The following is a 144179-nucleotide window of genomic DNA, read 5'->3' on the forward strand; positions in this document are numbered from 1 at the left end:
ATTGATGGACCATGAGTGTTGTGTGCGTGAGTGTTGGACCGTGAGCGCTGGACCGTGAATGTTGTGTCTGTGAGTGATGTGTCCGTGATTGATGGACCGTGAGTATTGGACCGTGAGTGATGGACTGTGAGTGATGTTTCTGTGAGTGATGTGTCTGTGATTGATGGACCGTGAGTGTTGGACCGTGAGTGATGGACCGTGAGTGTTGTGTCCGTGAGTGATGGACCGTGAGTGATGGAACGTGAGTGTTGGACTGTGAGTTTTGGACCGTGAGTGATGGACCGTGAGTGTTGTGTCTGTGAGTGATGGACCGTGAGTGATGGACCGTGAATGGTGGACCGTGAGTGTTGTGTCCGTGAGTGATGGACTGTGAGTGATGGACCGTGAGTGATGGTCTGTGAGTGATGGACCGTGAGTGATGGACCGTGAGTGTTGGATCTTGAGTGTTGGACCATGAGTGATGGACCGTGAGTGATGGACCGTGAGTGATGGACCGTGAGTGATGGACTGTGAGTGATGGTCCGTGTGTGTTGGACCGTGAGTGATGGACCATGAGTGATGGACTGTGAGTGATGGACCATGAGTGTTGGACTGTGAGTGATGGGCTGTGAGTGATGGACCGTGAGTGTTGGACCGTGAGTGATGGACTGTGAGTGATGGACCGTGAGTGATGGACTGTGAGTGATGGACCGTGAGTGTTGGACCGTGAGTGATGTGTCCGTGAGTGATGTGTCCGTGAGCGATGTGTTCATGAGTGATGGACCGTGTGCAGTTATTATATTACTGGCCGATCTGCGTCTTTAATAAATAAAACTGTCAAAGTCTGACCAGTGGCCCTTGCTGTAAAGTGTATGTGTGAGAACAGTTGTGATTCCACTGACAGTTGAATCGGTGGTCAAAGTGCACTATGATGTCCCCCTCCCCTACCCTCCCCACGAAGAATGGGCCATGTTGATGAGGTACAGTCGAATTGGCAGCGCCAGTCAAACTATCACAGACCAAACAAGAAAGGAGTGGAGAAATACGGAGGGTTGGAAAAATAAATGATTTCCCCAAAATTCTCTCAAAGCATTGGAGCACACAACTCATAATTTGCAGTAAAACAGGCGGGAGCAGCTTGTCAGCACTCATGTACAGAAAAGGCAGCAGGATAAGGTTGTTCAGCAGTCCCTTGGGAACCTTCAAGGCTCTCAATCAACATCACAAAACACAAGAGATAGAGACCAGCAAAGCCGTTCCTTGCTTAAAATAAGCCAAGATAAAAGCATACAGTTGGCTTGAGGCTAATGACAGCATCCTGTCGAGTAAGAGGGGCACCCCTTAAGGAAACAGCAGATCTCCCTTCTAGAGATTGCACATGCTGAGAAAACAGCTGAGGCTTGTGCTTGTTATTGTAAGACTATTTACATGACATAAATATGTCAATTATAAAGCATGTTTTTTTAAAATCTGCTGCCATGTTATTTTGTTTTACTGAATTTGAGGCTTTATTTTCATTATTAGAGTAATGCACTTTCACTTATTAGGAACTCTAATCATAAACACATTCCTTTGTGTGTCTCTGCTGTAGATGAATTACAACTGAGTCTTGTATAAACTTGCATGACTTTAGTGATTCTTGTAGTGCGCCAACATTCGTCAACTGTATGGCCTTTACATTTCTTATTTTAAGTGTGTACTGGCAATAAATTCATAAATCTGTTGAATAACATAGGAGCTGTCTGACACTTCAAGTCTTGTTGAAGATCTGACTAAATCCAATTAAAAAATTCAGAAATTCAGATTTTAGGCACCACAGCTCCAATGCAAGAGTGTATACCTCCAGCAAACCTTAACTCACCATCTTCCCCACAGTGGAGTTTAGTACTTACTAATCCAGTTACTGTTGAAAGCCATTTATTCAAAAGTTCTTTTTTGGATGAGACATTAAACCGAGGCCTTGTCTGCCCTCTCAGGTGGATGTAAAAGATCCTATGGCAGGAAAGTTCTTCCAAGTGTCCTGACCAACATTTATCCCTCAACCAACATCACTAAAAAACAGGTTATCTGGTCATTATCACATTGCTGTTTGTGGGATTTTGCCATGTGCAAATTGTTTGCTGCATTTCCTACATTACAACAGTTGACTACACTTTAAAGATAAAGAACTTTAATTGTAAAGTGCTTTGGGACGTTCTGAGGTTGTGAAGGATGCTATAGAAATCCAAGTTCTTTCTTTATCATCGTGACATACTTACCAGGGTGCTAAAAAAAATTCTGCTCCTTGCCTCATCGCTCCCTACCCCCAAGAATTGATCATAATTCTGAAACGCATAACCAGACCAAATGTTGAGGAATTTCAGAAGATGTCCTTGATGTTGAAGGGATCAGGTTCAGTCATATTCTGACCCACTCATGCAGGCTAAGCATGCTGACGGCCTGATTTGGCCTTTCAACCAACGTTGGGAGAGACACCTAAAACCTAAAAGTTAATGCAATGATTAGGGAGAAAAATCACCTCACTGCCAAGATGAAGGAAATCCCAATAGATTGGAAATAGAAAGAGAGACTTGCATTTGTACAGCACCTTTCATGACCTCAGGACTTCCCAAAGCCAATGAAATATTTTTGAAGTATAGGCGCTGTTGTAGAAGTAGTGATACAGGTTAATAAAGCCATAAAAGTACAAACCAAGTACTGGGATTCATTTTCTACAGGGATACACTTGAAAATGGGCATGTAATTGGCAAATGAACTTCAATATTGATACATATTGATCGGAAGAATAAGGAGGCCACATTCTCCTTGGAAAATAAGTGACTAAATGAGATGAGATATCTGGGGGTACAGATGCACAAATCACTAACAGTAGCGATGCAAGTTAATAAGGTCATAAAACAGCAAACAAAGACCTGGGGTTCATTTCTAGAGGGATTGAACTGAAAAGCAGAGAAGTTATGTTAAACTTGCATAGAACCTTTTTTAGACCACAGTAGGAGTTCTGGTCTTCATATTATAAAAAGGATATATTGGCACTGAAGAAGGTGCAAAAAAGATTTGCTACAATGATACCAGAACTGAGAGGGTATACCTATCAGGAAAGATTGAACATGCTGGGGCTCTTTTCTGTTGAAAAGAGAAGATTGTGTGGTGATCTGATAGAGATAGACGCAGAGAAAATGTTTCCACTTGTGGGCAAGACCAGAACTAGGGGCCATAAATATAAGATGGCCACGAATAAATCCAACAGGGAATTCAGGAGCAACTTCTTTACCCAGAGAGTGGTTAGAATGTAGAACTCACTACCACAAGGAGTAGTTTAGGCAAATAGCATAGATGCACTTAAGGTGAAGATAGATAATCACGTGAGGGAGAAAGGAATAGAAGGATATGTTAATGGGATGAGATGAAGTAGGGTGGGAGAAGGCTCGTGTGAAGCCAGGCATGGACCTGTTGAGCTGAATGGCCTGTTTCTGTGATGTAAATACTTTCTAATACTTTCTAATAACTTTGTAATGTAGGAAACATGGCAGCTAGTTTATGCATAGCATTGACCCACAAACAGTAATGTGATAATGACCAGATAATTTGTCTTAGTGATGTTGGTTGAGAGATATATATTGGTCAGTACACTGGGGAGAACTCCCCTGCTTCTTCATGGGATCTTAAATTCCACTAAGAAGGCAGACAAGGCCTCGGTTTAACGTCTCATCTGAATGACAGCAGCTCCAACAGTACAGCACTCCCTCAGTACTGCACTAGAGTGGTCTGCCTTAATTAAGTGCTCAAGTCTCTGGAGTGGGACTTGAACCAAAATCCTCTAACGCAGAGGTGAGAGTGCTACCCACTGAGTCATGGTAAATGGGGACTTGATTAGCTTTGACAGGGGAGGGCAACACCGCATATGTTTACGTATGAATCTGTACTTCAGTATTTGTTATTTCCACAACCCAAAAACCTTAATATAAAGGATTGTATTCTGGAACGTGGAATGGCAACTGTTTGAGACACCAATGTAGATTTAAGCCTGAATAGCTGTTAGACAACGCATCATCCAGTGTTCACAGACCAGGAAAGTCCATACTTTGTGCTGGGTTAGCTGATTTCAGCCAAACTGGAGCACTGCAATTTAACTCAGCACCCTTGGAATATGAAAGGGAAATCCTATTTTTACTGATTTCTGTCCAGTCACCCAGCTGGAAACAACTTGGGTGAGGACAGGAATGGACTAGCCTATAATGCTCTCATGGCCAAATAGTGCCCTTGGAAGAGGAAGGGTATACCCAGTCACCACTGATCTCTGTCCAGTAACCCTGTTAGAAACAGCTGGTGAGGCTAGCCATAGTCAAATAGCCTACCAGCACTCCATGAACAATGGGCACTTTGGAGAAGTGCCATCAAGGACAGTTATCCAACAGGAGTTGGTGGCATCAGGAAATCAAGGGAGAAACCTTGGAAAAAAATTCATCCCATCCATGTCTATTTGAAGCAAACTTTATTGTAATATAATTGTGACCACACAATCTGTTCACTACTTTTTCAAATTCAAATCAGTTGATTCATAAACAGCAAGGACTTAGCATGGTCAGAATTTTTCAGCAAGAATTTCTTGCATGTAAGCATTAAGGGTCGAAGTTCGGTACCGTCATTTTTGAGGTATGTCACCGCATGAGAGAAATTTTTAACGCCTCACTTCAGGCGTGATGCTCAAACTCAAAATTCAGTATTGAAACCTAAAGAATTGACAGCAGCGTAAACTCATGGTGTTGTGCACTTACCTGGATGCGCTATGTTGCGGTAAGTGGGCGTTAAGCGTGGGCTCAACATCTGGAACTTAGGCATCATTTGGAGCGGTGCCAGAGACATTGTGGCGCCACCTGGATTGAATTGAGGTATTAATTGGGCGCCGCAATGCCTCGTGGGTATATTCACTCCCTGCGCACTCACTCAGACGGTGTGCTTGGCAGACCTTGCAGCAGAAGCTCGTCAGTGTGCCCATCGGTTCTCGAACGCCACCATGGATCCACTCCTTGATGCCCTGGAGAGACATCGGCAGGTGCTGGGGACAGAGGCTGGGAGGAGGCCCCAACCCCAAACATACCGAAGGCTATGGAGGGAAATAGCAGAGCGAGTGTCTGCGAGTGACACGGTGCCAAGGACAGCTGTGTAATGCCGAAAAAAAGGGGAACGGCCTGATGGGGATAGTGAGGGTGAGTATCTTTAATTTCAAACTTCAACATGCTATGCTCTGACCTCAATGTGCACTCTCTGCTCAATGTAGTGTTTCCGAATCCATGCTCTAAGTGGGTGAGGCCATAGTCAAGGTTCCCATTTGCAGCCTCACTCACTGCAAGGGCCTGCATGCGCTGGTAACTTTGCTACTCGGTTCTGCAGACCCACCCCTCATGTTGTTGACTGCTCAGTCTTCATATGTGTTTCGAAGACGGTAGCTTCCCTGTTACTGTTAGGTCCTGGCCCCCTAATTCAAGCATTGCCACAGCAAGTTCACACAGTGAATGGTAGTTACATCGAGCTATGAAGTCTGTCACAGAGTAAAATGTAGCAACATATGTAAGGCACTTGGGCCACACTGATAGAAGGCCTCTAACTCCGACTTTCTCTTTAATGTTACAGTTGAAGCTCACACACAACCGACAGGAACAAATGCAGACCCCAAGTGCTCAGTCATTGGAGGAATGGATAGCTGCCCTGATGGGCATCCAAGTTGATGCAATGGCGGTGGGTACGTCTGACTTCCCCTCGGGACAATGATGGTATGTTGAAGTCCTTTGCAGCGACCTGCAGGACACTTGGCCTCACACCATCAACGTGCAGCTATTTCCATGAGACTGATATTCACGAATGCCTTTCCCGCTCCTGGTACCCTCCTCTGCAGGTAACCCATGTTTTGTGTTTGTTATTTCAGATGAGCAGCCACGGGGGCCTTCTCGGTTGCTTTCCACGGGTGTAGATGGTGGTGATGACCAAGAAGATGAGGAGGAACAGGACGACAGCACCTTCGACCTCACGCAAAGGAGGCTGCGCCATCTGAGAGGAGAGCCAGCTGCGCTACTGACCAAGGGGTGGTAGGGGAGGTGGTGGTGGTTGATGCTCCAAAACCCATTGGCCTCCAGCAATGCCACGGGGGAGGGTAAGCCCGGGGGCCAGGTCCCCGGAGGGTGAGTGTGCGCCTGAGTGATGCACAGCAGCACTCTGATGATGAGCCCGACCTAGAGGTTGTCGCAAAACAATCTCTGTAGTTGCACAGCGATCTGCTGGGTGCAATAGCAAGGGTGCCCCAGAGTCTTGATGCACTAGCTGTGAGGATGGAGGAGTCTGCCTCAACTGTTGCTCTCAGCAGTCCACTGAGCCCACCCTTGGTAGATACCAATGAATGCTTGATGCAAACAGTGACGATGGGGTCCCAGACATGGTGGTACGTTGCAGTGGCCATTGAGCACCAGGCTGATGCCATTGTAGGCCTCCATACTCAAATGTCATCAGTGCATGGTGTCCTGAGCCAGCTCTCTGGTGTACTGCAATCGCAGGCAGTCTTGATGCAGAGGCAAATAGATTCAATGGGTGCAATGACTGCTGCCATCCGGTCTGGGGCCCCATTAGTTGAATGGGGTCATAACCTTGCCGCCCATGCTGAGGTTATGCAGTCCACAGCTGGCTTTTCCAAGGCCCGAGCTGGTCAGGAACATTCTGCTAGACCATCATGTGTGGCTGCGGATCCAAGTCAGCAAACAACTACCAGCCTTGCTGAAGGCCCTGAGATCCTATTGAGGGGGAGCAGTAGGCATGGGAGGGGGAAGAAGGGAAAGGGTGGTAAAGCCCTCTTTAAGACAAAGTAAAGACCTGTGGGAAGGTGACTACATATGCTGCTCTTGTGAAGATATGGGACTAGACTTTGCACTTTTGTGCAGATCGCCCAAAAATGGGTGTTATTTCCAGCGTTGGCGGTAAATATGGGTTTTGAGAATGCCAGATTATCGCCCATTTTCAAAACCCCAACTTTCCATTTTATAAAATGGGCGTTACCGCGAGTGATCTGAAATGGGTGTTAGCGTTAACACATGGTCGTTTCCGGTGTTTCAGGAGGTCAGGGGTCATCATTACATGCGCAGAAAAGGGGAGAGAGAGAGAGAGAGAGAGAGAGGCAGCAGAGAGGAACTGAAAGCATGTGTGGGTGTGGTGTGTACTTGTTTGGCTGGTTTGGGAGGTAGGAGGTAGATTTTCTAGTAGCAAAAAGAATTCAGAGCACAAATAATGTTCCCACCGAGTTTTTTGTGGACATTTTTTTTTTACAATGGAAGGGATGGAGGAGGCGACACAGCACGCTGTGGAGACTGATGCTGGCGAAAGCAATGACGTGAAAGAGGAACAATTGGGAGGACGAAAAAGAGCGAGGAGATTCTCGGATGAGGAAAATGCCTCCCTCCTGCAGGAGGTCAAGTCACACTGGGGTCAATGGTCAATTGACCCAGGGTGAGCGTGGGAAACCCACCCCAAAGATCTACTGGAGGATATGGGCCGACATAGCTGAGATGGTCTCGTCGACGACCAACGAGGTGCGTGAGGGCAACCAGTGCTGCAAGCACTGGAACGACCTTGTCGGATCCGCCAAAGTAAGTATTACATTTATTTACATGTACTTATATATTTATATAATTTGAATTATAAGTGTAATGAGTGATGAAAATCAGATGTGATGTCTTACACTTATACAGGGAATGTTTTACTCAAAGCCTGCATTCACGGTGTACGTCTTTCGGTAAAGAATGATCATTTTCATAATAATCATGTTGTATCAGTCTCTGTGACAGTACCGAGCAATGAACTGATGCCATGTCGTGCTGGTGTTACCTGTTACAGAAGAAGCTTTTGAGGAATAGGGCCAAGCAGAGGCGAACGGGTGGCGGGCCACCAGTCATCTGCGACCTCACCAACATTGAGGAATGGGTGCTGGCACTAGTGGGGACCCCCAGTCGGCCATGCAAGCAGCTGCAGAACCTGAAGTGATGCCACGTGAGTAAAGTATACACCATTGCGTGATGTAAAGTCACTCGATGCCACACCCACTCATATCCGACCAATAATATATAATAGATGAATGATAAAAGTGTTCTCTAAATAATGATGGCCTCATGAGAATCATTGCAATGCAGAATTTGGTGATGGTCATGAAATGTGATGTCTGTGATGATTTTGATCGCGGTGGTGCTTTTGTTGTGCATATACTGTGTGTAGCGCTGGAATCACCTTGTGACCCTAGCACCCCCTTCTCCTCTAATAACCTCATTTATGTTTTGCAGCTCAGCCAGCATCGCGGCCCCATGCAAGACCACCGAGCCCAGAAGGTGGGGGCGTGGGCTGTACTCGCCGGACAATCCTCCATCTGGTGCTGAGGAGCCCGATTCTCGCTCGTGGATCTACTGGGTCCCTTCTCCACGGATGACAGTGCCGACTTTGAGGAACTTGCATCGCCAAGCTCCATAATGCAGTCCACACCAAAGACATCTAGTGCTCCTGCGGCCATTCCTACCTCCACCGTGGAGGTACCGGGCCTAAGCACCTCGCCACAGGGCACCTGAGGTGTCTCCAGGACAGCGCCGACCACGCAGAGGTTGGTTCGACGCGGCAGGTCTGCTCCATGAGCAGCAGATCTGAGCGAGGACATGGTAGACTTGTCCAGGAGGAGTGTTGACATACGTCAGCAGACCTTACAAACAATGGGAGGCATATCCCAACAGCTGGCCAGCATGTCCGCCACCATGACGGAGTATGTGCCACGGATGACGGAGGCCCTGGAGGTGATAGCCAGAATCACTGGTGGCAGAGGCCTCCCAGTGGTCCCGGAGCGTGGCACTGCACCCTAATGTGCCGCACCCACATTGCCAATGACACATGAGGGCCAGGAGGAAGATCTTACTTCTAGCTCAGAGCACGTTCCCACCTCGGGACCGTCCTCTCCCATATCCGTCCAACCATCAGTTCTGCCGTCATCGCGCCCCCGCAATGAAGCAGCGCCGCAGGAGTTCCTCGGCCGGGCAGCTTGGAGTTAGGAGGGGAAGGGGAAGGGGTAGAGGTGGGGAGGAGAAGCCTGGGGGGAGGAAAGTGAGGTGCATGGCCGCAGGTGTTGTCTTGGTCATATTTTTATGTTGTTGCCATTTTGTTGGGAGGTTTGGGGGAAGGGGAGGAAGGGGCTACCTTGTTATTTTGCATTTGCATTCTGTGTTATTGGAAATGTTGAACATTTGATTGATCTAAATGTTATAAATTTGTTGGGGGTTGTGGGGGGCGGGGGTGGGGTAGGGTGTTTTTTACAGTTATAATTATGATTTCATACAAATGCTCTCATTAAATATTTTTTATTTAACATAACTTTGTTGCTCATTGTCTCAGCTGCACCGTTACACACTGGTGATTCCTTAACATAAAAGGGTATAATTAAACTTAACTTGAATCAACTTAAACTTTAACTGTCACCAAGGTGATGCACACCATGGATGTATGAGCAGCAGACACAGCAGCATTGCAGCTTTGTAAATACCACCAACGTTATTTCAAGCAAAGCGCTCATTTATTAGCTGCTGATGTAAGAGTCTTGCAGCTATGTAGCCACCATGGGCCCTTTTCTGCAGTCTAGAGGAGGGAAGGGTCATGGTTTCATCATCAGCCTGATTGTCTGGCCCGAGGTCAGTGTCCACCTCCTCGTCCTCCTCTTCCTCTCTCTCCTGAGGTGGATCATCAGTCTCTTTTGGCAATTCTTGTCCCCGCCTGATAGCCAGGTTGTGTAACATGGAGCACACCACCACGAATTGAGCTACCTGCTCAGGGTGGCATTGGAGCTCGCCTCCTGAGTGGTCCAGGCATCTAAAGCGCTGCTTAAGCACTCCAATGGTTTTCTCAACAATATTGCGAGTAGCTCTGTGGCTCTCATTGTATCGCTTCTCGGCTTCTGTCTAGGTGTTACAGGAGGCGGGTCATCAGCCAGGTGGTGAGGCCATATCCTTTGTCATCAAGCATCCAGCGTTGACCTTGTGGCTGATTGGTAAACATATCAGATACAGCGCTGTCATGCAGGATGTGAGCATCATTGATGCTGCCCGGAAATTTTGCATTTATTGCCACAATAATTTGCTGGTGGTCAACGAGTTGCACATTCAGGGAGTGGAATACCTTTCAGTTCCAAAAAACCTCTGCATCCTGGAAAGGTGCCCGCAATGCGAAGTGCGTACAGTCTATTGCTCCCTGCACCTTGGGGAAGTTAGCAATTCAGTAGAATCCTAAAGCCCTCTCAGTCTGAACTTCCCTGGTCATAGGGAAGCTGATAAAGTCCATCCTGCGTGCGTAAAGGGCTTCAATGACCCGTCGAATGCAGCAATGTGTGGCATGCTGAGACATAGCGCAAATGTTGCCAGCTGAGGCCTGAAAGGAACCCGATGCGTAGAAGGAAAGTGTCGCAGTGACCTTGACCTCGACTGACAGTGCGGTATTGGTGGTGCTGGCAGGCTTCACATCTGCTCTGATGAGCTAGCATATCTCACTGATAACCTCTTTGTGGAAGCGCAGTCTCTTAAGACATGTGTTATCGTACAAGTTGAGGCAAGACCTCTTCTCCATGTAAGTGCGTGGGGTGTAAGGTCTCGTCCTCCTCAGCAGTCTGGCACATCTTAGATTGGGCTCATAATGCTGTTGAATATACCTTCTGCCATCTCTAGTCTACAGCATGTGCGCAGTCATCAAGGCAGGCTGAGAAATGACAAGCCCCATGACAATAACTATCAGTATTATACCTATTGTTTACAAACAATACATTTTCCCACTAAGACACCTAAACTAAATTCCTATCATCCGCAGATGTTTGTTCAGATGTTCAAATCACCTTAAAAAAAACTCCACAGTACATCAAAACTCCCCAGAAGTTGAAGCAGCCTTTTAAATGAAGTGACCTGCAATTTACAAAATGGCGTCCATACCGCTGTGATTAGTTCAGGTGAGGGCAACTTTGTCACAGCGGTTTTTTCGGCGAAAAATATTTTTGCCGATAGGTGTGCAAGGTGCCAAAAATAACGCTCGACGATATTTTGGGTGTTTGTTTCGGCAATTCTGATCTTTACTGCAAAAAAAAGTGGGCGGGTGGTATTATTTCTCGGCGGTAATTACACGGCGAAAGTAACGCTCGGTGATATTTTGGACGTTAGTTTCACCCATTCTGATCTTTATGCCCCCAAAAAAGTGGGCGGGCAGTATTATTATTTCTCGACGTTAAGTACATGCCGAAAATAATGCTGGGCGATAAGTGAGTGATAAGTGGGCGTTATTTTCCATTTTGTGCCTAAGTGGGCGATATCTGAGCGTTGTACTTCATCTCAGCATTAAAATGGACGTTAAGTAGGCGGTATCGAAGCAAAAAAAGTAGAAAGTCTAGCCCATAAGCTTTTAAAACTAGTTGCACTTGTATGACGCACCAAATACTTGCTTAATAGTCACCAGAGATGGCTAGCTTGTTGCAATGTGAACTCATGTTATTTGTTGCACTTGGATGAATGATGCAGCAATTGTTTGGTACTCGCCAGAGATGGCTACCTTCTTACAAAATGAACTGATGTCAATAAGTGCATTTGTCTGAGAATGTTTGAAGGGGTTTTGTGGGTATGTTGATGTGTTGGGCATGAAGTTGCTGTGCTTGTTTTCAGCACACATGATTTATGTTTGCAATAAACCAAGTTTTGATTGTTCACATGATTATGCTATGATTATTAAACACGGAGGGCTGCAGGGTGTGTAGCGATGTGTTGAGTTGATGCACACGTGTATAGGCTGGCTGTTATGTATTTAACCCCTTGTAACCTGTATGACACCTGAACACCAGAGGGCCCACCTGTTGGAGTCCCACGGGATCCCAGCATCCCTTGGGAGCACGGTATATAAGCAGGTCACCCACGAGGAGTCTTATTAAAGGAGCTCATTGTACACAGTACTCAGTTTCATCCTTTATTATGAGTGTACCAATTGGCGACGAGGTAGCGAACAACCGCGCGAAAATGCAAAGAACAGTCAGCATCCTGGAGAAGTTCTCAGAAGGGGACGATTGGGAGGCCTTCGTGGAGAGACTCGGCCAATACTTTGTGGCCAACGAGCTGGAAGGGGACGAGAATGCTACCAAATGAAGGGCGATCCTCCTTACTGTCTGTGGGGCAACAACCTATGGCCTCATGAAGAATCTCCTGGCCCCGGCAAAACTAAGAGAGAAATCCTACGAAGAATTGTGAACGCTGGTCCGGGAGCACCGAAATCTTAAGGAAAGCGTTTTGATGGCGAGATATCGGTTCTGCATGTGTCAACGATCAGAGGGCCAGGAAGTGGCGAGCTATGTTGTTGAATTAAGGCGCCTCACAGGACATTGTGAGTTCGAGGGATTCCTAGAACAAATGCTCAGAACTTTTTTGTACTGGGCATCGGACATGAGACAATCCTTCGCAAACTGTTGACTGTAGAAACTCCGAATCTAAGTAAAGCCATAACGATAGCCCAGGCATTTATGTCCACCAGCGACAACACCAAGCAGATTTCACAGAGCAAAGAAGTTTCGGCCAGTACTGTGCATAAAGTAATGTCGGTTTCAAGCAGAAATGTACATGGCAGAACGTACACGCCGGCTGCTGCTGCACGACTTCAGATGACCCAGAGTCCGTCATCAATCATTAATGCAAGACAGTTAACACCTTGTTGGCGTTGTGGAGGTGACCATCGGCCCCATCAATGCCGCTTTAAGCACTATGCGTGCAACAGTTGCAGAACAATGGGACACCTCCAGCGAATGTGCAGGCGAGCTGCAAACCACCACATTGCAGATGAAGATCAATCCACTGTGGATCAGGCTGAATTGGAGACTCATACCGAGGAGGCAGAAGTGTACGGGGTACACACATTCACTACGAAATGCCCACCAATAATGTTGAAAGTTGAACTGAATGGTATTCCAGTATCTATGGAACTGGACACGGGGGCAATTCAGTCCATAATAGACCTTTGACAGGCTGTGGGGCAAAAAGACACACAGGCCCAAGCTCAGCCTCATTCACACCAAACTAAGGACTTGCACCAAGGAACTAATCTCAGTAATTGGCAGTGCAGAAGTCAAAGTCTCCTATGACGGAGCAGTACATGAACTCCCGCTGTGGATTGTGCCAGGGAATGGCCACACGCTGTTTGGCAGAAGCTGGCTGGGAAAAATCCGCTGGAACTAGGACGACATCCGAGCGCTTTTGTCTGTTGACAATGCCTCATATGCCCAGGTTCTGAGCAAGTTCCCATCGTTGTTCAAGCCAGGCATTGGAAGCTTCTCAGGGGCGAAAGTGCTGATCCATTTGGTTCCCGGTATGCGACCCATCCACCACAAGGCTATGGTGGTAACTTACATGATGCATGAAAAATTGGAACTTGAGCTGGACAGGCTGCAGCGAGAAGGCATCATCGCGCCGGTGAAATTCAACAACTGGGCTAGTCCAATTGTCCCGGTACTTAAAGAGGATGGCACCGTCAGAATTTGTGGGGACTATAAAGTAACGATTAACCGTTTTTCGCTGCAGGACCAGTATCCGCTACCCAAGGCAGACGATTAATTTGTGACCCGGGCTGGAGGGAAGACATTCACCAAGCTGGACCTGACCTCGGCCTACATGACGCAGGAGCTGGAAGAGTCTTCAAAAGGCCTCACTTGCATCAACATGCACAAAGGTCTGTTCATCTATAACCGTGCTCGTTCGGGATTCGGTTGGCCGTGGCTATCTTCCAGCGGAACATGGAGAGCCTGCTAAAGTCGGGTCCTTGCACCTTGGTTTTCCAGGACGACATACTGGTTACAGGTTGGGACACCACTGAGCACTTGAAGAATCAGAAGAAGTTCTTAGTTGGTTGGATCATGTGGGGCTCAGGTTGAAATGCTCAAAGTGTGTTTTCCTAGCACAGGAGGTCGAGTTCTTGGAAAGAAGAATCACAGCAGACGGCATCAGACCCATCGACATCAAGAATGTGCCGAGACCACAGAATGTGACGGAGCTGCGTCGTTTCTGGGACTCCTTAACTATTAATACCAATGCCTCTGCCCGCATCCAAAGATGGGCGCTCACGCTGTTGGCATACAACTATGTAATCCGCCACAGACTGGTCACAGAGAACTGCGCAGATGCTCTCAGTTGGCTGCCATTGCCCACCACCGGGGTGAAAATGGCACAGTCAGCGGACTTGCTCATGGTCATGGAGGCATTTGAGAATGAGAAGTCCCCCGTTACGGCCTGCCAGATCAGGATCTGGACCAGCCAGGATCCTTTACTGTCCCTGGTAAAAAAACTGTGTCCTCCATGGGAGCTGGTCCGGTGTCCCAGCGGAGATACAGGAGGCGATTAAGCCGTTCCACAGACGCAGCGACGAGTTGTCCCTGCAGGCAGAATGTCTATTGTGGGGTAATCATGTGGTCTTGCCCAAGAAAGGCAGAGACAGATTCATATGTGAACTGCACAGCACCCATCCAGGTATTATAATGATGAAAGCCCTAGCCAGATCCCATGTGTGGTGGCCTGGCATCAACTCAGATTTAGAGTCATGCGTGCGACAGTGCAACACTTGCTCTCAGCTGAGCAATGCACCCAGAGAGGCACCGCTGAGTTTGTGGTCGTGGCCCTCCAAACCGTGGTCAAAGATCCACATGGACTATGCGGTCCCATTTCGAGGCAAAATGGTTTTGGTTGTCATGGACACTTACTCAAAATGGATTGAATGTGCAATAATATCTGTAAGCACGCCTACGGCCACTATTGAAATCCTATGAGCCATGTTTGCCACGCACGGCCTGCCTGATGTCCTAGTCAGCGACGCTGGGCCGTGCTTCACCAGTGCTGAATTCAAGGAATTCATGATCCGCAACGGGATCAAACATGTCACATCTGTCCCATTCAAGCCTGCATCCAACGGCCAGGCAGAACGGGCAGTTCAGACCATCAAGCAAAGCTTGAAACGAGTGTCGGAAGTCTACCTGCAGACCCGACTATCCCAAGTGCTGCTCAGCTACCGCACCAGACCCCACTCGCTCACCGGGGTTTCCCCGGCCGAGCTACTCATGAAAAGGGCATTAAAAACATGGCTCTCTCTTGTCCACCCTGATCTCCATGATCACGTGGAGGGCAAGCGATATCAACAAAGTGTGTACCATGATTACGCAAATTTGTTACGCGATATTGAGAGAAATGATCCTGTATTTGTGCTCAATTATGGACATGGTCCCAAATGGCTCGCTGGCACGGTCACAGCCAAAGAGGGGAGTAGGGTGTTTCAGGTCAAATTGGCCAATGGACAAACATACAGAAAACATTTGGACTAAATCAAATTGCGGTTCGCCAACAGCTACGAAGAAAACACCACCAACTTTGACCCTCCAACACACACACAAGTGGCAACTGACATCATGGTTGACCACGAAGCCGAACTCATCATCCCCAGCAGCCCAACAAGGCCGGCTGCCCAATAGCCCAGTGAACACTGACCAGCCCACCTACACCAGCATTTGTACCGAGACAAGGGAGTGAAAAACCCCAGATCGTCTCACCTTGTAAATAAGTGTACTGTTGACTTCACAGGGGAGTGATGTTATGTAAGTAACCCTTTGTAACCTGCATGACACCTGACCACCAGAGGGCCCACCTGTTGGAGTCCCAAAGGATCCCAGCATCGCTTGGGAGCACGGTATATAAGCAGGCCACCCACGAGGTACCTGCACTCTGGAGTCTTATTAAAGGAGCTAAGGTCACACTTGCTCATTGTACACAGTACTCAGTTTCATCCTTTATTATGAGTGTACCACTGGTCATTCGGCACGTCAAGACTCATTCATTGGAATTGATGAGTGATGAGTCTCTGATGAGCAACCCTTCCAACCGCAGCAGTGTCAGGCTGCCTCCTACTTCGGTGCGGCTCCTCATCTTCCTCCTCATCGTCGTCCTCCTCCTGAGGTGGATCATCCATCGCTGGTTGTAATGGCTGGCCCCTCATAAGGGTCAGGTTGTGCGGCATGCAACAGACAATGGTGATCATGAAGACTTTATCAAGTGAGTGCTGCAATGCCCCTCCAGAACGTTGGTCCCTTAGAAGATGAAAAGGGGGATTTAATAATGGGAAATGTGGAAATGGCTGAGACCTTAAACAATTATTTTGCTTCCGTCTTCACAGTGGAAGACACAAAAACCATGCTAAAAATTGCTGGTCATAGGAATGTGGGAAGGGAGGACCTTGAGATGATCACTATCACTAGGGAGGTAGTGCTGGACAGACTAATGGGACTGAAGGTAGACAAGTCCCCTGGTCCTGATGAAATGCATCCCAGGGTATTAAAAGAGATGGCGGAAGTTATAGCAGATGCATTCGTTATAATCTACCAAAATTCTCTGGACTCTGGGGAGGTACCAGCGGATTGAAGAGCAGCTAATGTAACGCCTCTGTTTAAAAAAGGGGGCAGGCAAAAGGCAGGTAACTATAGGCCGGTTAGTTTAACATCTGTAGTGGGGAAAATGCTTGAAACTATCATTAAGGAAGAAATAGCGGGACATCTAGATAGGAATAGTGCAATCAAGCAGACGCAGCATGGATTCATGAAAGGGAAATCATGTTTAACTAACTTATTGGAATTCTTTGAGGATATAACGAGCATGGTGGATAGAGGTGTACCGATGGATGTGGTGTATTTAGATTTCCAAAAGGCATTCGATAAAGTGCCACACAAAAGGTTACTGCAGAAGATAAAGGTATGCGGAGTCAGAGTAAATGTATTAGCATGGATAGAGAATTGGCTGGCGAGCAGAAAGCAGAGAGTCGAGATAAATGGGTCCTTTTCCGGTTGGAAATCAGTGGTTAGTGGTGTGCCACAGGGATCAGTGCTGGGACCACAACTGTTTACAATATACATATATGACCTAGAGGAGGGGACAGAGTGTAGTGCAACAAAATTTGCAGATGACACTAAGATTAGTGGGAAAGCGGGTTGTGTAGAGGACTCAGAGAGGCTGCAAGGAGATTTGGATAGGTTAAGCGAATGGGCTAAGGTTTGGCAGATGGAATACAATGTCGGAAAATGTGAGGTCATCCACCTTGGGAAAAAAAACAGTAAAAGGGAATATTATTTGAATGGGGAGAAATTACAACATGCTGTGGTGCAGAGGGACCTGGGGGTCCTTGTGCATGAAACTCTTTTGGAGTTTACCTGAAAAAACATAAACATTAAACCGTGCTACTCGCCCTGGATGACACACCAGACATTTACAAGGCCCTTTTTTTTCTTTTTTGTGGTTTATTTTTGTGTTTTTCTTTTTTTTTTGTTTTTTTTTTGGGCACTAAAATCAAATTTTTTCCTCCAGTGCCCCCTATAAAAGGAGAGGGGGACACTAAAAGCACCGGCAATTAAAACAAATTAAACTTTAAAACAAAAAATCAAATTAAAATTTGGTTGCCGGGCGTGACGATGTACTCCAGTCCCTCCGGTGCCCACCTCTCGCGGAAGGCCGTGAGCGTACCGGTGGACACCGCGTGCTCCATCTCCAAGGACACCCTGGCGCGGATGTACACGCGGAAGAGAGGCAGGCAGTCAGGTTGAACGACCCCCTCGACCGCCCGCTGCCTGGACCGGCTGATGGCACCCTTGGCCGTGCCCAGGAGCAGTCCTACGAGGAGGCCCTCGGACCTACCCGCTCCCCTCCGCACAGGGTGCCCAAAGATCAGGAGAGTGGGACTGAAGTGCAGCCAGAATTTCAGGAGCAGCCCCTTTAAATAATAAAACAGGGACTGCAACCTCGTGCATTCCATAAAAACATGGAACACGGACTCTTCCAGACCGCTGAAATTGCAGGCGGCCTGGGAGTCCGTGAACCGGCTTAAAAATTTGTTGCACGGCACTGCTCCGTGCACCACCCTCCAGGCCAAGTCCCCGATGAATAATGGGAGGACTCCCGCATAGAGTGCCCTCCATCGGGGACCCCCGCCTCCTCCGGACGGCAAGATGGTACGCCATGGCATGTCCGGACGGCCGGCGAGGATGGCAAAGTTGAGAGTGTGCAGGAGCAGCCCGTACAGGAAACCCCTCCGCGCGGAACTGAAAGGCACGGAGGGGATTTCCTCGAGGCGGCTCAAGTTGTGAGGCGCCGGCTCCCGAGGGAGGTTCCGGGGTTTGGCGCCGATGAGGAATTCCGTCCGGACGGGGGTCAGTTCGGACGGGATCTCCCCACGTGCTTGAGCCTCCTCAATGCACCTAACAGAGTCAGGGCCCAAAGCTGATTTTAGCGACTCGATGGCTTCGGCCGCGCGGCAGATGTTGGCTGAATTTAGGCGCCGCGCCAGCATGCCTGGCGCCATCCAGCCCGCTCCTCCGCCATCGAGCAGGTCCCTGACCCTGGTCACCTCACCAGCCACAGCCCTCTCTTCCGACCGCCACATAAAACCTCGGTCGTGGAGGTACGGATTCCCGAGCAGCGGCTCCTGCAGGACAGCCGCCACTCCAGCCGGCGGAGAGCTGCGCTTGGTGGAGACTTTGTTCCAGACCCTGATGAGTTCCTTGTAAAAGACAGGCAGCTCCTGGAGGGCGGTCCTGACACTCCCCAAGTTCACAAACAGGAGCTGCGTGTCACAATTGAGGTCACGCTGCTGGCGGAAGAAATACGTCGCCAGAGCACACCAACTAGGAGGGGGCTCGACGTAAAGGTATCTCTGCAGGGTCTGAAGACGGAAAGTCGCGAGCTGGGCACTGACGCACACCAACGACTGACCGCCTTCCTCAAGCGGGAGACTCAAGACCGCGGCAGAGACCCAGTGCTTCCTGTTGTTCCAGAAGAAGTCCACCAGCTTCTTCTGTATCTTGGCGACAAACGCAGGGGGAGGGGTCAAAGTGACCAGCCGGTACCACAACATTGCGGCCACCAGCTGGTTAATGACTAGCGCTCGACCCCTGTAGGACAGCACTCGGAGCAGTCCTGTCCAGCGCCCTAGGCGAGCGGCGACCTTGGCCTCCAGCTCCTGCCAGTTCGCCGGCCAGGCTTCCTCGTCGGGGCTAAGGTCAACTCCAAGATAGAGGAGATGGGTCGTGCTCCAGGCAAAAGGCCTGAGCTCCTCCGGCAGGGAGTCCACCCGCCACTGACCCACCAGGAGTCCGGAACATTTTTCCCAGTTGATCCTGGCGGAGGATGCGGCCGAGTAAATCTCCTGGAACTCACGCATCCTCCGCAGGTCAGCGGGATCCTCTACCGCGAGGAGCACATCATCGGCGTAAGCCGAGAGGACGACCTCCACACCCGGCCCTTGCAGAGCCAGTCCCGTCAACCTCGTCCGCAGGAGGCGCAGGAAAGGCTCCACGCAGATGGCATATAACTGGCCGGACATGGGGCATCCCTGGCGCACCCCTCTCCTAAAGAGAAGGGGCGCCGTCAAGGACCCATTAACCTTAATCAGACACTCCGCGGCGGCGTACAAAAGTTGGATCCGGGCGATGAAATGCGTCCCGAACCCGAAAGCGCACAGAGTTCCGAGCAGATAATCGTGATCCACCCTGTCGAACGCCTTCTCTTGGTCAAGAGATAGGAAGACGACCGACAGACCAGCCTCCTGGGAATGATGGATGAGGTCCCGGACCAGATGGATGTTATCGTGGATTGTCCGGCCCGGGACCGTGTAGGACTGGTCGGGGTGGATCATGTGGTCCAGCATGGTGCCAAGGCGAGCAGACATCGCCCTGGCGAAGATTTTGTAGTCCGTGCTGAGGAGGGAGACCGGGCGCCAGTTCTTAACGAGGCGGAGATCGCCCTTCTTAGGCAGCAGGACGATGACTGCCCTGCGCCAAGAGAGGGGCATCTCCCCGGTCGCCAGACTTTCCCCCAGGACCCACGCGTAATCGCTCCCCAGGACGTCCCAGAACGCCCTGTGGAACTCCACGGTCAGCCCGTCCAGCCACGGGGATTTTCCCCTCGAGAGCCGGTTGAGGGCACCGGTCAGCTCCGCCAGACTTAACGGAGCTTCCAAATTTTCACCGCCCTCCGGGCTGACTTTCGGCAGGTCCTCCCACAAAACTCTACGCGCTTCCTCGCTGGACGGATCCGGAGAGAACAGAGCCCCGTAATATTCACGGGCCCTGTTGTTGACGCCCTCCGGATCCGAGACGAGAGAGCCATCGTCGGCCAGCAGCGTCAAGAGCTGCTTACGGACACTCTGTCTTTTTTCCAGCGAGTAGAAGAAGGGGGAGCCGCGGTCCAGATCCCGCAGGAACCGGATCCGCAACCTCACGAACGCGCCTCGGGACCCGACGAGCTGCAGGTCCTTCAGCGCGGCCTTCTTAGCTTCGTACACTGTCCGCAGGGCCGGGTCCTCGACGACTTGACCGAGACGGGATTCCAGGTCGAGCACCTCTTGGTCGACCCCCTCGCGTACTCTTGACAGAAGACGCGGACGTGAGCCTTGCCCACGTCCCACCATAGCCTCAAGGAGGGGAAGCCCCCCTGCTTCCTTCTCCAGTTGGACCAGAATCGACGGAACGAGTCCTGGAACCGCACGTCCTCCAGCAGCCGGTTGTTAAAATGCCAGTACGCGGACCCCGTACTCGCGCGGAGCGAAGCGAGCTCCGCCCACACCAGGTGGTGGTCCGAACACGGCACAGGCCGCATGGAGGCCGCCGGGACGCAGGAAACGTACGCCTGAGACACGTAAAGGCGCTCGACTCTGGACCATCCTACTCCAGGCATCACCCAAGTAAAGGCGCTGGAGTCGGGGTGGAGATTTCGCCAGACGTCCGCCAAGTCGAAGGACCCGACCACGTCCCTCAACTTCTCCATCGCCGTCATGCTCTGCGGGGCACCGGAGCGGTCCCTCGCCTCGAGGGTGCAGTTAAAATCCCCCCCGAGGACAATGCAGTCGCCGACGTCGACGGAGCCAAAAAGAGCGGACACTTCTTCGAAGAAGCGCGCTTGCTGCGGGCCGGGCTGAGGGGCGTACACATTCACTAGATGGAGCGGCACATCCCCCAGGTGAACCATTACGTGCAGCAAGTGGCCTGGCATGGGCTCCTCGACCCCCAAGATCTCCGGCTGAAAATGCGGGCCCAGCAAGATGGCCACCCCACTAGAAGTGGCGGTGAGGTGGCTCATGTGGACCTCTCCTTGCCATTCCAGGAGCCACGTGGCTTCGTCTCCTGGAATGGTGTGGGTTTCTTGCAGGAAGCACACCGCATATTTCCCCTCCCGCAGGAGCGAAAAATTGTTAAATCTACGGCGTGCCCCTCTGCCGCCGTTGATGTTGAGGCTGGCTATGGTTATCTTCATGGCAAAAGCATAGTGCAACCTCTACCTTAACCTATTGCGGGGGAGGTGCGGAGTCTTTTGTTGACCTCCACTCCTTCAGCAGCCCAGCGAGGAACTTTTTGAGCCGGCGCAGCTCAAGGCCTTGCGCCCTTGATAAGGGCCCGCCCGCGGCCATGTTTTTAGCGGCGACGCGGACGGAAGCGATGAGCAGCCCCGGCTCGGACCATCTTTCCCAGGCTAGATGGGCTCAGTTGCGGCGACCCTGGCTCTCGACCAAAAAGTCCCGGAGATCCTCTACGGGAATGAGGGGGGACTCAGCGGCGGGCACGAGGAGATCCACCGCCTCACTGGCGATGGACTCGAGATCTTCACCCACGTCCTCCACCGAGTCTCCGTCCTCCTCCGGGAGGTCACCGCTAGCAGCCGGCCCGTCGACCGCACGAGGTACGGCAAACGGCCCGGCCGCTCCATCCGGCCCTGGCTCTGCCCCGATCCCACCCCCAGGATCGTCGGCAGAGGAGTCCCCACTGGGCTCTTTTAAAATTGGTGCTGGGTCGGGAAGCGACAGCGGAAGGGGTTCATCCTCCGCCCCAGGAACCGGGGAACAAGGAGAGACCCGACCATAGAAAATCCCCAGGCCCTCCAAGCGCTCCAGCTCCAAAGTAGGGGGCGAGGGTGGGTGTTCCTCCCCCTCCCCGCCGCCACCCCCCGGCCCAGCGTGTACAGATTCATTAAAAGTGTTAATACTTTGTATTTCTGCCGAGTCGAGCAAAGTTGAGGGGAAGTTGGATTGGCTGGGCGGGCTCAGGTTCGGCCTTTTCGGCCCCGCCCGCCTCAGTCCCTGGGACGCTCGACCCGGCGGCTACGCGTTCTTCCGCTGGCCCCACGCCCCCCACGACAGGCAGATATTTCACGCCATCCCCGGGAGGCAGCGGCTGGGCAGCCTCGACTGCCTCACCCTCCCCGGGGACAGATTCCTCGTGCCTACGGCGCAGTTTGGGGGCGCCGGTGGGGGACGCGGGACACGCGGCGGGCACCGACTCCTCCGCGGAGGGATGTTGTTCCCCCCCTGCCTCATTGGAGCGGCGCCTCCTTTTTTTCCTGGGGGGGCACGGAGACAGGGAGACACCCGTGTCTGCCAAGGCCTCCCGTTCCACTCCCCCCTTTTTCTTATCTTGCCCACGCCCGAACCCCTCTGCGGTATTGGTCAAGGGCTCGGGCACGGGCTCAGGGCACCCCGCGCTCGCCGGTGACGGGGTTGGGCCGAGCGCGGTGAACAGCTTGTCTGGCGCACTAAGGGGACCCGCCTCTAGGTGTTTCGTCTTCTTCTGCGCCTTCTTTCCGGCCGGACGCTCTCCCTCCCCCCCGCCGGAGGCCGTGAAAACAAAGGCCCCCGACGATGCCCGCGCACCCACAGCTCCCGGCACGCGGACGCTACTAGGGGGAGGGGTGGCGGCGGCGCCAGCCTTGTCCGCCCTCGGTGGTTTGGCGGCTTTGGAGGTGGGGCAGTTCTTGCGAATGTGCCCCACCTCCCTGCAGGCATGGCACCGCACGCCGTCCGACGTCCAAAGGAAGCGGTAGGCAGTCCCCTCGTGCACCACATTAAAATTGCCCTCTGTCGTCTCTTCCCGCGCCAGCCGGACAAAGAGCTGGCAGCGGAAGGAGAACACATGGCGCAGGCTGTTCTCCCTGAGGCCAAGCGGTATGGGGTTGATCCCCGACCTTACCTCCCCCAGTTGGTGTTGGTGAGGGAGGAGGAGCTCAGCGGGAACAAAGGGCAGGACGTTTGATAGAATGACCCTCTGCGCGGTGGACTCGAGAGGGTCCACCGGCAGGAACGTCCCGCCCACCGTGAGCCCCTTTTCAATGGCCAGGGACACCGCCCGCTCCGACCCCAGGAAGAACACGGCCTTCCCAGACATCTTGGAGGCTGCGACAATGGCCGAGGGGCCGACTACCCCAGCCATCGCCCGCACGCACTCCTCAATGCTCATTGTGGGGTGAGTGTAGCTCTTGACCCCGTGTTTCGTAGTTATAAGTTTGAATGGTGGCAGGGCAGCAGGTGGCGCAGGAGGTGCCGTGGATGTGGATGCCGCCTGTGCATAAGTCCTAGCTGGCCCTGCCACCGGCGTAGATGGGGTCGCCATCACGGGGTCCCTTTAAGGGCGACACCCACCCCAAAGTCACAGGCCTTAATGGTCTTTAAATGGCCTCGTTTAATAGACTGAGCAGAGGAGCTCTTAACGAGGCACACCTCTCTCCTAGTTGACAATTGGGGAGGGGCCTTGCTCCCTCTGCTCAGTTGTCTTAATTGTTTTATATTTTTCCAATCAATTTGGGAGGAAAAGGGCTCTCAGAGAGAGAGGGGAGAGACAGAGAGTAACAGAGAAAGAGAGAGGGGGGTGGGAAGGGGGGAAACTGCGAGGGCAGGTCTCCCCTCGCAGCTGTGGGTGGGTGCAATCCCCAGATGGCAAACAAAAAAAAACAAAAGAAAGTCTTTGGGGTGGTCTTCGGGTGAGGGGAGAAGATGTCTTCACCTGGTGCAGCTGGAGCCACACAGGCACACACTCCCAACGATGTTTAATTAGGGTGGATTAATTGTTTCTTCAGCCTGGTAGCTCCAGCTATCCCAGGCTAGGCAATGGGGGAGGGGTGCTTCAAAGGTGTGTGGGGCCTAGTTGTAAGCAAGGCCCCCACACACACTTCCACACACACACACCCCCCGCGATGTTCCGGCCCCCGACTGGTCTTCTTTCCTCCCCCCACCGATACAGCAAAGTCTTTTAGGGACTGCACCAATACACCCACCTGTAGAATGGTAGAGTCTCCCTCCTTCCACACTGGATGTTGTTGTTGGTCTTTCCCCCTCTCTCTAACTCTTTGTAGAAATGGTGAAGTTGTTCAAGTTTTCTGCTTTTTCCTCCTCTCCCTCTGGGTGAAAGTTGGTGGTGAAGCCCCTTCCTTCCTTCCTTCTCTTCCTGGGCTGATTCACAGGCCCAGCCAGGAGCAAAAGCTGCAGCTCCTTCTCTCACTGCTCACAGCTCCAACTGTTTAGGCCACGCCTCCACTGCTCCACAATTGGCCCAGGTGCAGCAGGTAATCAGGAAGGCGAATGGAATGTTGGCCTTCATTGCGAAAGGGATGGAGTACAAAAGCAGGGAGGTCTTGCTGCAACTGTATAAGGTATTGGTAAGGCCGCACCTGGAGTACTGCGTGCAGTTTTGGTCACCTTACTTAAGGAAGGATATACTAGCTTTGGAAGGGGTACAGAGACGATTCACTAGGCTGATTCCAGAAATGAGGGGGTTACCTTATGATGATAGATTGAGTAGACTCGGTCTTTACTCCTTGGAGTTCAGAAGGATGAGGGGTGATCTTAGAGAAACATTTAAAATCATGAAAGGGATAGACAAGATAGAGGCAGAGAGGTTGTTTCCATTGGTGGGGGAGACTAGAACTAGGGGGCACAGCCTCAAAATACAGAGGAGCCAATTTAAAACCGAGTTGAGAAAGAATTTCTTCTCCCAGAGGGTTGTGAATCTGTGGAATTCTCTGCCCAAGGAAGCAGTTGAGGCTAGCTCATTGAATGTTTTCAAGTCAAAGATAGATAGATTTTTAAGCAATAAGGGAATTAAGGGTTACGGGGAGAGGGCGGGTAAGTGGAGCTGAGTCCACGACCAGATCAGCCGTGATCTTATTGAATGGCGGAGCAGGCTCGAGGGGCTAGATGGCCTACTCCTGTTCCTAATTCTTATGTTCTTATGTTAACAGTCAAGGCAACGGAAATGCTGCTTCAGAACCCTGATAGTGTGCTCGATACTGGCCCGGGTTGTGGTATGGCTGGTGTTGTAGCACTGCTCGGTAGGGGTTATGGAATTGCAGAGGGGTGTCATCAGTCAGGGGGCCACACCATATCCTTTGTCACCTAAGAGCCAACCACGGCCTTCATGCAATGGCTTGAAGAGTCGTGGCACAGTGCTCTCCCGCAGGATGAAGGCATCATGGCAGCTGCCAGGATATCGGGTATTGAACATAAGAACATAAGAATTAGGAATAGGAGTAGGCCATCTAGGCCCTCGAGCATGCTCTGCCATTCAATATGATCATGGCTGATCTGGTCGTGGACTCAGCTGCACTTACCCGCCCTCTCCCCGTAACCCTTAATTCCCTTATTGGTTAAAAATCTATCTATCTTTGACTTGAAAACATTCAATGAGCCAGCCTCAACTGCTTCCTTGGGCAGAGAATTCCACAGATTCACAACCGTCTGGGAGAATAAATTCTTTCTCAACTCGGTTTTAAATTGGCTCCTCCGTATTTTGAGGCTGTGCCCCCTAGTTCTAGACTCCCCTACCAGTGGAAACAACCTCTCTGCCTCTATCTTGTCTATTCCTTTCATGATTTTAAATGTTTCTAGAAGATCACCCCTCATCCTTCTGAACTCCAAGGAGTAAAGACCCAGTCTACTCAATCTATGATCATAAGGTAACCCCCTCATTTCTGGAATCAGCCTAGTGAATCGTCTCTGTACCCCTTCCAAAGCTAGTATATCCTTCCTTAAATAAGGTGACCAAAATTGCACGCAGTACTCCAGGTGCGGCCTTACCAATACCTTATACAGTTGCAGCAAGTTCTCCCTGCTTTTGTACTCCATCCCTCTCGCAATGAAGGCCAACATTCCATTCGCCTTCCTGATTACCTGCTGCACCTGCAAACTAACCTTTTGGGATTCATGCACAAGGACCCCCAGGTCCCTCTGCACCTCAGCATGTTGTAATTTCTCCCCATTTAAATAATATTCTCTTTTACTGTTTTTTTCCCAAGGTGGATGACCTCACACTTTCCGACATTGTATTCCATCTGCCAAACCTTAGCCCATTCGCTTAACCTATCCAAATCTCCTTGCAGCCTCTCTGAGTCCTCTACACAACCCGCTTTCCCACTAATCTTAGTGTCATCTGCAAATTTTGTTGCACTACACTCTGTCCCCTCTTCCAGGTCATCTATGTATATTATAAACAGTTGTGGTCCCAGCACTGATCCCTGTGGCACACCACTAACCACTGATTTCCAACCGGAAAAGGACCCATTTTCCCGACTCTGCTTTCTGTTCGCCAGCCAATTCTCTATCGATGCTAATACATTTCCTCTGACTCCGCGTACCTTTATCTTCTGCAGTAACCTTTTGTGTGGCACCTTATCGAATGCCTTTTGGAAATCTAAATACACCACATCCATCAGTACACCTCTATCCACCATGCTCGTTATATCTTCAAAGAATTCCAGTAAGTTAGTTAAACATGATTTCCCTTTCATGAATCCATGCTGCATCTGCTTGATTGCACTATTCCTATCTAGATGTCCCGCTATTTCTTCCTTAATGATAGTTTCAAGCATTTTCCCCACTACAGATGTTAAACTAACCGGCCTATAGTTACCTGCCTTTTGCCTGCCCCCTTTTTTAAACAGAGGCGTTACATTTGCTGCTTTCCAATCCGCTGGTACCTCCCCAGAGTCCAGAGAATTTTGGTAGATTATAACGAATGCATCTGCTATAACTTCTGCCATCTCTTTTAATACCCTGGGATGCATTTCATCAGGACCAGGGGACTTGTCTACCTTCAGTCCCATTGTCCAGCACTACCTCCCTAGTGATAGTGATTGTCTCAAGGTCCTCCCTTCCCACATTCCTGTGGCCTGCAAATTTTGGCATTGTTTTTGTGTCTTCCACTGTGAAGACGGAAGCAAAATAATTGTTTAAGGTCTCAGCCATGTCCACATTTCCCATTGTTAAATCCCCCTTTTCATCTTCTAAGGGACCAACATTTACTTTAGTCACTCTTTTCCGTTTTATATATCTGTAAAAGCTTTTACTATCTGTTTTTATGTTTTGCGCAAGTTTACCTTCTTAATCCATCTTCCCTTTCTTTATTGCTTTTTTAGTCATTCTTTGCTGTTGCTTAAAATTTTCCCAATCCTCTAGTTTCCCATTAACCTTGGCCACCTTATACGCATAGGTTTTTGATTTGATACTTTCCTTTATTTCCTTGGTTATCCACGGCTGGTTATCCCTTCTCTTGCCGCCATTCTTTTTCACTGGAATATATTTTTGTTGCACACTATGAAAGAGCTCCTTAAAAATCCTCCACTGTTCCTCAATTGTGCCACTGGTTAGTCCTTGTTTCCAGTCTACTTTAGCCAATTCTGCCCTCATCCCACTGTAGTCCCCTTTGTTTAAGCATAGTACGCTCGTTTCTGACACAACTTCCTCATCCTCAATCTGTATTACAAATTCAACCATATTGTGATCACTCATTCCAAGAGGATCTTTTACTAGGAGATCGCTTATTATTCCTGTCTCATTACACAGGACCAAATCTAAGATGGCTTGCTCCCTTGTAGGTTCTGTTACATACTGTTCTAAGAAACAATCCCGTATGCATTCTATGAATTCCTCCTCCAGGCTACCCCGTGCAATTTGATTTGACCAATCGATATGTAGGTTAAAATCCCCCATGACTACTGCCGTTCCTTTTTCACATGCCTCCATTATTTCCTTGATTATTGCCCGCCACACCGTGAAGTTATTATTGGGGGCCTATAAACTATGCCGACCAGTGACTTTTTTCCCTTACTATCTCTAATCTCCACCCACAAGGATTCAACATTTTGTTCATTGGAGCCAATATCATCCCTCACAACTGCCCTGATATCATCTTTTATTAACAGAGCTACCACACCTCCTTTCCCTCTTTCCTATCTTTCTGAATCATCAGATACCCCTGTATGTTTAATTCCTTACTTGGCCACCTTGCAACCATGTTTCTGTAATGGCCACCAAATCATACCCATTTGTAATGATTTGTGCCGTCAACTCATTTACTTTATTTCGAATGCTGCGTGCATTTAGGTAGAGTGTTTTCATCCTAGTTTTTAAACCATGATTTTTAGTTTTGACCCCTCCTGCAGCCCTTTTATATTCAGTGGCCCTTTTTGTTTCTTGCCTTTGGTTTCTCTGCCCTCCACTTTTACTCATCTCTTTTCTGTCTTTTGTTTTTGTCTCCTTTTTGTTTCCCTCTGTCTCCCTGTATTGGTTCCCATCCCCCTGCCATATTAGTTTAACTCCTCCCCAACAGCACTAGCAAACACTCCCCCAGGACATTGGTTCTGGTCCTGCCCAAGTGCAGACCGTCCGGTTTGTACTGGTCCCACCTCCCCCAGAACCTGTTCCAATGCCCCACGAATTTGAATCCCTCCCTGTTGCACCACTGCTCAAGCCACGTATTCATCTGTGCTATCCTGTGATTCCTACTCTGACTAGCATGTGGTACTGGTAGCAATCCCGAGATTACTACTTTTGAGGTCCTACTTTTTAATTTAGCTCCTAGCTCCTTAAATTCGTCTCGTAGGACCTCATCTCTTTTTTTACCTATGTCGTTGGTACCAATGTGCACTATGACAACTGGCTGTTCTCCCTCCCTTTTTAGAATGTCCTGCACTCGCTCGGAGACATTCTTGACCCTTGCACCAGGGAGGCAACATACCATCCTGGAGTCTCGGTTGCGGCCGCAGAAATGCCTATCTATTCCCCTTATGATTGAATCCCCTATCACTATCGCTCTCCCACTCTTTTTAATGCCCTCCTGTACAACAGAGCCAGCCACGGTGCCATGAACTTGGCTGCTGTTGCTCTCCCCTGATGAGTTATCTCCCTCAACAGCACTCAAAGCAGTGTATCTGTTTTGCAGGGGGATGACCAGATAGGACCCCTGCACTACCTTCTTTGTACTATTCTTCCTGCTGGTCTTCCATTCCCTAGCTGGCTGTGGATCCTTCTCATGCGGTAAGACCAACTCACTACACGTGCCACTTATGTCATTCTCAGCATCGTGGATGCTCCAGAGTGAATCCATCCTCAGCTCCAATTCCGCAACACGGTCCATCAGGAGCTGGAGGCGGATACACTTCTCACACACGTAGTCGTCAGGGACACCGGAAGTGTCCCTGAGTTCCCACATGGTACAGGAGGAGCATAACACGTGACTGAGCTCTCCTGCCATGCCTTAACCCTTAGATACCCTTAAATTGGTAACAACAATGTTACAGTTTACTTACTGATATAAAAAAGAAAAAGAAAAGCTACTCACCAATCACCAGCCAATCACTTACCCCATTGGCTGTGACGTCACCTTTTGATTCCTTTCTACTTCTTTTTTGCCTTCTCTCCCTTGAAAGCGAGGATCATCTGCCGTGATCGCAGACCAGCTGTACTTGAGGGAGTGGAATCCCTTGCGATTCTGAAAGTTCTCTCGATTGTGGGGCGGGGCCCTCAATGCCACATGTGTACAATCAATGGCTCCTTGAACCCTGGTGAAGCCCGCTATCCTGACAAAGCCACGGGTGTGCTCATCCTGGTCTTCCCTTGATATGCTGAACTTGATGTCGTCCATTCATTTGTCATAGAGAGCGTCAATGCAGCAATGTACTGCAAACTGTGCGATGTTGTATATATCGCCTACAGGCGACTGGAAGGTGCCGGTAGCACAGAAGTTGAGAGCTGCTGTCACTTTCACTGCCACTGACAGTGAGGTCCTAGTGCCAATGTCAGTTGCCAGGTATATCTGCAGAAGGTTGCAAAGGTCCGTGACCACCTCCTTGCGGAACCTCAGCCTTCTTAAGCACTGCTCCTCGGACATCTCAAGATAAGTGTGATGCGGGCGGTAAACCCTGCGTGTGTGCGGCCTCCTGCCCCACCATCTGAGGCCTCTCCTCTGGGGAGGATCCACATTTGCCCGAAGCTGTCTCTACATCCGGCACCTTTCAAGTTGGTGCCACAGGACGACGTGGTGTGACATCACTGCCCCAATCACTTGGCACAGGTCACAGCAAAATGGAGATTTCAAATTTATCTGATATGGAAGCCAATGTGTCCCAAATATTAGGAGTCAATCTGATGAGTCAACTATAGTACGACACCAAGACCCTGCTGTCTGTGCGAGCATCAAACATAACACTGACCCAGACCTCTCAGCCCCGGCTGCAACGCTGTTTAAATAATGCCCCGGATTAGTTTCTCCACCTTGTGCAGTCCAATTTTTTCAGGCGGCATGGACGCCAGCCGTTAAATGAGGCGGCGAAAGTGAATGTGGCAAGAAGGGTGCCAAGGAGGCATTGCACGCATACTGATGTCATGATTTCCATGACGTTAGCCAGACGTTTTAATGCCCTTAAAAGATGACCACTGTATTTCATGTCAGGCGTGAACAGCACCGAGCACCACTCCCAACCGCCTAACTCCCAGTTAACACCTAACACCAGCGTTATCAGCAGGAGTTAGCAACCGAATTTCGACCCCTAAATTCTCAAGGAAACCAATGCTTCAGCAGATATTTTTTGCCGTTTTCCTTGTCCCGTTCTCTCCTGAAGGCATTAGCTTGTACTGGAGTCCAGTGGCATGGGCGCTGGGCATCCTCCTGTACCACACCCCATTGGCCATTCTTGACTCAAACCTCATCTGATATCCACACATGCAGCTTTGAAATCCTGGCTCTGAGAAGTCGTAGCACTCTTGCCTTGTGGTAGAGCAAAATCTAAGAGACATCTTTGGGTTGTGGAAACAGGTCCTTTTTATACGAGACAAAGGATCTATGATTATATCCTAGGGTGCCTTGCCGATGAAGATTGGAACTAAGTCACATCTCTGTGGCAGGCTCTGTAATCGGACACCTCACCCAGGTGGGACTACAGCACTAAAGGGCACCGTTGAAGGTTACCCACCCAGGCGGTTTCAGTAATGGGTAGGGAGGACTGACTTATCTTTGAAGGCTAGGATTCTTCCCCTTCACCTCTAGCTAACACCGTAACCCAAAATCCTAATACAAGGATGCTCAATTAGTTTGACAAGAGGTCTGCTTGTGAAGAATGTTAGTAAGCCTGGATCCCCTATTCAAGTATTTAACCTCATGCTCTACATTATTTATCCTTGACTGTTGCACTTGGACAGACACAATGGGACCACAATTATATGTGTGAACTTTCATTGTCCCATGATAAAACTACCAGCCAACAAACACATAACTGATTACAGCCACTCAATACAATCCACGCAGAGCTGCTCTCCAGTCATCTTGGGTAATCCTTGCCACTGGACCAAGACCTAGTTCTGTCAAGTTTGTGTAGTGGCTGGGGTGCAATGGCCACCACACTTTAAAAAAATCCACACACAGGCGTCTTCCACCTTTGAGGATGTAGTTCGGGTCCTTCATTCGAAACACTTGTGAACTCATCCATTTTTGGCATGGAAGCACGTCATCCTCGTTTTGAGGGACCGTCTATAATGACAATCCACGTTCATAATAAGTTTCTAGCAACTTATTTGTGGGAGGACAGTTTTAAAAGTACTGTAGTCTTAAGGCAAGTTGCAAAATTGGTGATTTATGGGCTACCACTATACTGAATTGTTGTTAAAAACCCAACAGGTTTACATATATTGTTCAGAAAAGGGAAGCTACTACCTTCTACCCTATAACCAACTCTAACTCCATAATATGTGGTTTATTCTTCATGGCATCTGAAGCCACTCAGTTGTAAAACAACTGTTATGAAAAAAGAAAAGAAAGATTTGCATTTCTATAATGCCTTCCATGACCTCAGGATGCTCCAAAGTGCTTTACAGCTAATGAAGTACTTTGGAATTGTAGTCACTGTTATAATATTGGAAACAGAATAATAAAGGAAGTATGAAATCAGGACAAGACTCAAACAATGCTAGCACAGTTGATCCTGAAAAGTCCTCCTTACTAAGGTCTAGAGGCTAGACTTTTCACTTCACATCGCTGGGCTAGTGCCTATATATTACCCAAAAAGGGCTGATATCGCCCAAAGATGGAAAGTTGGACACATTGCCGAGCTTATCATTGAGTTGATTGCCCAGCCCAACTTTCGGCACATCGCCGGGCTGATCGTTCGCCGAGAACATTGCTGGCGAATAGTTGCTATTGCTTGACCTTCCTCACAGACCTCGGCACTACGAACGCTATTTTGAATGTCGGAGGAAGAGAGGAGTCCTCTTAAACAGGAGCTTAGATAGTTTGTGAATTATTTAAGGACCTTTTAAAGATAGATCCACTCACAATTAGATGTTTTATTATATGTATATAAATAAGTGACATTTCATACTTACTTGGTCTGGCCTGGACATTGTTTAACAACAGTTGCACTAATGTTCTATTTTAACTTATGTTATTAGAAAACAATGCACAACAATTATAAAGTGAAATAAAATGGTTTTAATAAAATGACAACTTTTGAACGTTATTTTTCAATTACAAAAACAAAAACACCCTCCCAGCTCCCCACCCACCACACCAACCGCCCCACCCACCCCACCCACACCCCAACAGTGAAACAACAACACCAACAATAAATGTGAACAATAGGAACAATATTAAAAAGAGCGCACCCCCCTCCCTACCTGCAGCCAAGTTTCCCTCCAGATCCTGGACCCTCCGCGTTGTTACCTCACCCACCCACTTTGCTCCCCGAGTATTGCTGCGAAGCCGGCGTGCAGTGGGCGATGGCAAGACTTCCTGCCGTGGTGGGGGGCATGCTGGGACGATAGCCTGTTGGGGGGCTGTTGGAGGGGAAGACAAAAGAGGGGGATCGCCTTCCGAGTCAGGAGGTGGTACATCCCCCTGACCTGGCTGTGTGCCGGTGCTTGGGGTCATGGGAGCTCGGGGTGCAGCGCCGTGTACCGCCAAGAACGCATGCCGCATGGCATGGGAGGAGGCGACGATTTCACGCAACTCCAGGATCATCTGCTGCGTCGCCTCCACTTGGCGAGCAGACACCCGGGAGAATTCCTGCGTGAACCCCACAAACACCTGGAGCTGCTCACGATTGATCGCGACAGACTCCTCGCATAGTCATGCCAGCCTCTCCACACGGTCGTCCAGGGTAGGCCTTTGCTCAAGCCGCTGACCCGGCCTCCGTGGGGTCTGCGACGGCACCAATGTGCGCCTTGTCGTCGCCAACTGCATACCACTTGGTGCCGGTACCTCCTCAGTTGGGATCCCCACTGGGGCCGCAGGTTCCCCAGACAGACGGATACAAGGGGCATCCTCCTCTGTCTCCAGGTATTCCCCCTCCTCCTCGGGCTCGGTGGTCTCCTCTTCTTCACCACCCGTGGTGAATGACACATGCAGTGGGTCAGGTCCACGTGAGCATTTGTCCTCCCATTGCGCCTCTGGAGCTGGTAAAGCTGCAAAACACAATTGAGATTATTAGAGCAGAAAGCATTGCTGCGCTGTGCTGGCATACGCAGGAGGAGCAGCACTCATCCTATAAATGTGACCGAGAAATGTTACATATTAATGCATCATATGGTGGTATCTATGTACATCTATGTGGAATTCACTGCACCAGAGAGCTGTAGAGGCTGGATCAGTTGCAGATAGACCGAATGATAAGGGAGCGAGGGTTTATGGAGTGTGGACAGAGAGGGGAACAGATGGCTAGATGGCCTGCTCTTATGTTCTTATGTTCTTATGTTGTCAACCTGAACGTGGCAGAGAGTCGCACAGAGGCTGCATGCATAACATGACATCATTCGTCTGTGATATGATAATGAAATGATGTCACATAGCTTTTACACTGCTTGCACATTACTCACGTGGCACATGGGAGGGTCCGGCAACACCACGGGTGGTGACCGCTCAACTGTGGGCCCCCACTAGTGCTGCAGCACATTCCTTCAGGTCGCTCAGTGGCTGTTTTACAGCAGGGCCTTCCCCGGAGTACCTCTGCTGTGCCCGATTATTAGATATCTTCCTCTGTAAACGTGAATAGAGCATGGAATAAGCTACTTGATTAGGTTATGTCATTTATACACAACAGTTTCAAACATTATATGCTAATAGGGATTGTGTCCACAATTGATGCACGGTTATAACAAAGATCGGTGTGTTTAGAGACTACTGCTTGCCACATACATCTCTCTCGAATACAATCTACATTGAAGTCGGCAATGACAGTATCCAATGTCCAAAAATGTCCCATGCCAGAAAGTGAGCAAAGGTAGCTCTCCCCCAGTCCATGCTGGGTCCCTGTGAAAGTGACAGCAGCCAGAGAGACTTAAAATGGGCACAGATTCATGGCCCTATGCAGTTCTTAGCGGGGATGATATATGTTATCTAAATTAGAAAAACAAGTTTACATTCAATCCAGGTGAATTACCATAATAATGATTATTATACTTAGAATGTGCATCATTAAAATATAAAGTTGTACTTACTCTTGCTGAAGCAACGAGGCTGTTCCAGCATTTGCAGCACTGGTCGGAGCCCCTTGGCTCGTGGGACACAGATGAGACGACATTGGCTATCTCGCCCCATAATCTGTGGTACACCCATGGTGCTGGTTTCACACCACACTCCCCCCCCCCGGTCAATTGGGCCCACCGGGAGTGCACCTCCGCCACGAGGGCCTCATTGGCCTCCTCGGAGAAGGATTTGGCCCTCTTCCTTCCCCTCTCCACATCTCTCCCACTTTTATTGCAGTCAGACATATTTCTCTGTCTTTCTTTTCTCTCACCTCTCTGTCTCTGCTTTCCTCCTCTCTCTCTATCTCTCTCTCCTCTCGATCTCTCTCCCCCTGACCTCTCAAAACGCGGGAAAACATGGCCACCCAAAAAAAAATTCACACATGCGCAGAAGGCTGTTGCTAGAGAAACTTTTGCCTTCACCATCGTTGAGCTATTACTGGGCAATGTCACATCGCTGGGCTCTCGCTTCACCCACTTCACATCGCTGTGCTATCGCCGAGTCGAAAGAGTCGATCCAAAAAATGGCCAATGGCCCAGCAATTATGAAGGCTGGAACATCGCCCATTTTTTGGGCCCTAGTGAACAAAGTGGAAAGTCTAGCCCGAGGTGTTGGCCTTGGCTCAGTTGGTAGCTCACTTGCCTCTGAGTTAGGAGGTTGTGGATTGAAGTCCCACTCCAGAGACTTAAGCACAAAATCTAGGCCGACACTCCAGTGCAATACTGAGGGATTGCTGCATTGTCGGAGGTGCTGTCTTTCAGATGAGATGTTAAACTGAGGCTCTGTCTGCTCTCTCAGGTGGACATAAAACAGCCCACAGTACTATTTGAAGAAGAGTATGGGAGTTCTCCCAGTGTCCTGGCCAAAATGTATCCATCAACCAACACCTAAAAAATGATCTTGTCATTTATTTCAATGCTATTTGTGGGAAATTGTTGTGTGTAAAATGGCTGCCGTATTTTCTAAAGTTACAACAGTGACTACACTTTAAGAACAATTCACTGTCTGTAAAGTGCATTGGGACGTCCTGAGATCATGAAAAACGCTATTTTTGGTGATCAAGTTGGGAGAGTTATCCCACAGACAATTCAAGCTTGACATAGTTGTCCTCAAAACCATTTTAAGGATGAGCATTACCAGGATCGTGAAAATCCTGAGAAAAAAGTTGCAATTTTAGTTGGTTAATTGCAACCTGTGCCTAATTCTGTTGACTTAGTCAAGTGGGTTGTGTCATCTATAGAAAGGGAATTTATACTCATTATTGGTCAAACAGAAACTCGACCTGAACTTTTGGTTTGGAAACTAATAGGCAAAGCTCTAGGGTTTCTGTGTGTCAAACATCTGATTGGTGATAAAAAGGCTTTCATTAAAAAAACATTTTTCATGAGTTGTCTCTTGAATGACTTGGGCTACTAGATATTGATCAGAAGCTTTATTTTCCCCCTCAGTAGCCCAGGGGCATTGTCGTGTGCTACTGCCACCATGAATGAGATCAGCTAATTTAGAAAAGAGTGGGAATTGAATTAACAAGTGATATTGAGCACAGAATCTAAAGACAAGAATTGAGAAAGCTTTGAATGTACTGGAAAGGATTATTGTCTCATTTAGATCAAAGCCAACTTGACATGCCATTGCAAATATTCAGAATGAGGTTTCAAGAGCTGTTCCTCTATTTGAATTGGCAGTACTGTAATGTAGAAACTGATGAACCAAAATGCACATTAGAAAGTGGAAGGTTACATAGAAACATAGAAACATAGAAAATAGGTGCAGAAGTGGGCCATTTGGCACTTCAAGCCTGCACTGCCATTCAATAAGATCTTGCTGATCATTCACCTCAGTACCCCTTTCCTGCTTTCTCTCCATACCCCTTGATCTCCCTAGCCATAAGGGCCATATCTAACTCCCTCTTGAATATATCCAATGAACTGGCATCAACAACTCTCTGGGGAAGGGAATTCCACAGGTTAGCAACTCTCTGAAGAAATTTCTCCTCATCTCAGTCCTAAATGGCCCACCCCTTATCCTAAGACTATATCCCCTGGTTCTGGACTTCCCCAACATCGGGAATATTCTTCCCACCTCTAACCTGTCCAGTCCCGTCAAAATCTTATACGTTTCTATGAGATCCCCTCTCATCCTTCTAAACTCCAGTGAATAAAGGCCCAGTTGATCCAGTCTCTCCTCATATGTCAGTCCAGCCATCCCTGGAATCAGTCTGGTGAACCTTCGCTGCACTCCCTCAATAGCAAGAACGTCCTTCCTCAGATTAGGAGACCAAAACTGAACACAATATTCCAGGTGAGGCCTCACCAAGGCTCTGTACAACTGCAGTAAGACCTCCCTGCTCCTATACTCAAATCCCCTAGCTATGAAGGCCAACATACCATTTGCCTTCTTCACCGCCTGCTAAACCTGCATACCAACTTTCAATGACTGATGAACCATGACACCCAGGTCTCATTGCACCTCCCTCTTGAATATAATGTGGATAAATGTGAGGTTATCCACTTTGGTGGTAAAAACAGAGAGACAGACTATTATCTGAATGGTGACAGATTAGGAAAAGGGAAGGTGCAACGAGACCTGGGTGTCATGGTACATCAGTCATTGAAGGTTGGCATGCAGGTACAGCAGGCGGTTAAGAAAGCAAATGGCATGTTGGCCTTCATAGCGAGGGGATTTGAATACAGGGGCAGGGAGGTGTTGCTACAGTTGTACAGGGCCTTGGTGAGGCCACACCTGGAGTATTGTGTACAGTTTTGGTCTCCTAACTTGAGGAAGGACATTCTTGCTATTGAGGGAGTGCAGCGAAGGTTCACCAGACTGATTCCCGGGATGGCGGGACTGACCTATCAAGAAAGATTGGATCAATTGGGCTTGTATTCACTGGAGTTCAGAAGAATGAGAGGGGACCTCATAGAAACGTTTAAAATTCTGACGGGTTTAGACAGGTTAGATGCAGAAAGAATGTTCCCAATGTTGGGGAAGTCCAGAACCAGGGGTCACAGTCTGAGGATAAGGGGTAAGCCATTTAGGACCGAGATGAGGAGAAACTTCTTCACCCAGAGAGTGGTGAACCTGTGGAATTCTCTACCACAGAAAGTAGTTGAGGCCAATTCACTAAATATATTCAAAAGGGAGTTAGATGAAGTCCTTACTACTCGGGGGATCAAGGGTTATGGCGAGAAAGCAGGAAGGGGGTACTGAAGTTTCATGTTCAGCCATGAACTCATTGAATGGCGGTGCAGGCTAGAAGGGCTGAATGGCCTGCTCCTGCACCTATTTTCTATGTTTCTATGTTTCTATGTTTCCCTTTTTCCTAATCTGCCGCCATTCAGATAATATTCTGCCTTTGTGTTTTTACCCCCAAAATGGATAACCTCACATTTATCCACATTATACTGCATCTGCCATGCATTTGCCCACTCACCTAACCGGTCCAAGTCACCCTGCAGCATCTTAGAATCCTCCTCACAGCTCACACTGCCACCCAGTTTAGTATAATTTGCAAACTTTGAGATATTACATGCAATTCCTTGATCTAAATCGTTAATGTACATTGTAAAGAGCTGGGGTCCCAGCACTGAGCCCTGTGGCATTCCACTAGTCACTGCCTGCCATTCTGAAAAGGACCCATTTATCCTGACTCTCTGCTTCCTGTCTGCCAACCACTTCTCTATCTATGTCAGTACATTACCCCCAATACCATGTGCCTTGATTTTGCACACCAAATCTCTTGTGTGGGGCCTTGTCAAAAGCCTTTTGAAAGTCCAAATACACCGCATCCACTGGTTCTCCATTGTCCACTTTGCTAGTTACATCCTCAAAAAATTCCAAAAGATTCGTCAAGCATGATTTCCCTTTCATAAATCCATGCTGACCTGGACCGATCCTGTCACTGCTTTCCAAATGTGCTGCTATTTCATCCTTAATAATTGATTCCAACATTTTCCCCACTACCGATGTCAGGCTAACCGGTCTATACTTACCCGTTTTCTCTCTCCCTCCTTTTTTGAAAAGTGGTGTTACATTAGCTACTCTCCAGTCCATAGGAACTGATCGAGAGTCGATAGACTGTTGGAAAATGATCACCAAAGCATCCACTATTTCCATGGCCACTTCCTTAAGTACTCTGGCATGCAGACTATCAGGCCCCGGGGATTTATCGGCCTTCAATCCCATCAATTTCCCGAACACAATTTCCTGCCTAATAAGGATATCCTTCAGTTCCTCCTTCTCACTAGACCCACTATCCCCTAGTACATTCGGAAGGTTATTTGTGTCTTCCTTCGTGAAGACAGAACTGAAATATTTGTTCAATTGGTCTGCCATTTCTTTGTTCCCCATTATAAATTCACCTGAATCCGATTGCAAGGGACCTACATTTGTCTTCTATAAATATGTGAAGAGAAAAAGATTAGTGAAGATTTTGCAATCAGTTTTTATGTTCCCTACAAGCTTCCTCTCGTACGCTATTTCCATAAGAACATAAGAATTAGGAACAGGAGTAGGCCATCTAGCCCCTCGAGCCTACTCCGCCACTCAACAAGATCATGGCAGATCTGGCCGTGGACTCAGCTCCACTTACCCGCCCGCATCCCATAACCCTTAATTCCCTTATTGGTTAAAAATCTATCTATCTGTGATTTGAATACATTCAATGAGCTAGCCTCAACTGCTTCCCTGGGCGGAGAATTCCACAGATTCACAACCCTCTGGGAGAAGAAATTCCTTCTCAACTCGGTTTTAAATTGGCTCCCACCTATTTTGAGGCTTTGCCCCCTAGTTCTAGTCTCCCCGACCAGTGGAAACAACCTCTCTGCCTCTATCTTGTCTATCCCTTTCATTATTTTAAATGTTTCTATAAGATCACCCCTCATCCTTCTGAACTCCAATGAGTAAAGACCCAGTCTACTCAATCTATCATCATAAGGTAACCCCCTCATCTCCGGAATCAGCCTAGTGAATCGTCTCTGTACCCCCTCCAAAGCTAGTATATCCTTCTTTAAGTAAGGTGACCAAAACTGCACGCAGTACTCCAGGTGCGGCCTCACCATTACCCTGTACAGTTGCAGCAACACCTCCCTGCTTTTGTGCTCCATCCCTCTCGCAATGAAGGCCAACATTCCATTCGCCTTCCTGATTACCTGCTGCACCTGCAAACTAACTTTTTGGGATTCATGCACAAGGACCTAAAAGAGTTTCATGCACAAGGACCCCCAGGTCCCTCTGCACCGCAGCATGTTGTAATTTCTCCCCATTCAAATAATGTTCCCTTTTACTGTTTTTTTCCCCCAAGGTGGATGACCTCACATTTTCCGACATTTTATTCCATCTGTCAAACCTTAGCCCATTTGCTTAACCTATCGAAATCTCTTTGCAGCCTCTCTGTGTCCTCTACAACCTAACCACCGATTTCCAACCACGAAAAGGACCATTTATCCCGGCTCTCTGCTTTCTGTTAGCCAGCCAATTCTCGATCCATGCTAATACATTTCCTCTGACTCCACGTACCTTTATCTTCTGCAGTAACCTTTTGTGTGGCACCTTATCGAATGCCATTTGGAAATACAAATACAAATAATTAAAACCTTCGTCCTCATCTGTTAAATTCTAAATTTCTCCCAGTCCTCAGGTTTGTTGCTTTTTCCAGCCAATTTATATGCCTCTTCCTTGGTTTTAACCCTATTCTTAATTTCCCATGGTTGAGCCACCTTCCCCGTTTTATTTTTACTCCAGACAAGGATGTACAATTGCTGAAGTTCATCCATGTGATCTTTGAATGTTTGCCATTGCATATCCACCATCAACTGCTTAAGTATCAATCGGCAGTCTATTCTTGCCAATTTACGCCTCATATCGTTGAAGTTATCTTTCCTTAAGTTCATGGCCCTAGTTTCCGAATTAACTGTTTCACTCTCCATCTTAATAAAGAATTCTACCATATTATGATCACTCTTCCCCAAGGGGCCTCGCACAACAAGATTGCTAATTAGTCCCTTCTCATTACACATCACCCAGTCTAGGATGGCCAGCTCTCTAGTTGGTTCCTTGACATATTGGTCGAGAAAACCATCCCTAATACACTCCAGGAAATCCTCCTCCACCGCATTGCTACCAGTTTGGTTAATCCAATCAATATGTAGATTAAAGTCGCCCATGATAACTGCTGTACCTTTATTGCACACATCCCTTATTTCTTGTTTGATGCTGTCTCCAACCTCACTACTAATGTTTGGAGGGGTGTACACAACTCCCACTAGCGTTTTCTGCCCTTTCCGTAGCTCCACCCATACCGATTCCACATCATCCAGGTTAATGTCCCTCCTTACTATTGCATTAATTTCCTCTTTAACCAGAAATGCCACCCCGCCTCCTTTTCCTCTCTGTCTATCCTTCCTGAATGTTGAAAACCCCTGGATGTTGAGTTCCCAGCCTTGGTCACCCTGGAGCCATGTCTACGTGATGACAATTACATCATATCCGTTAACTGCTATCTGCGCAGTTAATTCGTCCACCTTATTCCGAATACTTCTCGCATTGAGGCACAGAGCCTTCAGGCTTGCCTTTTTAACACACTTTGCCCCTTTAGAATTTTGCTGTAATGTGGCCCTTTTTGTTTTTTGCCTTGGGTTTCTCTGCCCTCTACTTTTACTATTTTCCTTTCTATCTTTTGCTTCTGTCTCCATTTTATTTCCCTCTGTCTCCCTGCATAGGTTCCCATCCCCCTGTCATGTTAGTTTAACTCCTCCCCAACAGCACTAGCAAACACTCCCCCTACGACATTGGTTCTGGTCCTGCCCAGGTGCAGACCGTCCAGTTTGTACTGGTCCCACCTCCCCCAGACCCGGTTCCAATGTCCTAGGAATTTGAATCCCACCCTTCTGCACCACTCATCTGAGCTATCCTGCGATTCCTACTCTGACTAGCATGTGGCACTGGTAGCAATCCTGAGATTACTACTTTTGAGGTCCTACTTTTTAATTTAGCTCCTAGCTTCCTAAGTTCGTCTCGTAGGACCTCATCCCGTTTTTTACCTATATCGGTACCTATATGCACCACAACAACTGGCTGTTCACCCTCCCTTTTCAGAATGTCCTGCACCCACTCTGAGACATCCTTGACCCTTGCACCAGGGAGGCAACATACCATCCTGGAGTCTCGGTTGAGGCCGCAGAAACACCTATCTATTCCCCTTACAATCGAATCCCCTGTCACTATCGCTCTCCCACTCTTTTTCCTGCCCTCCTGTGCAGCAGAGCCAGCCATGGTGCCATGAACTTGGCTGCTGCTGCTCTCCCCTGATGAGTCATCCCCCTCAACAGTACCCAAAGCGATATATCTGTTTTGCAGGGGGATGACCGCAGGGGACCCCTGCACTACCTTCCTTGCACTGCTCTTCCTGTTGGTCACCCATCCCCTATCTGGATGTGTACCTTTAATCTACAGGAAGACCAACTCACTAAAAGTGCTTTTCACATGATTCACAACATTTTGGATGCTCCAGAGTGAATTCACCCGCAGCTCCAGTGCCGCAATGCGGTCCATCAGGAGCTGCAGGCGGATGCACTTCCCGCATATGTAGTCATCAGGGACACTGGAAGCGTCCCAGACTTCCCACATATTACAGGAGGAGCATAACACATGTCCAAGCTGTCCTGCCATGTCTTAACCCTTAGATTAACTTAATTTGGCAACAACAATGCTAAAAGGTTACTTACTGATAAAGAAAAGAAAAAAAAAAACTACTTAGCAATCAGCAGCCAATCACTTACCCCCTTGGCTGTGACATCACATTTCGATTTCTTTCTACTTCTTTTTGCCTTCTCTCCCTGCAGCTGCACCAGCTGGCCTCTCCGACGTCTCCTCGAACTCCCCGAACTGCTGGGCCCTTTTATAGGCCACTGCCGCTCCGACTCCCGCCTCTCCGATGTCTCCTCGAACTCCCCGAACTGCTGGGCCCTTTTATAGGCCACTGCCGCTCCGACTCCCGCCTCTCCGACGTCTCCTCGAACTCCCCGAACTGCTGGGCCCTTTTATAGGCCACTGCCGCTCCGACTCCCGCCTCTCCGATGTCTCCTCGAACTCCCCGAACTGCTGGGCCCTTTTATAGGCTGCTACCGCTCCGACTCCCGCCTCTCCGACGTCTCCTCGAACTCCCTGAACTGCTGGGCCCTTTTATAGGCCGCTGCCGCTCCGACTCCCGCCTTTCCGACGTCTCCTCGAACTCCCTGAACTGCTGGGCCCTTTTATAGGCCACTGCCGCTCCGACTCCCGCCTCTCCGACGTCTCCTCGAACTCCCTGAACTGCTGGGCCCTTTTATAGGCTGCTGCCGCTCCGACTCCCGCCTCTCTGACGTCTCCTCGAACTCCCTGAACTGCTGGGCCCTTTTATAGGCCACTGCCGCTCTGACTCCCGCCTCTCCGACGTCTCCTCGAACTAATCGAACTGCTGGGCCCTTTTATAGGCTGCTGCCGCTCCGACTCCCGCCTCTCCGACGCCTCCTTGAACTCCCCGAACTGCTGGGCCCTTTTATAGGCCACTGCCGCTCTGACTCCCGCCTCTCCGACGTCTCCTCGAACTCCCTGAACTGCTGGGCCCTTTTATAGGCTGCTGCCGCTCCGACTCCCGCCTCTCCGACGTCTCCTCGAACTCCCTGAACTGCTGGGCCCTTTTATAGGCCGCTGCCGCTCCGACTCCCGCCTCTCCGACGTCTCCTCGAACTCCCCGAACTGCTGGGCCCTTTTATAGGCTGCTGCCGCTCCGACTCCCCCTTCTCCGACGCCTCCTCGAACTCCCCGAACTGCTGGGCCCTTTTATAGGCCGCTGCCGCTCCGAATCCCGCCTCTCCGACGTCTCCTCGAACTCCCCGAACTGCTGGGCCCTTTTATAGGCTGCTGCCGCTCCGACTCCCCCTTCTCCGACGCCTCCTCGAACTCCCCGAACTGCTGGGCCCTTTTATAGGCCGCTGCCGCTCCCGACACTTCAGAACACTGTACATCTAAAATATACTTTGTTCAAAAGAGATTAATGTTTTGAAAAACACAAACTTTTGAGATATTTTTGCTCTTGACAATATTTTTGGAATCTTTTTTCCTTGGCTTCAAGCTATAGCAGGCCTTTTGTGCCTTTACATCATGGCTTGGAATGTCCTGAACATTTCATGAGGTGCTTGAATCTGTGAGGTTTGAGAACTGAATGGAATTCAGCCCAGTTTTGTTCATTAGGAGCAACAGTTACTCAATTTTTCTTGGAAAATGTGACTTAATTTGATTATATGTAACTCTTACAATGAAATACAGTGTGTTATTTTTGGTTAGATTTGCAGTGTGTGTCACTACTGCTAATTGGAAATATCACTCTACCAATGTTGCCAGCTCTGTGAATCAAATTTACTCCAAGGAAATTGAACTATTTGAACTAAATACACAAATTTGTCCAGATTTGCTTTATATTGAATTCAGATACATTAGAGGCAATTTGAACCTAACCTGCCCATTGGGAAACTGAAGGAATTGGGTGGAATTCCAGTTTTACATCCTGCCCAATAGTGCTCTCTATTGACATCAATGAAGAGTAAAATCGGGCGGGGTGTAAAACCATTGCACCCGATGGGCGGGTTAGGTTAAAGTTGACCCACTCTTTCCCATAACAAAACTAATGTACCAGAGGTATCTAGCAGATATACTTTATTTGGATTTTTCAGAAGGCATTCGGTAAAGTTCCACATGTGAGACTTTTAAGGAATTGTAAAGTTCATGGAATTAATGGCAAATTAGCAGTTGTTTGGATTTGCAACAGATCTCCAAATTAGGCCTTGTTTGCACATGAGCAACAAAATATGCAGGAGAAAATGACAGAAGTTCTAATTTGCCATTCAAAAATAAACTTTATTTAACATTTACCAGAGATTATTTATGTTTTATCTATGTTCTTACAAAGGGTAATTGACCCATCACAGACTTACTCATCATTTGTAAGTGTTGTACATCATAGTACATTGTATATTGTGCTTTTAGTTTTTGCAAACTCTTGTGCTTCATGTTATTATCTAATTCTCAATAACTATATTAGTTGCACCAGCCAGTATAATCTGTTCTGTGTTTAAGATCATAGAATCAAAGCATCATACAACTCAGGAGAGCATTCGCCCATTATGCCTGTGCTGGCTCTTTGAAAGAGCTATCCAATTAGTCCCACTTACCCTGCTATTTCCTGATAGCCCTGCAAATTCCTCCTTTTCAAGTATATATCTGATTCCTTTTTGAAAGTTACGATTGAATCTGCTTCCACCATTCTTTCAGGTAGAGCATTCCAAATCATAAGAATGTAAAGGAATTTCTCCTTATCTCCCCCCTGGATTTTTTGGCAATTATCTTAAATATGTACCAACTGATTACCGACCCTCCTGCCACTGGAAACAGTTTCGACCTATTTATCAAAACCCCTCAATTTAAGATCTGCCATTTTGAATAGTGTAACATAAAGCTACATTAAATCCAATAAGCAGAATGGCCCATGTGACGTAAATTCCAGCCCTTAGGTATGCAGCTTTGCCAAGGCCAGGGCTCCTGCATCACACGATGACTTCTGTTAGACTGTAAAGAGAGAATATAAAACATGAAATTGTACGAGCCTTTTCTGCTAAAAGTTGCGATAATCATTAACGTGGCCATATCTGAATTCTTTATCGAGTTTTCCAAAGAACATCCACAACAATACATGAACAAGAATTAGTATTTTTAACAAACTAGCATGCCTGACTTTATTGTGGCATCTTTTTCATCTGCTCAAGCTAAAACACGGTACCATTTTTAATGAAGGACAGAAATGTTTCTGGGGCCTGGACTCCAATCTTCTCTGTCCTGTGCACTGTAAAGAAAGTAGGTGAAAGTGTTTTCAAATCATAGCTGACCTGTCATAGCTGACATGGTTTAAAAACTTGTCCTTTCTACCTAATTCTTTCTACCCAATAGAAAAAGAAGAAAAGCTGAAATTGGATAGCAAGAATGTAGAAAGTGAATCTGTAAGACAGAGGAAACAAGGGTTAGTAAGTAGTAATCAAGGAGGTCTTCCTGTGATAAATGGCATATACTTTAATGCAAGGAATATAGTGAATAAGGTGGATGAGCTAAGAGCACAGGTAGACAATTGGGAATATGACATTATAGCCATTACAGAGACATGGCTGAAAGAGGGACAGGTTCGGCAGCTCAATATTCCTGGTTACAGGATTTTTAGACAAGACAGAGAAAGGGGTAAAAATGGGGGAGGGGGAGGGTCCACAGTATTGATTAAAGAAACTATTATAGGTGTGAGGAGGGATGATATGTTAGAGACTGGAAAGTCCTGTCCCCTCAGTACAGATTCACACGAGGCATGTCGTGAAGTCAAGGTCACTCTGGACCTGCACCTTTATTTCACAGCTCTGGAATGCTGCACTTGCCTGAGACCTGCCCTTATATACCTGTCTCTTGTAAGTGCACCCCTGGTGGTAAGTATGCTGGTGATTACAGGTCATATCTTATTACAGTCATGTATAGCATGTTAGGATACAGTTATATATAATAATGTAAGATACATGACATCACTCTCCCCCAAGGTCTTATTGTCTTTATAGGTTCAGTCTCTCAGCTGGTCTACGCTCTCGCGTGGAGCGTCTGAGTTGTGGTTCAGTTGTTTGCCTTGGTGTCTGTTTTTCTTTGGGTGTGGTTGCTGGTATCTCGCCTGGGCTGTCTGTTTCGATTGGTGTGATTGTTGTTGACTCGCCTGGGCTGTCTGTTGGGATTGCCCTTTCCTCAGGTTGTTCCCTCTGTCTGTCCACCAGAGGGAACAACCTGGTGCGAGTTCCACATTGTAGTCTGCCTCTGGTTCCGCAGTGTTGTTGGTAAATTTGCTTTTGACTTGGTCTACATGCCTCCGGCAGGTTTTGCCATTGTCCATTTGTACTACCAGTAGCCTGTTTCCTTTCTTGCCTGTTACTGTCCCTGCAAGCCATTTGGGACCCCGCCATAGTTTAGTACAAACACTTTGTCCCCTATCTCATTCCATCTCCCCCTCGAATATCTGTCATGGTACTCAGTCAGCTTACGGCGCTTTGCCTCAACGTTGTTGTGCATGTCTGGTAGGATTAATGAGAGCCTTGTTTTTAAAGTCCTTTTCATCGCGGGGGGGATCCCAGTCAATGAGTGCAGGCGAGATCTGTATGCCAGCAGCAGTCGCGACAGGCGACCCTGCAGCGTGGGACCTTGGATTTTAAGCATGCTTTGTTTAATGATTTGCACTGCTCTCTCCGCCTGGCCGTTGGAGTCCGGCTTGAACGGTGCCGTCTTGACGTGATTTATGCCGTGGTCAATTATAAAGTCTTGGAATTCTGCGCTGGTGAAGCACGGACCATTGTCACTGACCAATATGTCAGGGATTCCGTGCATTGCAAACATGGTTGCGAGGCTCTCCACAGTGGTGGAGGTTGTGCTCGAGTTTAAAATGGTGCATTTGATCCACTTTGAAAATGCATCTACAACTACGAGGAACATTTTGCCCATGAATGGGCCTGCATAGTCTACGTGCACCTGCGACCATGGTTTGGTAGGCCAGGGCCAAGGGCTCAGTGGAGCCTCCCTGGGGGCATTGCTGAGTTGGGCACAAATGGTGCACCTTCGGACGCAGAGCTCCAGGTCCGCGTCAATACCAGGCCACCATACGTGGGATCTGGCTATGGCCTTCATGAGAACAATCCCCGGGTGCTCGCGGTGGAGCTCCTGGACAAATGCCTCCCTGCCTCGCAGAGGCATGATTATGCGGCTGCCCCACATCAGGCAGTCTGCTTGTAGTGATAGCTCATGCTTGCGCCTGTGAAAGGGTTTTAATTCCTCGGGGCAGGCATCGCGAGCCTCTGCCTAGTTACTGGTTAGGACACATCTTTTTACTAAGGATAACGTGGGGTCACTGGCCTTCCAGGCTCTGATTTGGCGAGCCGTCATGGACGAACCTGTGGACTCAAAGGCATTGATTGCCATGACTATCTCACAGTCCTGTTCATTAGACCCTTCCGTGGTCGCCAGGGGTAGCCTGCTGAGCACGTCGGCACAGTTGTCTGTGCCTGGTCTGTGCCTTATTGTGCAGTCGTAGGATGCCAGCATGAGTGCCCACTGTTGAATTCGCGCCGAGGCGTTGCCGTTTATTGCCTTGCTCTCGGATAGGAGGGACGTGAGGGGCTTCTGGTCAGTTTCTAATGCGAACTTGGCCCCGAAAAGGTATTGGTGCATCTTTTTGACACCGTACATGCACGCGAGCGCCTCCTTCTCTACCATTCCGTACCCGCGCTCCGCCCGCGAAAGTGACCTGGAGGCATAAGCTATGGGTTGTAATTTGCCCGCACTATTGACATGTTGCAAAACGTACCTGACCCCATACGCTGACACATCGCATGTGAGAACTAGCTTTTTACCTGGGTCATAGAAAGTCAAAACACTGTTGGAACACAGAAGGTTGCGTGCCTTATTGAAGGCGTGTTCCTGGGCGTCCCCCCAAAACCAATCGCACCCCTTTCTGAGTAGCACGTGGAGAGGCTCCAGCAGCGTGCTTAAGTTCTGCATAAAGTCCCCAAAGTAATTGAGTAGCCCGAGAAAGGTGCGCAGTTCTGAGACATTCCGGGGCCTGGGTGCAGGGCGAATTGCTTCTGTTTTGGACTCTGTTGGGCGGATTCCATCAGCGGCAATCCTTCTGCCCAAAAATTCAACTCGGGTGCGAGAAACAGGTACTTGGACTTCTTGACTCGTAGGCCTACCCGATCCAACCGCTTTAGTACTTCCTCCAAATTACGGAGATGGGAGTCGGTGTCCCTGCCCGTGATAAGTATGTCATCTTGAAATACAACCGTCCCTGGGATGGACTTGAGTAGATTCTCCATGTTGCGCTGGAATATGGCAGCTGCCGACCTGATGCCGAATGGGCATCGATTGTACATGAAAAGGCCTCGATGTGTGTTGATGGTGGCGAGTAGCTTGGATTCCTCGGTCAATTCTTGCATCATATACGCAGATGTGAGGTCTAGTTTTGAGAAAAGTTTACCTCCAGCCAATTTGGTAAAAAAGTCCTCCGCTCTGGGCAGCGGGTACTGGTCCTGTAGGGAGACTCTGTTTATGGTAGATTTGTAGTCCCCACAGATTCGTACGGATCCATCAGGCTTCATGACTGGGACGATGGGACTTGCCCAGTCGCTAAATTCCACAGGTGATATAATGCCTTCCCGCAGAAGCCTGTCTAGTTCATGTTCAATCTTTTCCCTCATCACATAGGGTACAGCTCTGGCCTTGTGATGGATCGGTCTAGCATCCTCTGTGATGTAGATTTTGACTTTGGCCCCTTTGAAAGTACCCACACCTGGCTGAAAGAGATGTTCAAATTGCTTTATAACTGTTGAGCAGGAGGTCCGTTCCTCTAATGACATGGCATGGGCATCATCCCATTTCCAGTTTAGTTTTGCCAGCCAGCTTCTCCCCAGCAGTGCTGGGGGGTCTCCAGGGACAATCCACAGGGGAAGTCGGTTCACTGTCCCTTTGTGTGTGACAGAGAGCATGGCGCTGCCGAGGACTGGTACGATTTCTTTGGATTAGGTCCTTAGTGTGGTGTCGACAGTTGTGAGTTTTGGTCTGTCTCTTTTATGCGGCCACAGTTGTTCAAATTTTTGAGCGCCCATGAGAGATTGACCCGCTCCGTATCCAGCTCCATGTTGACAGATATCCCGTTGAGTAGGATCCTCATCATTATAGGAGGCGTCCTGTTGTAGGAGCAGCGGCCATTGATCGTGTTGACCCGCTGTACACCAGTGTCCTGGGTACTGTCCCCACCATCTTCTGGTCCGCTTTCCGACCCATCCGATTTGTATACCAGCCGAGCTGCCGTTTTTTTGCACATGCGAGCCAGATGCCCTGTATATTCACAATTTCTGCAAACAGCCTGCTGAAATCGACATCCCCTTGCCGAGTGCCCACCCCCACACCTCCAGCACAGACCTGTTCCATTGTTCAAAGAGTTTCCAAAGAATGAGCTGCATCTGGCTGATCTCTCTTGAGCTTCTCTCAGTTTGCAGTTGATTGCTCGCATTGTGGGTTGATGAGGTGTGAACGGCCGTTCCTGTGGTCTTTGGTGGCTTCTGCTGTCGAGAACCTGTTCTCCCGATTTTGTCTGTGTGTGGGGGTAGCAGCTTGTTTAGTGCTGTGAACTTCTTGTTCCAATATTTCGTTAATTGTCATACCTGCATTGTAAATCAACCTCATTTCTTCTTCCCTACCAAGAATGTCTGTGCAACCAGTGCTGCTGCCTCTAAGGTCAGGTTCTTGGTCTCTATGAGCTTTCAGAATATGCCTGCATGGTCTATTCCTTTAATGAAAAAGTCTCTCAGCATTTCTCTCCTCAGTTCATCGGAGAACTCACATAAACTAGCCAACCTCCGAAGTTCCGCCATGAAGTCGGGTATGCTCTGGCCCACACAGCGTCTGTAGTTGTAGAACCTGTGTCTGGCCATGTGTATGCTGCTCGCTGGCTTCAGGTGGTCTCTTACCAGTGTGCTCAATTCTTCAAACGACTTGCTTGCTGGTTTCTCGGGTGCCAACAGATCCTTCATTAAAGCGTATGTTTTCGAGCCACAGCTGGTCAAGAGATGGGCTCTTCTCTTGTCTGCCTTATCGTCGCCTAACCAGTCTTTGGTTACAAAGCTTTGCTGGAGCCTTTCTATAAAGTCCTCCCAATTGTCTCCCGCATTGTACTTTTCATCTGATCCGTTGTTCGCCATTCTGTGGATTCTGTAATCCCGTAACTCGTCGCCACTGTAAAGTCCTGTCCCTCAGTACAGATTCACACGAGGCATGTAGTGAAGTCAAGGTCACCCTGGACCTGCACCTTTATTTCACAGCTCTGGAATGCTGCACTTGCCTGAGACCTGCCCTTATATACCTGTCTCTTGCAAGTGCACTCCTGGTGGTAAGGTATGCTGGTGGTTACAGGTCATATCTTATTGCAGTCATGTATAGCATGTTAGGATACAGTTATATATAATAATGTAAGATACACGACACAGGACCTTTAGACAAGACAGAGAGAGGGGTAAAAAGGGGGAAGGGGTTCCACAGTATTGATTAAAGAAACTATTATAGGTGTGAGGAGGAATGATATGTTAGAGGGATCATCAAATGAAGCCATATGGGTTGAATTGAAAATAAAAAAAGGGTAATCACACTGCTGGGCGTGTATTATAGACCCCCAAACAGTGGAAGGGAGATAGAGGAGCAAATATATAGGCAAATTTTTGTGAAGTCCAAAAACCATAGGGCAGTAATAGTAGGGGATTTTAACTATCCCAATATTGATTGGGACAAATATAGTGTGAAGGGTATAGAGGATGCGGAATTCTTAAATGCATTCAAGAGAACTTTTTTAGGCAGCATGTAACAAGCCCAACACGAGAGGGGGTGGTTTTGGATTTGGTTTTGAGGAATAAAGCTGGGCAGGTAGAAGGGGTATTAGTGGGAGAGCAGTTGGGTACAAGTGACCATAGTTCAGTTAGATTCAAGGTAGTTATGGATAAGGACAAGGATAGACCAGGAATAAAAATCCCAAATTGGGGAAAAGCTAATTTTGCTAAGTTGAGAAGTGATTTGGCCATGGTGGACTGGAAACAGCTACTTGTGGGTAAATCAGTATCGAAACAGTGGGTGATTTTCAAGGAGGAGATCTGGAAGGCTCAGGCCAAACATGTGCCCCTAAAGAAAAAGGGGTGGGAAAAATAATTCTAAAGCCCTCTTGATGTCTAGAGACTTACAGGGGAAGATTAAGAAAAAAAGGGAAGCATATGTCATATACCAATGGCTAACTACTATAGAATCTTTGGAAGAATATAGAAAGTTCCGAGGTAAAATTAAAAAGTGTCATGTATTTAACTGTCATTGTAACCCATGTATAAACTGACTAGTTGTACACTGTGAGAACATTGACCACTAGATGGTGAACTTGTGGGAGACACTCCTCACCTGGTTTTTCAGGTATAAAAGGGGAAGCTCCACCCACCTTCATCACTTCAGTGCTGGAATAAAAGTTGCTGGTCACAGAGTGACCTTCTCTCAAGCATGGGCCTCATGTGCATTTGTACTGCATAGTAAGGACATATCAAAAAGGATATTAGGAATGCTAAGAGAGAGCATAAAGAATTATTGGCCAGTAAAATTAAGGAAAACCCAAAGATGTTCCATAAATACATTAAGATAAGAGGGTAACTAAAGAAAGGGCAGGGCCTATTAGAGACCATGAGAGTAATCTTTGTGTGGAGGTGGAAGATGTTGGTATGGTTCTTAATGAATACTTTGCATCTGTTTTCACAAAGGAAAGGGGCAATGCAGATATTTCTATCGAGGAGTGTGAAATTCTGGATGAAATAAACATAGTGAGAGAGGGGATATTAAGGGGTTTAGCAGCTTTGAAAGTAGATAAATCCCCAGGCCCAGACAAAATGCATCCCAGGCTGTTGAGCGAAGTAAAACAGGAAGTAGCAGAGGCCTTGACCATCATTTTCCAGTCCTGTTTGGATCTGGGCATGGTGCAGAAGGACTGCTAATGTAGTACCCTTGTTTAAGAAGGGAGAAAGGGTTAGGCCGAGTAATTACAGGCCTGTCAGCCTAACCTCAGTGGTGGGAAAATTATTGGAAAACATCCTGAAAGACAGGATAAATCTACATTTGGAAAGCAAGGATTAATTAGGGACAGTCAGAACGGATTTGTTAAGAAAAGATTGTGTTTGACTAATCTGATTGAATTTTTCAAGGAGGTAACCAGGAGCATCGATGAGGGTAGTGTACACGATGTAGTGTATATAGACTTTAGCAAGGCTTTTGATAAGGTCCCACATGGTAGACTGGTCATGAAGGTTAAAGCCCATGGGATCCAGGGCAAAGTGGCAAGTTGGATCCAAAATTGGGTTAGAGGTAGGAAGCAAAGGGTAATGATTGATGGATGTTTTTGTGACTGGAAGGATGTTTCCAGTGGAGTTCCGCAGGGCTCAGTACTGGGTCCCTTGCTTTTTGTGACCTAGATTTAAATATAGGTAGTATGATTAAGAAGTTTGCAGATGACACTAAAATTAGCTGTGTAATTGATAATGAAGAGGAAAGTCATGAACTGCAGGAGGATATCAATCTACTGATCAGGTGGGCAGAACAGTGGCAAATGGATTTTAATTCAGAGAAGTGTGAGATAATGCACTTGGGGAGGGCTGATAAGGAAAGGGTATACACATTAAACGGTAAGCCACTTAGAAGTATAGATGAAAAAAAGGGGCATTGGAGTGCTTCTCCACAGATTCCTGAAAGTAGCAGGCCAGGTGGATAGCAGGGGGATAGTGTGCAGGTACAGCGGATGATCAGGAAGGCCAATGGTATCTTGGCCTTTATTGCAAAGGGGATGGAGTATAAAAGCAGGGAAGTCTTGCTACAACTACACAAGGTATTGGTGAGGCCACACCTGGAATACTGCGTGCAGGTTTGGTTTCCATATTTACGAAAGGATATACTTGCATTAGAGGCAGTTCAAAGAAGGTTCACTAGGTTGATTCCGGGAATGAGGGGATTGACTTATGAGGAAACGTTGATTAGGTTGGGCCTTTACTCATTGGAATTCAGAAGAATGAGAGGTGATCTTATCAAAACGTTTAAGATTATGAGGGGGGTTGGCAAGGTGGATACAGAGAGGATGTTCCCACTGATGGGAGAGACTAGAACTAGAGGGCATGACCTTAGAATAAGGGGCCACCCAGTTAAAACAGAGATGAGGAGAAATTTATTCTTAGAGGGTTGTAAATCTGTGGAATTCGCTGCCTCAGAGCTGTGGAAGCTGGGACATAGAATAAATTTAAGACAGAAATAGACAGTTTCTTGAATGATAAGGGGATAAGGGGATAAGGGGTTATGGGGAGCGGGCAGGGAAGTGGAGCTGAGTCCATGATCAGATCAGCCATGATCTTATTGAATGGCAGAGCAGGCTCGAGGGGCCGTCTGCCCTATGCCTGTTCCTATTTTTTATGTTCTTATGTTCTTATAAGGTGGTTAAGAAGGCATATAGAATGCTTGCCTTTATTGGCCGACGCATAGACTACAAGAGCAGGGAGATTATGCTTAAATTGTATAACACTCTGGTCACAGCTGGAGTACTGCATGCAGTTCTGGTCGCTGTATTATAGGAAGGGCGTGATTGCACTCGAGAGGGTGCAGAGAAAATTTACGAGGATGCTGCCTGGAATGGAGAATCTTAGCCACGAGGACAGATTAGATAGGCTGGGTTTGTTCTCCTTGGAACAGAGGAGGCTGAGAGGAGACTTCATTCAGGTGTATAAAATTCTGAGGGGCCTGGATAAAGTGGATAGCAAGGGCCTATTTCCCTTGGTGGAGGGGTCAATTACGAGAGGGCATATTTTTAAGGTGGTTGCTGGAAAGTTCAGAGGGGATTTGAGGGGAAGCTTCTTCAGGCAGAGGGTTGTGAGGGTCTGGAACTCACTGCCTGGAAGGGTGGTGGATGCAGAAACCCTCACCACATTTAAAAGGTGCTTAGATGGGCCCTTGAGGGTTATGGACCTAGAGCTGCTAAGTGGGATTAGACTGGATAACCTCTTGTTCGCTAACTCATAAACGATGTTAAATATTGCAAGGAATCGAATACGGCCAGGGTGATCCCCTGCACTAGTTTCGATCGCCTGGATGGGTCGGATAGGAATTTTCCCAGATTTTTTTCCCCCAATTGCCCTGGATTTTTTTTTTTGCCTCTCCCAGGAGATTGCATGGCTCCCGTTGGGGTGGAGTGTAGAATGTTGCGGTTCAAGGGGTGTCGCAGTTGTCTGGGGTGGACTGGTTGGGCCGGACACTCTTTAAGTTTCCACCATTGTTCATTGTTCACAGGTTTATTTGTAACCTTCAGGGCTGCTGACCGAGGGCCTTGTGGCTCTTTGTCGGCCGGCGTGGACACGATGGGCCGAAATGGCCTCCTTCTGCGCTGTAGAACATAAAAACACAAGAACTTAAGAAATAGGAGCAAGAGTAGGCCATACGGCCCCTTGAGCCTGCTCCTCCATTTAATACGATCATTGCTGATCCGATCATGGACTCAGGTCCATTTCCCTGCCCACTCCCCATAACCCCTTATTCCCTTATCAGTTAAGAAACTGTCTATTTCTGTCTTAAATTTATTCAATGTCCCAGCTTCCACAGCTCTCTGATGCAGCGAATTACACAGATTTACAACCCTCTGAGAGAAGAAATTCCTCCTCATCTCAGTTTTAGATGGGCGGCCCCTTATTCTAAGATTATGCCTCCTACTGATAGTTTCTCCTATCAGTGGAAACATCCTCTCTGCATCCACTTTGTCAAGCCCCCTCATAAGTTTATACATTTCAATAAGATCATCTCTCATTCTTCTGAACTCCAATGAGTAGAGGCTCAACCTACTCAACCTTTCCTCATAAGTCAACCCCCTCATCTCCGGAATCAACCTAGTGAACCTTCTCTGAACAGCCTTCAAAACAAGTAAATCCTTTCTTAAATATGGAAACCAAAACTGCACGCAGTATTCCAGGTGTGGCCTCACCAATACCCTGTATAACTGTAGCAAGACTTCCCTGCTTTTATACTCCATCCCCTTGCAATAAAGGCAAATATTCCATTGGCCTTCCTGATCACTTGCAGTACTTGCATGTTAAACTTTTGTGTTTCATGCACAAGTAGCCCCAGGTCCAAATGTATTGCAGCACTTTGCAATTTTTATCCATTTAAATAATGACTTGCTCTTCAATTTTTTATTGCCAAAGTCCATAACCTCACACTTTCCAACATTATTGCCCACTCATTTAGCCTGTCTATGTCCTTTTGCAGATTTTTTGTGTCCTCCTCACACATTGCTTTTCCTCCCATCTTTGTATCGTCAGCATTCTTGGTGACGTTACACTCGGTCCCTTCATCCAAGTCGTTAATATAGATTGTAAATAGTTGGGGTCCCAGCACTGATCCCTGCAGCATCCCAATAGTTACTGATTGTCAACCCGAGAATGAACCATTTATCCCAACTCTGTTTTCTGTTAGTTAGCCAATCCTCTATCCATGCTAATATATTACCCCCAACCCTGTGAAATTTTGTCTTGTGCAGTAACCTTTTATGTGGCACCTTGTCAAATGCCTTCTGGAATTCCAAGTACACTACTGGTTCCCCTTTATCCACCCTGTTCGTTACAGCCTCAAAGAATTCCAGCAAATTTATCAAACATAACTTCACCTTCATAAATTAATGCTGACTCTGCCTGCCTGAATTATGTTTTTCCGAATGTCCTGCTACTGCTTCTTAGAAACATAGAAACATAGAAACATAGAAAATAGGTGCAGGAGCAGGCCATTCAGCCCTTCTAGCCTGCACCGCCATTCAATGAGTTCATGGCTGAACATGAAACTTCAGTACCCCCTTCCTGCTTTCTCGCCATAACCCTTGATCCCCCGAGTAGTAAGAACTTCATCTAACTCCCTTTTGAATATATTTAGTGAATTGGCCTCAACTACTTTCTGTGGTAGAGAATTCCACAGGTTCACCACTCTCTGGGTGAAGAAGTTTCTCCTCATCTCGGTCCTAAATGGCTTACCCCTTATCCTCAGACTGTGACCCCTGGTTCTGGACTTCCCCAACATTGGGAACATTCTTCCTGCATCTAACCTGTCTAAACCCGTCAGAATTTTAAACGTTTCCATGAGGTCCCCTCTCATTCTTCTGAACTCCAGTGAATACAAGCCCAGTTGATCCAGTCTTTCTTGATAGGTCAGTCCCGCCATCCCGGGAATCAGTCTGGTGAATCTTCGCTGCACTCCCTCAATAGCAAGAATGTCCTTCCTCAAGTTCGGAGACCAAAACTGTACACAATGTAATAATGGACTCCAACATTTTCCCAGCCACAGATGTTAGGCTAACTGGTCTATTGTTTCCTGATTTTTGTCTGCCTCCTTTTTTAAATAGGGGCATTACATTTACAGTTTTGCAATCTGCTGGGACCTCCCCAGAATCCAGGGAATATTAGTAAATTATAACAAATGCATCCACTATCCCTGCCGTTACTTCTCTTAAGACCCTAGGATACAAGCCATCAGGTACATGGGATTTATCCGTCTTTAGTCCCATTATCTTACTGAGTACCACCTCCTTAGTGATTGTGTTAAGTTCCTCCTCTCTATAGCCCATTGACTATCCACTGTTGGGATATTTTTAGTACCCTCTACCGTAAAGACTGATACAAAATATTTGTTCAGAGTTTCTGCCATCTCCATGTTCCCCATCACTAATTCCGCAGTCTCATCTACTAAGGGGCCAACATTTACTTTAGCCACTGTTTTCCTTTTTATATACCTGTAGAAACTTTTGCTATCTGTTTCTATATTTTGTGCTAGTTTACTTTCATAGTCTATCTTCCATTTGTTAATAATTTTCTTTTAGTCGTTCTTTGCTGGTTTTTAAAAGCTTCCCAATCTTCTGTCCTCCCACTAGTTTTGCCCACTTTGTATGCTCTTGTTTTTAATTGGATACCATCCCTTATTTCTTTAGTTAGCCACGGATGGCTATCTTTTCTTTTACACACTTTCCTCCTCACTGGAATATACTTTTCTTGCGAGATTTCTATGTTTCCATATTTCTATGTTTCTATGGGCTAAATTTTCCATTATTTTTGCATGCATACCGCCCACTTAACATCCATTTTAATGCTGAAATGAGGTGTAACACCCATTTAGACACAAAATGGAAACTCACGGACATTTTTTGGTCACTTATCACCGAACGTTACTTTCGGCATATATGTAACGCCGAGGAAAAATACCAGCCTCCCACTTTTTTGGGGTGGAGTCATCAGAATGGGCGAGCCCAATAATATTGTCCAGCGTTACTTTCGGCACGTAATTCATGCTGAGATTTTTGTTGTCATAAAGATCACATTTGTTGAAACTAACGGCCAGTATATCGCCCATCGTCACTTTCACCACCTTGCACACATATCATCCACAATCTCGTTCGCCGAAAAAACCGCTGTGAAAAAGTTGAACTGATCTGAACTAATCACAGTGGTGAGGATGCCATTTTGTAAATCGCAGGTCACTTAATTGAAAAGGCTGCTTCAACTTCAGGGGAGTTTGGATGTACTCTAGAATTCTTCTCAGGTGATGTGACCATCTGAACAGACACCTTATCATAGTGTAGACGATTGGATTTTACTTTAGGTGTCTTAGTGGGGACATTTATTGCTTGTGAACAATCGGCATTATACTTTTATTGGAATGGGGCCAGCCATTTCTCAGCCTGCATCGATTACAACGCAGATGCTGCAGAGTGCAAATGGCACAACGTCTAATCCACAGCATTATGTGCCCAATCTAAGACGTGCCAGACTGATGAGGAGGACCAGACCATACATCCCCTGATCTTACAGTGAGAAGCGGTCTTACCTCGACGTATATGAGAACACCTGCCGTCGGAGACTGCGCTTCCACAAAGTGGTTATTGTAATATATGCAAGCACTCTAATAACGACTCCATGAGGTTAGGGTATAGTACTTGAACTATAGTGACCTTAGTCCTTTATTGCAGCTCCTCGAGTGAGGAAAGCAAGAGATGAGCTCCCTTTTATACTTGGTTACCTGCAGTGCACAGGTGACCCTTAGGTCTCCAGCAGAAGCACCCTCTGGTGGTACAGGTATAGTGTATACAGGGTGAAGGTACATTCAGTGGTCTAGTATTACAGTACATACATTAACATGCATACATAACTACACTCCCCACTAAGCCTTTCCAAAGTCCTTATTGCTCCAACATGGGGAGGTGATCAGTAGTGGACGGTGGGAGGTTGTGGTGAGGGTTTTGTGGGTGCTGGGCATGATCCATGTGTTTGTGGCTGCACACTGCACACATCCATTCCCCCCCCCCCACCCCATACATAGACCACGTGGGTGTCACTGTTAGAGGATTCTGCAGTGGTGGAGCAAGTACATGTTGTTATGGGTAATGTACATACATTGTAGAATGGGTAAGTGGTGGCGTTTAGTGGTGGGCAGGGCCACAGGGTGGTTTGGCCTCCTTGTCCTCCGTTGGTGGTGGAAGCCTGGTCATCACAGGTTCTGTCGGGAGGGCTGGAGTGTACTGGCCTCTTGCTCCCGGTGTTAGCCAGGTGGGGGTAGGGCCGATCTGGGGCAGGTTGCCAGTGGTGGTGGCTGTGCTGCCCATTGGCCGCTGTCCCTGCAGTGGGTATGCTCCCACTGGGTGTGTGTGAGCCCTTCCTGGGGCATCACATTGGTCCCGGAAGCACAGGCTACATGATCAGGTAGCTCACTGGACCTGGGTATTTCCCACGGGGAGTTACCTTTGGCATTGTCAGTATACATATAGAACCTGGTATAATTTCTCATTCTATCATTAGCATAAATGATACATTGGCTCCAATCACAACTAACTACTTCGACATTGTTATACTTCTTTACACTTACAATGCTTTCTTGTGTGCTATCAGTATCTCTGTGCAAAGTTACATTTGGATACCTGCATTTGTTGGTTACATTTGTCACGTTAGCATCACTGGCATCACTGTTCAACACTACAAACTTGTCACTTACATCATTTTTTGAAGCATTCGTTACATTTCTCCCATTAGCATTGTCGGCATCGCCATTCAACAGTACATTTATGTACATGCATTCATTAATTACACTTTTATCTTTAATATCACCGGCATCGCTGTGCCAAGAGTGGAACTGTCCCTTTAATTGTTCTGGGTTACCGGTCTCCTTTAAGAGGGCCTTGCAATCTTTACCCCAATCCGATTCGACGCTCGGTGACACGTGTTGCTCCCTCAACACTGCCCCTCGTGGTCTGGCCGTGGCCATCTTGATTCCAGGTGCTTCGCCTCTTGGTGTGGGTGCCATCTTCTCTCTCACCACGAGGAGGTGACCCTTATCTCACCAGGTTCTGCCATGGACGTCGGGAATCTACCTTCTGCGCCGATCTTCTTTCCTCGGAGTCCTGCCACTGGAGCCCAGAAGATGAGGTCTGGTCGTTCAGGTTGGATCATCTCGCCACAGAGTTGTGCAGTCTGTGTCGTCGCCACACAGTCAAGTCGGACGGTAGGATTTTCAGGTGTTGCGATAGATCCAAGTTTGGGGCCACGTAGGATTCGATCGCCGGGGCCCAGAGGCCTTCGCCGCTCTGACAGATTTGGACTTGCTTCATCCATCTTCTTCCCAGCAGCGTTGGACCCTCACCGGCAACAATCCACATGGGATACCTGGACTTCCTCACTGCCACCAACTGGGATGGTGCCTTTTGTATACGTAAGCACCTTTGCCTGGATTGGGGACATTTTTGGGTAGTTTGGTGGGATTGTCCCAGAGTTTCTCAAAGGCCGTCTGATTCATCAACGACTGGCTCGCTCCTGTGTCGATCTCCATTGAGACTGGAACCCTGTTGATTTCTACTTCCCTTTTCCACAGAGTATAATGGGTGTGGTGTTTAATGGGCGGGGTGTATAATGGGCTGGTGTATAACGAGCTAGTGTATAATGGGCGAGGCGTTTAATGGGTGTGGTGTATAACAGGCTGGTGTATAATGGGTGGGGTATATAACGAGTAGGGTATTTAAAGGCCAGGGTGTATAATAGGTGGGATGTATAATGGGTGGGGTACATCATGGGCGGGGTGTATAATGGCTGTGGTGTTTTAACAGGTGGCTGTATAACAGGTGGAGTGTCTAATGGCTGAGTGTATAATGGGTGGGGTGTATAAAGACTGGGGCATATAACGGACGGGGTGTACAATGGATGTGGTGTATAACAGGCAGGGTGTAAAATGGGTATGGGGTATATAATGGGCAGTTTATATAACCGGTGTGATGAATAACGGGTGGGATGTGTAATGGCTGGGGTGTATAATGGCTGGGGTGTATAATGGTTGGGGTTTATAACAGGCAGTGTGTATAATGGGTCGGGTGTATAACGGGGCGTGAATAGCGGGTGAGGTGCATAACGGGCGAGGTGCATAATGGGTGTGGTGTTTAATGGGCGGGGTGTATAATGGGTGGGGTGTATAATGGGCAGGGTGTACAACGAGCGGGGAGTATAATGGATGTGATGTATAACGGGCAGGTGTATTATGGGTGTGATGTTTAACGGGTGGTGTGTATAATGGGTGTGGTGTATAACAGGCGGGGTGTAAAACGGGTGTTGTTTATAAAACGCGGGGCATATAACAGGTGGGGTGTATAATGGTGAGGTGTATAATGGGTGGGGTATATAACGGGCGGGTTTTATAACGGGCGGGGTGAATAACGGGCGTGGTGTAAAACGGCTGGGGTGTATAACGGGCTACGTGGTGTAAAACGGCTGGGGTGTATAACGGGCTAGTGTATAACGGATGTGGTGTATAATGGGTGGGGTTTATAACGGATGGGTTTTATAATGGGCGAGGTGTATAATGGGTGGGGTATATAACAGGCAGGGTGTATAACGAGCGGGGAGTATAATGGGTGTGGTGTATAACGGGTGTGGTGTATAATGAGTGGGATGTATAATGAGCGAGGCGTTTAACAGTTGGAGTGTATAACGAGCGGGGAATATAATGTGTGTGGCGTATAACGAGCGGGGAGTATGACAGGCGGGTTGTATAACGGACGGTGTGTATAACAGGCTGGTGTATAACGGGTGAGACGTTTAATGGGTGGGGTGTATAATAGGTGTTGTGGATAACGGATGGGGTGTATAACGGGTGGTGTGTATAACGGGCGGGGTGTTTAACTGGCTAGGTGCATAACAACTGGGGTGTATAACAGGCGGGCTGTATAACAGGCGGGCTGAGTAACGAGCAGGGTGTATAATGGGTGTTGTGTATTACAGTCGGGATTTATAACGTGTAGTATATAATGGACTGGTGTCTAATGGGCGGTGTGTTTGATGGTGTGGTGTTGAATGGGTGGGCTGTATAATGGGTATGGTGTGTAAAGAGCAGGGAGTATAATGGGCAAGTGTATCATGGGTGCGGTGTATAACGAGCGGGATGTATAATGGGTGAGGTCTATAACAGGTGTGTATTATAAATGATGTGGTGTATAACGGGTGTTTTGTACAATGGGTGTTGTGTATAAAGGGCAGATGTATAATGGCAATGCATATAACAGGTGTTGTATATAACGGACGATGTGTATAATGTGCAGGGTGTATAATGGGTATTCTGTATAATGTGCAGGATGTATAACGGGCAGGATGTATTATGGGCAGATGTATAATAAGTTGGTAGTGTAACGGGTGGGGTGTTTAATGGGCGGGTGTATAACGGGATGTGTATAACGGGTGGGGTGTCTAATGAGCAGGGTGTAACGGGCGGGGTGTATAATGGGTGGGTGTATAACTGGTGTGGGGTATAACAGGCGGGTGTGTAATGGATGTGGTGTTAAACAGGCAGGTGTATAACTGGACGGGGTATATAAAGCGGCTGGGATGTATAACAGTCAGGTGTATAACAGGCGGGGTGTATAACAGACGGGGTGCATAACAGGTGGTGTGTATATTGGGGGGGTGTGTATAACAGATGTTGTGTATAACGGGTGTGGTGTATAATGAGTGGTGTGTATAAGGAGCGAGGCTTTTAACAGTCGGAGTGTATAAAGGGTGTGATGTATAACGGGCAGAGTGTATAACAGTCGGGGTGTATAACAGGCGCAGTGTATAATGAGCAGGGTGTATAGTGAGCGTGGTGTATAACGAGCGGGGAATATAATGTGTGTGGCGCACAACGACCCAGGAGTATAACAGGTGAGGCGTATAATGGGTATAATGTATAATGGGCTGGTTTATAACATGTGTGAGGTAAAATGGGCTAGTGTATAACAGGCGGGGTCTATAACGGGCGGGGTGTATAATGAGCGGTGGGTATAATGGGTGTGATGTATAACGGGCGGGTGTATTATGGATGTGGTGTTTAACGGGCGGTGTGTATAATGGGTGTGGTGTATAACAGGCGGGGTGTAAAACGGGTGTTGTTTATAAAAAGTGGGGCATATAACAGGCGTGGTGTTTAATGGGCATGGTGTATAATGGCTGGGGTGTATAACGGGCAGGGTTTATAACGGCGGTGTGTATAAGGGGCAGGGTGTATAACGGCTATGGTGTATAACGGGCAGGCTTTATAACGGCGGGGTGTATAACGGGCCGGGTGTATAACGGATGGGTGTATAATGGCTGGGGATATAACGGGTGGGTTGTATAATGGGCAATGTGTATAATGGTGTGGTGTTGAATTGGTGTGTGTGTATAATATGTGAGACTGGTGTGCGAGAAATGGGGTTTGGTTCGTGGGACACTGGCACCAGTACTCAGGTAAGAAGGAGCTGTTCCGTTGGTACGGGCTCCACTTAGTGCTGGGACTAGGGAATTGAATAACTAGGGCTATAGAGAGGGCTTTAAACTAATTAGTGCGGGGGGGAGGGGGGAAGGTTCAGGTGAGCAGAAATTTAAAAAGTCAAAGAATAAGGAGAAGGAAATAGACAGTGGGGGAAATGAAAACCAGACCGTGACAGGAAGGGACAGAATATATAAACACAAAAGTGTATCAGATAGCGGAGTTAAAGCAGGAAAAAATGTTAAAAAAACAAATTTAAAAGCTCCTTATCTGAATGCACACAGCATTCATAACAAAATAGATGAGTTGACGGTATAAATAGATAAAAATGTGTATGGTCTGATAGCCATTACAGAGACGTGCTTGCAAGGTGACCAAGGCTGGAAACTAAATATTCAGGGGTATTTGACAATTGGGAAGGATAGACAGAAAGGAAAAGGTGGTGGGGTAGTACTAGGAATAAAGGAGGAGATCCGTGCATTAGTGAGAAAAGCTATTGGCTCAGGAGATCAAGATGTTGAATCAGTTTGGGTGGAGATGAGGAATAATAAGGGGAAAAGTCACTGATGGGCGTGGTCTGTAGGCCACCTAACAGCTATACTGTTGGATGGAGTATAAATCAAGAAATAAAGGAGGCTTGTCAAAAAGGAACGGCAATAATCATGGGCGATTTTAACCTTCATGTTGATTGGATAAAGCAAATGGCCAGGGTAGCCTTGAGGAAGAGTTTATAGAGTGTATCCGGATAGTTTCCTTGAACAGTACGTTGCAGAACCAACCAGAGAGCAGGCTGTCTTAGATCTGGTACTGTGTAATGAGACAGGATTAATAAATGGTCTCCTAGTAAAGGATACTCTAGGGAAATTCTAAAGGGGCAAAGTGTGTTACAAAGACAAGCCTGAAGGCTCTGTGCCTCAATGCGAGGAGTATTCGGAATAAGGTGGATGAATTAACTGCGCAGATAGCAGTTAACGGGTATGATATAATTGGCATCACGGAGACATGGCCCCAGGGTGACCAAGGCTAGGAACTCAATATCCAGGGGTATTCAACATTTAGGAAGGATAGACAGAAAGGAAAAGGAGGTCGGGTGACATTGCTGGTTAAAGAAGAAATTAACGCAATAGTAAGGAGGGACATTAGCTTGGATGATGTGGAATCAGTATGGGTGGAGCTACGGAATACCAAAGGGCAGAAAACGCTAGTGGGAGTTGTGTACAGACCACCAAATAGTAGTAGTGAGGTTGGGGACAGCATGAAACAAGAAATTAGGGATGCGTGCAACAAAGGTACAGCAGTTATCATGGGCGACTTTAATCTACATATTGATTGGGCTAGCCAAACTGGTAGCAATGCGGTGGAGGAGGATTTCCTAGAGTGTATTAGGGATGGTTTTCTCGACCAATATGTCGAAGAACCAACGAGAGGGCTGGCCATCCTAGACTGGGTGATGTGTAATGAGAAAGGACTAATTATCAATCTTGTTGTGCAAGGCCCCTTGGGGAAGAGTGACCATAATATGGTAGAATTCTTTATTAAGATGGAGAGTGACACAGTTAATTCAGAGACTAGGGTCCTGAACTTAAGGAAAGGTAACTTCAATCGTATGAGACGTGAATTGGCTAGAATAGACTGGTGAGTGATACTTAAAGGGTTGACGGTGGATAGGCAATGGCAAACATTTAAAGATCACATGGATGAACTTCAACAAATGTACATCCCTGTCTGGAGTAAAAATAAAACGGGGAAGGTGGCTCAACCATGGCTAACAAGGGAAATTAAGGATGGTATTAAATCCAAGGTAGAGGCATATAAATTGGCCAGAAAAAGCAGCAAACCTGAGGACTGGGAGAATTTTATAATACAGCAGAGGAGGACAAAGGATTTAATTAGGAGGGGGAAAATAGAGAATGAGAGGAAGCTTGCTGGGAACATAAAAACTGACTGCAAAAGCTTCTATAGATATGTGAAGAGAAAAAGATTAGTGAAAACAAACGTAGGTCCCTTGCAGTCAGATTCAGGTGAATTTAGAATGGCGAACAAAGAAATGGCGGAACAGTTAAACAAATACTTTGGTTCTGTCTTCAGGAAGGAAGATACAAATAACCTTCTGGAAATACTAGGGGACCAAGGGTCTAGTGAGAAGGAGGAACTGAAGGAAATACTTATTAGGCGGGAAATTGTGTTAGGGAAATTGATGGGATTGAAGGCCGATAAATCCCCAGGACCTGATGGTCTGCAGCCCAGAGAACTTAAGGAAGTAGCCCTGGAAATAGTGGATGCGTTGGTGATCATTTTCCAACAGTTTATCGACTCTGGATCAGTTCCTATGGACTGGGGGGCAGCTAATGTAACATCACTTTTTAAGAAAGGAGAGAGAGAGAAAACGGGTAATTATAGACCGGTTAGCCTGACATCGGTAGTAGGGAATTATTATCCCTATTAAAGATGAAACAGCAGCACATTTGGAAAGCAGTGACGGGATCGGTCCAAGTCAGCATGGATTTATGAAAGAGAAATGCTGCTTGACAAATCTTCTAGAATTTTTTGAGGATGTAACTGATAGAGTGGACAAGGGAGGACCAGTGGCTGTGGTGTATTTGGACTTTCAAAAGGCTTTTGACAAGGTCCCACAAAAGAGATTGGTGTGCAAAATTAAAGCACATGGCACTGGGGGTAATGTACTGACGTGGATAGAGAACTGTTGGTAACCAGGAAGCAGAGATTCGGAATAAACGGGTCCTTTTCAGAATGGCAGGCAGTGACTAGTGGGGTGCTGCAGAGCTCAGTGCTGGGACCCCAGCTATTTACAATATACATTAATGATTTGGATGAGGGAATTGAGTGTAATATCTCCAAGTTTGCAGATGACACTAAGCTGGGTGGCGGTGTGAGCTGTGAGGAGGACGCTAAAAGGCTGCAGGTTGACTTTAACAGGTTAGGTGAGTGGGCAAACATGTGGCAGTTGAAGTATAATGTGGATAAATGTGAGGTTATCCACTTTGGTGGCAAAAACACGAAGGTAGAATATTATCTGAATGGCGGCAGATTAGGAAAAGAGGAGGTGCAATGAGACCTGGGTGTCATGGTTCACCAGTCATTGAAAGTTGGCATACAGTTACAGAAGGCAGTGAAGAAGGCAAATGGTATGTTGGGGATTTGAGTATAGGAGCAGGGAGGTCTTACTGCAGTTGTACAGGGCCTTGGTGAGGCCTCACCTGGAATATTGTGTTCAGTTTTGGTCTCCTAATCTGAGGAAGGACATTCTTGCAATTGAGGGAGTGCAGCGAAGGTTCACCAGACTGGCAGGACTAACATATGAGGAGAGACTGGATCGACTGGGCCTGTATTCACTGGAGTTTAGAAGGATGAGAGGGGATCTCATAGAAACATATAAAATTCTGACGGGACTGGACAGGTTAGATGCAGGAAGAATGTTCCCGATGTTGGGGAAGTCCAGAACCAGGGGACATAATCTAAGGATAAGGGGTAGGCCAATTAGGACTGAGATGAGGAGAAACATCTTCGCTCAGAGAGTTGATAACCTATGGAATTCCCTGCCGCAGAGAGTTGTTGATGCCAGTTCATTGGATATATTCAAGAGGGAGTTAGATATGACCCTCCTGGCTAAAGGGATCAAGGGGTATGGAGAGAAAGCGGGAAAGGGGTACTGAGGTGAATGATCAGCCATGATCTTATTGAATGGTGGTGCACACTCGAAGGGCTGAATGGTTTATTCCTGCACCTATTTTCGATGTTTCTATATTTCTATGAATGAGCAACCATAGCAGAGTTGAATTTCAAATTCTGTTGGAAGTTGAAAAAGTTGGATCTCAAACCAAATAAAGGAGACTACAAAGGTATGAAGGCAGAGTTGGCTAAAGTGAACAGGGAAAATAGATTAAAGTGTGGGACAGTTGATGAGCAGTGGCAGATATTTAAGGAGATATTTCATAACTCTCAACAGAAATATATTTCAATGAGAAGGAAAGACGGTAAGAGAAGGATAACCATTCGTGGCTAACAAAGGAAATAAGGGATGGTATCAAATTGAAAACAAGGGCATACAAAGTGGCTAAGACTAGTGGGAGGCTAGAGGATTAGGAAACTTTTGAAAGCCAGCAAAGAATGACTAAAAAAATAATAAAGAGAGGGAAGATAGATTATGAAAGTAAACTCGCACGAAATATAAAAACAGATCGTAAGTGTTATAAATGTAAACCTGTAAATACCTTGTTTAACCACCAGAGGGCTCATCACCTGGAGCCCCAAGGAATCACACAATCCCTTGGGAGCACCTTAAGGAGGCCTCACAGGCTCGAGAGGCACTCTGGAGACCTGCAACAAAAGATTAAGGACACACTTTACTTTGAGCTCACAGTATCTGGTCAAATTCTTTATTCATACACTACAGTAAGAGTTTCCACAGGTACATAAAATGGAAAAGAGTGGCTCAAGTAAATGTTGGTCCCTTAGAGGATGAGACTGGGGAATTAATAATGGAGAGCAGGGAAATGGCAGAGAGTTTGAACAAATATTTAGTATCGGTCTTCACGGTAGAAGACACTAAAAATATCCCAATAGTGGATAATCAAGGGGCTATAGGGAGGGAGAAACTTAATACAATCACTATCACTAGGTAGAATAATGGGACTAAAGGCGGACAAGTCCCTTGGGCCTGATGGCTTATATCCTAGCGTCTTAAAGGAAGTGGCTGCAGAGATAATGGATGCATTGGTTGTAATCTACCAAAATTCCCTGGATTCTGGGGAGGCCCAGCGGATTGGAAAGCCACACATGTAACGCTCTTATTTTAAAAAGAAAGCAGACAGAAAGCAGGAAAATATAGGGCTAGATTTTCCATTATTTTTGCATGCATACCGTCCACTTAATGTCCATTTTAACGCCCGTATATCGGCCATTTAACCACAAAATGGAAACTGACGCCCATTTCTCGGTCACTTATCGCCGAGCATTACTTTCGACATGTATGTAACGCTGATAAAAAATAATACCGCCCTCTCACTTTTATGGGCAGAAACATCAGAATGGGCGAACCCAACACCCAGAATATTGCCCCACGTTACTTTCGGCAAGTAATTTACGGCGAGATTCAATAATACCGACCGCCCCCTTTTTTTTGTCGTAAACATCACATTTGCCAAAACTAATGCCCAATATATCGCCCAGCATGACTTTCATCACCTCGCACACATATCGCCCACAATCTCACTCGCTGAAAAAAACGCTGTGAAAAAGTTGAACTGATCTGAACAGCGGTGTGGATGACATTTTGTAAATCAGAGATCGCTTCATTGAAATGGTTGCTTCAACTTCGGGGGAGTTTGGATGTACTCTGGAGTTCTTTTAAGGTGATGTAACCATCTGAACAGACATCTTATCATACTGTGGATGATTGGATTTTACTTTAGGTGTCTTAGTGGGGACATTTATTGCTTGTGAACAATCGGCATTATACTTATAGTTATTAGATTGGGGTCAGCCATTTCTCAGCCTGTCTTAATGACAACACAGATGCTGCAGAGTACAAATGGCACAACGTCTAATTCACAGCATTATGTGTCCAATCTAAGACGTGCCAGACTGATGAGGAGGACCAGACCATACACCCCCCGCACTTACAGGGAGAAGCGGTCTTACCTCGACTTATCCGAGAACACCTGCCGTCGGAGACTGCGCTTCCACAAAGTGGTTGTCAGTGAGATATGCCAGCTCATCAGGCCAGATCTGCAGCCTGCCAGCACCTTCAGGAATGCACTGTCTGTCAAGGTCAAAGTCACCGTCGTTCTACACGTCGGGTTCCTTTCAGGCTTCCACGGTCGACATTTGCGCTATATCTCGGCATGCCACACATTGCTGCATTAGAAAGGTCACTGAAGCCCTGTACACACGCAGGATGGACTTTATCAGCTTCCCTATGACCATGGAGGCTCACACTGACAGGACTTTAGGATTCTACCGAATTGCTAACTTCCCCAAGGTGAAAGGAGCAATAAACTGTACATACATCGCCATGCAGGCACCTTCTCAGGACGCAGAGGTTTTTCGCCACCGAAAAGGATTTCACTCCCTGAAGGTCGAACTTGTTGTCGACCACAACCAGATAATTATGGCAGTGACTGTCAATTTCCGGGCAGCATCGATGAGGCTCACATCCTGCGTGAGAGCGCTGTATCTGACATGTTTACCAGCCAGCCACAAGGTCAATGCTGGATGCTTGGTGACAAATGATATGGCCTCAAAACCTGGCTGATGACCCCCCTGCGTAACACCTACATCGAGGCCAAGAAGCAATACACCAAGAGCCACAGAGCCACACGCAATATGGTCCAGAAAACCATTGGTGTGCTTAAGCAGTGCTTTAGATGCCTGGAGCACTCAGAAGGGGAGCTACAATACAACCCTGATCAGGTAGCCCAATTCGTCATCATATGCTCCATGCTGCATAACCTGGCTTTGAGGAGGGGGAAAGAATTGCCAGAAGGGACTGACGGTCCACTTCAAGAAAGAGAGGAAGAGGAGGATGAGGAGTTGGACGCTGACCTTGGCCCAGACAATTAGGCTGACTATGCAACTGTGCCCATGCCTCGCTCCAGACCAAAGGAAAGGGCCCATGATGGCTACATAGCTGCAAGACTCTTACGTCAGCAGCTCATAAATGAGCGATTTGCCTGAAAGAACGTTGCTGTTATTGACAAAGCTGACACACTACTGTGTGTGCAGCTCAGACATCAATGGTGGGCATCACCTTGGCGCCAGTTAAATTTTAAGTTGATTGAAGTTAAGTTTAATTATACCCTTTCATAAGGAATCACCAGTGTGTAACGGTGCAGATATCTGAGACAATGCGAAACAAGGTTATGTTAAATAAAAAACATTTAATCTGACCATTTGTCTGAAATCATAAGTATAAGTATGACTCCACACCACCTGGCCGAGGCGCTCCTCCGGTGGTGCATCATTGGAGGGGATGAAGGCAGAGCCGGCGGTTGCATGGATACGGGAGCTGGGGGTCCCGGGGTGGGAATAATCTCCAATCCAGAAGCAAGATGTTGCTCCTGCCTCGCATGTGTCGTTTGCAATGGGGGTGTGGCACCTTGGAATGCAGTGCCATGCTCCGCGACCACTGGGAGGCCTCTGCCACCAGTGTTCCTTGCTATCGCCTCCACGGCCTCTGCCATCCACGGAACGTACTCCGTCATGGTGCCGGACATGCTGGCCAGCTGTCGGGCTATGCCCCCCAATGTCTGGAGGATCTGCTGACCTATGTCAACAGTCCTCCTGGACAAGCCTGCCATGTCGCTGCCACAATCTGCCGCTCGTGGATCAGACCTGCTACGTCTAAGAAACCTCCGCAGCATCAGCGCCATTCTGGGGATAACTGGGGTGCCCCCTGGCGAGGTGCTTGGGCCCGGTATCTCCAGAGAGGCACTAGATTGCATTGGGATCGAATGCGTTCTGGAGCCTGGCGAGGCAGGCTCCTCAAAGTCGAAGCTGTCATCTGTAGGGAACAGACCCAGCCGATTGACGAGCGAGAATCGGAGCTCCTCAGCACCAGATGTAGGATCGTCCGGCGAGTCCGGCCCCGCGCCCCCACCTTCTGGGCTCGGTGGTCTTGCCTGGGGCTGCGCTGCTGGCTGAGCTGCAAAACACAAGTGAGGTTATTAGAGGAGAAGGGGGTGCTAGGGTCACAAGGTGATTCCAGCGCTACACACAGCATATGCACAACAAAAGCACCACTGCTATCAAAATCATCACAGACATCACATTTCATGACCATCAACACATTCTGTATTGCAATGATTCTCATGAGGCCAGCATTATTTAGCGGACAATTTTAGCAATCATCTATCATAAATTATTGTTCGGATATGAGTGGGTGTACATCTATTGACTTTACATCACACAATGGTGTATACTTTACTCACGTGGCATCACTTCAGGTTCTACAGCTGCTTGCTTGGTCGACCGGGGATGGCTCCCCACTCATGCCAGCACCCGCTCCTCGAGGAAGACTTGCTTCCACTCTAAAAGTGAATTTGTAGGTGACTGTACAGTCCAATACGGGAACTACAGTCTCTGTCACAGGTGGGACAGGCAGTCATTGAAGGAAAGGGTGGGTGGAACTGGTTTGCCGCATGCTACTTCCGCTGCCTGTTTTCTGCATGCTCTCGGCGAAGAGACTCGAGGTGCTCAGCGCCTTCCCGGATGCTCTTCCTCCTCTTAGGTCGGTCTTTGGCCAGAGACTCCCAGGTGTTGGTGGGGATGTTACATTTTTTCAAGGAGGCTTTTAGGGTGGCCTTGAAATATTTCCTCTGCCCACCTGGGCTCACTTGCCATGTAGGAGTTCTGAGTAAAGCGCTTGCTTTGGGAGTCTTGGGTTAGGCATGCGAACAATGCGGCCCGCCCAATGGAGCTGGTCGAGTGTGGTCAGTGCCTCAATGCTGGTGATGTTTGCCTGACCAAGCACGCCAATGTTGGTGCATCTGTCCTCCCAGGGGATCTGCAGGATCTTGCGGAGACATCGTTGGTGGCATTTCTCGATCTTCCTCGCTGCAATGCTCCTCACACTCAACAAGCTCCCCGCTGGAGTGGAATTAAACTACAGAACCAGTGGGAACCTATTCAACCTTCGTCGCCTCCAGGCAAGATCCAAGACCGTCCCAACCTCTGTCGTCGAACTACAGTACGCGGTCTGCGCACTTTCAGAGACTGAACTCCAAGTCATAGTCAACATCTTCACCGAGCGTACAAAAGCATGGGCCTTACACTAAACATCTGTAAGACAAAGGTCCTCCACCAACCTGACCCCACCACACAGCACTGCCCCCAGTCATCAAGATTCATGGCGCGGCCCTGGCAACGTGGACCACTTTCTATACCTCGGGAGCCTATTATCAGCAAGGGCAGACATCGATGACGAGGTTCAACACCGCCTCCAGTGCACCCATGCAGCCTTCAGCTGCCTGAGGAAGAGAGTGTTCGAAGATCAGGCCCTCAAATCTGCCACCAAGCTCATGGTCTACAGGGCTGCAGTGATACCTGCCCTCCTGTATGGCTCGTAGACTTGGACCATATACAGTGAATATATTTAAGGTGAAGATAGACAGATTTTTGAGTGATAAGGGAATAAAGGGTTATGGGGAGCGGGCAGGGTAGTGGAGCTGAGTCCATGATCAGATCAGCCATGACTTGGACAGGTTAGGTGAGTGGGCAAATACATGGCAGATGCAGTATAATGTGGATAAATGTGAGGTTATCCATTTTGGTGGCAAAAACGCGAAGGCAGAATATTATCTGAATGGCGGCAGATTAGGAAAAGGGAATGTGCAACGAGACCTGGGTGCCATGGTTCATCAGTCACTGAAAGTGGGCACGCAGGTACAGCAGGCGGTAAAGAAGGCAAATGGTATGTTGGCCTTCATAGCTAGGGGATTTGAATATAGAAGCAGGGAGGTCTTAATGCAGCTGTACAGGGCCTTTGTGAGGCCTCACCTGGAATATTGTGTTCAGTTTTGGTCTCCTAGTCTGAGGAAGGACATTCTTGCTATTGAGGGAGTGCAGCGAAGGTTCACCAGACTGATTCCAGGGATGGCTGGGCTGTCATATGAAGAGAGACTGGATCAACAGGGCTTTTATTCACTGGAGTTTAGAAGGATGAGAGTGGATCTCATAGAAACGTATAAGATTCTGATGGGACTGGACAGGATAGATGCGGGAAGAATGTTCCCAATGTTGGGGAAATCCAGAACTAGGGGACATAGTCTTAAGATAAGGGGTAGGCCATTTAGGACTGAGATGCGGAGACACTTCTTCACTCAGAGAGTTGTTAAACTGTGGAATTCCCTGCCACAGAGAGTTGTTGATGCCAGTTCACTGGATATATTCAAGAGGGACTTAGATATGGCCCTTACTGTTAAGGGAATCAAAGGGTATGGAGAGAAAGCAGGAAAGGGGTACTGAGGGAATGATCAGCCATATTCTTATTGAATGGCGGTGCAGGCTCGAAGGGCCGAATGGCCTACTCCTGCACCTATTTTCTATAGAAACATAGAAACATAGAAAATAGGTGCAGGAGTAGGCCATTCAGCCCTTCTAGCCTGCACCGCCATTCAATGAGTTCATGGCTGAACATGCAACTTCAGTACCTCGTTCCTGCTTTCTCGCCATACCCCTTGATCCCCCGAGTAGTAAGGACTTCATCTAACTCCCTTTTGAATATATTTAGTGAATTGGCCTCAACTACTTTCTGTGGTAGAGAATTCCACAGGTTCACCACTCTCGGTCCTAAATGGCTTAACCCTTATCCTTAGACTGTGACCTCTGGTTCTGGACTTCCCCAACATTGGGAACATTCTTCCTGCATCGAACCTGTCTAAACCCGTCAGAATTTTAAACGTTTCTATGAGGTCCCCTCTCATTTTTCTGAACTCCAGTGAATACAAGCCCAGTTGATCCAGTCTTTGTTGATAGGTCAGTCCCACCATCCCGGGAATCAGTCTGGTGAATCTTCGCTGCACTCCCTCAATAGCAAGAATGTCCTTCCTCAAGTTAGGAGACCAAAACTATACACAATACTCCAGGTGTGGCCTCACCAAGGCCCTGTACAACTGTAGCAACACCTCCCTGCCCCTGTACTCAAATCCCCTTGCTATGAAGGCCAACATGCCATTTGCTTTCTTAACCGCCTGCTGTACTTGCATGCCAACCTTCAATGACTGATGTACCATGACACCCAGGTCTCGTTGCACCTCCCATTTTCCTAATCTGTCACCATTCAGATAATAGTCTGTCTCTCTGTTTTTACCTCCAAAGTGGATAACCTCACATTTATCCACATTATACTTCATCTGCCATGCATTTGCCCACTCACCTAACCTATCCAAGTCACTCTGCAGCCTCATAGCATCCTCCTCGCAGCTCACACTGCCACCCAACTTAGTGTCATCCGCAAATTTGGAGATACTACATTTAATCCCCTCGTCTAAATCATTAATGTACAATGTAAACAGCTGGGGCCCCAGCACAGAACCTTGCGGTACTCCACTAGTCACTGCCTGCCATTCTGAAAAGTACCCATTTACTCCTACTCTTTGCTTCCTGTCTGACAACCAGTTCTCAATCCACGTCAGCACACTACCCCCAATCCCATGTGCTTTAACTTTGCACATTAATCTCTTGTGTGTGACCTTGTCGAAAGCCTTCTGAAAGTCCAAATATACCACATCAACTGGTTCTCCCTTGTCCACTTTACTGGAAACATCCTCAAAAAATTCCAGAAGGTTTGTCAAGCATGATTTCCCTTTCACAAATCCATGCTGACTTGGACCTATCATGTCACCATTTTCCAAATGCACTGCTATGACATCCTTAATAATTGATTCCATCATTTTACCCACTACTGAGGTCAGGCTGACCGGTCTATAATTCCCTGTTTTCTCTCTCCCTCTTTTTTTAAAAAGTGGGGTTACATTGGCTACCCTCCACTCGATAGGAACTGATCCAGAGTCAATGGAATGTTGGAAAATGACTGTCAATACATCCACTATTTCCAAGGCCACCTCCTTAAGTATTCTGGGATGCAGTCCATCAGGCCCTGGGGATTTATCAGCCTTCAATCCCATCAATTTCCCCAACACAATTTCCCGACTAATAAGGATTTCCCTCAGTTCCTCCTCCTTACTAGACCCTCCGACCCCTTTTATATCCGGAAGGTTGTTGGTGTCCTCCTTAATGAATACCGAACCAAAGTACTATGTTTCTATGTTTCTATGATCTATTAAATGGTGGAGCAGGCTCGAGGGACCAAATGGCTTACGTCTGCTCCTATTTCTTAAGTTCTTATGTTCTTAAGTGTGTGGTGTATAACGGGTATGGTGTGTAATGAGCGGGGAGTTTAATGGGCGAGTGTATAACAGGTGTGGTTTAGAACAAGCAAGATGTATGAGGGGTGGGGTGTATAACGGGTGGAGTGTATAACACGCTGGGTATATAATGGGCAGGGTGTATAATGGGCGGTGTATTTGATGGGCTGGTGTATTATGGGTGTGTTGTATAACAGGTGAGGCGTTTAACGGTTGAGGTGTATAATGGGTGAGGTATATAGTGGGTGTTGTGTATAACAGAACAGGTGTATAACAGGCGGTGTATATAAGGTGTGGTTTTTAACAGGCGGGTGTATAACGGGTGGAGTGTATGACAGGTGTGGTGTATAACGGGCGGGGTGTATGACAGGTGTGATTTATAATGGGTGGAGTGTATAACGGATGGGGTGTATAACGTGCCTGGTGTGTAATGGGCTGGGTGTATAACGGACGGTGTGTATAACAGGCGGGGTATATAACGTGACTGGTGTATAACGGGCAGTATGTAAAATGGATGTGGTTTATAATGGACCGGATGTATAATGAGCAGTTTGTATAACGAAGCGGGGTGTATAACGGGTAGAGTTCATAACTGGCGGGGTGTATAATGGCAGGGGTGTATAACAGGCAGTGTGTATAACGTGCGGGGTGTATAGCGGGTGTGACGTTTAACAGGTGTGATGTATAACAGGCGGGGTGTATAATGGGTGGGGTGTATAATGGGCGGGGTATATAACAGGTGCGGTGTATACCAGGTGGTGTGGATATCTGGTGGGGTATATAACAGGTGGGGTGTATAACAAGTGGGTTGTATAACAGTGTGCTGCTTAATTGGTTGTTGTATAATGGATGTGATGTATAACAGTTGGGGTCTATAGCGGGTGTGGTTTATAACGGGAAGGGTGCAAAATGGGCGGGGTGTATAACAGACGAGGTGCATAACAGGTGTAGTGTATAACGAGCAGGGTGTATACCGGGCGGGGTGTATAACAGGTGTGGTGTATAACAGTCGGGGTGTATAACAGGTGTGGTGTATAATGGGCGGGGTGCATGGTGGATGGGTGGGTGTGTAATGGGTGTATTGTATAACCGGTAGGGTGTATAACGGGTGTGGTGTTTAATGAGCAGGGTGTATAAAAGGCGGGGTGTATAATGGGTGTAGTGTATAACGGATGGCGTGTCTAGTGGACGGGGTGTATAACGGACGTGGTGTATAATAGGTGGATGTATAACGGGCGGGGTTTATAACAGGTGTGGTGTATAACAGGTGTGGGGTATAACAAGTGGGGTGTATAATGCACGGGGTGTATAACAGTCGGGGTGTATAACAGATGTTGTGTATAGTGGGCGGGGTGTAAGACTAGTATGGGGCTGTGTAATGGCTGTGGTGTATAATGAGCAGTGTGTATAATGGGCGGTGTTTAAAACGGGTGGGGTGTATAACCTTGTTTGACAAGGTCCCACACAAGAGATTAGTGTGCAAAATTAAAGCACATGGTATTGGGGGTAATGTATTGACGTGATAGAGAACTGGTTGGCAGACAGGAAGCAAAGAGTAGGAATAAACGGGTCCTTTTCAGAGTGGCAGGCAGTGACTACTGGGGTACCGCAAGGTTCAGTGCTGGGACCCCAGCTATTTACATTATACATTAATGATTTAGACGAAGGAATTGAATGTAATATCTCCAAGTTTGCAGATGACACTAAGCTGGATGTCAGTGTGAGCTGTGAGGAGGATGCTAAGAGGCTGCACGGTGACTTGGACAGGTTAGGTGAGTGGGCAAATGAATGGCAGATGCAGTATAATGTAGATAAATGTGAGGTTATCCACTTTGGTGGCAAAAACAGGAAGACAGAATATTATCTGAATGGTGACAGATTATGAAAAGGGGAGGTGCAACGAGACCTGGATGCCATGGTACTTCAGTCATTGAAAGTTGGCATGCAGGTACAGCAGGCGGTAAAGAAGACAAATGGCATGTGTGCCTTCATAGCGAGAAGATTTGAGTATAGGAGCAGGGAGGTCTTACTGCAGTTGTACAAGGCTTTGGTGAGACCACACCTTGATTATTGTGTGCAGTTTTGGTCTAATCTGAGGAAGGACATTCTTGGTATTGAGGAAGTGCAGCGAAGGTTCATCAGACGGATTCCCGGGATGGCAGAACTGACATATGAAGAAAGACTGGATCGACTAGGCTGATATTCACTGGAATTTAGAAGAATGAGAGGGGAATCTCATAAAAACATATAAAATTCTGACAGGATTGGACAGGTTAAATGCAGGTAGAATGTTCCCGATGTTGGAGAAGGCCAGAACCAGGGGTCACAGTTTAAGGATAAGGGGTAAGCCATTTAATACCGAGATGAGGAGAAACTTCTTCACTCAGAGAATTGTGAACCTGTGGAATTCTCTACCACAGAAAGTTTTTGAGGCTAGTTTGTTAGATATATTCAAAAGGGAGTTAGATGTGGCCCTTACGGCTAAAGGGATCAAGGGGTATGGAGAGAAAGCAGGAATGGGGTACTGAAGTTGCATGATCAGTCATGATGATATTGAATGGTGGTGCAGGCTCGAAGGGCTGAATGGCCTACTCCTGCACCTATTTTCTATGTTTCTATGTTTCCATAACGAGCGGAGTGTATAACAATCGGAGTGTATAACAGGTGTGGTGTATAAAGTGTGTGGTGTTTAATGGGTGCTTGTATAACGAGCCGGGTGTATAATGGGCAGGTTGTATCATGGGTTTGATGTATAGGGTGGGGTGCATAATGAGCAGGGGGTATAATGAGCAGTGTGTTTAACAGGTGTGGAGTTAAACGGTCGGGTGCAGATCAGGCGGGGTGTATAACGGGTGTGATAACGGGCGGGGAGTGCAACAGGTGTGATGTATAATGTGCGGGGTGTATAATGGATGGGGTGTATAACGGGCGGGGTGTATATTTGCCAAGGTGTATAATGGGTGTGATGTATAACAAGCGGGTTATATAACAGGTGGGGAGTTTAATGGGCAGGGAGTATAATGGGTGTGCTGTATAACGGGTGGGGTTATGTTAGATCTCTTAATTTTCAATGAAATGCGAACTCCGTAACTTTAATGTAACTTTATTCTGGCAGCAGCAACAAGCTTCTGGCTTTAAGCCAGGCCTTTGTCCTTCTGAGACCACATGGCCAAAATGACTGTTCTTATACCTGACTCAGTTTACAGAAAAGAACGTGCCTTCTTTGACCTTATTGGCTCAATTGATATACTGTTAACCTTTAATTGGCTCGCGACCAAAGGTCCTAAAATGTCAAGTTGATTGATGACTTAATGCAACATGCTGAGTTGCACATAGCAGCTTTGACTTGGGGTCTGTGAATTCTCACATCCTGTCTGAATGCAGCCTGTTTGAATTCTCTATCAATCCTCCTTTGATTCTTTCACAAACTGAATCATAAAACATCAGCTATCACTGGTTAAACATTCTACAAAATAATTTTATACATGATAATAGAGTTTCCTTCTAAAATTTGTTGATGTGTTTCGCCACATGTCCGGACTCGTAGCTTCCACACAAATTTACACCAACCCAAATTCCATCGTGGCCACAATGGAAGTCTGGTTTTAGTAGGTTAATTAACCTTATTCCAATTTAATCCAAATCAATATCTTAATTCAACCTTCCCTTAAGCATAACATACCCCTGTACCACGTACAGACGATCTGCTGGGACCTGCAAGGTGTCTCACCTGCGGGACAGCAGCTACAGCCGCCTGGTTGCAACAACATTTAATCAACATAAACAAACAATATAAAAGTAAAATAATTACAACGAATAGAATTAAACCTTCCACCAATGAAGTTCCTATTGAACCTAGCCATTCAGTGGCTCTGCTCCACAAAGTGAATGATGGGGGTTGCTTAAGTTTTTCTACCTCCTTTTTGGATATGCTCCGCTAAATGGGTAATTTCTTCGGAGCTATCTGGGATATATGTGCAACACTCAGTTCCGAGTAGGGCGCAAGTACCTCCTTTTCAGCCAGGATGTAGTCAAGGGCCAGTCTATTCTGTCGGGCTACTGTGCGGATTGCTACCATTGGTTTTAACTAGGGCCTCTGAGGTATCATTAGCTACCCGTTCCACAACGGATGCCATGTTAATGGATTCCCTTGCCAGTCTGGCGGTCCCATACCTGGGGATCAGAATGGCAAAGAACCTCTCTGTTTCTGTGATAGCTCTCTTAGGATGGTGTAAATGTTCCGACAGTGACTTTATATGATACATATATGGCACAATAGCAGGATCCCGTCCAATTATGGGGCAGCCAAGGGTAGGCCTTGTGGCCACACACCCAATAGGTGCCATTATAGGCAATGAAGGTTAACTGTTTCTTTGTCAGCAACACTCCGGGGCCAGTCCAGGCTTTTCCATCTGTTTTATTCAGAATCCCTGTTACGTTGAGAATTCCCACATCGGCCCAGTTTGGACGGTTCCGTGGCTTGATCACATTATAATTCCGGGAGCAGTTACTATACCCCATATTTTGGCCTCCTTTGATGTTTCGAATCAGACAGACTGATTCCCCCAGTCCGATTCCCGTTGTATTAGTGATAACAAAAAATAGGGGCCGTTTGGAATTATTGTAGCATGGTTGGTATCCACCTTCAAAGGTAGTCAGATTGTAACCTGCTGACTTCCATTTTCGTGCCCAGTTTTCCGTATCCTGAAACGCATTGCCTGTCTTGTTTTGATTAATTATCCACTCAGCCATTTCCGAGATATTCAAGGGAACTGGCCTCAAGGGAATCCCTCCCTTTGAGTGAATAGGAATATGCGCACACACCCAACAACTAGAAATGTTACCTTGTTTGGCATAAATGTATGACGACATATATAAAAAGGTATTTACATGTAATTCCCTTGCTACCCTACTATTTCCCTTTGGTGCAGAGGGTCGGCTAGTAAGAAGTAGGCAAATGCCTAGAATACCTACAGTCAGTAATACAGTAAATTTATACATTTTGGCAAAAAGTAATTGTCCTTATTAGATTTCAGATTCAGTTACGGGCGCTCATTTAACATGTGAAGCGTGGATCCAGGCTTTCTTTCCTTGGACTTTAACAGCTGTCTGGGTGTTCAATAACACTTGATAAGGTCCCTCCCACTTGGCACCCAAAGGTTCTTTATGCAACTTTTTCACTTACACCCAGTCTCCCGGGATGATGTCGTGTCCTCCTTCGGGTGGATTACCCCAAGCTGCCGATACTTGTCGGGAAACAGAACTAATAGCATTGGTTGGGTTCTGAGAGTATGATAACAAAGTGTCACTCATTAAGTGACCATCAGCTTTCCGTAAATCAATAGTTCCTGACAGCGACATGGATCTTCCTGTTATAATTTCAAATGGGCTTAGACCTGTAGTTCTGTTCGGGGTTGCCCTAATACTACATAGAACTATTGGTAGTGCCTGGGGCCATGGTGTTCCTTCTTGGTGATATTTGGCAAGCCGTTGTTTCAGAGTTCGCTTCATTCGCTCTACTTGTCCTGATGATTGTGGATGATAAGGACAGTGTAAATCCCACGTAATGTTCAGTAACCTACAGACTTCTTGGCAGACAGCACCTGTGAAGTGTGTTCCCTGATCTGAGTCAATGCTACTCGGGACTCCCCATCGGGGAGTGTAATGCTTACACAAGACCTTTGCAGTGTGATTGGCTGTGGATCTTTTAGTTAGGACAGCTTCTACCCATCTAGAGAATCTGTCGACCATGAAAAGAATGTTAGTGTATCCTTGGCATGAAGGACGAGATATATAATCAACCTGCAGATGCTGGAATGGTCCGACAGGGGCAGGGGGCCTCAGTTGGGGCATTACCGTGATGGGTCCAGAATTATTTTTCTGACAGACCACACAGCGGGCTGCCACCAGCTGGGTGTGTTTTTTAAATCCCCGACCCCACCAGCTTTTCTGGAACCATGCCATCATCTGTTATGAGGCCAAGTGTCCCCACGAGTGGATCTGTTGGGCTAAAAAAGGCATAAGCGCTTGTGGCGCGACTGGCTTGTCGGTAACTCTTTGTCTCCAGACACCATCTTCACATAGCTTAATTCCTGCCCCAATCCATGTCCATTTTTCCAACGGGAGCACTCGCCTTGCATTGTTTGAAGGTCTCGTGTCAGAGTCCTGAGTGCTTTCAATCTGCACATCTGTGTTGGTTCTTCTGGGGGAACGCCCTGTGAGGCAGCATCTTTAGCTGCCTGGTCGGCTAGGGCATTTCCCTGTGCTTCTGTGGTATTTTCCTTGTTATGGGCCTTACACTTCAGGATGGTCACTTCCTGAGATAATTGTATGGCCTCTAGTAAGTCTCGGACTTCTTTTCCATTTCGGATAGGTGTACCAGCAGCAGTGAAGAATCCTCTTTTCCGCCATAACAGACCAAAGTCGTGAGCGACTCCAAAAGCATAGCGCGAATCTGTGTAGACATTAGCTGTTTGCCCTTCTGCTATTCGACATGCTTTTGACAGGACCCATAACTCGGCCTGTTGTGCTGACGTTCCTGAGGGTAAACATCCTTTTGCCACTACCTCATATAAGGTTGTAACTGCCCATCCTGCTTTTCTGGTACCATTGTCAACAAATGAGGAACCATCTGTAAACAGGATGAGGTCTGGGTTGTGTAGAGGCTCCTCTGCTGCTAAGGCTGCTTCTTCTGTTTCTTTTAAAATCTCCACGCAGTCATGCTCTTCACATTCTCCCCCCTCTTGCTCCCTCGATTCTGACATCGGGAGCATAGTTGCGGGATTAACCGGGCTGGCCCGGACGATATGGAGATTAGGAGCTTCCAAAACTGCTGTCCAGTGGGTCCATCTTGCTGCCGTCACCTGAGACATTCTATTCATAGACAGCAAAGCGTGTACGGTGTGGGGATACTTGACAATCAGCTTTTGGTTGAGGACTAGACCTGCAGTGGTCATTACCACTCGATATGTAACTTCCATGGCCCTAAGGCAACTTCCCCATCCGAGGGCTACCGCATCCAGTTTTGCCGAATAATAGCCAATAGGTCTTTGCCGATCCCCATGTTCTTGTGTCAGTATAGCTGTCATATATCCTTCTTTCTCATGGACAAACAGGGTAAATGGCTTACCACTGTCGGGGATTCCCAGAGCCGGTGCCGAACACAAAGCCTTTTTCAAACTCAGGAAGGCCTCTTGCTGTTCCTTAGTGAGGGTGATGGTTTCTTTAGAAGCACGTTTCCCCTTTAAAATATCATTGAATGGCTGAGCAAGCTGTGTGAAGGAGTCAATCCAATTTCTGTTAAAGTTACACAATCCCAAAAAAGACCTTAGTTCCTGAATAGTGGTGGTTTTTTTAGCAGCCCGAGTGGCTGCAGTTCTATCCTGGGTAAGTTCTCTCTTTCCTTGTGAAATCTTTTGTCCCAGGTATACAACCTCTTCTTGGGATATTTGTGCTTTGTTGATGCTGGCTTTATGACTAAAGGTGGTCCAGCAAAGCTCGTAAATCTTGTTCATGCTGTTCTTCCGTGTTTGAAGCTCGCAGGATATCGTCTATGTATTGGATGACTGTGGATGACAGGGGAGGTAATTCTCGCAAATGGCTTTGTAAAGCTATGTGGAATACCATAGGGCTGTTGTGGAAACTCTGCGGTAACCGGGTCCAAGTATACATTTGTCCTTGGACCGTGAAAGCAAACCACTGTTGAACCTCCAGTGCCAGAGGCACCAACCAAAATCCGTTGGCCATATCTATAACCGAGAAATATTTATGTTCCGGTTTGAGGGCATTAAACATGGTGAAGGGATCTGCGACCAACGGAGCTTTTTGATCAATACACTGGTTAGCTTTCCTATAATCGACAGTCAAACGCCAAGTCTCATTAGATTTCTGTACCGGCCACACAGAAGGAGGAGCTATGCGTTTTAATAAGCACCCCTTGATTCTCCAATTGCTGAATAACCTGTAAGATTCCCGCGCTGGCAGTTGGACTGATGGGATACTGTTTAGTGCATGGAGCCTTGGTCCCGGTAAATGATGCAGGCTCCATCTGGAGTAGGCCACAATCGTTCTTATCTTTCGCCCATATCGGCTATTCCTTCAATTCTTCTTTCTTCAAAGTTCTAACTGACCATGTCACCCGACCATCCTCAAAATGCAACGATGAATCTACTTGGATTAGAACGTCCATTCCCAAAAGGGGTTGATCTACTGGGTCTATCAAGACCGGCGTGGTTAGTTCATGTGGACCCAGCCCTATAAGTACCGGTGTTGTCCTTTTCATTTCCATTTTATGGCCCCCAACTCCATAGGCTGTATGTGCCCTACCATCCAACGGCAAAAAGTCTCCATATTGTAGGGGTAAGCATGTTAATTCCACCACTGTGTCTAAAAGACAGTCCACATCCTTATCGCCCACCCTCACAGTTATATATAGCCCATCTCCACTCTGTTGCATTAGTGCGAGGAGGGGGGCCAGGGTGGGCTCAGGGTGGGTTTTTTGCTATCCCAAGTAACTCCTTCTATTGTTGTATTGTCAGTCGCTTAAATGCTTCTGTGAGGTCATTATCTTGTGACAAGCCTGGTTTGTTGGCTGAATTGTAACCCTGGCTGCGTCCTCTTCCCCAGCCGTGACCTTGCTGTTTTGCCCTACACGTCTTGGCCCAGTGACCTTCTTTCCCACAATAATAACATTTTCCGGGTAATTTTCCTAATGATTGTTTATCGGAATCCTGGGATTTCCATCCCATAGCCTGTACAGCTCAAACTTTAGCTCCCATATCCCGATCTAATTGGTTACATCGATTTACCAATGCTGCAAAGGTAGTTCCTCTACCTTCCCAGTTCGGTATGTTGTGGAAAAATATTTCCGAGACTGTATAATTTATATAAAGAGAGGTTTATTAAATCGGAGACAAAGCTTTGGGAGAAGTGTTAAAGACCCCTGTCTTTGAACCATCTTCTCAAATTGGTATCTGCAGTGAAGTCCTTTTATCTTACAAATTACGTCACTTTACAACATATGCTTTAGCACTATAAAGCTTTTACTATCGAAGGCTAAGCTTTTGGTATAACCCATCCTGCATTGTGACAGGGCAGTATAAACAAATGCAGGCTTTTGACACCGGTATAAACAAACATACACAGCACTTAACTCTCCAGTGTTCATTATCTCACTTTCCTATCTTCATCATTAACTCAAGGCCAGCATACCTTAAAGTCTAACTGTTTTTTTTTATATAATGCATTAAATTGTCCCTTACAAAATTCATTAAAGGGGAAAATAAAACAAATATTTGGTCCCGTATACAATCAAATATATGTCCAAAAATCCGCTCGAACAATATTCCCTCTTTTGGTCCTGGAGGATGTTTACGAAATCCAGATGACCACAATGATAGTAGCATATATTCGTCCTTTGGGGTATGTTACTTCCCTGATATTCCGTATATCCACCTTGCCTGTAGCTCTAGGCTACCCTTCAAAGATAGTGGTCGGTGTCATTGTCATCTGTTTCTTCATCCTTGGTGTCTTCAGGTATTTCCATCAGGTGTGCTTCTTCTTCGGTGATTACACTGGCTACTGGCATCAGTCGAGCCATCATAACTTTATAGCAGATATTAAAACACCCGATAATCAGACAGCAAGTAATTATTATTACAACCAGAATAATTACTCCATGCATAAGATAGGACCCCCAGGATCCCCCTAACAGCCAGTCAAACCAGCCAGGTCCTCCTGCTGTTGTGGATAACTTCTTTACCTCCCTTCTTATGTGATCAACGAGGTTGGTTATGTTTTCTGAATTATCGGGAATGTAAGTGCAACATTCAGCTCCAATTAAGGCACATTGTGCGTATGGCTACCATTTCAGCCGTTATGCCCTCTATTGCTTCAGCAGTGTTGTTAACTATCTGTTCCAGTACCCTCTCTAGGTTACGTAATTCATCCATGATGCGTCCTATCCTGAATGAGAGCATCATGACCCCAAATAGCAACTCTACCGGGGTAAGATCTCGTCTTAGTCGACCTGGTGTCTGTACTTCTGCTAAAGTACGTACCTGTCTGACAAAAGGGACCACATATCCCAAATAACAGGATCCCCTCCAGTTCTGAGGCAACCAGGGGTAGGCCTTATGCCCGCACACAAAATAAGTGCCATTGTATGCTGTTAGATTCGATCCCAATCTCTCTCGCAGCCCCCGTCACCACCTAATCTTAGGGTCCCAGTCCTGGCTACTTGTCTGATTCTTCAAACCCTCTATTTCAAAGAACACCTGGTTTGTTGTTTCACTGGCTATTATGTTCCACCTGGTGAGGTTAAAGTATTGCGTACAATTGCTATATCCTGCTACAAAACTTGTTTCCTCACCAGTCAGGTCTTTAGTGAAACAAATGTCAGCGGTGGGCCTTCCAACTCCTGAGGTGTTGGTCAAAACCAGGAACGGGGTCGTCCCGACCTATTGTATTCCGGCTGGTACCATCCGTCAATGCATCCAAAAGGTAAACCCCCCGATCTCCACGTTTCAATATCCCCACTCTGGTTCCAAGTATCATTTACTTCCCCTGTACCGTTTTGTCGCCTTACCCACTCCGCTACTTCCGAAATGTTAAGGGAGATTGACCTCAAGGGAATGCCTCCTTTGCTATGTATGGGGATGTGCGAACATACCCAGCAACTAGAAAAGTTCTCATTTTGCGCATAAACATAAGACATGTACAAAAAGGTATTCACATGTAACTCTCGTTTCGGTCCAGCTAGCAGGCCGGACCTAACACGAACTATGATAATCGCACCGATCACAATATATAGTTTCATCTTATTACTCTATAATTAACAAATAGTCAAAGGCAAAATGGCCGTATGGCTTGCTTGAAGAATCTCTCGCTGTCAATCTGTAAATAGACAAACAACAACAACTAATACGTGTGCTAAACGGCTGGTTCAAAAACCTTAAGCTGGGTCCAATGCTTCCATTGTCCGTTCCCTTTAACATTGATGCAGGCACAAGTGTCCCTGCTGATTATAACCTCATACGGTCCTATCCATTTTTGGGGCAAACCCCGGTTTTCCCCGGGAGGACCCTTACCATAACGTGACTTCCCGCCAACGGGACTTCAGGGAGCTTTGTAAGCTCTGCTTCCGCGTCTCTTTCTTCCTGATTGTTCCTAACTAATTTACGCATCCCTTTTAATTGAGTACTTAGTTCCAAAACATACCGTTTTATTTTGTCTTTTAATGGGCCTACATCGGCCCCACCTGTTATGATGTTCTCTGGTAATTAGTTCATAAGGAGTTAATCCGGTTGTCCGGTTTGTCGTGGCTCTTAACTTATCAATATAATGGGTAATACTTCTGTCCACGTTTTTCCTGATGTTTGCATGGCATTTGCCAGGGCGTTCTTAAGAATATGGTTCATGTGCTCTACCATCCCAGAACTCTGCAGGTGGTAGGGGATGTGGAATTTTTGTTTTATGCCCATCAGCTGGCATATTGTTTTTACAATTTTTTTTTTTCCGTGAAGTGGGTGCCTTGGTCAGAATATCCTTGCCACTGTTGAGGCAGTGCAATCACGTGTGGGGAAAGCTTCCACCCACCGGGTAAATTGATCGATAATCACTAGGCAATATCTTTTTCCATGGGATGGGGCAAAGGACCTGTGAAATCAATTTGTACGTGTTCCCATGGCCCCCCGTGGACGGGGCTGGTGTCCCATTTTAATTTTAAAGGGCCTGCCTGGATTATATCTCTCCCCATCCCTTTCCACCACCAATCTCTCCCAAGACTCCCGGTCATGGCCTCTCATCCTGAATGAGACAGGCCATGATGCAACTCCAATAAGGTATTCTGTATGCATTCAGGCGCCATTACCTTGTCGTTTCGTCTCCAAACGTTATCCTTCCCTTGCGTTGCGCCCTGCTTTGTCCACATACCTATTTCCTCCTCAGAAGTGTCCTGGTGTAGTTTCTCAATACTTATCTCTTCGTCTCGGGCCCCAGCGGCACTGACTTAATTTTAATAATTTAAAATCATTATCAATGGAGAGTGGTTTTTTTTTACCTCTTCAAATTCTTTTTTTTTTCAATCGCAAACACCCCTTCTCCCCCATGCTGTCATATAATTGTGTACTATCCCGAATGCATATCTACTGTCCGTATAGATATTAACAATCATATTTTCCGATAATTCCAGTGCACGGGTAAGGGCTACCAGTTCGGCCACTTGATCTGATGACCCCCCATTAATTCGCCCTGATTCAACTGTCTCTAGATCCTGGTTAACTACAGCCCATCCGGTACGAGGTAGTCCCTCTACGTATTTTCGTGAGCCGTCCACAAACAAGGTTTGTTCTGTGGTTTGAAGGGGGGCGTCTTTTATTCTATCCTCTTCCATATCCTCACATACTTCTTCGCAAAAGTGGGGTTCCCCTTCACCCATCATATCTTCTGCGGGGTTGTTTCCTACATCCCTAATTATGGTTACCGCTTTGTTGGGTGTTAAGAGGACTGCTTCCCACTTTGCCCGTCTCATATTAGATACGGTTCTCAGTTTTCCTGTGTTTAACATTTCTACCAATGTGTGTTTAGTGTGGAGAATGATGTTTCCAGTCATCACCACAGGCTCGCTTAATTTTACTGCCCAAGCTGCGCAATCTAGCGCGGCTATACATCTGGATAACCCAGTCACCACCGGGCTTTCGGTGGGAGAGTAATAGGCTATGGTCTCCTTTTATCAGGGATAAAGTTCCGGCTGTAATTAAAGAGGCCCAGTACTTTCCTCACCCCCTTACCGTTACTGGTCTAGGCATGTCCTTGACAGCCTTTTTCCTATCCGAGGGCATTTCTTTCAGCCCCTTGAGAGGCAGTACCCTAGATACAGGACCTGGGATTTCCCTACCTGGGCCTTTTTGGGGAGTTAGTGATGCTAACTGTTTCTTTTAAGATACCCTTTTCCACTAGCCCTTTTACTATTTCTACAACCGCTGTTCTAGCTTCAGGTCTTATAGGGTATTGTGGCAAGTCCCCCTTTTCTGCCCTCCTCCTGTTCCTGTGTCAGAGACCTTTTCCTGCTTTATCTTTTTCTTTTCTAAACTGCTAAAGCTTACTGTTTTAGCCTTTTTCAAAAGTCCCTTTTACACCTTCATAGATAGCTCACCACTCGCCCATGAGTTTGACCTAATCCCTGAAGGTATTTCTAAATTTAAAATTCTTTTTTTTTACTGAGCTAGAAGCTTTTGTGTCAAGGTTTTACACAAAGGAAAATGGGAGCGTTTTAAAAGGCATTCTTTATCTCATTCCTGGACTAAATTTATGTCTTTCAACCCAATTGCATGTTTTCTTTCGACAAGTAAGTGAGCGTGTCAAATTATTTTTTTTTTACTACCGGGACAATGTATTTTTATCTTTTACTCAACAAACCTATCCTTTGTGCATTTCCTAGCTCCGTAACTTATCATCCAAACATATCCACACCTTTGTTTCTAACTTAAAATGTAATACCATAAGGTTCACAGTTTCTTAAACTTCCCACATACAGGACAACACTACGAAGGGTTAAAAAAAAAATTTCACTCTGTTTGGAAAGAGTGGGTGGAGCTAAAACAGGCAGGCAACTCCACACCTTCTTAAAACAGGCTTTCATTCATACCACAGTCAAAATTACTCGAGTACTCTCTTCATTCAAAATAGACACTCACAAAAGTCTCTCTTCATTCAACAACAAAATGTCTGGATCCATATTTCACTTAAGATAGTCACTATCAGCTTTTTTTATGGCATTACGTAATTACGCAAGTTACAATTAATGATAGGAATTAATTAATGACCCGGGCAGCCCGCGTTTTACATTCCCTTCCTTACCTTTCATGTTTGCCAGTCTCGGACGTTTCCCTTTGTTTCTGTAATACTCACGGCCACGACTACTCTGTGGAGACCCTTTGTCTTCGCAACAAAGCTAGCGTGTTTCCTTATCACCGGAGTTTTCGGCTCTAGGTTGGACTGATCAGTTCCCTTCCGCACCGACCTTATTTACTAAAGGGACAACTCAAACTGGTTAGTCAGTCTCTTCCAACTATCTGTTTACTCGTATCTTATACACTATCCCGTCGTGCCCGTACACCTCTCTTTTCAGTCTCTAACACCAGATTCCAGATACTGTCTTAAGTGATCACGTCTGATCAGACAGCATCCTGTCGTGACACCATTTTGTTGTGGAAAAATATTTCCGAGACTGTATAATATATATAAAGAGAGGTTTATTAAATCGGAGACAAAGCTTTGGGAGAAGTGTTAAAGACCCCTGTCTTTGAACCATCTTCTCAAATTGGTATCTGCAGTGAAGTTCTTTTATCTTACAAATTACGTCACTTTACAACATATGCTTTAGCACTATAAAGCTTTTACTATCGAAGGCTAAGCTTTTAATATAACCCATCCTGCATTGTGACAGGGCAGTATAAACAAATGCAGACTTTTGACACCGGTATAAACAAACATACACAGCACTTAACTCTCCAGTGTTCATTATCTCACTTTCCTATCTTCATCATTAACTCAAGGCCAGCATACCTTAAAGTCTAACTGTTTTTTTTATATAATGCATTAAATTGTCCCTTACAAAATTCATTAAAGGGGAAAATAAAACAAATGTTTGGTCCCGTATACAATCAAATATATGTCCAAAAATCCGCTCCAACAGGTAATACTACCTTAAGCATTTTGCTGGCTTTAGACCTGCCATGAAAGCTGCTTTCAGGGGTCCAAACACTTGTTCATCCATTTCCTCATCCGTATTATTCATACCCGAATGTTCTAGCCACGTGCATCTAAACCGCTCGTCATACTCCAGGACCTCCTCTGTTCCTTTCTGTTGGCAGGCTGCAATTTTTCCCCAGTCTGTTTTAGCTGGACTGAAGGCTTGTAGCCAGTGTTTAATCGCCTCCCATCCTGCGTTTAATTCTTGCTCATCCTGTCCCAAAGCTTCTTCTACCTTGTCGTGCAATTTTCTTCCTTGTGTTTTTGGCACCATTATGGTCAAAATTTGCACTCCGTCCCAGGGATGAAGTTGATATATATTTCTTAAGCGGTCCAATTGGTCCCACGTTTTTACTCCCCCTTTCTTTGGATTGGGCAATTCCTTGGACCATTTATCAATTTTCTCTGGGTCTGCCGGATCATGAACTAAATATTTTGCATACACCCTGTTCTTCATTTTTTTGGTTCCGCCCTCATCTGCAGTCTCTTCTGATTTGACTACAACTCGTCTTTTTTTAAAAGGGTCAAAGCGCACCCCTAATTCTTCATCCTCCGACCCTGTATCGTCGGAGGATTCAGAATCTGTATCTATTCCTCGGTCGTGTCTTCGGGTTTGCGCTTTTAATTTATCCAAACATGGGTACCCTGGGAATTGACCGATACATTTTCCTTTTCCTATTACTGTCTCTTGGCCTAATGATATTTTTCCATTCTTTAATTTCACCTTTAAGATCTTTAACTTCCGCTTCCGACTTTTCAAGTTCAAGTTTTTTCTGTCACAGCTGCTCACAAACAGCTTGCAATTGATCCTTTGTACTGGTCAGGTCCCTATAATGTTGGGGACACGTTACAATTTCATTCTGCTGTCGGATCTGTCCCATAACGGTTAGGGACATCCAATTCGCTCTTTATTTTTCATACGGGTCGTTTTTCACCAGACCCTTTTAATCTCGTCCAAGGACCATTGTCCTTTGGAGGTTCTGTACTTTTGTTCGATTTTAATACAGGTTTTAGATAAGTCGAATTGTTGCTCTATGTATTCTTTCAACTGTTGGAGGATTTCATCAGTCGAAACCTCAGGTGGTGCCTGCCCGCCTTTAACAGTTGTAGGCAATTCTTTGCTCTTATCTCCTGCTGCCATAATACTGATTGCTTTACTGGGGTCTTGAGTCATAGGCTTTCCAGCTGATCCGTGGGTCGGTGATTAATTAACTAACACACCGCCGAAGTTAGACGTCTATGGGAGCTCGGGCCGACTACCAACCGGAGGGTTCGCAAACTGGAGGCTTTTGGAATTTCATAGAAGGAGAGGCGAGTTTAGACTTTTGACCGAGGACTTTTATAAAGAGGAGTCCTTACCTCAGTATGTAGGTCCGATGTTCAAAATTCAGTTTCTTTCCTCAGCGATCCTGTTCGTGATGCCAAAATTGTTAGATCTCTTAATTTTCAATGAAATGAGAATTCCGGTTGTAGTTTTAATGTAACTTTATTCTGGCAGCAGCAACAAGCATCTAGCTTTAAGCCAGGCCTTTGTCCTTCTGAGACCACATGGCCAAAATGGCTGTTCTTATACCTGACTCAGTTTACAGAAAAGAATGCGCCTTCTTTGACCTTATTGGCTCAATTGATATACTGTTAACCTTTAATTGTCTCACTACCAAGGTCCTAAAATGTCAAGTTGATTGATGACTTAATGCAACATGCTGAGTTGCACGTAGCAGCTTGGACTTGGGGTCTGTGAATTCTCACATCCTGTCTGAATGCAGCCTGTTTGAATTCTCTATCAGGGTATAATGGGCGGGTGTATAATGCACAGGTGTAGCATAGGCTGGGTGTCTATAATGGGCTGGGTTGTATAACTGGTATGCTGTATAATGGACTGTGCGTATAATGGGCAGAGTATGTAACAGGCGAGTGTATAACAGGTGTGATGTATAACGGGCCGGGTGTATAACGGGCAGGGTGTATAAAGCATGGGGTGTATAATGGCCGGGGTGTATAACAGCTGGGGTGTATAACGGATGGGGTGTATAACGGCTGGGATGTATAATGGATGGGGTGTATAATGGGTGTGGGGTTTAATGGCTGGGTTTATAATGGGTGGGTGTATAACAGGTGTTGTGTATAATGGGTGGGCTGTATAATGCCTGGGGTATATAACAAGCAGAGAGTATAATAGACGGAATGTATAACAGGTGTGGTGTATAATGTGTGTGGTGTTTAATGAATGCTTGTACAACAGGTGGGGTGTATAACAGATGGTGTGGATAGCGGGTGGGTTGTACAACGGGTGGGGTGTATAATGGGTGTGGTGTATAACGGACGAGATGTATAACGGGCGGTGTGTTAAACGGGCAGTGTGTGTAACAGGTGTGGTCTATAATGGGCGGGATGTATAACGGACGGGGTATATAATGGGTATGATGTTTAACAAGTGGGGTTGATAATGGGCGGGTGGTATAACGGGTGAGTATATAATGGGCGGAGTGTTTAATGGGTGTAGCATAGGATGGGTGTCTATATTGAGGGGGTTTGTATAACGAGTTTGCTGTATATTGGACCCGGCGCATAATGGGCTGGTTGCATAATGGGCAGGTGTATAATGACCGGGTGTATAACGGGTGGTGTGTATAATGGGCGGGCTGTATAATTGGCGTGTGTGTAACGGGACGGGTGTTTAACGGGTGAGCTGTATAACGGGACTGGTGTATAACGGGTGAAGTGCATAACGGCTAGGGCTTTATAATGGGCGGGTGTATAATGGACAGAAAGTATAATGGATGCTGTGTATAAAGGGCGTGTGTATAACGAATGGCGTGTATAACAGGCGGGTGTATAAGGGCGGATGTATAATGGGCGAGGTGTATAACGGGCGGGTTGTATAATGGACGGGTGTATAACAGGCAAGGTGTATAATGGGCGTGGTGTATAATGAGCGTGGTGTATAATAGGCAGGTGTATAACAGGCGTGGTGTATAATGGATGGGGTGTATAACAGGCAGGGTGTATAATGGGTGTGGTGTATAATGGACGGGGTGTATAGTGGACGGGGTGAATAGTGGGTGGGTGTATAATGGGCGGGGTTTATAACAGGTGGGTGTATAAAAGATGCGGTTTATAACATGTGTGGTATATAACAGGCTAGTGTCTAACCGGTATGGTGTGTAATGAGTGGGGAGTATAATAGGCGGAGTGTATAATGGCAGGAAGTATAATGGGCCGGGTCTATAACGGGTCGGATGTATAATGGGTATGGTGTATAATGAACGGGGTGTATAACAGGCAGGTTTTATGTCATGTTTGGTATATAAATAGGCTGGTCTCTAATGGACGGGGTGTATAATGGTGTGGTATATAATAGGTGGGTGTATAATGGGTGTGGTGTTTAATAGGTGGGTGGATAATGGGTGTGGTGTTTACTGGGTGTAGTGTTCAATGGCTGCATGAATAACGGGTGTGGTGCTTAATGTGTGGGTGTATAACAGGCGGGATGTATAACGAGTATGGTGTGTAAGTGACGTGGTGTTTAATGCCTGCGTGTATAACAGTCAGGGTCTATAATGCACGTGGTGTATAATGGGCAGGATATATAATGGGCGGGGTGTATAACCGGCGGAGTGTATAACGAAGAGGGTGTACAATGAGTGTGGTACATAATGCCCCGGGGTGTATAGTGGGCTGGTGTATAACAGGTGTGATGTATAACGAGCAGTGTGTATAATGGGCGGAGTATATAACGGGAGAGTTGTATAACGGGAAGGGTGTATAATGGGTGGGGTTTATAACGGGCGGAGTGTATAACAGGTGTGGTGTATAAGAAGTGTGGTGTATAGTGTGTGGTGTTTAATGGGTGCTTGTATAACGGGCCTGGTGTGGAGTTAAATGGTGGGGTGTATATCAGGCGGGGTGTATAACGGGTGTGATGTATAATGGGCAGGGAGTGTAACAGGTGTGGTGTAAAATGTGCATGGTGTTCAATGGGTGGGGTGTATATCGGGCAAGGTGTATAATGGCTGTGATGTATAACAACCATTATACACCCCGTCCATTAGAGACCAGCCTATTTATATACCAAACATGACATAAAACCTGCCTGTTATACACCCCGATCATTATACACCATACCCATTATACACCCGACCCGTTATAGACCCAGCCCATTATACATCCTGCCATTATACACTCCGCCTATTATACTCCCCGCTCATTACACACCATACCGGTGGGGTGTTTAATGGGCAGGGAATAAAATGGGTGTGCTGTATAATGGGTGTGGGGTATAATGGGCGGGTGTATAATGCACGGGTGTAGCACAGGCCGGGTGTCCAAAATGGGCTGGGTTGCATAACGGGTGTGCTGTATAATGGACTGGTGTTTAATGGGCGGGGTGTGTAACGGGCGGTTGTATAACAGGTGTGATGTATAACCGGTCGGATGTATAACGGGCAGGGTGTATAAAGCACGGAGTGTATAACTGATGGGTGTATAATGGCTGGGGTGTATAACAGATGGGGTGTATAACGGGTGTGGTGTATAATAGCTGGGTTTATAATGGGTGGGGTATATAATGCTTGGTATGTATAACAAGCAGAGAATATAATAGAAGGAGTGTATAACAGGTGTGATGTACAATGTGTATGGTGTTTAATGGGTGCTTGTATAAAAAGTGGGGTGTATAACGGGTGGTGTGGATAACGGGTGGGGTAATAACGAGTGGGATGTATAACGGGCATGGTGTATAACAGACGAGATGTATAACGAGCGGTGTTTTAAACGGGCGGTGTGTACAACAGATGTGGTGTACAACAGATGTGGTGTATAACGGGCAGGATATATTACGGACGGAGTGTATAATGGGTGTGATATATAACAAGTGGGGTATATAATGGGCGGGGGATGTAACGGGTGAGTATATAATGGGCGGGGTGTTTAATGGCGGGTGTATAATGTGTGGGTGTAGCATAGGACGGGTGTCTATAATGGGGGGTTGTATAACGGTTTTGCTGTACAATGGATCGGGTGTTTAACAGGCGGGTTGCATAATGGATGGGTGTATAATGACCGAGTGTATAATGGGCGCCGTGTATAATGGGTGGGATGTATAATTGGCGTGTGTGTAACCGACCGGGTGTTTAACAGGTGAGCTGTATACCAGGCCTGATGTGTAACGGGTGAAGTGCAGAACGGCTAGGGGTATATAACGGGCATGTGTTAAATTGACGGAGAGCGTAACAGGTGCTGTGTATAAAGGCGGGGGGGGGTGGGGAATAACGTGGAGTGTATAACGAGTGGGGTTTATAATGGGCGCGGTGTATAACGGGCGGGTGTATAACAGGTGTGGTGTATAATGGGCGGGGTGTATGGTGGATGAGCTGTATAACAGGCGGTGTTTATAATGGGTGGGTGTATAATGGCTGTATTGTATAGCAGGTGGGGTGTATAACGGGTGTGGTGTTTAATGAGCGAGGTGTATAAAAGACGGGGTGTATAATGGGCGGGGTGTATAATGGGTGTGGTGTATAACGGACTGGGTGTATAGTGGGCGGGGTGTATAATGGGTGGGTGTATAATGGGCGGGGTTTATAACAGGTGGGTTGTATAACAGTCGGTGTGTATAATGGGTGGGTGTATAACAGATAGGGTTTATAACATGTGTCGTATATATCGGGCTGGTGTCTAACGGGCGGTGTGGATAATTGTGTGGTGTTGAATGGACGCGGTGTATAACGAGTATGGTGTGTAACGAGTGGGGAGTATAATAGGCGGAGTGTATAACGGCGGGATGTATAATGGGCCGGGTCTATAACGGGTCAGGTGTATAATGGCTATGGTGTATAACAGGTAGGTTTTATGTCATGTTTGGTATATAAATAGGCTGGTCTCTAATGGACGGGGTGTATAATGGTGTGGTATTTAATGGCTGCATGAATAACGGGTGTGGTGTTTAATGTCTGGGTGTATAACAGGCGGGATGTATAAGGAGTGGGGTGTATAAGTGGTGTGGTGTTTAATGCCTGTGTGTATAACGGTCGGCGTCTAAAATGGGTGTGGTGTATAATGCGCGTGGTGTATAACGGGTGGGGTATATAACAGGCAGGGTGTATAATGGGCGGAGTGAATAATGAAGGGGATGTACAATGAGTGTGGTACATAACGTACAGGGTGTATAACGTGCGAGGTGTATAACGGGCTGGTGTATAACGGATGTGATGTATAACAAGCAGTGTGTATAATGGGCTAAGTATATAACGGGTGAGTTGTATAACGGGCAGGGTGTATAACCGACAGGGTGTATAACGGGCGAGTTGTATAACGGGCGGGGTTTATAATGGGCAGAGTTTATAATGGGCAGAGTGTATAACAGGTGTGGTGTATAAGAGGTGTGGTGTATAGTGTGTGGTGCTTAACAGGTGCTTGTATAAAGGGCCTGGTGTATAATGGGCGGGGTGTGTAATGGGTGTGATGTATAATGGGTGGGGTGTATAATGAGCGAGGAAGGTATAATGAGCAGTATATTTAACAGGTGTGGTGTTAATCGGTCGGGTATATCGTGCGGGGTGTATAACGGGTGTGATGTATAATGGGCGGTGTGTATAACTGGTGGGGTGTATAACAGTCGGTGTGTATAACGGGCAGGGTATATAACGGGCGGGTGTATAACGGGTGTGGTGTATAATGGGTGTGGGGTATAACAAGTGGGGTGTATAATGGGCAGGGTGTATATCGGACGTGGTGTGTAATAGTCGGGGTGTATAACAGGTGTTGTGTATAGTGGACGGGGTGTATAACTAGCGCGGGACTGTGTAATGAACAGTGTGTTAAATCGTCGGTGTGTATAATGGGCGGGGTGTATAACGGATGGGGTGTATAACGGGCGGGTTGTATATTAGGTGAGGTATAAAACGGGTATGGTATATAACGGGCGGAGTGTATAACGGATGGGGTGTATAACGGGTGGGGTGTATATCGGGTGAGGTGTATAATGGGTGTGATGTATCATAAGCGGGTTATATACTGGTGAGGAGTTTAAAGGGCGGGGAGTATAATGGATGAGTGTATAACGGGAGGGTATATAATGGGTCTGCTGTATAATGGATTGGGTACATAACAGGCGGGTGTATAACCGGCAGGGTGTATAACGTACGGGGTCTGTAATGGTCGGGATGTATAACGGTCTGGGTGTAAAACGGGCAGTGTGTATAAAATATGGGGTGTATAACGGTCGGGCTGTATATCAGCTGAGGTATATAATGGATGGGGTGTTTAATGGCTGGGGTGTATAACGGATAGGGTGCATAATGGGTGTTGTGTATAACAGGTGTGGGATATAATGGCTGGGCTTATAAAGGGTGGGGTGTATAACAGGTGTTGTGTATAACGGGCAGGCTTTATTACAGGTGTGGTGTATAATGCCCGGTGTGTATAATGAGTGGAGAGTATAACAGGCGGAGTATATAACAGGTGTGGTATAATGTGTGTGGTGTTTAATGGGTGCTTGTATAATGGGACGGGTGTATAATGGGTGGGGTGCATAAAGGATGTGCTGTATAACGGGTGGGGTGTATAACAGGTGGTGTGTATAACGGGTGGGGTGTATAACAGGTGGGGTGTATATGGGTGGGGTGTATAATGGGTGTGGTATATAATGAGCGGGGCAGTATAATGGGCTGTGTTTAACAGGTGCGGTTTTAAACGGGCGAATGTATATCGGGTGGGATGTATAGCGGACGGTATAATGGGTGTATTTAACAGGTGCGGTGTTAAACGGGCGGGTATATATTGGGTGGGATGTAAAACGGACTGGGTGTATAACGGGCAGTGTGTTAAGCGGGTGGTGTGTATAACAGGTTAGGGGTGTGTAACAGGTGTGGTGTATAACAGTCAGGATGTATAACGGATGGGGTGCATATCATCATCATAGGCGATCCCTCGAAACGAGGATGACTTGCTTCCATGCCAGAAAGAATGAGTTCATAGGTGTTTCAATGAAGCACACGAACTACATCTTCAAGGATGGAAGATGCCTGTGCATGGATTTTTTTAACATGTGGTGGCCGTTGCATATCAGCCACCACATGGGCTTGACAGAGCTAGGTCTTGGTCCAGTGGCAAGGATTACCCAAGGCAACTGGAGACCAGCTCTGCTGCACGGACCTAGTGCGCACACATATCGCAGTGTGGGCTGGCTCGTGCTGCCCCTGGGCCCCTGGCCCTGAACTCACACTTCCCCTGGGCCCTGATTACGTCCCTCCAAAGTCTCTCGCCGCTCCTTCGCCCCGACCTCGCCACTCCTGCTGTATCTGCACGCTCCAATCACCGACCTGGACCTTGATGACGTCACTCTTCGCTGCCGTCGCCCTCCTGCACAGCTTGCGCTGCTCCCTGAAGTAGTACGCCTCCATGCTGCTCCCCGAGGCCTCCACGCCATGCCTTTTCTGCCGCTGGTGTTCTCACACAGGTGGGGGCCTCCACACTGCTCCCAAGCCACTCGCCGCTGCTTTTATTGCCCCGGCTGCCGCTAGGACCAGGTTGAAAACAGACCCTGATATTGCTCACTTTGTTCCTGCACCAAGATGGCCGCGCATACGCTTTGCTACTCACTGAATCACCATGGCGGAGCGCTGAACCTGCCTTCCTGCACCAAGATGGCCACCGTTAGACTGGGCTTGTGACCGGGAGAAAGCCCCGAAGCTGCAACCGCCGATACTCCGGTTATTATTCTGAGCCTGCAGTGGGCAGCACTTGTTTGCGAAGCCTCCCCGGCTCCCCGCTGGTCCATTACTCCCCTCTGTCCTGCTGTAAATGGCACTGAAATTTAATCAATTAGCTTCTAACTGACCTACTTGCATCAATTGATGGGGTATATAACAGGCGGGGTGTATATCCAGCGGGGTGTATAATGGATGTGATGTATAACAAGCAGCGTATATAATGGGCAGGGAGTATAATGGGCGGGGAGTATAACAGGTGAGTGTATAACAGGTGGGGTGTTTAATGGACGGGTGTATAATGTGTGACTGTAGCACAGGACGGGTGTTTATAATGGGGGTAGGTTGTTAAACGGGTTTGGTGTATAATGGACCGCGTATATAACGGGCGGGTTGCATAATGGGCGGGTGTATAATGACCGAGTGGTTAATGGGTGCAATGCATTAATGGGCGGGGTGCATAATTGGCATGTGTGTAAAGGGCTGGGTGTTTAACGGGTGAAGTGCATAACGGCTAGGGCTTTATAACGGGCGGGTGTATAATGGACGGAGCATATAACGGGTGGTGTGTATAAAGGGCGTGTGTATAACGAATGGAGTGTCTAACGAATGGGTATATAACGGGCGGGTGTATAACGGATGGATGTATAATGGGCAGGTGTATAACGGGCAGGTGTATAAAGGGCGAGGTGTATTATAGTCGGTGTGTATAACAGGTGGGGTATATAACGTGTGTGGTGTATTACGGGCGGTGTGTATAACGGGTGTGATGTATAACGGGTGGGATGTATATCGGGTGGGGTATATAAATGGTGTGGTGTATTACGGGTGCAGTGTATAATGGGTGTGATGTATAATGATTGAGGTGTATAACGAGCGGGGCAAATAACGGGTGGGGAGTATAACAGGCGAGTGTATGATAGGTGTGGTGTATAATGGTCGCCATGTATAACAGGCAGGTCTATAACGGGCGCTGTGTATAACGGGCGCTATTTATAATGGGCAGGTGTATAACGGGCCAGGTATATAACGGGCTGGGTGTATAACGAGTTGGGTGTATAACGGCCGGGGTCTATATTGGGCGCAGGTGTATAATGGGCGGATGTATAATGGGCGGATGTATAATGAGCGGATGTATATTGGGCGCATGTGTTTAACGGGTGTGCTATCTAATGGGCGGGTGCATAATGGGCAGGGTGTATAATGCTTGGGTGTATAACGGCTGTGGTGTATAACCTGTGTGGTGTATTCCGGGCGGGGTTATAACGGGTGTGATGTATAATGAGTGAGGTGTATAATGAGTGGGATATGTACCGGGCGAGTGTATAACAAGTGTGGTGTATAACAGGCGGCCTGTATATCAGGCGAGGTGTACAACTGGCCGGGTGTATAACGGGAGTGTTGTATAATGGGTGGGGTGTATAATGGATGTCATGTATAAAGAGTGAGGTGCATAACGAGCGGGGTATATAACAGGTGGGGTGCATAACGGGTAAGTGTATAACAGGCTGGTGTATAACGGGTGGAGTGTATAACAGATGGGGTGTATAACGATAGGGTGTAAAATGGGCAGCGTGTATAATGGGTGTGATCTATAACGGAGGAGGGTATAACGGGTGCTGTGTATAACGGGCGGGTGGACAACGGCTGGGGTGCATAAAGGATGTGGTGTTTAATGAGCAGGGAGTATTCCGGGCAGGGTTTATAACAGGCGGAGTGTATAACGGCTGGGGTGTATAATGAGCGGACAGTATAACAGGTGGAGTGTATAACGGGTGTGGTGTATAATGTGTGTGGTGTTTAATGGGTGCTTGTTTTACGGGCTGGGTGTATAATGGGAGGGGTGTATAATGAGCGGGGTGGTATAATGAGCGGTGTATTTCACAGGGGTGGTGTTAAACAGGCGGGTGTATATCGGGCGGGTGTGATGTATAACAGGGGTGTTAAACAGGTTGTGTGTATAACAGGTGTGGTGTATAACGTACAGGCTGTATAACTGACGGGGTGTATAAGGGACAGAGTGTAAAATGGGTGTGATATATAACAAGCAGGGTTTATAATGGGCAGGGAGTCTAACGGGTGAGTGAATAAAGAGTTTACTGTATAATGAACCAGGTGTATAATGGGCATGTGTATAATGGGGCGAGTGTATAATGGGCCAGGTGTATAATGAACCGGGTGTATAACGGGCAGAGTGTATAATGGGCTGGGTGTACAATGGGCAAGATGTATAACGGGCGGGATGTTTAACGGGTGAGCTGTGTAACGGGCCAGGTGTGTAACAGCTGATGTGCATAACAGCTAATGGTATATAACAGGCGCTATGTATAACGGGCGTGTGTATAACGGGCGAGGTGTATAATGGATGGGGTGTATTGTGGGAGGCGTGTATAACGGGTGTGGTGTATAACGAGCGGGATATATAATGGGCGGGGAGTATAACGGGCCGGGTGTATAACGGGGATTAAAGGGTTATGGGGAGCGGGCAAGGAAGTGGACCTGAGTCCATGATCAGATCAGCCATGATTGTATTAAATGGCGGAGCAGGCTCGAGGGGCCGTATGGCCTACTCCTGCTCCTATTTCTTATGTTCTTATGTTCTTATAGGTGTGGTGCATAACTGGTGGAGTGTATAACAAGGTGTATTACAGGCTGGGTGTTAAATGGGTGGGGTGTATAATGGGCTGGGTGCATAACAGGTGGTGAGTATAATGGGCGAGGGTATAACAGATGTGATGTATAACTGGCCAGGTGTACAACAGGCCGGTATATAATGGGCGGGTGTATAACGGGTATCATGTATGAAGAGTGAGGTGTATAACGAGTGGGGTATATACTGGGTGGGGAGCATAATAGGCGAGTGGAAAGCAGGTGTGGTTAATAACGGGTAGGGTATATAATGGTCGCCATGTATAACAGGTGGGTATATAATGGGTGCTGTGTATAACAGGCCGGTATATAACAGGCAGGTGTATAACGGGCGGGGTATATAATGGATGTGATGTATAATGGAGGAGGGTATAACGACGCTCTGTATAACGGGCGGGTGTATAGCGGGCCGTGTGTATAACGGGCTGGGTGTATAACGGGCGGGGTGTATAATGGGTTGGGTGTATAACGGACAGAGAGTATAACGAACGCTGGGTATAACGGGTGGATGTATACTGGGTGGGTTGTATAATGGATACGTGTGCAATGGGCGTTGTATCTAACAGGTGTGCTGTCTAATGGGCGGGTATATAGTTGGCGGGGTGTATAATGCTCGGGTGTATAATGGGCAGGGTGTCTATAATGGGCGGGTGTATAACGGACGAGTGTATAACGTGCAGGGTGTATAACGGGAGTGTGTATAACGGATGTTGTGTATAACGGACGGGGTGAGTAACGGGAGGGTGTATAAAGGCTAGGGTGTATAACTGGCGGGGTGTAAAAGGTCTGGGATGTATAACGAGCAGGGTGTATAAAGAGTGGGGTTTATAATGGCCGTGTCTATGACAGATGTGCTGTATAATGGGTCGGGCCTATAACGGGCAAATTGTATACTGGGTGGGGTGTATAACGAACGAGGTGTATAACGGGTGGATGTATAACTGGTGGATGAATAATGGGCGGGATGTATAACAAGAGGGTGTATAACAGGCAGGGTGTATAATGGGTGGGTTTATAACAGGTGAGATGTATAATGGGTGGGTGTATAATGGGAAGGGTGTATAACGGGTGGGTTTATACTGCGTTGGGTGTATAAAGGGTGAGGTGTATAATGGGCGGGTGTATAATGAATGTGATGTATTAAAGGCGAGGTGTATAACAGGCGAGGTTTATAAGGGGTGTGATATATAACGGGCTGGTGTCTAACGGGCGAGGTGTATAACGAGTTGGGTGCATATCTGATGTGGTGTTTAATGGATGGATGCATAATGGTTGTGGTGTATAATGTATATAGTGTTTAATGGATGGGTGAATAACAGGTGTGGGGTATAATGGCTGGGGTGTATAACGGATGGGGTTTATAACGTGCGGGTATACAATGAGTGGATGTATAATGGGCGGGTGTATAATGGGCAGGTGCGTAGCGGCGGGTTGTATAATGGGCAGGTGTATAATGGGCCATGTGTATAATGTGCGGGTGTATAATGCGCAACTGTGTAACGGCTGGGATGTATAAAGGGCGGGATGTATAACGGGTGGGTGTATAATGGGCAGGATGTACAACGGGTGGGTTTATAATGCGTGGGGTGCAACTCTGCGGTAGGGAATTCCACAGGTTAACAACTATCTGAGTGAAGAAGTTTCTCCTCATCTCGGTCCTAAATGGCTTACCCCTTATCCGTAGACTGTGTCCCCTGGTTCTGGACTTCCCAACATTGGGAACATTCTTCCCGCATCTAACCTGTCCAGTCCCGTCAGAATTTTATATGTTTCTATGAGATCCCCTCTCATCCTTCTAAACTCCAGTGAATAAAGGCCCAGTCGATCCAGTCTCTGCTCATATGTCAGTCCAGCCATCCCGGCAATCAGTCTGGTGAACCTTCGCTGCACTCCCTTAATAGCAAGGACGTCCTTCCTCAGATTAGGAGAACAAAACTGAGCACAATATTCCAGGTGAGGCCTCACCAAGGCCCTGTACAACTGCAGTAAGACATCCCTGCTCCTATATTCAAATCCCCTAGCTATGAAGGCCAACATGCCACTTGCCTTCTTCACTGCCTGCTGTACCTGCATGCCAACTTTCAATGACTGATGTACCATGACACCCAGGTCTCGTTGTACCTCCCCTTTTCCTAATCCGCCGCCATTCAGATAATATTCTACCTTCGTGTTTTTGCCCCCAAAGTGGATAACCTCACATTTATACACATTATACTGCATCTGCCATGCATTTGCCCATTCACCTAACCTGTCCAAGTCACCCTGCAGCCTCTTAGCATCCTCCTCACAGCTCACACCGCTACCCAGTTTACTGTCATCTGCAAACTTGGATTCCTTCATCCAAATCATTGATGTATATTGTAAATAGCTGGGGTCCCAGCACTGAGCCCTGTGGCACTCCACTAGTCACTGCTTGCCATTCTGAAAAGGACCCGTTTATCCCGACTCTCTGCTTCCTGTCTGCCAATCAGTTCTCTATTCACGTCAGTACATTACCCCCAGTGCCATGTGCTTTAATTTTGCACACCAATCTCTTGTGTGGGACCTTGTCAAAAGCCTTTTGAAAGTCCAAATACACCATATCCACTGGTTCTCCCTTCTCCACTCTACTCGTTACAGTCTCAAAAAATTTGAGAAGATTCGTCAAGCATGATTTCCCCTTTCATAAATCCATGCTGACTTGGACCGATCCTGTCACTGCTTTCCAAATGCGCTGTTATTTCATCTTTAATAATTGATTCCAACATTTTCCCCACTACTGATGTCAGGCTAACCGATCTATAATTACCCGTTTTCTCTCTCCCTCCTTTTTTAAAAAGTGGTGTTACATTAGCTACCCTCCAGTCCATAGGAACTGATACAGAGTCGATAGACTGTTGGAAAATGATCACCAATGCATCCACTATTTCTAGGGCCACATACTTAAGTACTCTGGGATGCAGACTATCAGGGATTTATCGGCCTTCAATCTCATCAATTTCCCTAACACAATTTCCCGCCTGATAAGGATATCCTTCAGTTCCTACTTCTCACTAGACCCTCGGTCCCCGAGTACTTCCGGAAGGTTATTTGTGTCTTCCTTCATGAAGACAGAACCAAAGTATTTGTTCAACTGATCTGCCATTTCTTTGTTCTCCATTATAAATTCACCTGAATCTGACTGCAAAGGACCTACGTTCGTCTTCACTAATCTTTTTCTCTTCACATATTTATCGAAGCTTTTGTAGTCAGTTTTTATGTTCCCGTCAAGCTTCCTCTCATACTCTATTTCCCCCTCCTAATTAAACCCTTTCACGGCTCGAGCCACCTTCCCCGTTTTATTTTTACTCCAGACAGGGATGTACAATTGTTGAAGTTCATCCATGTGATCTTTAAATGTTTGTCATTGCCTATCCACCGTCAACCCTTTAAGTATTATTTGCCAGTCTATTCTAGCCAATTCACGTCTCATACCATTGAAGATACTTTTGCTTAAGTTCAGGACCCTAGTCTCTGAATTAACTGTGTCACTCTCCATCTTAATAAAGAATTCTACCATATTATGGCCACTCATCCCCAAGGGGCCTCGCACAACAAGATTGCTAATTAGTCCTTTCTCATTACACATCACCCAGTCTAGGATGGCCAGCCCTCTAATTGCTTCCTCGACCTATTGGTCCAGAAAACCATCCCTAATACACTCCAGGAAATCCTCCTCCACCGTATTGCTACCAGTATGGTTAGCCCAATCTATATGTAGATTAAAGTACCTTTATTGCATGCATCCCTAATTTCTTGTTTGATGCTGTCTCCAACCTCACTACTATTGCTTGGTGGTCTGTACACAACTCCCACTAGTGTTTTCTGCCCGTTGCAATTTCGAGCTCCACCCATACAGATTCCACATCATGCAAGATAATGTTCTTCCTTACTATTGCGTTAATTTCCTCTTTAACCAGCAACGCTACCCCATCTCATTTTCCTTTCTGTCGATCCTTCCTGAATGTTGAATACCCAGCCTTGGTCACCCTGGAGCCATGTCGCCATGTCACCAGTTATATCATATTGATTAATTGCTGCCTGTGCAGTTAATTCGTCCACCTTATTACGAATACTCCTCGCATTGAGGCATAGAGCCTTCAGGCTTGTCTTTTTAACATACTTTGTCCTTTTAGAATTTCGCTGCAATTTTTGATTTTTGCCTTGGGTCTCTCTGTCCTCCAGTTTTACTCTTCTTCTTTCTATCTTTTGCTTCTGCCCCCATTCTACTTCCCTCTGTCTCCCTGTATAGGTTCCCATCCCCCTGCCATATTAGTTTAAACCCTCCCCAACAGCACTAGCAAACACTCCCCCAAGGACATTGGTTGCGGTCCTGCTCAGGTGCAGACTGTCCAGTTTGTACTGGTCCCACCTCCCCCAGAACCAGTTCCAATGTCCCAAGAATTTGAATCCCTCCCTTCTGCACCACCCCTCAAGCCACATATTCATCTGAGCTATCCTGCGATTCCTACTCTGACTAGCACGTGGCACTGGTAGCAATCCTGAGATTACTACCTTTGGGGTCCTACTTTTTAATTTAGCTCCTAGCTCCCTAAATTCAGCTTGTAGGACCTCATCCCGTTTTTTACCTATATCGTTGGTACCTATATGCACCACGCCAACTGGCTGTTCACCCTCCCCCTTCAAAATGTCCTGCAGCTGCTCCGAGACATCCTTGACCCTTGCACCAGGGAGGCAACATACCATCCTGGAGTCTCGATTGCGGCCGCAGAAATGTCTATCTATTCCCCTAACAATAGAATCCCCTACCACTATAGCTCTCCCACTCTTTTTCCTGCTCTCCTTTGCAGCAGAGCCACCCCTGGTGCCATGGACTTGGCTGCTGCTGCCCTGCCCTGATGAGACATCCCCCCAAACAGTACCCAAAGCGGGGTATCTGTTTTGGAGGGGGATGACCGCAGGGGGCCTCTGCACTACCTTCCTTCCACTGCTCTTCCTGTTGATCATCCATTCCCTATCTGTCTGTGTAACCTTTACCTGCTTTATGATCAACTCACTAAGCGTGCTATTCATGCCATCCTCAGCATCGTGATTGCTCCAGCGTGAATCCACCCACAGCTCCAGTGCCGCAATGCGGTCTGTCAGGTTCTGCAGCAGGATACACTTCCCGCACATGTAGTCGTCAGGGACATTGGAAGCGTCTCTTACTTCTCACATAGCGCAGGAGGAGCATGACACGTGTCTGAGCTCTCCTGCCATGACTTAACCCTAGGATTAACTTAATTTGTCAACAACAATGATAAAGGCTACCTACTGATAGGGAAAAGAAAAAGAAAAACAACTCACCAATCACCAGCCAATCACTTACACCCTTGGCTGTGACGTCACCTTTTGATTTCTTTCTACTTCTTTGTTTACCTTCTGCTCCTGCTGCAGCTGCACCGGCTGGCCTCTGACGACACTCGGGCCTTTATAGACCACTTGCCTCCCGAACTCCTGCTCCTGTGGCCGCCTCCGACAACACTCGGGCCTTAATAGGCCACTCACCTCCCGAACTCCCGCTCCTGTGGCCACCACTGACGACACTCAGGCCTTTATGTAACAGGTGTGTAATGGGCGGGGTGTATAACGGGTGGTGTGTATAAAGGGCTGGCTGTATTACGGGCTGGGTGTATAATGGGCGGTATGTATAATGGACCGGGTATATAACGGGCGGTATGTATAATGGGCGGTATGTATAATGGGCCGCGTATATAATGGGCCGGGTGTATAAAGGGCTGGGTGTATAACGGGTCAGGTGTATAATGGGCAGAATACATCACAGGTGGGGTGTATAACGGACAGGTGTATAACGTTCCAGGTGTGTAGCGGCTTGCGTGTATAACGGGCAGGGTATTTAATGGATGGGTGTATCATGGTTGTGGTGTATAATGGGTGCGTGTTTAATGGCGAGGTACGTAACAGTCACTATAATAACGGGTGTGGTGTATAATGGGTGTGGGGTATAATGGCTGGGGTATATAATGGGTAGGGTTTATAACGCGCAAGTGTATAATGGGCGAGATGTATGATGGGCAGGTGTATAATGCGCGGGTGTATAACAGCGGGTGTATTACAGGTGTGCTTTATAACGGACTGGATGTATAACAGGCCGGGTGTATAATGGACCGGGTGTATAACGGACGTAAGGCTAGTTTTTCCGTTATTTTTGCTTGCATAACGCCCACTTAACGTCCTTTTTAATGTTGAAATGAGGTGTAATGCCAAGATATCGCCCAATTAGCCACAAAATGGAAACTGGCACCCATTTTTCGGACACTTATCGCTGAGCACTACTTTCAGCATGTACGTAACGCTGGGAAAAAATAATACCGCCCGCCCACTTTTTTGGGATGGAATCATCAGAATAGGCAAAACCAATGCCCATAATATCGCCAAGCGTTACTTGCGGCACATAATTATCGCCGGGATTCAATAATACCACCCGCCCACTTTTTTTATCGTCAAGATCAAATTTGCCGAGACTAACGCCCAGAATATTGCCCAGCTTCACTTTCACCACCTCGAACACTGCTCTGAAAAAGTGGACCTGTTCTGAACTAATCACAGCGGTGTGGACGCCATTTTTCAAATCGCAGGTCGCTTCATTGAAAAGGCTGCTTCAACTTCGGGGGAGTTTGTATTGACTCTGGAGTTCTTCTCAGGTGAAGTGACCATCTCAACAGACATCTTTTCAGACTGTGGATGATTGGGTTTTACTGTAGGTGTCTTTTAGTGTGGAAATTTATTGCTTCTGAACAATCAACATTATAGTTTTATTGGAATGGGGCCAGCCATTTCTCAGCCTGCATCGATTAATACGCAGATGCTGCAAATTGCAAATGGCACAATGTCTAATGCACAGCATTATGTGCCCAATCTAGAATGTGCCAGACAGAGGAGAAAGTCCAGACCATACACACACTGAACTTACAGGGAGAAGCGGTCTTACCTCGACGTGTCCGAGAACACCTGCCTTCGGAGTGGTGATCACTGAAATAAGCCAGTTCACCAGGGCAGCTCTGCAGCCTGCTATCACCTTCAGGACATCACTGTCCGTCGAGGTCAAGGTCACCGCGGCACTGTCATTCTACGCATCCGGTTCCTTTCGGGCCTCTGTGACCGACATTTCCCCTCTGTCTCACTATGCCACACATCGCTGCATTGGACAGGTCACGGAGGCCCAGTACGCGTGTAGGATGAACTTTATCAGCTTCCCATGACCACGGATGCTCAGGCTGACAGGGCTGGAGCACTGTACCACATTGCTAAGTTCCCTAAGGTGCAGGGAGCAATACAGTGTACTCACATCGCCATGCGGGCACCTTCTCAGGATCTAGAGGTTTTTCTCAACAGAAAAGGATTTCACTCCCTGAGGGTCCAACTAGTTGTCGGCCACAACCAGATAATAATGGCAGTGAAAGCCAAATGTCTGGGCAGCTTCGATGAAGCTCACATCCTGCGTGAGAGCGCTGTCTCTGACATGTTTAATAGTCAGCCACAAGGACAATGCTGGATGCTTGGTGACAACCAATATGGCCTAGTCACCTGGCTGATGACCCCCTGCGTGACACCCACACCGAGGCCGAGAAGCAGTACAACGAGAGCCACAGAGCCACATGCAATGTGGTCCAGAAAACAATTAGTGTGCTTTAGATGCCTGGTGCACTTAGGAGGGGAGCTACAATACAATCCTGAGCAAGTAGCTCAATTTGTGGTCGTGTGCTCAACCTGGCTATCAGGAGGGGACAATAATTGCCAGAAGGAACAAATGGTCCACCCTAGTAGAGGGAGGAAGAGGAAGATGAGGGGCTGGACGCTGACCTCGGGCCAGACAATCAGGCTGACAATGCAACCATGCCCACGCCTCCCTCCAGACCACAGGAAAGGGCCTGTGGTGGCTACATAGCTGCAAGACTCTTATGTCAGGAGCTCATAAATGAGCGATTTGCCTGAAAGAAAATTGCTGTAATTGACAAAGCTGACACACTGCTGTGTGTGCAGCTCAGACATCAATGGTGGGCATCACCTTGGTGCCAGTTAAAGTTTAAGTTGATTGAAGTTAAGTTTAATTATACCCTTTCATGTTAAGGAATCACCAGTGTGTAACAGTGCAACTATCTGAGACAATGCGCAACAAGATATGTTGAATAAAAAACATTTAATATGACCATTGGTCTGAAATCATAAGTATCACGGGCACTTTTTCGACCACTGACATCAATCAAATGGTCAACATGTCCAGCAACACAGAATACAAATGCAAAGCAGGAGCGTGGCCCCCTCCCCCCATAGATTACAACAAATTGCATACACAGAGATGGAGATATAACAAAACCATCACCTGCGGACATGCATCTCACTTTCCTTCCCCACCTCTAGCCCTTCTCCTCCTCGCTCCATGCCGCCTGGCCGAGGAGTTTCTCAGGTGATGCCTCATTGGGGGGGGATGAAGGCAGAGCCAGTGGTTGCACGGGTACGGGAGCGGGGGGGTGCCGAGGTGCGAACATTCTCGGATCCAGAAGCAGGATCTTGGTCCTGCCTCTCATCTGTCGTTGGCACTGTGGGTGCGGAACCGAGGGGTGGAGTGCCGCGCTCAGGGATCACTGGAAGGCCTGTGGCAGCAGTGTTTCTGGCTATTGCCTCCAGGGCCTCCGCCATCCGCGGAACGTACTCCATCATGATGCTGGAGATGCTAGCCAGCTGTCGGGATATGCCCCACAGTGCATTGAGGATCTGGTCACCTATTGTCCTCCTGGAGAACTGTACCATCTATCCGCTCTTATGTGGCGCTCGTGGAACAGACCTGCCGTGTCCACGAAACCTCCGCGGGATTGGCGCCGTCCTGTGGACTAATGTGGTGCCCTGTGACGAAGTGCTTGGTCCCGGTACCTCCAGAATGGAGGCGGGAATGGCTGGAGGAGCACTAGATGGCCTTGGGATGGAATGCCTTCTGGAGCCTTGCGATGCAGATTCCTCAAAGTCCGCGCTCTTATCCGTAGAGAACAGACCCAGCGGATTGATGGGCAAGAATCGGAACTCCTCAACAGCAGAAGTAGGATCGTCCGCCAAGTCCGGCACCATGCCCCCACCTTCTGGCCTCTGTGGTTTTGCCTTAGGTCGTGCTGCTGACTGAGCTGCAAAACACAAATGAGGTTATTAGAGGAGAAGGGGATGCTAGGGCCACAAGGTGAGTCCAGTGCAGCATATGCACAACAAAAGCACCACCGCTATCAAAATCATCACAGACATCACATTTCATGACCATCAACACATTGTGCATTGCAATGATTTTGATGAGGCCAGCATTATTTATAGGACAATTTTATAAATCATCTATCATATATTATTGTTCGGATATGAGTGGGTGTGGCATTAATTGACTTTAGATCATGCAGTGGTGCCATCACTTTAGGGTCTGCAGCTGCTTGCGTGGCCGACCGGGTGTGCTTCCCCACAAGTGTGAGCACCCGCTCCTCGATGGCAGTGATGTCGCTGGTGACTGGTGGCCCCCCACCCGCTCGTCTCTGCTCAGACCTAATCATCGATAGCTTCTTCTGTAAAAGGTAACAGGACGACATGACATGAGATCATTTCATGATATCATTGCTAGGTACTGTCACAGAGACTAACGCAACACATAACCGACAGATTATTATGATAATTATCATTCTTTACCTAAAGATGTACACCATGGCTGCAGGCTTTGAGTACAATATGCCCGGTAAAAGTGAAACACCTCACATCTGATGATAGTCACTCATGACTCTTACAAATCAAATTATATAAATATATAAATACATGTAAATAAACGTAATACTTACTCTTGTGGATCCGACAAGGTCGTTCCATCGCTTTTGGCGTTGGTTACCCTCACGCAACTCGTTGGTCGCCGACAAAATCACCTCTGCTCTCTCGGCCCATATCTTCTGGTAGGCTTTTGGGGTGGCCTTCCTACGTCCTCTCTGTTTCAAATCACCCCAGCGTGACTCGACTTCCTGCAGTAGGAAGGCATTTGCCTCGTCTGAGAACCTCCTGGCTCTTTTGTGCCCCTCCAATGTGCTCCTCACCCAGTTCACTGCTCTCGCCAGCGTCAGTCTCCACAGCGTGTTGTGTAACCTCCTCCTCTTTCTCCATTACAGGCACCAAATTTGGGCAAATATCTGGCTGGTAAGCTTGAAACTCTCCCTCCTTCCTCCCAAAGCAGCCACACCCGTCTTCACTCCCTCTTGGCTCCCTCTCTCTCTGTCTTCTCATATGCGCATGTCATGAATGACCCTTGACCTCCTGAATCGCGGGAATCGAGCAGTGCCATGCTGTTGCTAAGGACGGCGACACTTTACGACAGAAGGTCAGAGAGATTTAATGATAACTCCATTTCAGATCACTCGCGGTAATGCCCAATTTTAAAAATGGAGACGAGGGGCTTTGAAAATGGGTGACAAGCCGACGATCTGAAAACTAATTTTTACCACCCACGCCGGAAATAACGTCCATTTTTGGGCAATCTGCACAAAAGTGTAAACTCTAGCCCGTGGTGTCTTATGGGCCGGGTGTATAACGGCTGGGGTGTATAACGAGCAGACCCGACCTGGTTGAGAACAATTGTGTAGCAGCAGCCAGCCACCCGTGATAAAAACCCAGGACACAGAGCAGCCGTCCCAACCCGATCCGACCTGGGTGGGAACAGCAGGAAGAGCAGCAGCCAGCTCCAGCAGGGAGCAGCGTGAGGAGCTCAGAGAGGGCGACAAGGTGAACAGGGTGACTACATTCGATGGCCGATGTTCCAGCCTTGGCGATGTGTCAGCCTTCATGATCGCTGGAACATCGCCCATTTTTGAGATCGCGACTTTCAGCTCAGCAATAGCCCAGCGATGTGAAATGGGTGAAGCAATAGCCCAGCGATGTGGAAGGCAAAGCTTCCCTAGCAACAGCCTTCTGCGCATGCATCTTTTTTTTTGGTAAACAGGTTTTCCTGCATTTCGGTAGGTCAGTGGTCATCCACACATGCACAGAAGCAAAGGGAGGGGGAGGGAGAGAGAAAGAGAGAGAGAGAGGAAGGAGAATGCAGACTTGTGTAGTAGAGAAGAACAATTCGTGATTAGAGTACATACGATACAATAATTAAAAAATGTCATCCTCGGATGAAAATCTTCATGATGTGGAGGAGGGGCGGAAAAGGGCTAAGCCCTTTTCAGATGAGGTGAACGAGGGCCTGGTCAGCGAGGTGTACTCGAGGTGGGCCCAATTAGCCCGGGGTGGGCGTGGGAAACTCCCACACCGGGCCTGCAGAAAGATTTGGGGCGAGATTGCGGATGTCGTCTCATTGGCGTCCCATGAGGCGACGGGGTCCGACCAGTGCCGGAAGCGCTGGAACAGCCTGGTTGCTTCAGCAAGAGTAAGTATAGATTTTATATTGTAATGATGCAAATTCTAATTCTAATTATAAATCTCCTGGATTGAATTTAAGTTTGTTATTCTTACATATATTACATATATTCCCTGCTAAGATTTGGACAGGGCTATGAACCTGTGCCCTTTTTAAGTCTCTCTGGTTGCTATCACTTTCACAGTGACCCAGCATGGACTGGGGGAGAACTGCCTTTGCTCACTGTCTGCCCTGGGACACTTTGGGACATTAGCTCTTGTCAGTGCCAAGTTCAATGGAAATTGTAGTGGAGAGAGATGTTTTTGTCAAGCATTAGCTCCTAAACACGATCTATGTTATAATCGTGCATCAATTGTGGATAAAAACCCTATTGGCATATAACGTTGGCGACTGCTGCCTTTCCATAATATTATCTAGTCAATGAGCTTATCCCATGTTCTTTTCACGTTTGCAGAAGCAGTTAGCGAAGAATAGATACGAGCGTAGGCGAACCGTAGGAGGCCCTGCCCAGCTAACTCCACTCACGGAATTAGAGGAACGCGCTGCGGCACTGGTGGGAGGCCACACTCGGTCGGCCACCCGTGGTGAGGCACAGCCCTCGCTTGTGTCACTTGAGTAATGCGTCAAGCAGTGTTAAAGTAATGTAACGTCATTTCATTGTAATATAAGAATGATGTCATGTTATGCATGCGGCTATCCTGATTCCCATGCAGCCTCTGTGCTACTCTCAGGTCGACAGCATAAGAGATAAGAGCAGGAGCAGGCAATCTGGCCATCTGTCCCCTTCTCTGTACACTCCCCATAAACATTCACTCCCTTACCATTCTGTCCTTCTCCGACTGATCCAGCCTCCAGAGCTCTCTGGGTCACTGACTTTGAACTTGGATTTACCACCATATGTACTACCGTGTGATGCATTGTTATGTAATGTCTCTTGGTCTCTTGGTCTCATTTATTGTAGTAGGGCTGCTCCTCCATCGTATGCGAGCGCAAGAAAGTGTACCCTTCCATTCTAATAATCTCAATAAGCTCAATTGTGTTTTGCAGGTCCACCAACACCCATGCGCAGCCATGAGGTGGAGGCGCGACCGGAAACCCTCCCCCTCCCGATGCAGCTGGTCATCACCACGCAGTGGAAGAAGACAACACCAGCTACCCTGAGATGGAGATAGAGGAAACAGAGGATGATGCCCCTACTATACCAATATTGGACACTGAAACCAAAGTACCTGTGGGACCTGCGGTCACAACATCGGTTTCGACAGAAGAGGTAGCGGGACCGAGCGGCGTGCAGCAGGCGACTCCAAGGCACACGTTAGTGCTCATGCCGACTCCACGGAGGTCGGGTCAGCGAGGTCAGCACATGCCTCCTCTGGCCAATCGGATCGAGGGCTTGACCAGACTGTGTGAGGAGAGGGTTGCGCTTAGTCGCGAGCATCTCCAGGTGTTTGTGGAATTCACGAGGGACATGTCCCGGGCATCGGCTCGCCAAGCGGAGATTTTGCAACGGGCGCTCTTGGAGATGTATGCGCAGACTGCCTCCATCGATGCCTTGCAGCATGCGTCGTTGGTGGGACACGGCACTGAACCCCAAGGTGCCCCCGTCAGACATACCCGAGCACCAGCACACAGGCGAGTCAGGAGGAAGCACTTCCTTCTGACTCGGAAGACAATAGCACAGCTTCATCTTCCCATCCAACACCCCAACAACTGATCACGTCACCGTCACCCACCCCAAGGCAGGAAGTCCTGCCGTCACCTTCTGCAAGCCAGATTCGTCGCAGTACTCTGGGATCAAAACGGGGTGGGGTTAAGATACGGGGGGGGGGTACAGGAGGGAAACGTGGAGGGAAACGTGGCCGCAGATAGGGAGGGGGTTGCTTTATTGTTTTTTTTTATTGTTACACTGTTGTATTGTTGAGTTTATTGTTATTGCTGTTTTTATTGTTGGTTCACTTTTGGGGTGTATTGTGTTGGGGGGGGGGAGCGGCGGGCGGGTGGGTGTTGCAGTAAAAAAATGTTGTTAATTGAATTTAAAAAAATTATTTCACTTTACAATTGTTGTGCAGTGTCTTCTAATAATGTAAGTTAAGATAAAACATGAATGCAACTGTTGTAAAACAATGGCCAGGCCAGATCAGGCAAGGATGAAATGTAACTCAATGCAAATGCAACTGTTGTCTAACCGTAACTGTAACTGTAACTCTTCGATTGGCCCCTTCACTAAACTTAACTTCAGACTCCAGTATGTGAACATTTACAAGTAATGGTAGAGAAGCTACAGACCCCATCACTATCACTATTATCACTATCACTATCACTGTTATTATAAATGCCCTTGGTACTAAAATAAATATAAATATAAATATAAATGTGCATGGATCTATCAGTAAAAGGCTCACAGATTATAAGCCCCTTCTTTGAGTAGCCTCCTCATTTCCTCCGACATTCAAAATGGCATCCGTAGTGCCAAGTTCTGTGAGGAAAGCCAGGTAAAAGCAGCTTTTCTCTCGCGATGTCCAGCGATCTTCTCAGCGAGCGATCAGCCTGGCGATGTGTGGGCGATGTGACGAAAGTTGCGCTGGGCGATGTGTGGGCGATCACCTCAGCAATCACCTCGGCGATGTGACACGAAAGTTGGGCCAGCAATTTTCCAGCAATGTTCCGGCCCGACTTTCCACTTTTTAAGCAAAATGGGCGATAGCCTGCCTTTTTGGGCGATATATGGGCACTAGCCCAGCGCTGTCAAGTGGAAAGTCTAGCCCGGGGGAAGAAGTCACTGGTGGGCGTAGTCTATAGGCCCCCTAATAGTAGCTACACTGTTGGACGGAGTATAAATCAATAAATAATGGAGGCTTGTAAAAAAGGAATGGCAATAATAATGGGTGAATTTAATCTTTGTATTGATTGGACAAATCAAATTGGCCAAGGTAGCCTTGAAGAAGAGTTCATAGAGTGTATCTGGGATAGTTTCCTTGAATAACATGTTGCAGAACCAACCAAGGAGCAGGCTATCTTAGATCTGGTACTGTGTAATGAGACATGATTAATAAATGATCTCCAAGTAAAGGATCCCCTAGGAAAGAGTGATCATAGCATGGCTGAATTTCAAATTCAGTTGGAGGGTTTGAGAGTTGGATCCCTTCCAGAGTCCTAAGCTTAAATAAAGGCAATTACAAAGGTATGAAGGCAGAGTTGGTTAAAGTGGACTCGGAAAATAGACTCAAGTGTAAGATGGTTGATGAGCAGTGGCTGACATTTAAGGAGATAGTTCATAACTCAACAAAAATATATTCCAATGAGAAGAAAATACTTTAAAGAGAGGAGATAACTATCCGTGGCTAACTAAGGAAATAAAGGATGGTATCAAATTGAAAACAATGGCATACAATGTGGCCAAGACTAGTGGGAGGCCAGAGGATTGGGAAACTTTTAAAAACCAAAAAAGAACGACTAATAAAATAATAAACAGAGGGAAGATAGATTATGAAATTAACTAGCAAGAAATATAAAAACAGATAGTAAGAGTTTCTACAGGTATATAAAGAGGAAGAGAGTGGCTAAAGTAAATGTTGGTCCTTTAGAGAACAGGGAAATGGCAGAGACTTTGAACAAATATTTTCTATCGGTTTTCATGGTAGAAAACACTAAAAACATCCCAATAGTGGATAATCAAGGAGCTATTGGGAGGGAGAAACGTAAAACAATCACTGTCACTAAAGAAGAAGTAGTCGGTAAAATAATGGGACTAAAAGGGGACCTGATGGCTTGCATCCTAGGGTCTTAAAATAAGTGGCTGCAGAGATATTGGATGCATTGGTTGTAATCTTAACAAAATTCACTGGATTCTGGGGAGGACCCAGCGAATTGGAAAACCGCAAATATCACACCCCTATATAAAAAAGGAGGCAGAAAGAAAGCAGACCAGTTAGTCTAACAATTGTCGTTGGGAAAATGCTGGAGTCTATTATTAAGGAAGCAGTAGCAGGACATTTGGAAAAGCATACTTTAGTTAAGCAGAGTCAGCACGGTTTTATGAAAGGGAATTCCTATTTGACAAATTTGTTGGAGCTCTTTGAGGATTTAACGAGAGGGTGGATAAGGGGGAACCAGTGAATGTGGTGTATTTGGATTTCCAGAAGGCATTTGATAAGGTGCCACATAAAAGGTTACTGCACAAAATCAAAGTTCACGGAGTTTGGGGTAATATATTAGCATGGAGAGAGGATTGGCTAACGAACAGAAAAGTCACGATAAATGGGTAATTTTCCTTTTGGCAAACAGTAACTACAGGGATCAGTGCTGTGGCCTCAACGATTTACAATCTATATTAATGATTTGGAGGAAGGGACAAGTGCAATGTAGCCAAGTTTGTTGATACAAAGATGGGTGGGAAAGCAAGTTGTGAGGACACAAAAAAATCTGCAAAGGGATATAGGCATACTAGGTGATTGGGCAAAAATTTGGCAGATGGAGTATAATGTGGGAAAGTGTGAGGTTATCCACTTTGGTAGAAAAAATTAAAAAGCAAATTATTATTGAAATGGAGAAAAATTACAAATTGTTGAAGTACAGAGGAACTTGGGTGTCCTTGTGCATGAAACATAAAAAGTTAATATGCAGGTACAGCAAATAAACCGGAAGGCAAATGGAATGTTGGCCTTTATTGCAAGGGGGTTGGAGTATAAAAGTAGAGAAGTCCTGCTACAACTGTACAGGGTATTGGTGAGGCCATACCTCGAGTACTGTGTACAGTTTTGGTCTCCTTATTTAAGGAGGGCTATACTTGCATTGGAGGCAGTTCAGAGAAGGTTCACTCGGTTGATTCTTGAGATGAAGTTGACTTATGATGAAAGGTTGAGCAGGTTGGGCTTGTACTCATTGGAGTTCAAAAGAATGAGAGGTGATCTTATTGGGACATATAAGATAATGAGGGGATTCGACAAGGTAGATGCAGAGAGGATGTTTCCACTCATGGGGGAATCTAGAACTAGGGGGTATAGTTTTAGAATAAGAGGTCGCCCATTTAAAACTGAGATGTGGAAACATTTCTTCTCTCAGAGGGTTGTAAATGTGTGGAATTCTCTGTCCGAGAAAGCTGTGGAGGCTGGGTGATTGAATATATTTAAGGCAGAGATAGACAGATTTTTGAGCGATAAGGGAGTAAAGGGTTATGGGGAGCGTGCAGTGAAATGGAGCTGAGCCCATGATCAGATCAGCCATGATCTTATTGAATGGGGAAGCAGGCTCGGCCGGCCAAATGGCCTACTCCTGCTCTGATTTTTTATGTTATTATGTTCTTATAATGGGTAGATGTATAATGGGCTGGGTGTATAATGGGCAGATGTATAACGAACGGGATGTATAATGAGTGGAATGTATAACGAGCGGGGTGTATAATGACCGGTGTGTATAATGAGCGGAGGTGTATAACAATTGGGGTGTATAATGGGTGGTGTGTATAACAGATGTGTTGTATAATGTGTCGGGTATATAATGGGCAGGTGTATAATGGATGTGGTGTATAACCAGTGGGGTGTATACTGGGTGGGGTGTATAATAGGTGAGGTGTATAATGGCTGGAGTGTATAATGGGCGTGGTGTAAAGTGGGTGGAGTGTATAATTGGTGTGGTGTTTAATTGGCAGGATGCATACTGGGTGGGGTGTATTAACAGGTGAGGTGTATAATGGGTGGGGTGTATAATGGGCGGGGTGTATAACAGGCGGTGTGTATAATGGGCCGGGTGTATAATGGGCAGGTGTATAATGGATGTGGTGTCTAACCTTTGGGGTGTATACTGGGTGGAGTGTATAATAGGTGAGGTGTATAATGGATGGGGTGTATAACGGGTGGGGTGTATAGCGGATGGGGTGTATAACAGATGTAGTGTATAATGGGCAGGGTGTCTACTGGGTGGGGTATATAACAGGCGAGGTGTATAATGGGTGGTGTATAACAGGCGGAGTGTATAACAGGTGTGCTGTATAACGGACGGGGTGTATAACATGCATTGTGTACAACAGGTGGTGTGTATAATGGGCCGGGTGTATAACAGGCTGGGTGTATAATGGGCAGGTGTATAACGGGCCGGGTTTATAATGGGCAGGGTGTATAACAGACGGGGTGTATAATGACCGGTGTGTATAATGAGTGGAGTGTATAACGAGTGGGGTATATAACAATTGGGGTGTATAATGGGCGGTGTGTATAACAGATGTATTGTATAACGTGTCGGGTATATAATGGGTAGGTGTATAACGGATGTGGTGTATAACCAGTGGGGTGTATACTGGGTGGGGTGTATAATAGGTGAGGTGTATAACGGACGTGGTGTATAGTGGATGGAGTGTATAACTGGTGTGGTGTTTAACGGGCAGGATGTATACTGGGTGGGGTGTATAACAGGCGAGGTGTATAATGGGTGGGGTGTATAATGGGCCGGATGTATAACAGGCCGGGTGTATAACGGGCAGGTGTATAACGGGCTGGGTTTATAATGGACAGGGTGTATAACAGATGGGGTGTATAATGGGCCGGGTTTACAATGGGCAGGGTGCATAACGGACATGGTGTATAACGAGTGGAGTGTATGACGGACGTGGTGTATAACTGACCGGGTGTCTAAAGGATGGGTGTTATAACAGGCCAGGTGTAAAACGGACGTGTTGTTTGACGGGCCGGGTGTATAACGGGCAGGGTGTATAACGAGCGGGTGTATAACGGGTGGGTGTATAGTGGGCCGGTGTATAACGGGTGTGGTGTATAATGGCTTGTGTATAATGGGCGGGGTGTATAACGGGCGAGTGAATAATGGACATGGTGTATAACGGACGGGTATATAATGGGCCAGTGTATAACAGACGTGCTGTATAATGGGTGGGTATGAATTTAATGTGATTGGTGAAAGAATCAGAGGCAACATGAGAAAACCTATTTTTTTAGACAGCAAGTTGCTGTGATCTGGAATGTACTGCCTGAAAGAGTGATGGAAGCAGATTCATAGTATGTTTCATAAGGGAATTGGATAAATACTTGAAGGAAATAATTTGCAGGGCTATGGGGAAAGAGCAATGGAGTGGGACTAGTTGGTTGGATCTACCAAACAGCCAGCACAAGCATGATGGGCTGAATGGCTAGCATCTGTACTGTATTTGCTATATATGCAGACTATAGATATACTCTCTGTGTAGTCACTGTATAGTTGCATAAGATGGAGACTTGTTACCTGATGTACAATCAATAAGGTTTACACTGTGTATATACTATGCTGGCACCACTAGAGGGTGCAACTGGTGGAGACCGGGGTTTCCTGCCCCTGTGGCAGAGGCTGTCCACTAGAGGGCACTGTGGTGGGAAACCTGAGGGTCACCTGCATAGATGTGCAGGCCCCAGTATAAGGCTGCCCACCATGCTTGTGCCTAACTCTGGAGTTACGAATAAAGGACAACACATTGCCTCGTGGAGTCATTCATAAGTGCATTACAGACATAATAGTATTATTCTAGGATTCTAAAAGGTCTATTGTTTTGGCCAGTGTTTGAAAGAGTACCTCCCAGGTTGTCGCAGAGTTGATGGGACCCAGATAAAATGTGTACATGATTGAGGAATACAGTTACCTACTGCTTCCACTTGATATCAGAAAATCTCTTCCTCATTCGCACGCAGGCATGAGTGAGTGAGCTTGGTGACTGCCTTGATTCGATCAGCGACCTCCCTTCATGCAGCTGACATCTGTGCTTTTACCAAACGGTGACTTTCAGCCCCAAGTAGGGCCCACCTTCCTTTGATCCCCCTTCTGCAGCCGGAGGCTAACCTACATGCCTTCCCTCTGCCACGGTGAACTGTGTGACAACTTTTCCATCATCACCAGCACAACTTCCCCTCTTCAGGTCAGCTACAACCCTTTAAGAACTGCATTCTCAATGGATGTTGAGACTCCCGCATAGGAGAGCTGCAAGGTGGAGCTTACTGGGTAAGCTCCACCTTTACTTGCTGCTGGGTCGAATGAGGGAGCGGGCTTTATAGTCACAAAATTGGCACGGTCCCCCCTTGCACACAAGACTTTCAATATCACAGAATTATTGATTACACTGATAATATGGCCAGGTTTTAAGCCCCCTCACCTGGCGAGAATGGTGCATAGGAGGGGTTAACATTTTTAAATTCTAGCTCTCGGTTCCAATCTGCTGTGTTCCCAGCTGCCGTCGTTTTTAGAACATCGAATCATGCCATCAAAGAGGCTTCCACTAAAGCAGGCGGAGGCCTACTTAACTTTCAAAAGTGGCAGTTCGATTATGTCATAGTAACTTCACGTCAGGTGGGTCTGGCACTGTCAGCTGCCTGGCAACAGAACCATGGTGGGAGGAACTGACTGGCTGGAAGAGACCAAGGTAAATCTCCCCAAGGCCCCGAACGGAATAGTTCGGCCAGCCAAGTAGTGACTTTGGCTGCGTGTCAGTCGGGACTCCGAGAAGTTCCACATCCATGGACACTCCGGGTGTGCCGCCCGCTTTGGGATTCATGTGCATCTTTCCCGAACCACCTTTTGCTAGGCTGGTGATTAACTTGTATTTGTGAGGATGACACAATGCTAAGCAGGGTTGGTAATAATACAGTCAAACTACATGGAACTGGGCTCCAATGTACGTGGTTGGGCAGCACATTGATCTTGGGGTGGTGGTAAAACGGGGTCTCTGTGCTTGATTTGGCTCCTAGGTGATGGGATTGGAAAAAGTTGAATGAACCCGAGTCAGTCTATTGTGTCAAATTGGTCTTAGCAACCATAGGAGCATGGGAATCACAACATTCAAATTAAATGTAAATTGAAATGAATCTTTGTTGGATGGCGATGTTGATTTATATCATAGAGGTGGTTAGTGCAATGACGTGACATTTCACACAGGTTTTGGTCCCACAGAAATTCTGACAGGGAATGGGAGTTTGAATAATGAATGTTCCACTGTACTGTATATATTTCAGTTCCTGATTGATGAATGTCACTAATGTAGTCTATGGGGGAGAAAGTGGCTTGGTTTGCACCTCCCGTTAGCTCCTCAGTGGGTGGTAACAGGATGCTAATTAATTACCGACTGGGCGTGACAAAATCACTGACGCCCGCGAACTTCCCTGGCGGTTTTGCGCTGACGCTAACACTTACGCCTTGCTCTCTTGCGTCCTCTAGATCATGACGTCATCCGGTGCGCAGCCCCCCATTACTGCCCCAGATGTGATATTCATTACTGCCCCCTGCAGCATCGGTGGGTGTTAATAATGGCAGCTGCAAGAGGCGTTGTCACCTCGGCTGGCTGCTTGGGGAGCGATATTTAAAGGCAGTGATGGTCAGGTAGGGCAAAATTTATCACTGGCACCAGTCTGGTACCATCTGATTGATTTTGATTGGTGATTTCTGCTCTCTTAGAGTGCTTGGGATTGTTGTATATGCTGACTATGCATGTACTCTATGTGTAGTCACTGTGAGATTGCATAAGATGGACACTTGTTTACCTGATGTACTATCAATAAGATTTACACCGTGTACATACATGCTGGCACCACTAGAGGGTGCAACTGGTGGAGACCAGTGGTTTCCTGCCCTGGTGGCAGGGCCCTGTATAAAATACTGCACATCATGCTTGTATGGCACTTTGGAGTTTGGAATAAAGGACCAAGGTCACTACAGTTTAAGTACAACACATTGCCTTGTGGAGTCATTCATAAGTACATTATAGACATAACAACTGGCGACGAGAATAAGAACATTCACGCGATCATGGCTACCTTTGGCACACTAAAAGACTTCGCAGAGGGTGATGATTGGGATGCCTTCATGGAAAGGCTCGAGCAATATTTTGTGGCAAACGACCTGGCAGGGGAGATAGACACATTGGCGGAGAAGCGCAAGACTATACTGCTGACCAGTTGTGGGCCCGAGGTCTACTGCCTCGTAAGGGACTTACTGGCACCACGAAGGCCAAGGATAAGACATATGATGAGCTGACTGAACTAATTCGCGACCAACTTAAACCAAAAGGGAGCATCCTCATGGCCAGGCACAGATTCTACACGCACCGCAGACCTGAGGGCCAGGAGATTGCAAAATATGCTGCCGACCTCAGGAGACTTGCGGCACGAAGGAGTGCGAGACATCTTCGTTATAGGAATTGGCCACGAGGGCCTCCTTCACAAGCTATTATCTGCCGACACCACAGTCAACCTGCAGAAAGCCATCGGCATCAGTCAGGCATTCATGACCTTGACCTGCAGCACCAAGCAAATCATTTATCCTGTGGACTCAAGCCCGGCAAGTACTGTACACAGAATGGTGCCTTTCACAGGCAAGACTGTAGAACGTGGCTCTGCCCAGGGCAGAGAGCACAGACCTCAGGGTTCCAAACTCCAGAGTGTCGCACAAGCATGATGTGCAGCCTTTTGTACAAGGCCCTGCCCCCAGGGCAGGAAACCCCCGGTCTCCAATAGTTGCATCCTCTAGTGGTGCCAGCATCTATGTACCTGGTGTAAATATTATTGATAGTACATCAGGTAAACAAATCTCCATCTTATGCAATCACACAGTGACTACACATAGAGTACATCCGTAGTCAGCATATACAACACCACTCTCCCCCAAGTCCTTTGTGCCAATTACCTTTGCACTATGTGCTCTGGCATACCTTCCCGGCACCAGTGGCAGGACTCCTGGGAAAGAAGATCGAATTTACAGGTACCCTTCCAGCGTTTGTGGCAGAATCGCGGGAGAGAAAGATCAAGGCAGTTGACCTCGAGGACCGAGGCAAGATGGCATTCCGCTGCAGCGAGGAACAGCATGGCTGAAAAAAAAGATGGCCACGGCAACATCACGAGGTACAATGCTGAGGGACCAACACTTGGGGTCCAACAAAGGATCTGATTGGGGTAAAGCCAGCAGGGTTCTCTTAAAGGAGACCTCCAGCCAACTGAACTTAAAGAGACATTGTATGCATGGCAATCAATGTAACGAACCAATTAAGATTGTGAACAGAATGTTGTTACGAGATGGCGGGAATAGAGTGTCCCCAAGAGCAGCAAACGAGTGAATTCTGGAGGGTAATGGCGCGGAGCCTGATACCCTACCCCAGGTCTATCCCACACTGCAGGCACCCGATGGCACTATTCGCCATGGACCTGGAAACGAAAATGGCAGCAAAATGCGCAGTCGGCCGCCGTTGCCCCCCACCCGGGTGGAGACGGTGCAGCCCCCAGACCCAGTCACTACCTCGGCCATGTCCAGGAGCGAAAGGTCAGAACCAATGAGTTCCCCAAACGGGACCTGGAACAGCCAGGTTCCCAACACTGTGAGAGAGCAGGCAGAAGACTCTGCAGCCCAAAAGGATGACAGGGAGGCCACACACATCTGTAGCTCTGCCCACCATTAGACAATGGTAAAGGCCCTGAGTCCTGGCTTGGTGAGTGAACCAAGCCCACCCTGCTAGTAGGGGGCGCAGCACCACCATCAGATGACTAGGACCCCGTCCGGTTGCTCTGGAACTAGCGTCCTCGCATACCTCAGTACTGACCATGACTAAACCATGAATGCAATCTACCCAATCCTGGCACACGACTGTAAAACGTAACGAATGTAAGTCACTGAACCCAGGTGCCATGATACAAATGGAAAAAACATTTTTTTTCTTCCTTTCTTTGTACTTGCACTGTGTCTGATCCTGTATGTTAATGTAACAGGCCAGCTGCATGATCTCGCTGGGGGGGGGGTGGGGGTGGAAATGGATGTATGTAACCATGGACACACACATGGATCACACCCAGAACCTACCAGAACCTCCACCGCATCATCGAACCATCCAATCTGATAACCACAACCCAACGTTGTGGAAAAAAGGACTTGGGAGTTAACAGGGAGAGAGCCAAGCCAAAGCACAGCCAAGGTGCAAAGGCTATTGGCACTTAAATCTGGGGAGAGCTAAGCCAGAGCACGTAATGCAAAGGTAATTGGCACAAAGGACTTGGGGGAGAGTGATGTTGTATATGCTGACTATGGATGTACTCTATGTGTAGTCATTGTGAGATTGCATAAGATGGAGACTTGTTTACCTGTTGCACTATCAATAAGGTTTACATGCTGGTACCACTAGAGGGTGCAACTGGTGGAGACCGGGGTTTTCCTGTCCTGGTGGCAGGGCTCTGTATAAAAGGATGCACACTATGCTTGTACGGCACTCTGGAGTTTGGAATAAAAGACCAAGGTCACGACAGTTTAAGTACAACACATTGCCTTGTGGAGTCATTCATAAGAACATTATAGACGTAACAGGGGCTATTATGCACATAGCTCAGGTCTCATGGCCCCACAGAGATATCATGAGGATTGATTCAAACCAACATTGGCCCTTTCCTTTAAGCAATGGAAGGAGCCTTCAAAGACGGCAGTGCTGCACAGAACATTGTTCAGGGCTCTGCCACTACCACCCCTCGCACTCATTTTAGCACTCTAAGGGAAGTGATAGTGCTTGATTTAGCACTCCACTCCCTCTTGGAGCACTAAAGTGGAAGTTCCTAGGAATAAAAAGTTATTTTCGCCTGCCGATACTTTTGCGCTCTTTCAAAAGTTATCGCCCCAAATGGAGCGCTACACAATTTCTAGCCCTATGTCTCTGACTGCATTTGACTACCATACTTGTAATACAATATATTCTTTTCACTTTACAGTGTTTGGTGATTGGGTCAATTGATTTCTGAATAGGAACAGGAGAAGGCTATTCAGCCTCTTGAGCCATTTAATTAGATCATGGTTGATCTATGTCTTAACTCCATTTACCCGCCTTGGTAACATATCCTTTAATATCCATATCCAACATAAATCTATCCATTTCCAGAATATTCACTGATTTTATCAAGACTGATGAATCATGAGATTAACATCAACTCATATATTTTACTCCTAATATAAGTAATCATGCACATGTTGCCTCTTTAAAAAACTGCTGGAAACAAATTCACTGATAAAATATTTCTGAGAAAAAATAACAGTGCAGAACAGGAAAATGTAGAAGGAAGATGGGCTGGAATCCAGGAAACTGATTTGTAAGATTCAAAGAATAAAAGTCTAGAGTTGAATTAAATCCTACATTCAACCAGGACCACTTCTGTGTCATAGAAATATAGAAGCATAGAAAATAGGTGCAGGAGTAGGCCATTCGGCCCTTTGAGCCTGCACCACCATTCAATAAGATCATGGCTGATCATTCCCTCAGTACCCCTTTCCTGCTTTTTCTCCATACCCCTTGATCCCCTTAGCTGTAAGGGCCATATCTAACTCCCTCTTGACTATATTCAATGAACTGGCATCAACAACTCTCTTCGGCAGGGAATTCCACAAGTTAACAACTCTCTGAGTGAAGAAGTTCCTCCTCATCTCAGTCCTAAATGGCCTACCCCTTATCCTAAGACTGTGTCCCCTGGTTCTGGACTTCCCCAACATCAGGAACATTCTACCCGCATCTAACCTGTCCCGTCCCGTCAGAATCTTATATGTTTCTATGAGATCCCCTCTCATACTTCTAAACTCCAATGTATAAAGACCCAGTTAATCCAGTCTCTCCTCATATGTCAGTCCAGCCATCCCGGGAATCAGTCTGGTGAACCTTCGCTGCACTCCCTCAATAGCAAGAACGTCCTTCCTCAGATTAGGAGACCAAAACTAACATAATATTCCAGGTGAGGCCTAACCAAGGCCCTGTACAACTGCAATAAGACTTCCCTGCTCCTATACTCAAATCCCCTAGCTATGAAGGCCAACATACCATTTGCCTTCTTCACCGCCTGCTGTACCTGAATGCCAACTTTCAATGACTGATGAACCATGACACCCAGGTCTCGTTGCACCTTCTCTTTTCCAAATCTGCCGCCATTCAGATAATATTCTGTCTTCGCGTTTTTGCTCGTAAATAACCTCACATTTATCCACATTATACTGCATCTGCCATGCCTTTTGCTCCTGATCTACTTTGGGAGGGGTAATTCTCACTTTGGGCGTAGGCAGAAAGCTGGTGGTTTCACATTGCTGCCTGTTAAACCTTGTCCAATTGTTCTTTTCATGGAAATGAAATCTGGGTGTGGGGAGCACAAAGGACGGCTGGACCACAACTGGCAGCTTTCCACTCACTCCCAATGTGAAAAATACCCCTCCTGGCTTGTCAAAGAATGTAGACACTCCAGTGCCAGTACTGAGGGAGTGCTGTTCTATCAGAGGTGCTGTCTTTCGATGAGACATTAAACCTCTCAATGGACGTAAAAGATCCTATGGCACATTTGAAAAGAGCAGTGAAATTCACTGAAACAGATAATATGCTTATTGCTGTTTGTGCGATCTTGCTGTGTACAAATTGGCTGCTGCATTTCTTACATTACAACACGTGAAAAGTACTTTATTGGCTGTAAAGTGATTTGGGATGTCCTGAGGTCATGAAAGGTGCTATATATGTAAGTTCTTTGGGCTGGATTTTCATCATTTAGCCCTACCACTAGTTTTCCGATGATATTTCGGTGCTATTTAAAAATCGTGTTTTTTTTACCACCGAAATACCATTTTCACTCAAGGCCACTATTTTCATCAAATATGACCAGTGGTAGGGCTAACTGTATTTCATTCATTCTTATTTTTGATTGTGCAACACACAAAGTAAAGCGGGTGGTATTTCTGCGCATGCACGATGCGTTTTTTTTTGCAGATCGTTGACAACAGTGTTGTCAGCAGTACCCGGCTGCTCCTCCTCTCCTCATTATGGCCTTACCTCCACCACAAATTCCTGTTCATCACTGCGAATCCCTTGGAGGTCGGAAGCTTGTCCATCACCACCCAGATTGGAACACTCTCGGGGTTTTCGATGGCCAAGGTCTCGGTTTTCGAGCAGCCAGTCCAGTGTTCTCTCTGAGGCCAGGTTGGCGTGCTGCATCCTGTGGCCAGCCACGCCTCCTCTCCCCACCACCTCCGGTGCTCCTTCCGAGGCCGGGTCGGCGTGCTATCTGCATTTTCTCTTTTCACCACTTACATGCAATATAAGCAACACTTGAGAAACTTATGGCAGTAAGTAAGATGCACTGTGATGTTTTGTAAAACTGAGGCGGGACTTGTGATGATAGTTGAAATGGGACAGAAATCTTGTAAATGAGTCTCCAGCAGAGACTCAGTTCCAATAAAAAGTCAGTGTTAGTGAACACTTTGATCACAATAATCAAAAATGTTCATGTTCACGTAAATACTCCACTAAGACACAACTTTATATGGCTAATACCAAGCAGTGCAGGGGAGCTTCTCTGGTTTGTAGCAGAACCTTTTCTCAGATGAGTTATTTCCTGCTGATTCTGGTCAGGTGACAGGGTCATGGGGCGCAGAGTGAGTGGGAAATTGAGAGAAAGAGAGAGGAGGACATCATTATTGAGGGAGACGAAGGAACATTCAAATCGAATTAAATATGCAGTATTTGGAGCAACATTCGGAGCAACCCCAACATTTGGAGCAACCCCAGCCAGAGCTTCAACCTTGAATGGTGGGCCATCAAAGGGCTCAAAAATTTAGTTTGGATGCCCCAGAGGCACTGGTAGCAGAAGTTGAGGTGCGGTGGGGATAATTGTCCAGGGGTGGCAAGGGAATGGCCCCACCACCTGTAGGGCGCAGAATTTAGTCGGCAATAGCTGAGGCTGTGTCCGCAGTTGATCAAATCCACTGGGGGGCCAGCAGCGCTCAAAACGGTGGAGTGACCGAGTTGCATCCGTGAGAGTAAGTATTATTTCTATTCATGTACTCCTTGCACATGTTTATGGAGGTAGGATTAATGTTGCACCTTATTTGGCTTGAATGATTTTATTAAGATGGCTTTCTGAGATATTAAAAGATGTTTTCTGCACTTCAATGTCTTCTTCAAGAACCACATGCAGCTTAATGGGACAGGTTTTTAAATGACTGAATGAGTGCACAAAGTATGTTACAAGTGCTTTGATGGCTATCTGTGTGTGCCACAACAGCAGAAAAGCAATTTGCTTAAGCATTGCTATTGTCATTTTTGCAGAGGAAACTATCTACAAATCGGGCCAAGCAGCCGGGCAGGGGGGGTGGCCCACCCAAATTCATGGAGTTAACCGACGCGGAGGAACATGCGACAATCATGGTGGGTACCCATGACAGGACGGCTACCCATGGGGGTGCTGATCCTGCAGCTAAATCCACGGGCTGTGTTGGAGTCATGTAATCGATGTGAATTTGGCTTAGGGTAATTTCGGGTTAGGGTTAGGGTACTTTCATGTAGTGCCTCGCGATGACATATAATGCAGTACTGGTGGTCCTTCAAATAAGCCTGCGCTATGTGACCATACTCATATCACCCTACCCCCTCCTCTGCTGCACTCGTATGTTGTTTTCTATTTTGCAGATGAGGAGGCACATTGACTCAATGGTACCTGGTACGAGTCGATAACCAAGAGGAGGAGGAGAGAGAGGGCGGCTTGTTCTTCATCTTGAAGATATAGATGAAGAAGCTGTTGCTTGGAGGGAGGGTGTTGTCCGTGAGGTTGGAGGGGGAGGAGGAGGAGGAGCAGGGGTTGGGAGCATGTGTTTTTAGTGGGACAAGAAGGGGATATTTTACCTGCGGCCAGCACTCCCTCGGAAGGATCCACCATCCATGGGTTCCCCATCACAGATGCAGCAGGACCAAGTGGTGTGAAGCAATGCACCCTGAGTGCACAACCCCATATGTCGCCTCTACAGAGCTTGAGTCGGCAAAGCGGACTTGCTAACAGACAGGCTGCCGCAAACCTGGACATGATGGGACTGTCTAGGGAGAGCATCAATCAAGGTCGAGAGCTCCTCTGGGCCCTGGGATGAATTTCCGGCAACATTGCCACACAATCTGCCCGACAATCGGCGGACATGTCGGAGCTGATTGCGGCGATGAGGGAAGTAAGCTAGTCTAATACCCTGCGGTAATTGATGGTCTCGCATTTTGTCACTGCACCCCCCAGTGTCATACCATCCAGACCGACAGCACCTGTGGGTGGGGAGGTAGAACTGCCTTCCGACTCAGAAGCCGGGTCTTCCATACATGGCGTCGCCAACGTCAATTCCCCGACAACAGCAGCACTCTGGATGCCTTGCTGCTCAACGTCCTGGTCCCAATGCAGGTTGGGGCAGGGGTAGGGATAGGGGGGAAGCACTCAGAGATGAAGAGTGGGGGGGTGGGGAGGAAAGGTGGAAAGGCGGTGGGAGTCTTGGTTGCAGGTAAAAGAAGTGCAGGGTGGGGCTGATGGTTTATTGTTATTTTTGTTCTTGCTGTTGATGTTGTAGTTCTTGTAGTTGTTCTTGTTGTGTTCTTCTTGTTATATTGTTGGTGTTGCAAATATTTTTAAATTGTTGAAGTTAAAAAATTCTTTATTTAGGGTTGACTTTTACATTTTTCAAAGTATACACCATTTTATAACATTTTGTTAAACCTAACCATTCTTGTACTGCGTCTAATTTTTACAAAGTGAAGGGTACAACTTAACGATAGAGTGGGCGGTAAAGGTGAAACGTAACTCTCAGGGCCCGACTTCGGTGGACATACTGCCCACTACCGCCCGCAGAACACCCGCATACTTCCGAGAATTTTCAAGTTTTGTGGAAAAACAGCTGCATACCACCGACATACCGCCCGCCGCGATGATGGTGACTGACATATTGCCAAGCGGTATGTGCACCGTCCGCCGACACTGAAGACCCGACATACTGTCGAAAACTCCAACATTGGTCACTTACCACCGACGTACCACCCTGAAGCATACTGTTCTGGAAAACGTGCTTTTATGATTAGCACAGTGGGCGGTAGTGTGCAGTGCGTGCATTTGGACATCAGCAGAGAGAGGCAGCAGCATTTGGAGGAGAACACTGAAGTTTGAGTAAGTGGCTTTAAATAGTCAGTTTAAAACAAAGGCTTTTTGGAGTGCATTTAGTTGTTTGAAAAATCAGGAACACTGGAGAGAAGCAGCACCATTGTCAAGAGAACACTGATATTGGATTCACACTTAAGTGGCTTTAAATAGTCATTTTGAAACAAAGGCTTTTTGGAAAGAAAAAAATTTGCGCATGCGCAGTGCGCTGCTATATTGTCGATCAAGGAAAGCCTTTCTCCGGCTCGACTCCATTCTGCAAGACTGCCCACTGCGCAACACTCACACAACGTTGGCAGACCACCGAAAAGAAGACGACGAAAGTTGAGGCCTTACAGCTCGGCGGTCTGCTAACGGTGAAAAACAACGGACCGCCGCAATACCACTGAACTCAGCGGACCATCGGTAAGCACCAAAGTCGGGCCCTCACTGTTCAAGCAAAGCGTTGATTGTGAGCTGCTGATATCCTCAAATATTCTCAAAATGTTCTCAAAATGTCCTCAAATGTCCTCCAATTTTCTTAAATATCCTTAAAATGTCCTCTAATTTTTTAATATACTCCAATAAAAGCCTCAAATAAACTTAAAATTTAACTTTGAACTGACATAAAGATGTCTGTGTAAAACTCAGCCTTCTCTCATGTTTTTTTAAATGGTGTCCATAGCACTGGATTCAATCAGATAAGATCAGATAAGACTACACATTTCTTGGTGGTAATTTAGGCCAGTGTTAAAATAAGTTGTATTGATGAATTTACCTCTGGTGGTAATTTTAAGTGGTATTTCAGTGTTGCATATGTAATGACATCATAAAAACGGCAAAAAAATAAGATCAGTGCTATTTTTTTACCACTGGTGGTAAATCACTGATGAATTTAACACTGGTGGTATTTTGGTGCTAAATTGTGAAATCGGTGATATTGCGGTGGTAATCTGCGATTAATTTACCACCGGTGGTTTTTTCGGTGGTAAATGGGTGGTACATGATCGAAAAAAATGACAAAATTCCAACCCTTCTTTCTTAAGGTTCCCCATCTCTATATCATCTGGTTTGTATCTCTCCAAAGTCAGCACTGGTTCTTCAAGCACCCATATTATCCCGTGAGGATTTGGTGGTTATTTATTTCTTTTTTCATTTGTTCCACAGTGAGTTGAAGCCTCAATGTGTCATCCAAAGGTATGCATGACATAGATTCACACACACAATGCTCCCCGGACTAAGTTTCTGGTCCCAGCTGCGGCCATCGTGAGGAGTTGCAGATGTCAGCCCGTTTACACTGCTGGGGAAAACTGGAGGGAGATGGATCATTGACCATTCCCTACAGACAGTTTCCGAATGCCATTGGCAGAAGCGAAGGAATAGATCACCCACTCACTGTCTTATCCAAACAGATGTGTGGGCAGTGGGCCAAATCTCCCCCACCCCGAGTTCAGATTCTCAATAAACTGGAAATTTTGGCATGTGACCAAACAGAGACACCAAACACTCAGTTCAGTCAAGTCGGAAAACTTTCCATCTGAGTAGCTGAAGAACGAATTGAGAATGTAACCACATCATTTTATCAAACAGGCAAAAAATTATAGGGTGCACAACACATTTGAAAAATATTTATTCAACCGATGTGACTCATAGACATATCAAATAGAACAACCAGCTCAGCATTTGCCCCATTGCCAAACTTGAATGTGTGCTGCATGATATTAGTACTTAACACTTTAACCTATTAGTGTCAAATTCCTATCTCTGCTACCTTTAACAATGGTGATGCCTGTTTATTTGAAATGGGTTCATATGTTCATTAAGACCAGACACGTGGGAGGGGGAAAATGGGTTAATGTTCAGCGTGGGCATTCCAGAAAACCAGCGATAGTGCAATTGGATGCATGCCCGTTCTTGCCCCCCCACCCGTTATACACCTCACCCCTTAAACACCCACCCCTTAAACACCCACCCCTTAAACACTCACCCATTAAAAACTCACCTGTTAAACACTCACCTGTTAAACACTCACCCCTTAAACATTCACCCCTTAAACACTCACCCATTAAACACCCACCCCTTAAACACCCATCTATTAAACACCCCCGCCATTATACACCCCACCCGGTAAACACCCACCCGGTAAACACCCACCCATAAACACCACTTGTTAAACACCCACTCATTAAACAATCCACCCGTTATACACCCCACCCGTTATACACCCCACCTATTAAACACCCATCCCTTAAACACCCACCCGTTAAACACCCATCCATTAAACACCCCACCTGTTAAATCCAGCCCATTATACATCCTGCCGTTATACACCCCGCCCGTTATATACCCGCCCGTTATACACCCCACACATTATATAGACCGCCCGTTAAACACTACCCAATATACACGACACCCTTTATACACCCCAGCCATTGTACAGCATCATCATAGACGGTCCCTCGTATCGAGGATGACTTGCTTCCACGCCAAAAAGGGATGAGTTCACAGGTGTTTCAATGAAGGACCTGATATTCCAGGTCCTGAACTATATGTTGAAGGGTGGAAGATGCCTGTGCTTGGATTTTTTTAACATGTGGTGGCCATTGCACACCAGCCACCACACGGGCTTGACAGAGCTAGGTCTTGGTCCAGTGGCAAGGATTAACCAAGATGACTGGAGAGCAGATCTGCTGCACGGGCCTAGTGCGCACACATATCTCAGTGTGGGCTGGCCCGTGCTGTCCCTGGGCCTTCACCACTTCTGGGCCCGGAACTCACGCCTCTCCTGGGCCCCGATCACACTGCTCCACAATCTCTGGCCGCTCCTCCACCCTGACCTCGCCGTTCGTTCACCATGACCTCGCTGCTCCTGCTGTAACTGCCCAAGCTCCAATCAGCGACCTGACATCCAATCCAGTTGCCCTCTTCACAGCCATTGCTCTCCTGTACCAGCACGTGCTGTACCTCCTTTAAGGCTCCGACCTGCTGCTGATGGTCCTCACAGGTCGGGGCTGCCGCGCTGAATCCCGGATCCACGCTGCTCCTCCTTTAATGATTTGAGGGATGTTTGACTGTCCATGTGGCCTCAAGACACACTGCTTTTGGTTACACCAGGATCAACTAGACTTTCCTCATCGTTGCGACATTGGTTGCTGCTGGGCTTGTTCCAGTATCTGAGACACATTGAACCTCCTCGTGGCTGTGTCTTTTTCACCACACACTCCCTCTTTACCTCTTTATTACGATTCCTACTTGTTTCCTCTGCCTCGGCGAGCGGAGCCAAGATTTCCAGTCTCTGAATACTGGGTTGACATCCAGCAAGGTACTGGTGCCCGATGGGAACAGAATGTCAACCATCGTATCTAGTCAGACCCGCCTGGTAGGGCGTTGTTCGTCAGGCTGAGGACCTGTCCATATAAAAAGGGTCTTCCTTATGGGGCACAGTCTAATGGGTGTAAAAGCAGTGGAAGGAATGCGTTGCCTCATTTTTTCAAATAATAATTTTCGAGATGTCGCTGGTGAGGCAGGCATTTATTGCCCATTCCTTTGTCGCCCTTCAAGAAGGTGGTGTTGGGCCTTATTCTTGAACTGGCGCCATCCCGTTTGGTGAAGGTGCTCTAGCGATGCCGCTAGGTCAGGAGCTGCGGGATTTTGACCCGGTGACGATGACAGAAAGGCCGATATACCTCCAAGTTGGGGATGGTGTGTGCGTGTGAGACTCGGAGGGGAAACTTGGAGGTGATGGTGTTCCCATGCGCCGGCTGCCCTTGTCCTTTGAGGAGGGTGGCTGGAGGTAGATAGTTTGGGGGGGTTTTGTCGAAGGATGTGGCGCTTCCTCTAGGAAGCCTCAATCCCAGCAAATAAACTCATTCTTCCACTAAAAAACCCCCATTAGGGTAAATCCAACTGATTCTCCCATCTCATTAAACATTTTCCCCCTCAACAGCTCCTTCTCTGGGCTTCCTGAGTGTGATTAGCCCCCAATATACTGAGCTTTCTGAAGTTGGCCATTGAGTCTGTACTTTCACCTCCCAGCCTGCTTTTCAATTTGAACCAAACCTTTGTAGAGCCTGTTCATTATATGCTCCGCCCATTATACATCCCGCCCATTATACGCCCCATCCGTTATACACCCTGCCCCCATTATACACCCCGCCCATTATACAACCCCCCCATTATACATCCCACCTGTTATACGTCCCGCCCATTATATGCCCCATCTATTATATGCCTCGCCCATTATACACCCTGCCCATTATACACCCGCCCTTTATACATCCCGCCCGTTATACTCCCCGCCCATTATACACCCCACCCATTATACACGCCAACCGTTATACTCACCGCCCATTATTCACCCTGCCCATTATACACCCTGCCCATTATACACCCCGCTCATTATACACCCCACCCATTATACACCACACCCATCATATACACTGCCCCTTATAAGAAAATAAGAAATAAGTACAGAAGTTAGACCTTTGGCCCCCTCAAGCCTGCTCCGCCATTCAATGAGATCACAGCACTCATTATACTCCCCAAACATTATACTCTCCGCATGTTACACATCTTACCTACTTTTCTCCTCACCCATTATACACCCCACATATTATACTCCTCTCCCATTATATTTCCCACCTATTACACGCCCCACTCATTAAACTTTCACCCATTGATCCCCCACCCATTAAAATTCCCGCCCATTATATACACCTATTATTTTACACCGTGCCCCATTATACCTCCCACCAATATACCCCACCCGTTATACTCCCCAACAATTATACTGCCCACGTGTAATTCTCCACACCCATTATATACCTCACTCAGTCAACTCCCCACACATTATACTATTATACTCCCCACACATTATACTTCCCACACATTATACTCCCCACACATTATACTCCCCACACATTATACTACCCACACATTATACTACCCACACATTACATTCCCCAACCATTATAATAACAAAAGTACATAAGAAATAGGAGCAGGAGTAGGTCTTTTGGCCCCTCGAGCCTGCTCTGCCATTTAATAAGATCATGGCTGATCTGATCTTGTGCTCAGCTCTGCTTCCTTGTCTACTCCCCATAACCCTTGACTCTCTTATCATTCAAAAATTTGTCTATCTTCATCTTAAATATATTCAATGACTCAGCCTCCACAGCTCTTTGGGGCAGAGAATTCCACAGATTTACTACCCCCTGAGAGAAGAAGTTCCTCCTCATCTCAGTTTTAAATGGGGGACCCCTTATTCTGAAACTATGCCCCCACTTCTAGATTCCCCCACGAGGGGAAACATCCTCTCTGCCACTATCTTGTTGAGCCCCCTCAGCATCTTATATGTTTCAATAAGATCACCTTTCATTCTTCTAAACTCCAATGTGTATAGGCCCAATCTACTCAACCTTTCTTCATAAGTCAACCCCTTCATCTCAGGAATCAACCTAGTGAACCTTCTCTGAACTGCCTCCAATGCAAGTATATCCCTCTTTAAATAAGGAGATTAAACTTTACGCAGTACTCGAGCTGTAGCCTCACCAATACCTTGTACAGTTGTAGCAGGACTGCCCTGCGTTTATACTCCATCCCTTTTCAATAAAGGCCAACATTCCATTTGCCTTCCTGATTACTTGCTGTACCTGCATGTTAACTTTTTGTGTTTCATGCACCAGGACCTCCAGGTCCCTCTATTCTGCAGCAATGTGTAATTTCTCTCCATTTAAATAATAATTTGCTTTCTTATTTTTCCTGCCAAAGTTGATAACCTCATACTTTTCTACATTATATTCCATCTGCCAAATGTTTGCCCACTCACTTAGCCTGTCTATATCCATTTGTAGATTTTTTGTGTCCTTCTCACAACCTGCATCTTTCTTGTAATGTGGTGACCTGAACTGCATGCAGTATCCTAGCTGTGGCCTGACTAGTGTTTTATACAGTGCAAGCATAACCTTCCTGCTCTTATATCCTTTGCCGTGGTTAATAAAGGCAAGTATTCTGTATGCCTTCTTAACCACCTTATCTATCTGCCCTGCTACCATCAGGAATCTGTGGACATGCACTGCAAGTCCTTTGTTCCTCTGCACTTTTCAGTGTCCTACCATTTAATGTGTATGCCCTTGCCTTGTTAGCCTGCCCCAAATGCATTACCTCACACTTCTCCGGATTGAATTCCATTTGCCACTATTCTGCCCACCTGAGCAGTACATTGATATCTTCCTGCAGTCTACAGCTTTCTTCTTCATTATCAACTACACTGCCGATTTTAGTATCATCTGCAAACTTCTTAAACATACCCCGTACATTCAATTCTAAATCATTGATATACACCACAAAAAGTAAGGGACCTAGTACTGAGCACTGCAGAACCCCACTGAAAACAGCCTTCCAATCACAAAAAACACATTAACCACTGCCCTTTGCTTCCTGCATCTGAGCCAATTTTGGATCCAACTTGCCACTTCTCCCTGAATCCCTTGGGGCATTTGCTTTCATTACCAGTCTGCCATGTGTGACCTTGTCAAAAGCCTTGCTAAAATCCATATACACTACATCAAACGCCCTACCCTCATCAACCCTCCTTGCTACCTCTTCAAAACATTCAATCAAGTTAGTCAGAAACGACCTTCCCTTAACAAATCCATGCTGACTGTTCTTGGTTAATCATTTCTAAATGAAGATTTTTCCTGTCATGTCTCAAATAAAGCAATGTGACTGAATACGTAGACTTGAGTAAGTTTGACCTTAGTCTGTTTATTCTGACTCCAGAGTGCTGGCACAGCTTATATGCAGTGCTCCCAAGGGATGCTAGGATGCCTTGGGACTCCAACAGATGTGCCCTCTGGTGGCGGTAGAATGCTGGTTACAAGGTGTTGCATACATAACATCACTCCCCACGCCCCCCCCCCCCAAAGTCAATAATACACTTATTTACAGGGTGAGCCAATCTGGGGTTTTCCGCTCCCTAGTTGATCGTCTCGGTACAAACACAAGTGCAGGTGAGTTGGTTGGGCCTTCACTGGGCTGCTGCGCAGCTGGCTTTGCTGGGCTGCTGGGGATGATGAGTTCAGCTTCGTGGTCAACCGTGATGTTGGTTGCTAGTTGTGTGTGTATCGGAGGGTTGAAGTTGATGGTGTCCTCTTCAGGTTGTTCGTGGCTGTCTGTGAATCGCAGTTTGGTTTGGTCCAAATGCTTTCTGCAAGTTTGACCTCAAACACCCTACTCTCTTTTTTGGCTATGACAGTGCGAGCAAGCCATTTGGGACCATGTCTATAGTTGAGCACAAATACAGCGTCATTGACTTCAGTATCGCGTGACAAATTTGCACGATCATGGTACATGCTTTGTTGATGCTGCCTGCCCTCGACATGATCATGGAGATCAGAATGGACTGGAGAGAGCCTTGTTTTGAGTGCCCTTTTCATGAGCAGTTTGGCAGGGGGAACCCCGGTGAGCGAGTGGGGTCTTGTGCGGTAGCTGAGCAGGACTCAGGACAGGCGGGTCTGCAGGGAGCCTTCCGACACGCGTTTCAAGCTTTGCTTGATGGTTTGGACTGCCTGTTCTGCCTGGCCGTTAGATGTGGGCTTGAACGGGGCAGATGTGACGTGCTTGATCCCATTGCGGGTCAGGAATTCCTTGAATTCAGCGCTGGTGAAGCACGACCCATTGTCGCTGACAAGGACATCAGGCAGGCCGTGCATAACAAAATGGCTCGTAGGCTTTCGATGGTGGCAGTGGATATGCTTACAGACATTATTACACACTCAATCCATTTTGAATAAGCATCCACAACAACCAAAAACATTTTGGCTAGAAATGGGCCCGCGAAGTCAACGTGGATCCTAGACCACGGTTTGGAGGGCCATGACCTCCCTGGGTGCATTGCTCAATTGAGAGCAAGTGTTGCATTGGCGCACGCAAGGCTCCAAATCTGAGTCAATGCTGTGCCACCATCATGGGATCTGGTTATAGCTTTTATCATTACTATGCCTGGGTGGATACTGTGTAGGTTGCGTATGAATTTTTCCCTGCCTTTCTTAGGCAAAACCATGCGATTACCCCACAAAAGACAATCTGCCTGTATGGACATTTCGTCTTTGCGCCACTGGAACAGCTTGATCTCATCATGCATCTCTGCTGGGCACTGGACCAGCTCCCATGGAGGACACTGTTTTTTTTACAAGGGACAGTAAAGGATCCTGGCTGGTCCAAGTTCTGATCTGGCGCGCCATAACGGGTGACATTTCGTTTTCAAATGCATCCATTACCAAGAGCAAGTCTGCAGACTGTGCCATTTCCACTTTGGTGGTGGACAATGGTAGCCGACTGAGGACGTCAGCGCAGTTCTCTGTGCCTGGCCTGTGGCGAATTACATAGTTATATGCAGACAGCATGAGCGCCCATCTTTGGATGCGAGCAGAGGCATTGGTATTAATACCTTTGCTCTCTGAGAATAGCGATATGAGCGGTTTATGGTCTGTTTCTAACTCAAACTTAAGCCCAAACAGATACTGTTGCATTTTTTTTACCCCGTAAACGCATGCCAGAGCTTCTTTTTCAATCATGCTGTAGGCCCTTTTGGCCTTGAACAAGCTCCTGGACGCACATGCGACCGTTTGCAATGTTCTCGATTCGTTTGCTTGTTGTAATACACACCCGACCCCATAGGAAGACACATCGCAAGCTAGCACTAAACGTTTACATGGGTCATACAGAACAAACAGTTTGTTGGAACAAAACAGATTTCTGGCTTTCTCAAAAGCAGTCTCTTGTGATTTCCCCCATACCCAATCATCTCCCTTGCGTAGCAACATGTGTAGAGGTTCTAGCAAGGTGCCTAATCTGTGTAGGAGATTACCAAAATAATTGAGGAGTCCCAGGAACGACCGCAGCTCTGTCACGTTCTGTGGTCTCGGCGCGTGACCAGTATGTCGTCCTGGAAAACCACGGTGCGCCAAACCGACTTTAGCAGACTTTCCATGTTCCTTTGAAAAATAGCCGCAGCCAATCGAATCCCAAACGGGCATCTATTATAGATGAACAGACCTTTGTGCGTGTTGATGCAGGTGAGGCCTTTCGAAGATTCCGCCAGCTCCTTCGTCATGTAGGCCGAGGTCAGGTAGAACTTGGTGAATGTCTTCCCTCCTGCCAGCGTCGCAAATAGGTCATCTGCCTTGGGTAGCGGGTACTGGTCCTGCAGCAAAAAACGGTTAATCGTTACTTTGTAGTCCCCACAAATTCTGACTGTGTCATCGCTCTTGAAAACCGGAACAATAGGACTGGCCCACTCGTTGAACTTAACCGGCACGATGATGCCTTCTCGTTGCAGCCTGTCCAGCTCAATCTCCACTTTCTCTCTCATCATGTATGGCACCGCACGTGCCTTGTGGTGGATGGGTCGTGTACCGGGAACCAAGTGGATTTGCACCTTCGTGATGCCTGGCTCAAACAACGACGGGAACTTGCTCAAAACCTGAGCACATGAGGCGTCGTCGATGGACGAAAGTGCTTGGATGTCGTCCCAGTTCCAGCGGATTTTTCCCAACCAGCTTTGCCGAACAGTGTGGGGCCTTCTCCTGGTACAATCCATAGTGGTAGTTCATGCACTGCTCCATCATAGGGGACTTTTACTGCTGCAATGCCAATTAAAGGGATCAGCTCTTTAGTGTAAGTTCTCGGCTTGGTATGAATAGGGCTCAGCTTGGGCCTTTGTGCCTTGTTGCACCACAGCCTCTCGAAGGCCTTTTTGCTCATGATAGACTGACTCGCACCCGTGTCCAATTCCATGGATACTGGAATTCCATTCAGTTCAACTTTTAACATGATCAGTGGACATTTCGTGGTGAAGGTGTGTACCCTGTACACTTCTGCCTCCTCGGTTCGAGTCTCTAGTTCAGATTGATCCACCATGGATTGATCTTCCTCTGCAACATGGTAGTTTGCAGGGTTTGCAGCTTGTCTACACATTCGCTGGAGGTGTTCCATTGTTCTACAGTCTTTGCACACATAAAGTTTGAAGTGGCATTGATGGGCTTCATGATCATCTCCACAGTGCTAACAAGGTGTTAATTGCTCGCATTTACACTTGATGGCGGACTCTGAGTCATCTGAGGTCATGCAGCTGCAGATACCTACATTCTGCCATATGCATTCCTGCCTGAAAACGACATTACTTTGTGTACAGTACTTGCTGATGCATCTTTATGCTGTGAAATTTGTTTGGTGTTATCTCTGGTGGACATAAATGCCCGGGCTATCGTTATGGCTTTGCTCAGGTTCGGTGTTTCAACAGTCAATAGTTTGCGAATGATAACCTCATGGCCAATGCCAAGCACAAAAAGTCTCTTAGTATTTGCTCCAGGAATCCACCAAATTTTCAATGTCCTGCAAGGTGCCTTAGTTCAGCGACGGAGCTCGCCACTTCCTGGCCTTCAGACCGTTGACATGTATTAAATCGATACCTTGCCATCATAACGCTCCCCTTCATACTTAGGTGCTCCCGGATCAGCGTACACAGTTCTTCATATGACTTGGTTGTTGGTTTCACTGGAGCAAGAAGATTCCTCATGAGGCCATAGGTTGTTGCCCCACAGACAGTGAGGAGGATCACCCTTCGTTTGGCAGCGTTCTCATTCCCTTCCAGCTCGTTGGCCATGAAGTATTGGTTGAGTCATCCCACAAAGGCTTCCCTATCGTCAGCTTCTGAGAATTTCTCCAGGATACCAACAGTTCTCTGCATTTTTTCGTTATCTATTACTTGTCGCCAGTTGTTATGTCTCAAATAAATAAGTACTGTAGACGTGAGTAAGTGTGACCTTAGTCTCTTTATTCTGACTCCAGAGTGCTGGCACAGCATGGGAGGCCTGCTTATATGCAGTGCTCCCAAGGGATGCTGGGATCCCTTGGGACTCCAACAGATGCGCCCTCTGGTGGCGGTAGAATGCTGGTTACAAGATATTGCATCCATAACATTTCCTTTCCCTCCGAATTATTTCCAATATTTCCAATAGGCTAACTGGCCTGTTGGTCTTCAGTGGGACCTGGGTGTCTTTGTACATGAATCACGGAGAGTTAACATGCAGATACAGCAAGCAATTAAGAAAGCAAATGGTATGTTGGCCTTTATTACAAGAGGATTTGAGTATAGAGTAAAGACTTCTCCCTGCAATTATATTGAGCTCTGGTGAGACTGCACCTGGATTATAGGCAGTCCCTCGGAATCGAGGAAGACTTGCTTCCACTCTTAAAATGGGTCCTTAGGTGGCTGAACAGTCTAATACGAGAACCACAGTCCCTGTCACAGGTGGGACAGATAGCCGTTGAGGGAAAGGGTGGGTGGGGCAGGTTTGCCGCATGCTCTTTCCGCTGTCTGTGCTTGATTTCTGCATGCTCTCGGCGATGTGACTAGAGGTGCTCAGCGCCCTCCCAGATGCACTTCCTCCACTTACGGCGGTCTTTGGCCAGTGACTCCCAGGTGTCAGTGGGGGATGTTGCACTTTTTCAGGGAGGCTTTGAGAGTGTCCTTGTAACGTTTCCTCTGCCCACCTTTGGCTCGTTTGCCGTGAATGAGTTCTGAGTAGAGCGCTTGCTTTGAGAGTCTCGTGTTTGTCATGCGGACAATGTGGCCTGCTCAGCGGAGCTGATCAGTGCTTCAAAGCTGGGGATGTTGGCCTGGTCGAGGATGCTAATGTTGGTGCGTCAGTCCTCCCAGGGGATTTGTAGGATCTTGTGGAGACATCGTTCGTGGTATTTCTCCAGCGACTTGAGGTGTCTCCTGTACATGGTCCATGTCTTTGAGCCATACACAGTTTTGGTTTTCTTACCTAAGGAAGGATATAATTGCCATTGAGGGAATGCAACAAAGGTTCACCAGACTGATTCCTGCGATGGGAGGATTGTCCGATGAGGAGAGATTAAGTAGACTAGGCCTATATTCTCTAGAGTTTAGAAGAATGAGAGGTGATCTAATTGAAACATATACAATTCTTACAGGGTTTGACAGGGTTTTGCAAGGAGGATGTTTCCTCTGGCTGAGGAGTCTAGAACCAGGGATCAGTCTCAGAATAAGGGGTCGGCCATTTAGAACTGAGATAAGGAGAAACTTCTTCACTCTGGGGTAGAGAATTCCAGAGATTCACTACCCTCTGAGGGCTGTGGAGGCTCAATCTTTGAGTATATCCAAGATGGAGATCAATAGATTTTTGAATATTAAGAGAAACAAAGGATATGGGGAGAGTGCAGGAAATTGGAGTTGAGGTAGAAGATCAGCCCTGATCTCATTGAATGGTGGAGAAGGCTCGAGGGGCCGAATGGCCTACTCCTGCTCCTAATTCTTATGTTCTTATGTTCTTATGTAATTACTTGGTCTATACCTTTTTCCATTTTAACCAAAGTTACCACATTAGCAGTCCTCCAGTCCTCCGGCACCAGACATGTAGCCAGAGAGGATTGGAAAATGATGGTCAAAAGGTCTGCTATTTTCTCTTTTGCTTCTCTTAACAGCCTGGGATACTTTTCATCCATGCCTGGGGATTTATCTATTTTCAAATCTGCTAAACCCCTTAATACTTCCTCTCTCACTATGTTTATTTCTTCTAATATTTCACATTCAACCTCCCTGATTGCAATGTCTACATCGCTCCTCTCTTTTGTGAAAACAGACGCACAATATTCATTAAGAACCATACCCACGTCTTCTGCCTTGACACAGAGATTACTTTTATGGGGCTCAATTTTCTCCAGTGATTTGCGTCATTATTTTGGAGTAGGCTGCTTTTTTTGGCATATTGAGTTAAATTTTTGGTGTATTTTTTTTTCACATTTTCCCCCTGCGATCTGCGCCGGCATAACAGACTTAGTTACGATTTTTCTAGGCCAGTTTTTTTTCACCTTTGAGGGGGCATCTCTCATGTCGGCACAGTTTTTTTCAATTGTTCGCAGCTTGGCCAACATTTTTCTCTATTATTTTGCCGCATCTGGCCACTCCCAAAAAACCTTCTGGTGAGTTAAGAAACCAGCGCACATTCACGAATCTGCGCTGAAAGAAGCCATTGTTTTTAAACCGAAGATTTTGGAGGGAGTCAAGAACACTGTCAAAATCAATAATAAAGTTCAACTTTTTTTTACCTGTCAATGTAGATGTGTAAATTTGTTGGCTTTCACAAGTTGACTCATTTTTTAACTCACTCACATGCCACCTTGAAGAAGGCCTGGAGGGTTGTAGGTTTGGCCGGCAGAATCGGCCTCTGGTCCAGACACAGCAGCCTCGGGGTTCGGCTACAAAACAAACCATGGGGGGTGGAGGGGGAACAGAAGAGAGGAGGGAGAGATAGCCGATCTTACAGCATGTAGCCCAGGGAGGGAGAGAGATAGCCGATCTTATGGTTTGTAGCCTGGGGAGAGAGAGAGATAGCCGATCTTATGACTTGCAGCTCAGGGAGGGGGAGAGCGAGAGAGATCACAAGACTCAAGGGGTGGAGGGGGGGTAGAGAGGAGAGGTTACAAGACCTTTGTGCATGGTCCATCCATCGAGACCTTGGGGAGAGAGAGAACTGCGAACCTGTGCTGCCTGCTTTTCTGCCGTTTTGAGCTTCTTTGAAAGTTTAACTTTAAGTATGCAGCAATACTGACAATGCCATACCTTGTGCGAGCCTTCTGCATCATGATGCTACGTAGGTGACAATTGATTAGAGCTCATCGCATCAGGAACATCAGAGGCCGTAGGGTGCTGGGCAGGAGGCCTTACCTACCTCGGGTATATCGAGACAGGTGTTCGTACCTGCACCTGAGTGATGCCAGAAG

The sequence above is a fragment of the Pristiophorus japonicus genome, chromosome 3, assembly GCF_044704955.1.
Source record: "Pristiophorus japonicus isolate sPriJap1 chromosome 3, sPriJap1.hap1, whole genome shotgun sequence".
NCBI classification, from domain to species: Eukaryota; Metazoa; Chordata; class Chondrichthyes; family Pristiophoridae; genus Pristiophorus; species Pristiophorus japonicus.